Below are 144179 nucleotides of genomic sequence, written 5' to 3'. Positions count from 1 at the left end.
CGGACCTGAAAGTCCTGCAAACTCACTGCATCTGGGCCTCAGAGAGCTCATCCACTACGAGTTCCTCATCTAGGTGAGGTTGCTGCCCCCAGATCAGGACGTCCAGGGCTTGGGCTCTTTGGGTTGGCAGTGTGTACCAAAATGTGCTGTGCTGCTGTTAGCATTCAGGGTCACCTGGTAATTAAGGGTGCTGAGGCCACGGTAATGACCCCCAACCCATAAACCCTTCTGTTCTCCACCTGTGTCCTGGGGCAACAGAGCAGCTCTAGTGGAGGGCACAGCTTAACACGTCAGATTGTCTTATGTTCTAGCTGATGCCCTCTTCTTTACAAGAAAAAATGATAATCATACAAAAAACATTTGTGATACAGCGTGGTCTAAAGAAACAGCTTCTAGATACTAGCTGTATCTATCCAACACATAAGTAGGCATTTGGTTTACCTGTAGGCATTGAAACGACCTTTTCCATGTTCTGAAAGTCACACTCAGCATTTAAGTGATGAAACACTGATTAACAGCCCAAAGCCGGGACCGCTCTTGTCATGGCCCTGAGTCAGTGGCTCTCTAGTATCCTCTGGTTTCCTCAACATACCATGGCCCCATTGCCATCATTCCTACATCAGAAATAAAAGGCATTCTTGAGGATGGGTATGGCTGAGATTTCAGCTTTAAAGTCACCCGCTGATAAATAAGTGAATTTATCCTATATAGTCACACAGAAAGTTGTCTGGACCACTGATGGCAAAGTGGAAGTGCAGGTGCCTGTAGGGAGGGGGCCAAGAGGCCAGAGGACAGGGTAGAAGGCGAACTTGCTTTCCCTACATATACCCTCGTACCTGTGGGTGTTAGACCATGTGCATTTATTATTCACTTTTTAAAACAAAGCATGATATTAAAATTTAACATCACTTCCTCAAGAATGCATTTCCTCATTTCCCCCAGAGTAGATCTATGTGATTCCATAGCACCCTGTACTGTTTATGTTCAGTGCTTTTCCCAGAATCCTGGCTAAATGGAAATGAGTGTGTAAGTCATGTTTATGTAAGTCTCCACACCAAACTGTAAGCTTGGGGGGGGGGGGGGGCGGGGCAGAAGCAAGACCTGTCTTACACACCACTGGGTCTTCAGGGGCTGGCACGCAGTCAGCACTTAGTATGTACCTGTTGAATACAGAGGTGAAGAGAAGTGGATGGGAGGGTACTGACAGAGTGATGGGGCCAGGGGGTTGGCAGGGTGCTTATCTCTACGGCCCTCCTCCAAGCTTAGTGACCTTTCAAAAAATTTTTATTTTTTTAATGTTTATTCTTGAGAGAGACAGAGCATGACGAGAGGGGCAGAGAGAGGGGGAGACACAGAATCCCAAGTAGGCTCCAGGCCCTGAGCTGTCAGCACAGAACCTGACGCAGGACTCAAACTCACGAACCATGAGATCGTGACCTGAGCCAAAGTTGGATGCCTGACCAACTGAGCCACCCAGGCGCCCTGCTTTGTGACCTCTCAGAGACTCAACCCCTCCTGTATCAAATAGCTCTATAACATACTTGCTCCAAATAATTCTTGTGTGATTGAAATGCATCACAATAAGGAACTTGATGAATCAGTTAAACTGTATATAAAGGGAACCCTGTCATTTGCCAAAGCAGTTCCCAAGCAGCTGATTGGAGCAGTTGTCTGAGGCAGGTCAGGGCCAGCTCTTCTTCCAGTCATTCTGGAAGCTCTGGTGATCTGCAGTACGGTGTGGCTCAGGAAGCCACTTGGGGCTTAACAGCACCAACGTCCGGGGGCCACACACACACCAAATGAGTCAGTCTGTAGGAGTGGAGCCTGACCACTATCAGGGCCCTGTTTTGCAAGTGCTTCTCTAGTCATGGTGCACAGTCAAGGTTACGAATCATTGCTCTGTGGGCTTCTCAGAGGAAGTGGGGACACTTTGCTCACCAAACCCAGAGATTCTATTTCGGCCAATAAGCTGATGCCAATACACTTTACCCTGGACAAAGAGATTATTTGCTTTAGCCCACTTTGGGTTGTTTCAGTCCTGCTCGTGGAACCTCTCCCTCTCTTTGCCTTAAAAAGTCTGTGGGTCCCCTTCTGCGATAGTCGTTTAAAACAAATATGTAACTATCTATCCAGGGCACGAACCATTTTTCAGACTTGCCTGGGCAGCAGTGACCTAAATATTGCTCAGGGTGTCTGACTTCCAGCCCCAGAGGAAGAGTGCATGTGGTTTGCTTGTTTTCATGCTAATGAAGTTGAGCCAGTAATGCAAGGTCCCCATCGGGATGGCTGAATCATTTGATGCTATGAAATCGTTCTTTAGACAGAAAGCAGTGGTATAGGGTTATTATGGAATTGTTCATTTTTCAGCAGAATCACTCAGGCACTCACGCAATCTAATTTGTTGTGCCATTTTTAATTGTCAGGAGATAAACACTGGAGGAACGTTGGTAGGAATGCCTCAGCCCATTGTACCAGCCAGAGTAGATCTTTGGAAAGTGTGACTAACCCATTTGTGAGCCAACAGGGGTAGAGGTGGATTGTTCTGTCCTCTCTCCCAGGTGACCCCGCAGGCAGTAAATAAGGCCACTAAGGCTGTACACACACAGTACACACACTGTACACACACTGCCCACCAAGATATTAGATGCAACTGACTTTCAACTAGAGGTGTGCCTACGCTCGAGGTCAAGGCAAATTTGGCTAGCAGCCACCTGGGGGCACTTCCCGTTGAACTCTCTTAGGAGACTGGGCGGCAGGGAAATCAAGGTTAGTCTTGGGCTCTTTAGTTAGTGATCATGGAGAGAACTGGAACTCTTCATGGCAGGCAGGAAAAGCTCAGATGTGGCTTAAGAGAGCCCACATTCCCATTTCCAGCCAGCATGCTCCAGCCTGGATCCATACAACCCATTTCTGGGAACTTAAAAAGTAAGAGAGCAGTCGCATAGACTTGAGACCCCATGGGGCTTTTGATGTGTCTTCCAGCAACAGCATGGTGAGTGGTTTCTGTGATGTGGGATTCCTGAACAAGAAGGACTGGACCACCGCCACTGGTTCCTCTCTCATTACAGGGCCAGAAATAGATGCCCCATCCCAGGAAAAGGGAAATAAGGCTGCATGGAATGTTTCATCTGTTGGAATATTGTTCTGTGCTGCCTGACAAGATTACTGAGTTCTCAGTTCTATAGCAGTGGCGTTGAGTAAGAGTCTGAAAATTGATGCATTATGTACTCGCTTAAAATAGCAAATGCAGAATAGAAAAACCAGAGCTGCTAAGAAGTGTGCGGAACATATTGATAGAAAGGCCTGCTTCGCCTCTGTTATTACCAGCATGAAAGGGTGTATCGGAGCAGGGGGCAGATTTTCCATCAAAAGCATTCGTGTGGTGAAGGCTTCTGTACCGCAGTGAGACGAGGGTACATTTTTTAGCTAACATAACTGCATGCAAACCCTTCTGTTCTCAAACAGGTGGTAGAAAGTGGGCAGTTTGTTTCTTTTCATCTCAGGGTTCTGGAGTTGGTTTATGAGATGGTTGCTTCTGTTTTAAACTCTTTGAATTCCCCTCAGAACAAAAATCCCCAGTGTCTTGCTGCCTAATCAAATATGCTTCGCCGTGGGTTACAGTTGCCTGGATGGGCAGCAAAATTTAGTAAGAGTGAGGTGGAAAATGTATAAAAAGAACTGTGTCATCATCATTTGTCAGCTTAAATGGGATTTTTTTAAGTACTCAAGAACAAGTTGAAAGGACCTTCTGGGATCACAAGCCTCTCGCCAGCATGGCCCTAGAAGGTGGCAGAGTTGTTTGGTGAAGGGCTGTCCTTGATCAAGCGAAGAGGCCTTGAGACGCAAGGGCTCCTTTGGCCTCACGTCAGTTGTTGAACCAACCTCCTAAACGTGAGAACCTCCTTCACTGAAGCACTTCACTCCATTAACAGACGTTCATGGAGCATGTACTCAGCACCAGGCTCTGTGCTAGCCACTCTGCCTGGATTTTCTCCACCTCTCACCAAAGCCCTTGGGGAGAGAGGGCATTGCTCCCTGTTAATTAACTACCCCCATGGAGGAAACTGAGCTTCAAAGGAGCAGGTGATGGGCCCGGGCCAGACAGCTGAGCTCAAACCCCAGACCAGCTAATTCCAAAGGGCAGGTTCCTTCCACTGTGCCCCATGGTCTCCTCCCTTGATTAAGCAGCATTCCTAGAAATACAAAGAACCTAGAGGTCCCCAGGCCCCGGGTCTGCCCTGCCGCTGCCACCACTATCTGGAATGGCCGACTCTCAGGTGTGGTATAGTCAGTTCCACAAGACTGCTGGGTGTCTGAGGGAAATCACTTTTTCCAGGCTCGGCGAGCAGCAGTTGGATGTGGTAACGGCCCCTAAACGGGGACTTGAACTAACCATTGAGTAAAACATAATTTGCCGATTGTCATGGGACACTGACCAGTTTCCAAATTCCTGTAGGGCACCACAGTTTTAGAGAATGTGACCTTCTGTTTGCAAAGCCAAGATTTCTTTTCATTTTTCTCTTTGTTATTTCCTTTATAATGTGTACTATCGCTCCTAGAAATACTGCTTTAAAAGTTTGGGTACTTTCAGATAAAGATTGCTGGAAGGAATGGTGGGGAAAGTGTAAAAAAAAAAAGAAAAAACGGTAACATTTAACAGGGAATTTGAAATACTAAGGGGCTCGGAATGGGGGAGAATGGCAGCCAGGTTGCAGAAGGCACAGTTGCTCAGACAGGCTGCTGTGCTTGCCACGGTTAACAGTGCATTTCCAAATTCTAGGCTTATTTGCCTAATAGAACACAGCACCACAATCATATTGTAATAGCATGCGTGAACAAAGTAGGTTTTGTGAAACAGTTGTGATACATGACCTGCCTTACCGGCTCATGTGTTTCTCTTAAGAAAAGGAGAGCAATGAGTTGTGTACCCCTGAGTCGACATCATACATCATGTGTAGTGAAACCCTTTGGATGATTTTCCAGAGGAAGTTCAACTCCACACTGGCCAAAACCAAACTCATTCTCTCTCTTCCCTCACCCAAGCTGAAGAGCTAGGAACATTGGCAGACTCCCTTTCCCCACCTACATTAGTCAGTCACCGGATTCTTACCCTGATGCATCTCAGACTTAACTCAGCTTTGCCTTCTTACTGACCACAGTCCTTACTCCCTTGATTGGCAGTTTCCTAACTGGTCTTCCAGCCTGAAAATGCCCACATCAATCTCTCATCCACATACCTGCTTCCTCTCTATCAATTTTACAGATTAGCTTTTTATTAAGCACCTACTGTATGCCAGCCACTCTTTCAAGCACAGGGGATATGGAGAAGGTTCCACTCCCATGAAGTTTACTTTTGGGAAGGGGGTGGGAGCCATAGGAAGACAGACAGTGAGCAAGCCAATCAAACAAGTCAGTTTCAGATCATGGTATGTGCACAGAAGAAGACAAAGTATTATCTATCTTCCCTTCCTGAGATCCCTTAAGGATGTCCCCATTGCCTACAAATTTAAGCCTCAACTCCTTGCTCGTCTTCCACCCCAGCCTATCTGGCTGGCCTCGGCTCTCACCACCCTCTCCCAAACACACTTCAATCCTGAACTCCAGTCCCATGCTTGCCATTTTCTGCACACTCTCTAAATTTCACTTTTAGGTCAAGCTTCAGGGTCATCTCTAAGTCCTCCTCACCCTCCGAGGGGCAGTTCATTGCCTCCTGTCTGTAGGGTTCTAGAGATCTCTGTGGGCTGGGGAAGCCCAGGTAGGCCTCAGGAAGGAGGCACAATGAGAGCAAGAGGGATGTTATCAAAGGAAGGAGAGACACTGACTATGCTGGGCGAGCCCACTGGGCTCACTGGGAGCCTGTCGTCATGGAGAGAGCCCAGTTTGTTCAGTGTATCTGCCTAGCAGAGCCATGGGCCACACAGCCCAAGAGGCTGCCCCTCTCGACAAAAGCCTCCACATCTGCCTGGTGGTGGGCACTTCCCTCCACTCTGAGCTTCCTGAACGCACTCTAGACCTCATGGTGCCAGCCCAAGTGCCTTATAGAGTAGCTGTTTAAGTCTGCCTCCCTCCAGGGGCTGGAGCTCCTTCAGAACGGAGCTGTTTTATTATTGATCTTGCAGCCCAGAGCCTTAGACACAAATGTTTGATGTAGAACGTGTTTCAAGACAATGCTGACAAATTCCTGAGCCTGTGAATAAACGTTTTTTGTAAGTTCATTTATTTTGAGAGAGAGAGTGAGCGGGGGAGGGGCGGAGAGAGAAGAAGAGAGAGAACCCAAGCAGGCTCCGCACTGTCAGCACAAGAGCCCAATGCAGGGCTTGAACCACAAACCATGAGATCCTGACCTGAGCCAAAATCAAGAGTCAGACGCTTAACCGAGCCACCTAGGAGCCCCTGGATTTTTCTTGGTTCCTAACACTGTTCAAAAATGCCATCCTTTGGGGCGTATGAGTGGCTCAGTCGGTTAAGCATCCGACTTCAGCTCAGGTCATGATCTCACGGTGTGGGAGTTTGAGCCCCGCATCGGGCTCTGTGCTGACAGCTCAGAGCCTGGAGCCTGCTTTGGATTCTGTGTCCTCCTCCGCTCGTACTCGATCTCTGTCTCTCAAAAGTAAATAAACATTAAAAAATATTTTTAAAAATGCCATCCTTAAAAAATAAAGAAATAAAAAAAAAGAGGGGCACCTGGGTGGCTCAGTCAGTTGAGCATCCAACTTCAGCTCAGGTCAGGATCTCACAGTTCGTGAGTTTGAGCCCCGCGTCAGCCTCACTGCTGTCAGCCTGTCAGCACAGAACCCGCTTCAGATCCTCTGTCCCCCTCTCTCTGCCCCTCCCGCTGTATTGTACCAAAAATAAATATTTTTTAATGCTATCCTATAAGTCCCAACCCAGTGAAAATAACTAATCTTATGTATACATTCTTTTCACGACTCTCTTTTAGTATGTACGCCCCCAGTGTGTAACCCCCCTCAGTGCTCAGTTCTCAGAGCGGGGACTGTGATCCTGTTAGCCCCTCTGTAGAGCGGCCCGGGGACACACACAAACAGAAACCCAAATGCCTCTTAATGATGGGGAGTTGAATAGGCAAATATAGGATGGTGTTCCTGACAAGCCACTAACGCGCATCTGTTCAGAAGAAGATGTGGGTCCTGGTGCGTGTTCAGTCCAGTCGTATTTAGCACCTTCATTAATGATGTGAGGAGAAAATAAACACCAGTGTTCACAGATGGTGCTAACTTTGGCAGTGCTGTAACAGAAGTGTCAAGATAGGAGAAGTAGAGATGTAAGCAGGAAACAGCAAAGATGTTAAAAAAAAAAAAAAAACAACTCTCAAACATATTTTTTTGGTAAAATAAAGCCCCTTAGAGCACGAGCACAAGCACAAGACGAGAAGTTGAAGGGGGAGAGAGGGAGAGAGGAAGGGGGAGGTGGAAGAGAGAGGCAGGAAAGTGGAGCTTTCACACAGATGTCCCCCAAAGGCTCCAGAGCCTCCAGAGGCACCGTCCTCTTGTCAGAGGTGATGCCACATGGCCTGGGTGTCCCCCTGACCCAGCCTGAGCTATAGCTGTGGTCACAGCCGCAGGCCCATTTGTTTTGTGGTAGGCTTTTTGTTTGGTTTGGCAGTGTTGTGTTTTGTTACTTCTGTTTGTTGTTCTTCCCTCGTATATTTGAGGGAGCTGAGGGTATGGTTTTGTTCTTACAGTTCGGTTTTCAGAGGTTTCATTATCCCTCGCGTAAAGCACCAATTTGGGCATTTGGGGAGGGACAGAGGAACGCAGCCTTTAAAGAAAGAGTCCAGATTCCAAATGTATAAATAAAGCAGAATGCAACATTCTCCCCACCTTGGTCTCCGACGGCGGGAGGGGGAGACAAATCACAGAGCGAGCGGCGGTCCCCGGCACGCGGAGGCCGGGCCCTGCCCCACCTCGCCAGGGCACGGCTGCCCACACACAGGGGACAGCAACCTGCCGGCGTCCTCCTCGGGGACACCAGCACGCACCAGGGAATAGTCAAAACCGTGCACAAACTCTCCAAGCACCGGGACAGAGCCCCCATTCTTTGGCAGCCTGGAATCAGCCAGGCCTGGCAACATCAACCGCCTTCGGGCCAGGGGCCGAAGAAGGAAATGCCCAGAAAGAGAAACACACAAGTGGTAAAAGGGGGTCGCGGTCGTAGGCAAGAAAGTCCAAACCTCGGCGTCCTCACAGCGGATGACAAATGCTTTCGAATCTGACTCACAAGCACCAAGGATTAAGGAACCCCGCGCCGCGGAGCTGGTGGCCGGCACGAGAACCAGAGGAGCGCCTCCGTGTGGGACTGAACAGATGGGGGCTCAGTGGACCCCCTGGGCCTAGGGGTGGGTGGCCTCAGCACTTTGCACCACAGGGAATCCTTGACCTTGACAGCTTCTCTGTCCCCGTCTACAGCACAGGCATGATCTCAGCGCCTCGTAAGGTTTGGGGAAGCATTGAAAGAGGCACTGAAAATGGCAAAATGTTTAATACACTGCCTCGTACATGGCAGGTTCTCGATGAACGCGTGATTTTCAGCCTCCGCTCCCCCAATTCAAGACCGTTTTACGACCGCATGAGGCATGCTGCTACGTGATACCAGCCTTAGTCACCACGTGTGTGTTTACGTATTTTTGTTTCCGGAACCCATCAGTCCACATGTTTGCCATCCTACCATGTGTTTTTATTTCCTTAGCAGAGGGACAGGAGCGCCTACCATGGGAAAGCTTGGATTCACCAAGCGAGGCCATGATTCACTTTGCAAAGGGATCCTTCTCCAAAGAGCATCCCCGTGAGCATGCCTGGTGCCTCTTACTAGGCCTCTCCCTGTAAACAGACCCTCGCTCAGAGTGAGGTGCCAGGGGCCCCTGTGCCCGAAAGCCTGGCGGACTCACCTCTCAGCAACACTGCTTTGAAGATGCACCAGGCTGGCCTCGGGTCTTCCGGTTGGTGTCGTATGTCACAGTGAATCCCCGCGACTTTCTCAGTCATGTCTTTAAAAAAAAAAAAAAAAAATCTTTCTCTAGACTTTTATGCGACTCCTATTTTGTATTAGACGCTGCGCTAGGAGCTCTCAATGGGGCGATGAAAAACACTTCTGCTGTGCTCAGAGCACGTAGTAAAGAGGCAGAGTAGCTAACAAAGTCCAATGACTATTTTAGTGGCAGGATGCACAGAGCTTAAGGCTTGGACTCTAGCCTCGTTGCCTGGGTTCAAATTCTGGCTGTGCCGTGTGACCTTGGCACGTACTTAGCCTCTTCAGGCCTTATTTCCTCTTCCGAAAATGGAACTTACCACATGCTCTCACGAGGATCTCACAAACCGGTATTTGTGAGGCACGTACCATATGCTTTTCTGCTATCGTTCTATTATTATTATCCAGGCACGCCTTGCTTCATGGTGTGTCCCTTTGCTGTGCTTCACAGATCAAAGATCGAGAAGTGTAATCCGAATTCTCGGAGGGGCGCCTGGGTGGCTCAGTCGGTTGAGGGTCCGACCTCGGCTCAGGTCACGGTCTCGCGGTCCGTGAGTTCGAGCCCCGCGTCGGGCTCTGGGCTGACGGCTCCGAGCCTGGAGCCTGTTTGGGATTCTGTGTTTCCCTCTCTCTCTGCCCCTCCCCCCCCCCCCGAAATAAACATTAAAAAAAAAATTAAGAATCCTTGGAAGCACGTACACAGGGATACCTCATTTTATCTGGCTTCACTGTACTACCCGTCACAGCTAGCGCCTTCTTTACAAACTGAAGGTTTGTGGCCACCTGGCGTCAAGCAAGTCTGTTGGCACTGTTTCTCCTACAGCACTTGCTCACTTTGTATCTCTCACGTTTTGGGAATTCTCCCGCTATCTCAGATGTTGTCATGATTATTGTATTGGATGTGGTGATCTGTGTGATGTTACTACTCTAATTGTGATGGGGTGCCCAGAACTGTGCCCCATATAAGATGGTGATTTCATAAGTAGATGTGTGCGTTCTGTCCCCACCCCCACCCCACGTCTCTCTCATCCTTTCCCCCAGCCTCCCAATTCCCTGAGACACAACGATATTGAAATTAGGGCAGTTAGTGACCCTATGGTGGCCTCTAAGCGTTCGGGTGAAAGGAAGTGTCACCCGTCTCTCCGTGTAAATCGGAAGCTAGAGGTGATCAAGCTTAGTGAGGAAGTCCTGTAGAAAGCTGAGACAGGCCTGGAGCTAGGCCTCTTTCACCAAATAGCCAAAGTGTGAATGCAAAGGAAAAGTGCTTGAAGGAAATTAGAAGTGCTCCTCCAGTGATCACATGGATGGTAAGAAAGCGAAACAGCCAGGGGCACCTGGGTGGCTCAATTAAGCATTTGATTCTCAGTTTCAGCTCAGGTCATGAGCTCATGGTTTGTGAGTTCGAGCCCTACGTCAGACAGTGTGGAGCCTGCTTGAGATTCTCTCTCTCCCCCTCACTCTCTGCCACTTCCCACTCACACTGTCTCTCTCTTATAATAAATAAACTTGAAAGAAAGAGAGGGAGAAAGAGAGAAAAAAAGGAAGGAAAGGAAAGGAGGAGAGGAAGGAAGGAAAGGAAAGGAAAGGAGGAAGGAAGGAAGGAAGGGAGGAAGGAAGGAAGGAAGGAAGGAAGGAAGGAAGGAAGGAAGGAAAGAAATCAAAACAGCCAATCACTGATTTGGAGAAAGTCTGAGTGGTCCAGAGAGAAGATCAAACCAGCCACCACATTCCTTTGGGCCAAAGCCTAATCCAGAGCAAGGCCCTAAGGTTCTTCAGTTCTGTGAAGGTTGACGAAGGTGAGGACGCTGCAGAAGAAAAGTTTGAAGCTGGCGGAGAAGTTACTTCATGAGGTTTAGGGAAAGAAGCCATGTCTGTAACACACAAGTGCAAGGTGAAGCAGGTGCTGATGGAGAAGCTACAGCAAGTTCTCCAGAAGGTCCAGCTAAGATCATTCTGGAAGGCGGCTGCAGTAAACAGATTTTCAGTGTAAGTGCAATAGCCTTCTCTTGGAAGGAGATGCATCTGGGGCTTTCGTAGGTAGAAGTCAATGCTTGGCTTCAAAGCTTCAAAGGACAGGCTGACTCTCTTCTTAGAGGCTAAAGCAGCTGGTGACTGTAAGTTGAAGCCAATGCTGGTTGACCCTTTTGAAAATCCTAGGGCACCTAAGAATTATGCTAAATCTGCTCTGTCGGTGCTCTACAGATGGAACAACAAAGCCCCAATGACAGTCATCTGTTTACAACATGGCGTACTGAATAGTTTAAGCCCACTTTTCAGACCTAGTGCTCTGAAAAAGATTCCTTTCAAAACAGGACTGCTCCCTGACAAAGCACCCGGTGACCCAAGAGTGCCGATGGAGACGGGTCAAGGAGCAATTTCAACTCTCAAGTCTTATTTCAGAAATACATTTTGTAAGGCTATGGCTGCCACAGATAGTGATTCCTCTGAGGGATCTGGGCAAAGTAAATTGAAAACCTTCTAGAAAGGATTCACCGTTCTAGATGCCATTAGGAACATCTGTGATTCATGGGAACGTCAGAATATGAATGTTCACAGGAACTTGGGAGAAGTTGATTCTCACCCTCCTGGAGGACCTTGAGGGGTTCAAGACTTCAGTGGAGATGTGGTACGATAGCGGGAGGATGAAAGTCAGAAGCGGAGCCTGAGGGTGGGGCTGAAGGGCTGCCATCTCACGAGGAACCTGGAACGGATGGGGAGCTGCTGCTTACGGCTGAGCCAAGAAAGTGGTTTCTTGAGCCAGAACCTACTCCCAGCAAAGACGTCAACATGACAACAGAGGATCTAGAATATGACATACACCTAGTTGATAAAGCAGCAGCAGGGTTCCAGAGGCCTGACTCCAATTTTGAGGGAAGTCCTACTGCGGGTAAAATGCTATCGAACAGTATCACGTGCTACGGAGAAATTGTTCGTGAAAGGAAGAGTCGGACTTCATTGACTTATCTTGAGAAACCGCCACGGCCACCCCGGCTTCGCACCCGGCCCCCTGATCGGTCAGCAGCCGTCAACACTGTGCAAGACCCTCCACCAGCGAAAACATTGTGACTCACTGAAAGCTCACATAGGGTTAGCATTTTTGTAGCAATAAAGTATTTTTTTAAATCAGGTATGTACATTTTTTTTAGACATAATGCTATTTATTACACACTTTAGTAGACTACAGCATAGTGTAAACTTAACTTTTACGCGCACTGAGAAATCAAAAGATTCAGGGACCTGCTTTATCATGGGGTCTACAACCAAACCTGCGGGGTCTCCGAGGTATGCCTGTATTCACCTTTATTTTTATTATAGTATAGTCAGAAGGTAATTTCTGTCTGATGGTAATTCTTAGGTATTTACCGCACTCCTTCTGTGGTCTAGTACCTGATCCGCGTGCCCAGTGTCGCTTCTCTAATGTGTGTCCGATTGCTGAGCGTAGTGAATACACACATACACACAGGCTTGTTTTTAAATTATTTTTTTTATTGTTTATTTAATTTTGAGAGAGAGAGCACAAGCGTGGAAGGGACAGAGAGAGAGAGGGAGACGGAGAATCCTAAGCAGGTTCCAGGCTCTGAGCCTGATGCAGGGCTAAAACTCACAGACCATGAGATCATGACCTGAGCTGAAGTCGGCCGCCTGACCAAATGAGCCACCCAGGTGCCCCCACCCAAGCTTATTAATTGGGTTCAAGTCTATGTTCTTTGGTTAAAGTTTTTTTTTTTTTAAGTTTATTTTGACAGAGAGAGAGAATGAGAATGTGAGCAGGGGAGGGGCAGAGAGAGAGGGAGAGAGAATCCCAAGCAGGATCCGCACCACCAGTGCAGAGCCCGACACAGAGCCCGACCCCACGAACCGTGAGATCGTGACCTGAGCCAAAATCAAGAGTCGGACTCTTGAGCAACTGAGCCACCCAGGGGCCCCAAATCTATGTTCTTTTAATATCGTCTGCTGATCTGTGTTTTAGGAAAGCACATTAAGATCATTTTCTATGATGGCAGATATATCATGACAACCGTCCTGCTGAACTACTCCCTGATAAAGAAAACAATTATTGGGGCGCCTGGGTGGCTCAGTCGGTTGAGCGTCCGACTTCAGCTCACGTCATGATCTCACGGTCTGTGAGTTCAAGCCCCGCATCGGGCTCTGTGCTGACAGCTCGGAGCCTGGAGCCTGCTTCAGATTCTCTGTCTCCCTCTCTCTCTGGCCCTCCCCCGTTCATGCTCTGTCTCTCTCTGTCTCAAAAATAAATAAACGCTAAAAAAAATTTTTTTTTTAGAAAACAATTACCTAACGAGTTCGTTCCCGGCAGCGTCTTTTGCCAGCCTTCTTGTGATTCGTATTTGCCTCGTGTCTGGTTTCATTTAAGTTTTCTTTGTCATGATGATTTAGATGGGTATCTTGCAAATAGCAGGTAGCTGCATTTCTAAATTAAATGTGAGAAGTCCCTTGTAACGGGTTCACACGCCTCGGTGTGCACATCCACGCTAGTGATTTCTTGTTCCCATGTTGCTTCTTGGCTGCTTTGGTTCCTGTTTTCTGCCTTGCATTAGATGAGGCAGAGTTTCTCTCCCCCTTCCTTCCACTTCTTCCAGAGTTGCATGTTTCCGTCGAACATTCTTGTTTACCATTAGTTTTCTTCACACCCGTGCAGGTCTTAGGAAATCTAAAGTTCATCAGCGTCCCTACCCTCCTCCCAGATGACGAAGGCCCTCCAAATGCCTCCCTTGGACCATCACCCCATCTCTCATGTTGTTGTCTTCCAGGACTTTAGATCAGTGTTGGGTTGAACCCCCAAAGTTAGTCGTATTTATTTATTCATACATACATGCATACAGTGAATGCTTGTTTAAATTTACCTTGGTGTCTGAGAAAGTCTTTGTTTTTGCCCTCCTGCTCAATGATTCTAGGTTGGTGGTTATTTTCCTTAAACACTTGGAAGAGTCTGTGTTTTCATTATTTTCTCACATTTGATGAAAAGGTCTGTACCTTTGCAAGGAATGTGTCTTTTCCCTGTGGGAGTTCTGAAGGTTTGTTCGTTGCCTTTGGTGATCTGCAGTGGGGTTTGCTTTTCAAGAGGTTTAGTGAAGACACCTTGAGGGTTCCAGTCTTTACTGGAAAACTGTGTGTCTTCCCACTTTGCCAGGCTAGAAGGTAGGCTCGAGTGACCTTTTTCTGGATCCGGCAGCCTGCAAGGGCTCAGCCTCATTCCAGACCTCAGACCCAGTTCCCCTCCCATGTGGCCCGCGTGGGCAGGTCTCCTGCTCAAGCCAGCATGTCCCCACCTTGGCATCTGCAGGACCCTCCCTCTCACAGTGGCCTCCTGTCCCCTCCTTCCTTCCAGCTCCTGGAGGTCATCCTTTCCTTCTTTCAGCCTCCACTTTGATTTTAAATATTCTTTCGGTGGAACTTCGTTCACGTTTCTAGACCCTGGTAAGCATCAGGGCCATTGTGAGCTCCGATCGTGCTGCTGGAACCAGCACAGCACCGTTGCACACTTGGAGCCACAAGAGAGCAGTGGACACAGGGGACACTCGGCTCAGCCCGGGGCGGGGGCGGGCAGTTCTCAAAAGCTCTGGGGAATGACTGAAGGGGTTTCAGCAGGGGAGTAACGGGCTCCTTTTGTGCCTTGAGGAGATAGGTCTGAGGGCAAGGTGGAGGACAGGTTTGAAGTGGGGTGTGGGGCAAACCAAAGGCAGAGGAATCCATCGGGAGGCTTCAGCAGGGCTGAGTCCTGGGCTGGGATGGTGGCAGTGGAGAGAAACCGAGAAAGCTCGGTGAACAGAGCGTGGTGACTGGCTGTGGTCAGCAGAGGGAGAGGAGGGATCCAGGCTGACTCCCGGCTTGCGGGTCTCATGACCAGGTAGATGATGACCACTCTTGCAGTCGTGGGTGTGACAAGAGGAGGGGACCAGTTTGGGGGAAGGGTCCAAGACGATAGCTCAGTGTTGGACACAGGAAGACCCAGCTGTTGGTGCAGCTCAGGGCGTTTGTCTAGCAGGTGGCCACAGATATGTGCTTGGACCTCATGCTAGGCTGGGGACGCTGACTGGGTAACTGTCATTGAAACCACAGGCATGGGTGACACTACCGTGGGATAATGTCTGAGATAAAGGGACTAAAGATAAAACAATACTTAAGGAGTAAGTTTGCTCCTGCAGGAGTCCCCCTTCTTCTGAGGTGCCAGTCTGATGTCACCACGTGGCCCTCCTGCATGCATCCCATGAGAATCACAGGGTGTTCGTGTGTGCCTGTCACCCCGTCAAGAATGGGAGTGCCTTGGGGCACCTGGGTGGCTCGGTCGGTTAAGCATCTGACCGGCTCAGGTCATGATCTCGTGGTTCATGGGTTCAAGCCCCGAGTTGGGCTCTGTGCTGACAGCTCAGGGCTTGGAGTCTGCTTTAGATTCTGTCTCCCCCTCTCTCTCTGCCCCTCCCCCGCTCGTGCTCTGTCTCTGTCTCAGAAATAAACATTAAAAAAAAAAATTTTTTTTAAAAAGGGTGATGGTGGCCAGGGCAGAGAGAGCAGAGGCAGGGCCACAAGTAGGGCACGTGGGTTTCTGCCCACCGGTTCAGTGCTGTGGAGGCGGGCGCCAGGCTGGGGAGGGGCGGGGGGCCTTGGGACAAGCTGCCTGCAGAGAGCCACGCGATGACAAGGGGAGTTTTATCTTCCACAAAGAAGTGGTGACCCCATACCTCACCAGAGGCAAACTCAAACGGGACTCAGTAGACCAGGAGATGGGACACCCCCACTCTCAGGACCGCATGGCGCTGGACCGTTAGACTCGCTTTAGAAGTGACCGCAGTCCAAGGAGCCATTCGGCCCCGGCAAAAACAGAAGTAGGACTTCCTAAAGCCGGGTTTTGAAAAAGAAGTAGCACTTCCTAGCCCTCTGTGGTCTGACACAAGCAGCGGGCCTTGCTTCCTGAAGTGACGCAGCTACACACACGAGTTCCAGATGCCCCTTCCGTGTCATTGCCCCCGCGAGCGCCCGAGCCTCCACGTTTGCGCCTGGCTGGTGCCCAAACAGAGAATGGCCTGACCCGGGGACCCTGGGGCCCGTCACGGCACGCTTGCTACACCTCTGATGACTTTGAGAAGCGTCCGTTTACAACCTGCCTGTGCTCGGTGCCAGGCGAGCTTCCCGCCACGTCCTGTGAGCAAACATGGGAGCGCGTAGCATTAGCCTCACATTCTCGGGAACACCTCACCAGCCCCCAGAGGACGTGTTCACAGGCAGTGTCCTGCCCTGCCCCCCTCTCCCGTTCCATTTCCCTTCAAAGTGCATTTAGCAGAACAGGGTCACCACTACTCCAGCGGGGGATGCCAGCAACACCACCGAGAAGAGAAGCTGGGCCGTTCGCTTCTGCGAGTCCTGGGGGGCATCAGAGCAGACCAGTGGGTGGGCGTCTCCACGTCCCAGCCGAGCGGGGCTGGACGAGAGGAGACATTTTCTGGGCCAGTACAGCTCCCGGGGCGACTTTTGTTGCCCTGCTCTGTGCAGGCCCTACAAAAAATACAGGGCTCACTTGGGGGCTCCCATGGATCGGGTCTTGCGTTTATCCACAGATTTCTCTCATGAGGACGGGAGTCTAGGTGCAAAACGAAGGAACGTAATTTGATAAAGGCCATTTGCCGGCAGTGATGGCTTAGAACAGATGAAACAAGATGAAAGTCCCCGAATTCCAGAGTTTGCTGAGCCATTAAATCCTGTAACAGAAGATGGGGAGGAAAAAAACCCCTCCCCCTTGCAGCCAGCCTCCAACGGCAGCTGTCATTGGCTTGGCGTGCCATCAGGGGGAGATACCCTGCCCCCACCTATTAAATCTGCTCTCCTTTCTCTACAAAATGAAGAAGGTGTTCGAGCTTTATGAAGATCTCCGATGTGGGGAAGCTCCAGCAAGAGAGGTCAGATGACCCTTCCGGAATGTCCACTTCCTGTCTGCCGCTTGTACCCAGCTACTGTCCTGTCTCCAGCACAGGCACAAGCACCCCCTTGCTGGTCTTAAAACCATTTCAGTTGAACTTGAAATGAGAAAAGAAAACATGGTTTGAAGGCCAGTTCTTAGGTTTCCTTTAGATCCATCCCCCCCCCCCTTTTTTTTTATTGTTGTAAAAGACACATAAATTTACCATTAGTCACATTCAGCACATCCACGGTGCTGTGCAACCATTACCACTGTCTAGTTCCAGAATATTCTTACCCTCCCAAAGCCTAGAAGCAGTCCCTATCTGCCCCACTCCTGTTTCTGTCTCTATGGATTTGGGAATTCTGTACATTTCTTGTAAGTGGGATTCTACACTACATGGCTTCTTTCACTTGTCATGTTTTCAAGGTTCATCCATGTTGTAGCCTGTGTCAGTACTTCCTGAATAACACTTCATCAAATGGATATACTTTGTCCCTTCATCAGTTGGTAGAGATTTGGATTGGTCCTGCCGTTTGTTTACTGTAAATAATGCTGTCATAAACATTCCTGTACATGTTGTGTGAACATCCGCTTTCGGTTCTTTCGGATAGATCTCCGGGAGTGGAAGGGATCGCCGGGTCACGTGGTAATAATTCCATGTGTGACTTACTGAGGAACCACGTCATCTTCCTTTGTCACCTGTCGATGGCCGTGTGTGGACGGCACCAGCAGATGATGGCTCAGCCCAGCTCTTGAGACCAGAAAGTTGGTTCTTCCTCCAGCCAACGTTGTTCTGTTCTAAAAGCATCACATGTAGGGGCGCTTGGGTGGCTCAGTCGGTTAAGTGTCTGACTCTTGTTTTTAGCTGAGGTCATGATCTTGCGGTTCACAGCTTCGGGCCCCGCACTGGGCTCTGCGCTGACAGTGGGGAGCCTGCTTTGGATTCTCTCTTCCTCTCTCTCTCTCTCTGCCCCTCCCCTTCTTTTGTTCTCTCTCTCGCAAAATAAATAAATACTTAAAAAGCATTACATGTAGCCCCTCACCCCCCTCTTCTGGGAAAACCCATCAGCATCCCATGAAGATAGGCTGGGAATCAGGGCAGGGCCACTCAGCGCTATGCCAAGGGAAGGAGCAGGAGCACAGGCACAGACTGTCACTTAAGGCGACAGTACGGAATATTCCTTTGCTAAGTAGCAGGCCTCCCTTCTGGAGCACTACAAGGATCTCAACCAATCGTGCTCAGCACACGAGGCTGCAAGGAGCACCTGAGGTTGGCAGAGATGTGTTCCTGGGAGGAAGCAGCCGGCCGAGCAGAGGACATGAGCCCGCACGTCATGGTGGCCCTGTGAGCCCACGACGGCAGTGCAGCTACAAATGTACATGTCCCCCGACAGCACCTGGGGAGCGTCCCTGCGCACACGGTGCGGTGTGTGAGCCCCACAGGTCCTCCCTGCCCTCCAGGGGCTCTCATTCTAAAAGCGGAGACCAGTACCCCTGCTGGGACTGCTCCCCGATTGGGACACAGAAAGGCTAGGACAGAAACTCCCAGCCCCGCCCAGTGTGGGGAGAAGCAAATTGGAGGACTGGTTCTCTGCGGTTTTCTCTGTCCTGCAACCCTGCACCGAGGCCTCCGTTTTCAAGGCGAAGTCGGGCGTTGCTACCCTGTGACCCGTTCCACGGTAGCCATTCGCTCCTCTTAGGTTTCCCACCGGCCTCGTCCCTGCACCAAGACTGCAGAGCAGATACTGGAGACACCCAGAGCCCAAAAGAGGGAGGAAGAGTGAAGTCAGGGGAAGCTCTCTGCAGATACTGTACTCAGGGCACTGGGAAGGGTCTGGAGTCCGAAGGGCCCTATTGAAAGTAGCAATGTCCCAGTTGTACCAAGACAAGAACGTGGGGGTGGCTGGTGCGTCCCATCCCCCGCCTCAGTGTTTGGAATGTGGCCCTATTAGAGCCATTTCCCCAGGACTGAGTCCCCCAGGCGCATCTAGAACCTACTGTGTGCACACTGCTGTACCATGGGGAGGAGAGGCGCAGACACAGAAGGCGGGAGGCAGAGGCTGTCCCCAGCACTGCACTGAGGGAAGGCCAAAGGGGAGGCCTCTGCCAGGGTCAGAAGGGAGACATCCCCAGAGGACATGATTCCGGCCAGAGGCGCCCAGAGGCTGTGGCAGGGTGACAAGAGGGACACGGAGGCTGACTGAGCCCTGGTAGGTGCAGGCTCGGGGTCCCAGAGGCATCTCCAGCTGCGGGCAGAGCTGAGCGCAGGGGCTTGGCTTGCTCTGAGCCAGCCCGACAGCGGGACGAGGGTCTCAGGGCCCCATACCTCGACCCTGCACAGCAGCCCTGGCTCCCCCAGGAACCCAGCCGTGCCTGAGTCACTGCTTCTGGTGGACTCTATTTTTATGTCCAAGTCTGATTAAAAATAGCTAAGCCAAGGTTTTAGCTGCAGCCGGCAAGACATTAAGTATTAAGACACCTAATGCCCACAAGTGATAACCTCGGGTCTCTTCCTGATCCACTGTCTGCCCGTGGGACACACCCCGTGAGAGAGCAGGCCGGAAAGGGGCGGGAGGAAGCCTGAAACACCTCGGCTGCGTCTGTCCTCCGCGGCGCAAGGGCAGGGGCCCGGGGGGCCTGCTGCACCAGACCAGCACCCACAGATGCCTCAGGCCTTCCTCTTAACCCCTTGCATCTCTCAGGCACAAAGCAGCTGAAGGGGCATGAGCCTGGGCGCCGGGGCTGAGCCAGCAGGAGTGAGCGGATGGACAGAAGGCGCCTCTCTCCGCTCGGCACAGCCGGGGCGGGACTCCTGGAAGCCATTCCTCTGGGCAGGGAGGGCGCGCGGACAAGAACCTCCAGTCACCCCCGGACGCGCCTCCCAGTTGCCACCAAAGACAACCAGTCGTCCCGAATCAGAACCCCACGCCCCTCCCGACAATGCCCTCAGCCTGAGGCCAGAGCCTCGGCGGCCCCGGTGCCACCACGTTTCCCCGCTCTGGTCCAGCCCGACAGGCCAGGTGCTGCGGAGCCGGGCAGCAGGCCCCTGATGGCTGCTGGCTCTGGCCTGAGGCTGCAGCCCAGCCCCGGCCTTGGCCGCCCTTGCCCTCTCCGGGGGCACCACTTGGGACCGTGGCCCCAGGGCACCCGCGAGGCCCGCAGCAGCTCGGTGATCGGCCGGCCCCAGGGGTTGCCAGGGAAGCTCACCCCACTCCGGCTGCCTGCTAACTGCCCGTCTGGGCTTTCTCTTTTCGGTTCTTCCAGTGAGAAGCGCCACCTTCAAGTCAACGTCACCAACCCCGTGCAGTGCAGCCTGCACGGGAAGAAGTGCACGGTCTCCGTGGAGACGCGGCTCAACCAGCCAGAGCCCGACTTCACCAAGAACCGCTCGGGCTTCATCCTCAGCGTGCCCGGGAACTGACCGCTCACTGGGGAGGCCTCGCCAGGGTGCGGGGGCTGCGGAGCCGGGCAGCCCCCCCCCCCCGCCGCTCCGCATCGCAGGCCCCCGTCTAATTGCTGACTGCCCGCTGTTGCCCGCTTCAAACCAGCTCGCAAGGGTCTGTGCTTGGAGCCCAGCCCTCTTCTGCCTCCTCCAAGTCTCCTCCCCTGAGGTCTCCTTGCTGCCTTTCTGCCTTTGGTCTCCATCCTCCTCTGCCCCGACTTTCCACGGTCCTCACTCCACAGACCCAAGACCCCGGTGCCCTGCCGCAGAGCCCTGGGCTCATACCCTCAGAGACAACTTGATGGTGCCTGGAGTCAGAGAAGCCTCTGCCCTCCCCGCGCCCCCTGGCCAGGTCAGGTCAGTGTGCCCTGACCCGCTGACCAGCGACCCGGCCTGCGAGGGGTGGACGCGATGTCCCCAACCAAAAACGTGCTCCCCTGGGGGACTGGCCGGGGATGGAGCCCTGCTCTCTCCGTGAGTCCAGCTTGCCACCCCTCTTTCCCCCAAGGTGACCACAGCCCCCCCACCCCCCACCCCGCCCCCGGGACCTCGCTCAGGTCTCCTCGGTGGAGCCCCTCCCCCAGCAGTCAGCCAAAGCCACCAGGTGAGCAGGTTCACCTGCAGGGCCGGCCCCTCAGCCCAGGAGCTGGCAGCTGGCAGTCCAGCCAGGTGCCCCGGGGCCCGAGGCCACCTCTCCGAGAGGGAGCAGGTGCTCCAAAGGCCAGCTTCCTTTACCACACGGCCTGGGCCCGTGGTGGTTGCACACGGACACTGTGCGGCTTGCAGGGCTGCTCATCCGGTACTGCGTCTGTGGTGCCCACACTCCTGTCAGAACACCAATAAGAAAACGGAGTCACGGGAGCCAGGGAGTGAGTGCTTGGGGCGGGGGCGGGGGGGGGGGGGGCGGGAGTTGGGATGTTTTCCCCTTCCCACACCTCTGTTTCCTACTTACTTGGAGAATGAGGACCGGGGCCAGAGGGGCGGAGTGACAGAAACAGAGTTGGGGGGCCCTGGCACTGCAGGCCAGGCCAGGATGCCCACCCTGCCCTGCATACACCCCCCCGCCGCAGCTGGGGCCCGGGCTGGGCACACAGACCTCGCGGGAGAGGGCCACCGTCTTGCCGGTCCGTGCCCGGCCGAAAGCACGGGCGCCTCACATGCCTTCCTGAGACCGCCCTGCTCCTGAGCCTCAGCTGAGGACTCCGCCCCGAGCCTCTGGGCAGCCCAGGCCTCCAGGCCAGGAGCCTTAAAAGGAGGGACTTGGGACACGCCATGTGGGGAGGGCGCTGAGGGTGAGCCCACGGCTCAGGAGGAGACCGGCAGGGTGTCAAAGGGACATGCTGCTGTTTTCTTCACTTTCTGCCACAGACACTGCCCGCACCCTACCCCCACCCGCTTCCCCCCCCCCAACCCCGCCACGCTCCCGACCTGCCACATTCATGCTGCAAAACACACCAAGTGCCTGAGCACAGCGTCCTGTGCCTGACATGGTCACCTGGCTGACCCCCAGGTGGCCCCAGCAGCCTGCTCTCATGCACACACGCCCCCAGCCCCGACTTCCCAGGGTCTGTAAACATCCGCACCCTGTGCGGTTTGCAACAAAAAGTCCTCTTGGCATCCTGTCCTCCGACACCCATTCTCATTCTCGAAGCCTGGTCAGCTGCCTGCACAGCACAGAGGTGCCATCAGCCTGGTTTAGCAACAGAGTTTTGCCAATCACCTTGACACTAGTTGAACCATCCTAACTGGAACGGCGCCTCTCCTTTCCACTGACTTCCCCACACCTGTTGCTTTACGCTAGATATGTGCACAGGTATGTTTTAGACACACCGAAATGGAACATGCCAATGAGGGTTTCTCTGAAGCTGGAGTCCTTCCTCCTGCCTTCCAGGGCCGCCTGTGGCTCCCCGGCCCAGCGCAGGGGCCTCCCGCCGAGGGCCGGTCGACAAGCACTTTCTCGTGATGTCCTATCCCAGCACGTGGGAGGAAAGAACGACCAGGAACTGAGGGTGTGGTCTCAGTCATGCTTCCTGGGTGCCCGGGGAGAGCCCGAGGACACAGTGATTGTATGCAATGAAGTGTTTCTCTTGATCTAATTAAATGCAGTTTTATGGTTTGCTGCGTTTATTCCTATTTTCCATTAAATTAACTTTATTTCTAGAGCATATTTTGATTTACCGTCAAGAGCAATAAAGCATTAAATCTTATTTTTAAAGGTGTCCTGCTTATCTGTAATTGAGAACTATACCTACAATTGTGACATTTCAGCTGGTAAAAAGCTGTTATCCCAGGGGATGGGAGGGAGCATGAGGCACAAATAAGGTAAAATGGAGGGGAATTTACTGGAGGCTTCTGAACAAAAATATTAAACAGCGAGAAGAAAGCTGTGGGAAGGCCAGGAGGCGGCGGAGTTCAATGGAAGCATTTTGTTCCACCATTTTGAGGCCCGTGCGCTAGGCTCGAAGTTCACCTGGCTCACGGTGACTGAAGTCCAAGCGCGTACGTGAAGGAAGGGCTCCCGATGCCCACAGCGGCCGGCTGGGGACCATGGAGGTGGCAGGAGAATGAGCCAGAGGCATCGGGACCTCTCAGGACAAAGTGGGGGCAGGGGCTGCAGGTGAGCTAGGTGCAGAGATGGCAGAGCATCCCCACACCCAGAAGCCAGCCGGTCACCATCATGGGGCGGGGGGGGGGACGTGGGGGGGTGGGGGGGGGAGAAGCACGTGCAGCCCAGCTTCTGTGACTCAGACCAAGGGAGACGCCCTGAGAAAAGTCCGTGGCCTCGATCACAAAGCTGACAGCTCTCAAGGTACAAGCTGGGTGGAAATGCCTTCCTAGTGTCCAGGGGCACCTCCGGACCACGGGGTGCGGGTCCTGGGGAGGCTGGAGTCCATGCTGCCCTAGGCCCTGAAGCTTAGGCAGGTGGCAGGAGTGGGCACAGAGCAGTGGCCATGTAGCCAGTAGGGGCCCCACCCTTGCCACAATCATGGGCCATGGTGGCTGCTGATCTGGGAGCCCCAGGGCTGGATTGGTCACTCTTGGAAACCTGCACAGAACTAAACTGGCAGGGCCGAGCCACGCGGACACCCCTCCACACGCGCTGGCCAGAGAGGAAGCATCCCGGCATCCCGGCGACAGGCGCTGAGCAGAGCCTGGCCCGGGACATGTGGGAGCAGCAGCCTCAGAGCCAAGCCCCACAAATGGGGTCTTGGGTCTGGTGCCTCTTCGGGAGCCTTAGCCAGCCCCTCCCCAGGCATGTCCCCAGGACATGCCTAGGCCTGCTCCTCCCCGCCCCCCAACCCCCTGGCCGCAGGACCCTGTCACCCAGCTCTGCAGAGCCAAGGGAGCCTCTGAGGAGCAACTCCTGCCCCCGATGCCCGACTAAGCCAGAGTTGACTTCACCTGTGCTTCTCTCTTAATCACCTTAACTTTGAACACACTGGTTAAGCCCTTGCCCTGAGCCCTGACCTCCCTCCTCTCCCCCCCCCCCCAACCCATAACACAAATCCAATTACGTTTGGAGCGGAGGAATCATTTCTACTAGCCCCCCCCACCACCACCCCCGCTCGTGAATAGCATGCCCACAAAAAGAGGCCTATGTAATGGATGGTCAGTGCATTTTATTTAATCAGCACAGTACAAAAATAAATAAAAATAAGGGAAGGGGAATTAAATTACAGCCAAACTGAGCTTCATGACCTTGTCAGATTATAAACCACACATACTTACAAACACACTACACACACACATACAGGATGAGACAAATATAAATTAATGTTAACAATACCCACGGTTTGGTCAAAGAGGAACTACAGAACAAATTGCACTAAGAACATACACCGCACGCGTAATTAGCAGTTTCAAATATACAGCTATGAATAATTCCGAGTGGGAAAAAAATGGCACATTTTCTTTTCATTGCAAGTTTAACAACTTTGGAACAAAACTAGATTCTAATAATGTATGGAAAGAATATATCAACCCTTCAGGTTTACAAGAAAAAGAGGAAAACCAAATCCTGAACTATTATTCCTGTGACTTGTTCTGTCGACGGGTGTAATGCTCACAGCCATCTGTTCTAAGATTATTTTTCTTAAGACACAAAATGCTCCTGGTTTGCATGCACAATATCACTGTAAAAGCAACAATTAAAGAATAAAGGGTTTTGTTTTTTTTTCCGTAGGTTAGTTTTTTTTTTCGTTTTTTTTTTTTTTTTTTTTTTAATCGTTGTTCTAAAAGTAGTCTTCATAGCAGCATGTCAAATGGGTTCACTGCCTGCACGCTCAAGTACATGGGTTCCTTCACACGATCCTGACCGGCGCAAGGGCAGGGAGGAGAAACGTGGCAGGCTTCACACTGGGGGGGGGTGGGGGTGGGGGTGGGGGGTGGCGCGGACCAGAGACTTATTTCCTTAAGTCCCCGACCACTCCTGAAATTTGCACCTCCTCCAAGAAATAAAAAAATAAATACGGAGAAATAGAAGGAAACGCACAAAACCGGAATCCTGGGGATGCAACTTAACTGCACAGTTTCAGGCCAAGTTCAGCCGCCCAACGAGTGGACTACGGACACGCGCCCCCTCCTCTTGAGCCCCAGCACTCGAACCTCCCTTTTCCAAGCCGCCAGGGCCTGCCGCCCCCGAGGGCCTCCTACCTCAGGTCGCACGTGGCGGCGGGATCTGAACAGACAGGCCGTGCGACGGCTCCGCCCGGGCAGCGGCCAGTCTGCCCCAGCAGTGCGGACAGCCGCAGGTTCCTTCCAGCTCCACGGCAGGTTATCTGGCAGGCCCCGGGAGGGCTCCGTGGGCCTTAAGGCGCAGCCGAGCAAACGCCCTCCCAGCACGGGGCAGGCCCTCCTCCTCTGGTCTGGGAACCGAACGCTCCTCTTAAACCGGGGCCTCAGTTTCACAGCTTTCTCTTGTTAAGCGTCAATTTCAGTAGTGTTTGTGCGAAACCAGCAGCCACCTGGAACCTAATCCTGTGTCAAAGGACCCTCTGCCTTCCCCCGGCCCCCCCATGCCAGCGCTCCCCGGGGGCGGGAGGGGGGGGGGAAGGGGGGGGACTGGGACTGGAAGAGAGAAGTCTCCAGAGCGGCTTCACGTTGCTCTTTGTTCCCCAAAGCCGGAGTGCCGGGCCATGGAGGAAGACTGGCTCCCTTCTCCCGCTCCTCTCCCAAGTCCCAAGCCACCAAATCTGGGAGAATCAGAAAGGAAACTGATTAAGCACACATTGCATGTTCTCACAGCCGCTAGGGTGAGGCGGAAACCCCAAGCAGCAGCTGCAAATGATCAGGCGCAGAATCAGCAGGCTTCAGAAGCAAGCAGGAGCGTTACTCCCGTCTTGGAATTGTCTCCAAGATCCAGTGGTCTCATCGGGCCTTGCAGGGCAAGGCTTCGTCTTCAGAAGAAACTGAACTGTTTGGAAACAGCTTTAAATGAACAGGAGTGGGGAAGGGGGTGGGGGTTGCAATCACTACCACATCACCCTGAACCCTGACATCACCCCGATCCCTGACATCACCCCCTCACCCCAGCTCTGTGGACCAAAATGTCACATGCACCGGCAAGAGGCCTTAGCCCTTAGATGGGCACTGGCTGGTCTCGGGCACGACTCCCCCACCCGCCCGGAAGGCAGGCTGTTGGTAATGGGCACCTGCAGCTGCCCTGGCCTCCGCCACAAGGTGAGTAAGCTGCATTAGTCAAATGAAAAATTCCCCCAGGAAAGGAACTGTCCCTAGCTCCACCCCACTCCTTTAGCTAGGACCCCAAATCAAAGAACTTCATGAGTCAAACCAGCTCATTGACCAACACCACCAACATGGCTGGGAGCAGGGGACAAGGGGTGGCCAGGGGGCAAGTTCTGGGTCTTCACTAAAGGAAAGCCCTTCTCCCTAAAAAAGAAAAAAGAGCAAACCAGGGTCGTGTGCGGCCAAACGACAGGACGCAATCTTTGTACCAGGCCGGCTTCTCCATGATTGAAGAGTGGTCCCCGGGTGGCGGGCATCCGGCCTTCACAACCCCACTCGTGGCTCGGTCAGGGCGGCGAGCTCCACAAGCCTCTGGGAGAATGGACGACCCAAAACAGGAGCCAGAAAAGGACCTCCAACCGGAAATGCCAACTGCTCCCTGGGCCAACTGGCCAGAGGCCCCCACCCCCCGCTCCGGCTCCCATGCCAGACGCAGCGGGCAGCCTCACCTGCCCTGGTCCAGCAAGGGCACAGGTGGCAGAGGCAGGTCAGTCCTTTGAATTCCCCAAAGTTGAGAGGTCGGTGGCCTGGGTGGCTCTGGATACATCTTCTGGGTTTTGCACAAGGTTCGGGAGTTCAAAAGTGCCCAGAGTTCTCAGCAGGGCTGAAGAAAACCCCAAGGAGAGAAGGTGGGAAGGGACAGGCCCTCGGTGGCTTTGCTAGACACATACTGTACACAAAATCTGATTTGCTTAATAATAAATTTTTAAAAATGAATTGAATCCTTGAGCCAGGATGCGGGCTACAGGGCTCACCGATCGAGCCCGAGGAGGAGCCGCTTCTTGTCCTCCTGACCGCTCTCATTCTTCAGGTCGGAGAACACCTGTGTGAAGTAGTGTGGGTCGGCGTTGATCTGCAGCATCTTGGAGCTCATGAGGTTGATGACGGAGAGGCAGCGGTCCCAAAAGGCCTCCTTGCAGCTCTCCACCAGGAAGGGCTTGAGCGGGTAGGAGATCTCGTTGCCCATGTAGGAGTAGGAGAGGTACAGGCAGGTCAGCAGGATGGCCTGGAGCTCGTGGTCCGAGCCCACCTCGGAGGAGATGACGTCCCTGCAGAGCATGTAGAGGAAGACCACGTTGGCCGGCGTGATGAAGCCCTGGTCCTGCCAGCCCTGCAGAAGCAGCGAGCGGTCCACGCTGCGCAGCCAGAGCACAGGGTCCGTGGGGGACAGGTGCTTCAGGCGGTAGCACCGGCGGCAGAGAAACTCGCCCAGGCAACGCAGCAGCTCGCTGGTGGACGCCTGGACGATGACACGTTTGGGCGTCCCTGCGGAGGTGAGAGCAGGATGCGGGGCCTTCTTGACCGAGGAGGAGACCCCGGTCTGGGAGCCTGAGAGCTGGCTGGCAGGGGGTGCGGGCGGCTGGGCCGGTGGGGGCTGGGCGAACGTGGACAGGTTGGCGCACGACAGCGACTTCTTCAGGTTCTCATTGTTGAGGTGCGTGATGTTGTTCTGGTAGCTGCTGTTCGGCTGCACCTTCTTGGAGTTCTTCTTCTTGGCCGACACGGCCACGATCCTCTTCCAAGGCAGCACGGAGATGATGGAGTGCCGCTTCAGGTTCTTGTCCTTGGCGTTCTTGCTGTTCTGCACGGCCGTGTAGTGGCCCACCGTGGCCGCGCCATCCTCAAACAGCGTGGCCTTCCGGTAGCTGGGGGACAGGGACAGCACCGTGCCCATGGTGCCGCTGCGCGCCGGGCGAGGGCCCGCGCCCCTGTGCGCCCAGCCTGCCGGCCGGAGGGAGAAGACAGCTCAGCGAGCCCGCGGCGGCCCCGGGCAGGAGGCGGGGGCGCTCCCGGGGGCGCGTGCTGCCCCTTCGGATCTGCGTGGAAAACAAGATGGTTCTCAGCACCAGGCGGGGCTCGGCGCCGCGCTCCTCCACCCCGGCCCAGGCGGCCCCCGCGGACTTGGCCCCGGCCCCGCGCCCCTGCGCCCCCGCGCCGCAGCCCGGCCGCCTCCACTGCAGCACCCCCCGCCCGCCTGCCGCGGCCGCTGCGGTCCGGACGGCGGCGGGAGGGGCCCATGCGCCGGCGGGAGGCGCCCGGGGACCCCCGCCTCGACACCGCACGCGGCCTCGACCCCGACCCCGGCCCCGGCTCCTCGGGGGCAGCGGGCGGCCGCGGGGCGCAGGCTTACCCGGCAGGCGGCGTCTCCTGCGCTCCGCGCCCTCCCTCCGCAATGCGCGCCGCGGCTCGGGCCCGCGGTCCCCGCGCTCGGCGCGGCTCGGCGGGGCTCGCGCTCGGCGGCGGCGGCGGCTCCGGAGCTTCTGTCCAAGGTTCTGCAGACGCCGCGGCCCCGCCCCCCGCCGGCCGCCTTCGCCGCCGCCGCCGCCGCGCTCCCGTTCCCGCCCCGATGCGCACCTCCGCGGCCTCCTTGTCGGGGGCGCGCGCGCGCGGCCCACGCGCCGGGCTGGCCTGCTCTGGCCGGGGAGCCCGGGGCCGCCGCGGTCCTCAGCGACAGCCGGGCGCGGTGCGGACAGGGACGCGGCCGCGATCCCGAGCGCCTCTACTCGCCGCGCCCCTTGGAGGACCCGGACTCGGGCGGTGGCGGCGGGTACTCGCGGCGCCAGCCCCGCCCCGCCCCTGGGGCCGCCCCTCCCGCACCGCTCGCCGCCCGCTCTGCGCCGCCGCGCCAGCAGCAGCCCGGCCGCGTGAGAGTCCCGGGCGCCCCGCGCAGCCGAGCTCGGGGCCGGGCCGGGGGTGGGAGGGGGAGCGCCGGGGGCGGGGCCGAGAGCCGAACCCGCCCGCCGCCCCGCCCAGACACGTGCTGCCTTTGTTCCCGCCGCGGCGCCCGCAGCCGCGGGCCGCGGGGGCGCTCTCGGCCGCGTCCCCGCCCTGGCGACGCGCGGCCCGCCCGGACTGAGGTTGCCGCCCGAGAAGCCATCCACAGAGGCTGGCCGGGACTCCGAGATCCCTTTTCCATTAACATCCTCGCCACCCGGGAAAGATGCTGGGGCGCCGGGGGAGGAGAAGCCTTTGCTGAAGCCACTCGCATCCCGATGGGCTGTCCCATCGACTTTCGTGCCTCCCCCTCCGGGTCCTCTGTTCCCGCACTCCAGGTAAATGCCCCGGGCCTAGAGGTAAATAGAAATCCAGGCCAAAGAGGCGTAGGCGTTCCGGGTTGGTCCGCAAATACCGCCTGGCTTTCCCACACCAATAGGGCTCTGAGAGCCCCTGGGTCGTCAGCTGCCCCAGAGACGGGCCAGTCCTTCACAGATGTGACCTCGACGTTTCCACTGGCCCTCTTACCAGTTCTAGTAAAGCTGAAGCAACCGTTTTTCCAACCAGCCTCTGATCCTCTGATTTAACTAGTTTTCATGCAAAACATGTATCATTTGAAGATCTGGCACCAGTAAAATTGTAAAATTCCGACTCGACTAAGAACAATTCCTCTCACAGACAAGAATTCAGATCCTTCACAAGAATCATTCATTTGTTTTTCTTTTAGTTTTGTTCTGTAAATTGATTTAGAGTTGACCACAAACCAGAGAAACAGAAGCTCCAACCCGTATCTTAATCCAGATTATCACCTCTGGACCAAAAGATAAGGAAGTGGTAATCCAGATTAGACTACCCAATTCCCTGGCCACTTCACACGAGGCTGTCAACCTGTGCCAGCTCTGCCAGTTCTGCCTACTGCCCTACACAGAACAATGCTGCTATCGAGTCAGAAAGCGCTAGAATTTGTGTATGTACTACCCAGCGATTTCTCTGTCAATAGTGGCAATTGAAGCTTTAGGGACTTTGGTGACCGTAGAATGGAAAATGCATTGTTCTGTACCCAGAGGGCTACTTCTGAAACCTCCACAGCAGCTGTCATCTTAACTTAGATGAAAGCAGGCCCTTAGCTCGCTGAGCCCCTCCCTCCAAATGTTCCTCGGTGTACAACCTCTGCCTGCTTTGAAAATGGAGCGATCCTCAACCCTCCTTCCCTATAGTAAGGAGCTTGAAGAGGTAATCTCCTCCAGGCCCCCTGGCCCAATTACTCTAAGGCTAAGCCTTTCTCCCACCAGCCCCAGGTGGAGAGGCCCAGAGGCCCAGCCTTTGTCCATATTGCCTCTCAGGGTCGCCTTCAGATTCTGGTGTTGAGCAAAGGTTAAATGCTTTCCATTTCACAAAACGGGCCTAGATTTCAAAGCCTGTAATCCTCCCCTTAGAACTATCTGGACCCACCCTGTTCCCTGTACCTACAAATTTCAGTTCTAGCTATTCCAGTTCATGGCAGATAGCACCAAGGTCCACTTTACCCCATTTCAATTTCCCAAACCTAAGAAGCATGCACTTGCCTGGGCCTTTTCCAATCTGACCACACTCTGGTATCTTCTCTTCTTGCCTTTGTTCAGCCAGCCTTCCCTAGCACTTTCAAAAAGAGCTCTTTGCATTACTACCTCAATCTCCTCACGTGTCAAAGGCAAAGCCATGTTTGCAGCACAGCATGAATGAAACGTGCACTGCCAGCCCGCTTGCTACTGTGACTGAGGAAAGAGGCTGACCGGAAGTCCTATCCACCCGGCCATGCCCACTGTTTCAAGGCACCCCCCATCACCACCACCACCCCAAGCCCCCATCACAGCTCCAATTGCAAGGCAAGGAAGAAAGGTCCATATTCTGCCACAAATCGCAGAATCAAGGCCCCAGAACGCAGACCCGGCTGAATGAAGCAGAGCTGTTTTCTTCCCAGTCTTCTTCAGAGAAGAGCTCCAAACCCCATCAATCAGCCTATTTATCCTATAGCCTGCATCTAGCTTCTAGAAGGGCCAGCCTCCTTGTTATCTATGCCATTAGCCTTATGCTATAGCTGGCATTCCTGTGTACCATCAGAGAATCCCGTCCTCTGCATGGCCCCATTCCCATACCGCCCCAAGAAGGAGAGGCCAAGGCCCCAGCCAGCTACCTTCCAGAAAGGGCTCCAGAGAAAGCAAGGCTAAGCCCTGGCTTCTGAGGAAGCCATGCTTTGTTCCTTCAGGGATCACAGAGCAGCATCTAGTGGCCCTTCTGGGCAGCACAGATTACATAACTAGCATTCAGCAGTGTTCCAGAGCCAAGCGCCTCAGCCTCTGCTCCCAACACCAGCGCTGTCTCATTAGCACACAAGAAAGCCTTGGCACTGATGCAAGCTGGTGCCAGGAAGGGTCCCTAGACGAGGAAGCCTGGCCCAGGCCAGCCCATGGGCCACCGGACCCTCTCAGCTGTGTCCAGACCCAGCCTCCTGGAGGCCAGGGAGGGAAAGCAGTCCCAGAGGTCTAGAGCAGCACAGTCCAAAACAGTGTAACGTGAGCCACAAAAGCAAGCCACATAGATAAAATTGAGTGTTTTCTAGTAGCCACATTAAAAAAATAAGAAAAAAAAAGAAACAGGTGGGTTTTAATAATATATTTTATTTAACCCATGATGCTCAAAATATTTCAACATCTATATTAAAAAGTTGAGCTATTTTACATTCTTTTTTCTTTGTTTCATACCAAGTCTTCGAAGTCTGGTTTGTGTTTACACTTGCAACGCATCACACTTCGAATTACCCACATCTCAAAGGCTCGACAGCCACATGAGGCTAGTGGCTACACAGTGGACAGCACAGGTCTAGAGGAGGTCATCAGACCCACAAAGGGAGCAGAGGAAAGGGCTGCTGCCGACTGAGCTCCTCGGGGCTGCCCTAGGCTTGGGAAACCCTCCCTCTTCTCCAGCTCTAGGGCTGACTGGATCCCTTTGGAAGATCTCTTAAAGTCCTTTAGTGAAGCAAAATCCTCCCACAAGTGAAACTACAAAGAGACTATACAAAACTAAAACAGAATGAGAGTGGTTTGGACTGCAGTAAACTGGCGGCCAGAGCGCACACCTCTCTCCTGTCAGCCTCAGAGCCCCTCAAACCACCACTCCCAGGGTCTGAGGGGCTGTGTGAAAAATCATACGGCTTTTCCAAAAGATTCCAACTAGAAGCACAACCACAACTGAATGTCAGGACTCCCCAGGCACTTGCGTGACTTCATATAACCCTCACACCACAATTACCTACCACGGAAGCGGCAGAGGATTACAACCCAAATCCTCACTGGACCGTGTTGCCTTGGAAAAACGGAAGGATACCTGCACACCACTTCCCGCCTCCGACCTCACCGACAACTTTCTTACCCGAAGCCCTCCACTTCACCCTGGGTCCAAAGGTCTCCCATGAAGCAAATGAGATACCAGAGCTTTGGCCAGTCTAGAAGGCTACACAGAGCTGTGTGGACTTGATCAGAAGCCCTCCAGCACTCAAGAAAGGACACTTTTTGAAAAAAAAAATTGTTTTTATTGGAACTCATCTGAACATCAGATATACCTGGTGTTGGTTAGCAAGAACCGTTTGTACATTTGATATTGATGGTGCCAAAACCAAAACAGTGACTGGACATGACGGGGAGAGATGTTGAGAACAAAAAACCTGATTTTGGAGAGGAAAGTAAAAGCCAGTCGGATTCAGTGAGGATGCAAAACCTGGTACAACAAAATCCTTTTACAAAATATAAATTTATTACGAAAACCTGGAAGGATCATCTGAGAAAGGGAAAGAAAAAGGAGGCCAGCGGGAAGGAGGCATGAGGGGAGGAGGAGAGGAGAAGACAAAGAGATGAGAGGAAGAAAATAGAGCTGAGCACGACGGAGGTACAGAAGCTTACCTGCCCAAACGGCATGAAAGCCTTGCTATGTGATCTCATCATAAAACAAAGCATGCGGAAATACAATGCTCTACCTCCCATCCGTTCGATTTCTAAGAGGTAAATAAAGAAGCTCCCTGGGAGGGGGACATGAGGTTGCTCGAAAACCCAACAACGAAGATTTTAAAAAAACAAAAACGAAAACAAAAACACCAAAAGCCCCACACCCCACAGTCGCATTTCCAATGTTCACTTGTTAAAAAAAGACTAAATCCATCTGACAGCAGGAGGAGGAGGGGGACAGGGAGAGAAGCTGATGGATTTCAGACAGCCTGACTCCCCTGGAGGAAAGGAGGGAGGGAGGGAGGGAGAGAGACATGTGACGGTCTCCTGGTTGAGAGGAAAAGAGAAGGGACAGAAAAGAGCAGAGAAGGGCAATTAAAACACTGACGTCTAATCTAGTTTACTGTGTTAAAAAGAGCCACATGCACAGCAGGCCCCCTGAGGGCCCACACTGCTCCCGCGTGGCCCTGGTGGACACTAGCTCCTGGCCGCGTCCCCACTCCTCCACAGGTCGGCGCGAGCTGTGCGGGTGCGGCTGCGGCGGGACCTCCGGCCGGTGTGCTGGAGCCACTGTCGGGGGGAGGATGGGAGACAGGCCACGTGGCAGGGAAAGAACACCGAAACGCCGCATTTCAAATAAAAAAGAAAATAGCAGTCTATACACAGTTGTTTGTTTTGGTTCAGTACAAACAGAATAAAAAGTCGTTGCTTTGATGGTCAGGCAAACACCCAATTCTGAAGAGGAGGAGAGCTGACGCCCAGCAGGTGGATGAGGAGCCCCAGTGGTTGGCGGAGCGCCTGGCTTTGCGGCCCTCTCCCAGGAGGCAGAGAGCACAGCTTTAGGTAGTGTAAGCCTTTTTCCTTTTATTTAGAATAACCTTTTTTTTTTTTCTTTTTCTTTTTTTTTTAAGCAATTTCCCCACTCCCAAGTCGGGCCAGTAAAGATTACATGAAAACTGGCACACCTATTGGCTGGAATACAGATGCACCAAATGAGGATTTAAAAACTTTCCGAGCGAAAAGTAGAACAAAAAGAAAAAAGAATCTCCTAGCATTTTCCCCAAAGGTTTCACTCTCCCGCCACACACACTCTCCAAAGGACCGCTACAGATCCAACTCTGCAAGAGAAGACAGAGCAGTGTCAATCGGGGAAGCTGCGAGGCCACCAGGAGGCTTTCAGTCTCGACAGGCAGAAGATAGCGCTGCCCGGGCCTGGGTCCCAGAGCCAGCACTCACCTATGTCAGTTTCTTGGCTTTGTTGTAGAGGGAATCCACTACTTTACTCATGTTCTGAATTGTTTCCAGAGCAGCTTCATAAGTTTTATCTACTGGGGGTTCATCGAAAATAATCAAGACACCCTCCCCCTGGTCCAAGATCCCTGCAGGAAACACAAGGGCAACCCAGGTAAAAGAATGGATTAGACACAAAAGCACTTGAGAAGCAGCCCACTCCCTAGCTGCCTCCCTTTCTCCAGAAAGGAGGAGAACCAGAAAGCATCTCCATGCTCCATGTCCACATGTCTATTACACATTCTCTTATGGGGATAAGAGGGGCAAGGATCCCAGGGAGCCACCAGGTGAAACAAATGGAACATCTCCTTTCAAGATAAACAAGAGCGTGATGCCTCATCCGCATCCCCACCACCAGCAGCCCCCTCGCCTATATGACTTACTCACCATGAAATTTCTTGTCAAGAATCATCTGTGATAATTTCCTTTCCACGTCGGCCTAAAATCAAAGCACATGATGAAAGGGACTGGTATCCACTAGTCGAAGATCACACGGGCATGAAAGTTTTGTATAAAAGGGCAAATGGATCGAAAACAAAACGGCAACAATGCAACTCGAGCTCTGAGCTCGTGGTCTCCTTACCACATGAAGAAGCTTGAGGACCTTTCAACCAGGCCCATCCAGTGTAAGTGCCAGCACCTCCATGTGGCCCTCTCCCCGTCCCCACCCCCAAGACAAGCTCAGGACTGCTTACCTTGGAGAGTTTGATGAGGCTAGATATGTGTTCAATCTGAAAGAAAAGGCAGAGAAGACAGCGACACCGAGAGTCATGCTTCTGCCTCTAACATGGAGGTAGAGTGGGGGTGGGATTGCTGTGTCTCCTGAAACCTGGCCCAGCGTCTCTCTGGGACGGACTGTCTCTGGTCATGCTTAGGTCTCTCGTGCTCTGTCCGTCTGCCTGCCTCTCATTGCCAGACAACACACACTCCTACCCCACAGGCCCCTACAGGAGTATCTACCACAGGCACGGTGACTACAGAAGCAAGGAGGGGACTGCTCTCAGATTACAAGCAGAGGCCATCTCCCCGGCCTCCACCCCACAGCACCTCCACAAGAAAAGCTCAACCCTCTAGCCCTCCAGACACAGCCCTGGAAGCAAGTTCCTATTGTGGATAGGTGTGGGAAGGGAGGGAGCTAGAGAGGACGCTTAGCCAGAGAAGAACCAGGGTCCCCCGCAGGGTCCTTACCTGAACTCGGGAAAAAGGCTCAATGACCCGGATCAGATTCTGTTCCAGCAAGTTGTCATACAACTTGGCCAAGTGTGTACTGATGATTGGGTCATCCCGGAGCTCTGCCCGGTAATCTGTCAGGGCCTGCCAAGAGAGCCGGTCACAGAGATTGGCACACAGAAGCACCTGAAAGGCACACTACTCCTAGCTTCCTAAGTAGTCTGCTGGACTTTGTAAATCCATGGTTGACTGAAGTTATGGAGGATCTGAGATGAAAGACCAGTTATGACAGAAAGGAGAAGAAAAGAAACATCAAGAACTAAAAGACGGAGCCCCTTCTCGGCACCATCTTTCTATAGGCAAGTCTCACGTTGACAGCTCAAACACGTAAGCCCCAAGAACAGCAGGCTCAGCTTGAAAGCCAAATCAACTATACAAGCAGTTCTCAAGATGTATCCACAGAGTGAATAGGGTCTCCGTGAAAAAAAAGGAAAAAAGTTTTTTGAGGTAAATAACGGGAAATGCATTCCACAACTGGCTCGTGGAGTTTTACAAGAACATCAGCATACAGTTCTGCAGTTAACAGAAAGCAAAGCATCTAATTTTGTTTAGCCCTAGGGTTTCCCAGACCCTTTTCCCAAGGAACACCTACTAACAGAAGTGTCCAATCAAACATCCCAAACTTTAAAATAAAATGATCTATTTTGTTTATTCATAAATGTAATTTATCTACCCTGAGAAATGGTCTCAATATCCAGCCTCATGCCAGCTGTGCTATAAGGTGTTAAGCAAGCAAATCATGACAAGTAAGGAAGTGAATGAAACCAGCAAGAAAGCTCTGCAAAGATGATGAATCTTGGGGGACACCCACAGCCAAATGGTCTAGCCTCTGTCCACACTACGTTTTTCTTCCTAGATCTAGGTTTGTTTTTATTAGGTTGGTCAATATACTCAGACTAAGAGAAGAGAGGCTCAGAAGAGAACAGATAAGTCTCACACTACTGCTCAGGCAAGTCCTCCCTTTTCAAACCTTCACTAACAATGAGTGGAAGGCAGAGGAGACAAAGACAGCCTCAAGAGTGAACTGAGGAAGTGTGTTCCAGTCCACTAGCATACATCAAGACTTCTCCTTTGCCGACAGACGAGAAGCAGAGCTGACATTTCCGGAGCTGAAGGAAACCCTGAGACCGTGGAATGTGGAACAAGTGCCAAGCCTGGCATTGAACCCTGACATGTGAGCTGTGGGGCTTCGGGTCTTCTCGCTGAACCCCAGCTCCCTCAACTATAAAATGCAGGTAAGAGGTTGTTGTGAAAAATTAAGTAGAAAAGGATGACAGAAACAAATGTTTGAAACTGAAAGTTACTATATATAAATGAGGTATTACAACTCAACAAGTTTCATTGTACAAAAGTGCTCAACTCTTTCCAGGTTTTGATACTGTACTATAATTAAGATGTAACCAATGGGGAAACTGGGTGAATGGTACATGGGATCACTGTGTACTATCTTGGAAACTTCTTGTGAAACTATTATTATTTACAAACAAAAAGGTTTTTTTAAGTACGTACATGCCCCTCTCCTCCACCCAAGTCCCTACCAACCCGATACCGTGCTTACCTTTTCAAAATCTGCCAGTGATCTGTTCTTGCTAGCCTGAGCCACACATTTTAATGCTTCTGTCTAAGAGTAAAGAGAAAAGCAGTGAAAGTGATCTATTCTGCACTCAGACCTCATCCACTAAATGTCATAAGCAGTACGCTATGTCCACACAACTTTTGGATCCAAGGAAGAACCTGCCCCACCATTGTGTTTCAGAGGCCTGGGAAGAAAAGCTAGAAAATGACGAGAGAACTATGATCTCTTTACCCCTCCTCCAAGGCTCTTTATGTCCAAGCCCCCAGACTCTTTTTGCCCTTAGACCTGATCATACCTGTGCTTCATCAACTCTCATTCTCCCAGGTTTGGTACAGAGCACGAGCCAAGGTCTATTTTCATTAGGGTTGAGACACCAGAATTCTACATATTACACTCAATGTTAAAATGCCACAGAGGGATGAAGGTACAATCAGTGGTTGACAGCAACTTCTAACCTGGTTAATAAAAGGCACTTCACCAAGCTATCAAGTCTCCACTCAGCAAGAGATCTACAATCTTTCTGGGAGACTGTTCTGACTCCTGCTTGAAAGTGGTCATCAAGGTACAAAGGACCAGAAGGACCTCCTCTCGTACCAGCCTATGCACTTACATAAGGATGGTGTGTGTTACACAGCAGACTTTGAAATGGTGCAAAACTAATCATTGGTCTGTCTCAGCATTTATGCCACACAGAACAGATGTCACAATTAGAAACACCTGGAAATGAGAGCCAAATAACCCAAGTTCAAAGTCTGGCTCCACCATTTACTACTTACCTGACCCTGTCCTGGACACTTAAGACCTCTCTTAGCCCATTTCCTGAACTCTAGTTCCATACAGGCAATGAGTCCTTCAATGTAGTAATAACGACTATTCCTGTGGTCAAAACTACGAGGGGATCTGAAACTTTTTTGGATGAAAAGCCATTTAGGACCACTTGTAGAGAAGGACAGTTTCTTCCATCTGTTAGGGCCATTCCTCCAAGGACATAATAAGATTGTTAATGGGTCTATTGTTCAGAGACAACTGCATTTGAAATCCAGAAAGATTACTTTTACTTTACTAGTGATAATCAAGCAAAGTACAAAGAAGGGATGGTCCCGACTTCTGAGACCACCTTTACACAGGTCATACTCATACCTACTCAGGCACAAAAGGGGCTCCTCCTGACTATCAAAGGCCTCTTGCACCACACACACTGAGGACATGAATTGGAAAGGTACTGAGCAACACTTGGATGAGCCATCAAAACCTAGTTTCTGCACCAAGCACTTCAACCTCCCTAAAGCACATGTGCACCAGGCCTTGCCAGGCTCCAGATTCTTGGAGAACCCAAGATTTCATAGTCTGCACATATTAAGTTTACAAATCAGGCTCAAGATAGATAAAATTTTTGGTCAAAGCAAAATGCAACCTAACTTGTGCAAATGCTATGGTTCAGTTCTTATAACTCCCCCAAACCACCTGATGTCCATAAGAGCACCAAACACAGACTCTCCAGGCCAAGAATTTAACAGTACAGGAAACACACTGCATGGCCTTAAGGGAAAGGGGTGGCAGGGGGCGAGGGGGATCACATGGAGAATATAGAATGGAGACCTGAAGAGCACTGGTCTCACTGTGCATCGTGACTGACAATGTGCTGGCCTCAGAGTGAGTAGAGGATCAGAACTGCAGTCAAAGTATTCCCTACCTGCCTCCCTGCATACCGAAGCGCAAGTTTCCCGCTCACCAAAGCCTGGACATCTTCTGGGCTAGAAAAAAAAAGACAAACGTGGTCAACTGCTCCAGGATGTTAGGCTTCTAAGTATAGGCTGAGGCAAATTTGTCTCAGAATTCCACGGAGAAGACCGCCCACAGAGGTAACAGTCCCCACACCCAAACCCACAGGCCCCTCACCTCACAGAAGGCAGGCTTTCTTCACTCTCTGCCTAAGCCCAGCACTTGAGAGCAGAAAAACTCCAGCATTAAAAAGATAGCAGCACTGAACGTCCCAAAAGTAGTAGACCCAACAGACAGAATAATGTCGGTCAATATCTCATTACTCCCAAAGGAATGTTGATAAATTCTGTAGAATTCCTTATGAAAAGATCTGTCATCCTTGCTGTTGTCCCCTTTCTCAAACCTCTCCCTAACCTCTTCCTTAACCCACCCCCATTCTGGGTGGCCCACCTGGCCAGTGCTGGACTGTAAGCTAATTTCCAGGCCCACTGTCTGGTGCTCAGCAACTCTCTGGTCATAATAATTGCAGGATGATGAGAACACTCCAAGCGAGTCTGGAAAGGAGATTTCTAAAATCTGTCTCCCTGATTCTCAAAGACCAGCAAGGAAATGTGCTCTGGAACACCTTCAATCCCCCCACTCTATGTCAGCTAGCCCCAGAGGTGGCCACTTCTGCTTCTGTAACCAGCCCAACTCCCTGTGCAAGCCATCTGTATGGCCAAAAACTGAGGTGAAGAACTTGAGTTCTCATACCCCCAAGTTAATGTGTACCTACGTGTTGAGCATGATTTTGCACAGCAACATGTACTTCAGAGATGTGATGGCCTTGGGGCTATCGATGGAATCATAACCCTCAAATGCCTCATAGAAATATGAGTATGCAGTTTTCCAATCCTTCTCCTCTGCTGCATGGATAATACCTGGGCATTAAAAAAGAAAGGAGTAAGAACCATATGAAATAATAGAACCATCAAAGATCAGAGCTGGGAAGGGCCTCAGAAATCTATCCCAACCCCATCTACTTAGTGATGAGGTCAGGAAGGGATAAAGGGCCTGCCCCGAAGTCAATGCCAGCTAGTGGCAGAGCTGGGATTAGACCCAGTTCTTTAGTCACCAAGTTCAATGTCATCTTGACAATATAAATTCCAAAGGAGTTAGAGACCCTACTCAAAGGGGATCCTAAAAACCTTTAAAAAGCAGGGGCAGGCGGGGAGCGCTAACATCTTTCCCCAGGCTTCCCATCACCACCATGGTTCTGCTATCTTCTGAAGCCACTAGAAAAGGCCACGTTTAGCCTCCAGGACGTCACCCTCATAGGTCAGGAAGTTCAACCAAATATCCTGGACTGCCTGAATGACTTGTTTTGGTAACATGTCTTTAAGACAGCTTGCCTAAACTTGACATTTTTATAGGTAAGCAGCTCTCATAAGAAAAAGGAAATCCAATCTCTTATACTCTCATTTCAGATACTTGTCATTTACAGGTGTGCTTTTGCCTAGATGCAATCAATATATAGACTTCATATAATGCTAGACATATGAACTTAATTTAACTGGACATGGTTAAGCAGTACTTCCTTCGGCTGACAGACTACAGTTTAAATAATTCTCTATCATTTAGAAGTTGGAAGGGCACCTGGATGGCTCAGTCAGTTAAGTGTCTGACTTTAGCTCAGGTTGTGACCTCATGGTTTGTGGGTTCATCGGGCTCTGCACTGACAAGCTCAGAGCCTGCAGCCTGCTTTGGATTCTATGTCTCCCTCTCTCTCTGCCCCTCCCCTGCCAGCGCTCTCTTTCTTTCAAAAATAAAAAATAAACCTTAAAAAAAAAAAAAAGCTGGGTTGTTCCCAACAAGGCTAACTTTGATTGAACTTGCTATTACTTGCAACCTACGCTATCACTTGGGGTAACATGAAATTTAGTTTTTTCTAGCTTGGGAGGCATCTAAGCCCTCAGAGTCTGTATTAGTTCTAACTCCACTTCAGCCTTTATGAGGTTACAGACCTCAGCCCCATTTGTTTATTACCACAGTGCTTCCCAACATTCTTAACATCAAGACACACAGAGAAAGTATTCAGCACCTTGAAATAAAAGGATAAAACTAGTTACACGTGACCCAAGGGAAGAATGTTTCAGCACATTTATTTATTTGTTTGTTTACTTATTTATTTATTTGAGAGAGGGTGCAAGTGAGCTAGGGGCAGAGAGGGAGAGAGAGAATCCCACAAGGGGGAGGGAGAGGGAGGGAGGGAGAGGGGGGTAGAGATGGAGATTGAGATTGAGATTGAGATTGAGATTGAGAGAGAGAGAGAGAGAGAGAAGTGGGGGTCACCCAAGGCAGGGCTCGAGCTCACCCAATGCGGGGCCCGAACTCACGAACTGTGAGATCATGACCTGAGCCAAAGCCAGATGTTTAACTGACTGAGCTACCCAGGTGTCCCGTGTTTCAGCACATTTTAAACCCACCTATCATATACTTGCGTGCCTGTACACCATCTGGGAACTTGTGACTTAATAACCATTTACTGAGTGTATGTGCCACACCCCAGTACTTTTAAAATACTCTACCCAAGAAACCTCTCATTTGGAGGCTAAAGGAATCACCCTTCTTCTCTACTGTTCTTAACTAAAGAGAGCTGGAGAAAATCCACCCTTCTCTGAAGCCAAGGAGAGCGCCCTCAAGAATGTCCAACAAACTATTAACACTGCTAAACTAGATTAGACAAATCCCCATTTCCCACACCTCCTGGTCCTGAGCTAGAAGAGAACAGACCAGACCACAGCAAGACTAGTTTAAAAAAAGAAAAAGAAAAGGTAAAATAAGGGCCAAGAACTGGTATACTGCTTTCCCAAATACAGTAATAAATAGGGCCCACATTAGGACTCCAAGCAACATGGCTATTATAGGTTTATCTATTTATTTATTTAAAGAGAACATTTTTTGAGAGAGAGAAAGTACGCACGTGAGCATGGAGGGGGGGGCAGGCAGAGCGAGAGAGGGAGGGAGGGAGAGGGAGGGAGAAGGGGAGGGGGGGGGAGGGAGGGAGGGAGGGGGCGAGAGACACAGAGAGAGAGAGAATGAATGAATGAATGAATCGTAAGCAGGCTCCACACCCAGCACAGAGCCTGACTTGGGCTCAACCTCACAACCATGAGATCACAACCTGAGCCGAAATCAAGAATTGGTCCTTTAATCGACTGAGCCACCCAGATCCCCCAGGAGGTTTATTATTTAAAAAACAAAACGGGGCACCTGGGTGCCTCAGTCAGTTGAGTGTCTGACTTCAGCTCAGGTCATGATCTCACAGTTTTGTGAGTTCGAGCCCCACCTCCAGTGCTGACAGCTCAGAGCGTGGAACCTGCCTCAGATTCTGTGTCTCCTCCTCTCTCTGCCCCTCCCCTGCTCACGCTCTGTCTCTCTGTCTCTCAATAATAAATAAACGTTAAAAAACAATTTTTTTTAAAACAAAACAACACAGCAACAAAAAAACTGAGACTGTCACTCATTCAACACAAAAATTAATGCCTACTATGTGCCAGGAACTGATACAATTACTACAGAGAAAATATGAAGAAAAGGCCCTCATGAAGCTCACAGTCACACAGTGGCAAAGATGGTCACCAAAACAGAAACAAGACTAGTACCATAACAAGACTAGCACCATGTACAAAAGAATAGAGCTTTGATAGGGAAGTCCAAAAGAAAAGAAAGCACAACTGGATCTGGAAGGGTGCACAGGAGTCTGCCAAGGGGATAGATGAGAAGGGGGAATTTCCAGGCAAAGAAGACAAAATACACAAAGGCACAAAAGTAGGAACACATGAAGTTATCTGGTAACCGATGAAAAGATGCTTTCCTTTAGCTTGCCATGTTAAAGTAAAATGTAGCCTGGGAATAATAGGAAACCACTGGAGAATTTCAAATAAAGGAGTTACATGATCAGATTTGTGTTTGAGAAAAATGACTTTGGGGTCAGTAGTGGATTGGGAGAAGTAATCAGCAACGGTTACATCAGTAAAACATTACTCCAATGCCCCAGACCTTTATTTATTAGCACAGTGACTGTAGGATGGGGAAAAAGGAGGCAGGTTTGGAGACAAACTAAACCTGATCTAGCAACTGACTAGATATGAAGGGTAAAGAGAAAAAGGAGTCAAAATTAACCCAAAGACAGTAGCTTGAGAAACATTAAGCCAATAATGATACTACTCGAACAGGACAAAAAGGTTGAGAGAGGAGTTAGATAATAATTTTGCTTTTTGACATGTTGAGACTGAGACGCCTGAGACATTTAAGTATGTATGTCCATTATGCAGCTGGAAATCTGGACCTGGAATTTAGGAGAGAGGGAAGCTACTGAAGGTCTAGGTGAAGAGACCACTGGTGGCATGCAGCAGTGAAAGCCACAGGTGAGTATGAGATTTGAGACAGGAAACAGAACAGGAAGAGAAAGAAGCTAAGAAACACATTGAGAAACACCCACACTTAAAAGTCAGTCATAAGGAAGAGGAAACAGCAAAGTGTGACCAAAGAGAGTCAGTCAAGGGAGGAGAACCAAGAAGACACTGATGTCAAAGAAGACTAGAGTGTTCAATAGGGTCAACCTCCCCCCAAAAGGAGAGGTTATAAGGAAGTTACTGACTTCTTTCAAGGAGTCAGTAAAGGAAGGATACTTTTTCAGCTTTTTCAAGAAACTTGACAGAAAAAAAGACAGCAATTTAGAAAGGAGAAAGGCCTATGCTTTTGTAGCTGGGGCAGTTCAAGGACTAACAGGAAGATCCAAGGGGAGAAGAAAGACTGCAGACTCAGAATGAACAGAAGGACAGGTATAAGAATCAGTGACAGAAATTCTGGAGAGGAATGAGAAGAGGGTTCATGTACACAGGGCCTCCATTTCTTCTGAGAAATCAGATGCAAATTCATCTCTTGCCCATGAAGGACAGCATAAGGAAAGAGGAGCAGCTTAAAGCGAGTGCCAATACTGGTGAAAGCTAGGTGCTGTGGTAAGAGCTTCACGTTCATCATCCCACTTAATCCTCACCACGATCCTATGAGAAGGTACGACTATTATCACCATTTTACAGATGAGCTACAGATAAATAACTTGCCCAAAGCCACACAGCTAGAAACTGACAGAACCCCAATTTCAACCTAGGAAAGGTAGTTTGTAGAGCTTCTGCTCTTAACCTCTGAATGGTAAAACATATCATGTGATATTCACAATACCTGATAAGCAAGTAGGACAGGTATTCTTTCGCTTATACAATTATAAACAAAGATTACAGAAAGGTAACACCAGGACTTCAAACTAGTAGTCTATTTTTTTTTTTTTTTTTTTTACTGCTTATTTATTTTGAGAGGGGGGATGGGGGGAGTATGTGCAGGGGGAGAGAGAGAGAGAATCCCAAGCAGGCCCTACACTGTCAGCAAAGAGCCCAACTCAGGGGCTCAAACTCACGAACCGTGAGATCATGACCTGAGCTGAAATCAAGAGTCAGATGGTTAACCGACTGAGCCACCCAGGCGCCCCTAAACTAGTCTTCTGCCTCCAATTCCAGTGCTCTTTCAATAATGATGATAAACTAGAATAAAAGCTGCTAGCTACAAGAAAAAGCATCCTCCTGCCAATCCATGGCCTCCTAGCCCCAATATTCACACACTCCATCAGAAAGGTATCCACTACACTCAACTGCAATTGGGGGTAGTAGGGGACGCATTCCTTTAGCCCTGATCTGAGGCCCTATGGAAAAGTCCAACATGCTTTACCAAGGTCTCCAAGTGACAAGAGACTTGGGTTAGTCGAATTCTGAAGAGAAGTGCTACCACCCTACATGAGTGACTAAGGTGGAAGTTAAGGGAGCTTTTTAAACTTGTGAGACCTTTCTAGGCTCTTGGCTATAACCATCATGTCGCCTGGACCACCACAGATAACCATGTTCTTAATATATTTTAGGCAGTTAACAGCAAGTTAATAGGAGGGAATGTATCCTTCTAATTGGTTTCTCTAAGAAGTTTGAGTAGAATCAGCCAAGTACATTCTCCATCCCCATGCCCCCCATTCCTCCCCACTGTAAGATAAGATGAACTTTAAGAAAACATGCCATGAGTAGCTAGGGTGTTACCTGATTGCATATCCAATGTGGCCTGCAATTTAGGGGGGCAGTAGATAGCATTTGCTGTAGTTCGAGCAGAGGTTAAGGCAGCTCGGGCTTTCGGCAGGTTGCTCAGGGCATGGTATGTTTTGCTTTCTAAAAGCTGTACTTCCACCAAAAGGGCTTTGTCATCCATCTTTTTCAACTCCCGCAGCAGCTGAGAACCTGAAGCAGGAAAAAAATATATACCCCTTTGTTAGCCATAATCTTAATACCTTAATACTATAACGTCTCACTCTCCCACCCTCATAAGAACACTCAGGATAAAGAAACTGGCCTGAACTCAGAGAGGTAGTCTATTTGCAAGAATTAATTTTTTTTTTTTTTTTTACTTATGTGCTATTTTCTCTTCCAAAAGAGAAACATAGACCTCTTTGAAGTTTTCTACATACTAAAGACAACATTAGGGCCAAAAATCCTATAGGCTTACTCAGAAGATCTGAATACAGTGAGAATCTCCACCCAGAACATGCTGAAACTAGTTATTCAGTTCAGACAGCCACCTGGTCTCATTCTCTTCCTGTCTAGCAATCATAATACTACATAAGAAACGCCAGGCACTAAGATTGGAGGGGGAAGGAAAGAGTTCTGGATATGCCACTGTTCTCCAAATACACCTTCTTCTCATCTCAGATGAGAAAATCAAATCCAAATAGACTCGCATCATATATACAAATTAACTCAAAATAAATCAAAGACCTGAACATAAGAGCTAAACCCATAAAACACAGGAGTAAATCTTTGTGATCTGGGATTAGGCAATGATTTCTTAGGTATGATACCGAAAGTGTAAGCAACAAAAGAAAAAACAAATGGGACTTTAAATTAAAATGTGCTTCAGGGGCGCGCCTAGGTGGCTCAGTCAGTTAAGCGTCCAACTTCGGCTCAGGTCATGATCTCACAGCTGGTGAGTTTGAGCCCTACGTTGGGCTCTGCTGACAACTCAAGAGCCTGGAGCTGCTTCAGATTCTGTCTCTGTCTTTCTCTGCCCCTCCCCCGCTCACGTACTGTCTGGCTCTCTAATACAAATAAACATCTAAAAACAAATTTTTTTTAATGTGCTTCAAAGGACACTATTCAGGAAAGTAAAAAAGCAACCCATAAAATAGGGGGAAAAATTTGCAAACCACGTATCTGGTAAGGGACCTGTATTTAGAGTGAACAATAAAATGACAACCAACCCAATTAAAAAACAAGCAAAGGATTGAATAAACATTTCTCCAAAGACATACAAATGGCCAATAAGTACATGAAAAGATTCTTAACATCATTAGCCATCAGGGAAATGCAAATCAAAACCACAATGAGATACCACTTGCACCCCCCACGAAGATGGCTAAAATAAAAAAGACAATAAATAAATAAAACGTGGCATAACCACACAATGGATATTCAGCAATAAAAACGAATAAAGTACTGATATATGCTACAGCATGGACGAACCTTGAAAATATGCCAAGTGAAAGACCATATACTACAAGATTCTATTTATAAGAAATGTCCAGAACAGGAATATCCATAGGGGCACAAAGTAGATTCATGCTTGCCTGGTGGGGGGTGGGGAACAATGGGAAGTGATAACTAATGGGTACATGGGTACAAGGTTTCTTTCTGGGGTGAGGAAAATGTTCTGAAATCAGATTGTGGAGATGATTGGACAACTGTGAATATACTGTATTCGTGTAAATTCAGTGGTAAAAAAACAATGAATTGTACACTTTTAAAAGGGTGAATTTGGGGACACCTGGGTGGCTCAGTTGGTTAAGTGTCTGACTCTGGATTTCGACTCAGGTCACGACCTCAACAGTTCATGAAATCAAGCCCCATGTCAGTATATTCATATTCTCTCTCCCTTCCTTGCTCTCTCTCTCTTCCCCCCCCCCGCCCCTCCCCTGCTCACGCATGTGTGCGCTCTCTCTCAAAATAAACTTTATTAAATAAATAAAAGGGTGAATTTTATGGTCTATGAATTACATCTCAATAAAACTGTTGTTTTTTTAATGCTACTATTTGAATCATATGAAATCCCATTTTGCTGGATAAAAACTTAATACTGGCAATTTTTTCAACTTTAATAGAGAACCATATTCTTTCATCTGGGGAAAATAGTCCAGATCTACCCACTAATTTAAAAAAAAGAAAAAAGAAAAAAAAAGAAAGAAAGAAAAAAAAAAAAAGCAGCAGGCAAAGACTCCAGGGTGTTTAAAGGCCACACAGGGAAAGCCTTTAGTCGGCCCACTCTAGCTGCCATATACATTTGCACCAGTTAACTTCTTGGACTTTAAAAGAGATTTTAAATATAATTATAAACAAGTATAGTAAATGTAATAGTCAAACACTTGCAGTTTGATCCTTTTGGTTTCTAAATCTGACAGACTAACTCTGGGTAGTTCTTCAGAACTTCCAAATGGCATTTTTCCATGACAGGTTCAGTAAATGTAAGCCACTTTAAATCCTTCTTAGAAGTAAACAGAACATAAGTTGTTAGTATGTAACTAGTAAGAGTGGCCAGGTTCAGAATACATTTATTTAGCCAGCTAGGATGCCTTATTACTTTCTACCAGCTTACTTACCCAAATGCAATGCTTCCTGGTACCTCTTGGTATCAAAGTACAAAGACACCAGTCTTGCCTAGGAAAGAGAAAAGGCATTGACTGACAGAAAGAAAGAAAAAGGCCAAAGAAAGAAATCAAAGATTGACAGTCACAGAACTGTTACTGTTGAATATACAAGTCCTGGAGAGAGCACCAAATCCAGCCCATTATCTCCTACCATGGCCAGTGATTGTTAACTTTACTGTGCTACTGCTTACTCTTCTGAGCCAAACAGCAGGTCTATCTCAAAACTGCCACCAGAGTATTCTCCTGAGTGGGATTACTATCAATAACCTTTGGCTGCCTGGAGAATACAAAATTACTGAAAATACTTTTGATCAGAATGGTGTTAATTACATTCACAGTCTAATGCCCAAAGACCTGAAATCAGTACTAGTGTAGGCACATACCTCCAAAGCTTGGCGTAAGAAAGTTCTTTTCTCTGATTTGGCCCATTCGATGCACTCTAAACACAACTCGACCTGCAATGAAGAGACAGTACGTGCAACATTATGTCCTCACATTCTTCCCACAGACCTTGCTTTGGAGAACAACTTTAATTCCCTCCTTATATATTACCCATGTTGCTCTGTTTAATGTCACAGGGGACATGCCTTGATCCACAGTATCTCAAAGTGTAATGGTTATATCATAATGGAGAATCAACTTGGTTTTTTACACACAAAGTATTTTTGTGCTTAGATTGTGTTCTTTTGGAAAAGACCTTCCTCTTTAAGATTCCTCTCCTACCTTCCCAGAAGGAACCCAGAACTTCCAACATATATAGCCCTGGAATATAGATTTCTACAATGGATGAGAAATCTTTAAAGCAGAAACTTCTGCAAATAGTAACAGTAATGTGTTAATATGAACCCACTGGTAATAAAGGGGAGAAATTCTCAGACTAAGCACAAATGCCTTGTTCCTAACACTTGCTTATATGACTCTAAAGGCCCTTTCCAATACTAAGAAGTGCAACCAACCGATTCATCATCACAATACAATACACTTAGCACATACTAAATGGAGAAAAAAAAAAAAAAAAAAAAAAAAAAAAAAAAAAAAACTAGAATTAGCCTAACACTTAAAAGGACTTTAAAGCTTTATTTAATGGTATGCTTTGGGAGCACATGGCTGGCTCAGTCAGCAGAACATGTGACTCCTGATCTCAGGGATGTGAGTTTGAGTCTCATAATGGGTACAGAGTCTGCTTTTAAAAAAATGAATAAAAATAAATAAAGGTGCTTTGAACCCCCAGTTCTATCTGCCACCCAAACAGTGATATAACATGCAAAGTAACTGATTTAAAGGAGTGTTGTCGCTAGATGGTCTACCTGCCATCAGGCATCTGTGACATCTTAGCTTTGAGAAAGTACATATTAACTACTTATATCATTTATATACATATTAAGATCTTATATCACTTCCGTTGAGGCAAGTTTTGTTATTAAGATTCCTAATGAAAGCATAAGATAAAAAGAAACTGAACTTTCTAGAGAACTAATTGCTAATACAACAGGTCTTTAAATCCAAAGTTCTCTTAAGAGGTGTGTAAGGAAGGAAAAGGAAAGGAACATAATCCAGATTGACAGATCATCTGCCTTTAGATCCTAAGTTCCAAGCTCAGTGAAGAAACATGACATTACATGGTATTTAGCGGACTCACCACCGTAAGAGTCACTGGAACCTTTACAATTCACTGAGGCCCCCTGGTGGCTACTTAATCTCCAGCACTAAATTCAACAGACCTAATAAAAATTCTACAAAAACTAAAATAAAAGCAAGCCAACCACAATTTCAGTCTTCTGCATTATGTTCTGAAAAGCCAACCTCAAAGTCAGATCAGTTCATAATGTGAATGGAACTGAAAATACTTTGCTGAATATGTTTAACAATGAAAATACAAGAGTCCTTAGTCCTGTAAGTCTTGGGAGGGCTAAGAAATGCTTACCATGCCAGTTTTACACAGGGATTTTTTTCAGAGAATACAAAAATGGACGCCGAGGCTCCTGATTCAGTAGTCTCGAACAGAACCTGGCCACTTGGATGTAGACCTCTAGTTAAGAAACACTGAATTCTACTCCAGCATCTCACCTGTCCCCATTTCCCTGACAGTCCAGATGTCAAGTGACTCGCTCAAGGTCACGTAACAGCAACTGGGATCAGAACTTGACCCTATCTCCGGTGCTCTCGTTCAGGTCAGTACTGGTATTTCTCCTAAAGCAGGGACTTTTTTACAAACTGAACTGAGATCTGTTACCCATTACAGGGGTGCATATTCTGCACTATCTAGGACTGTAATTGGTGACACCAGCGCCTCAAATTAAGTAAAAATTTTAAAGGCCATTGGCCTTGCTACACAACTATTTTGTTTGAGGCTTTGTGCCTTGTTAATGCTGACAATGACTGATAAAGGGGATAAGAATGTATAAGAAGCCCATGCTTCTGGAGGAAGCCCTTATTTGAGTACTAAACCTTGATGTGGTCGAAATCAGACATTTAAGTTTTCTTTTTTTTTTTTAAGTTTATTTATTTTCAGAGATCGGTTGGGGGGGGGGGGAGGCACAGAGAAAGGGAGAAAGGGAGAAAGGGAGAATCCTAAGCAGTCTCCACTCAAGGTCAGTGCGCAGAGCCCAATGTGGGGCTTGAACTCACAAAAACGTGAGATCATGACCTGAGCCGAAATCAAGAGTCAGGCTCTGACTCCCCGGGCTCCCATTCAGACATTTAAGTATTTTTAAAATGACTTTACTAACTAAATCCTTATGGGAGAAAAATTACTACTATTCCAAGTCTGAAGTTCTCTAGCATGAACTCCTTTCCACTGAAATAACTGTTTCAATAACAGGATTCAATATAAGGTTTCTTAAAATGTACTATTGTGGTTTCAGTTGGATAGACTATACCAAAAAATGGCTTTCCATAGTCAATTACCTAGAGATCCCTGAAAGGTAAAGTTAATTTTGAAATTTCAGTTTACAGGGGTGCCTGGGTGGCTCAGTTGGTTAAGCATCTGACTCTTGATTTCGGCTCAGGTCATGATCTCACAGTTCATGAGTTCGAGCACCTACATCAAGCTCTGTGCTGACAGTGCAGAGCCTGCTTGGGATACTCTCTCTCTCCCCTCTCTCTGCCCCTCCCCTGCTCGAGTGTGCACACACGCACTCTTTGTCTCAAAATAAATAAATAAATTTTAAAATAAAATAAAAAAATGAATCTTTTTAAAAAATGAAATTTCAGGGGCGCCTGGGTGGCTCAGTCGGTTAAGCGGCCGACTTCACCTCAGGTCATGATCTCGCGGTCCGTGAGTTTGAGCCCCGCGTCGGGCTCTGGGCTGATAGCTCAGAGCCTGGAGCCTGTTTCAGAATCTGTGTCTCCCTCTCTCTGACCCTCCCCCGTTCATGCTCTGTCTCTCTCTGTCTCAAAAATAAATAAATGTTAAAAAAAAAAAATTACAAAAAAAAAAAAAATGAAATTTCAGTTCACTCTGGCAAGAGTCAGGTTCAGTCCCCTCCTCACCCCAATTCTCCACTCCTCTCCCCTTGCCAACCATCCCCTCACTCTCTTACCCCACCCCCTTACGTCACACATACATCCTCACTTTCTGGGCTCCAACCCTTAGTGCTGTAATTGACCCAATCCTCACCTTTTGGAATATGACAAGCTGAAAACTGTTCTGTAGATCTGACTTCTGCTCAATCCCCAATCAGAAAAAGGCAAGGAAAAATTCCCTCCTCCAACCTCCTGGGTACCAAACTCCCCAGCATAAAACTCCTAGCCCTCTTAACAACGTTCTGAAACAACTTTTGCCTCAGGCTGCAATACTACTGTGACAGGGACCTATAACTTGCTTCCCCATCCTTTCCCATCACTCAATCAAATATTAAAAGAACCTAGACTTTTCCAAGATGAACACTAGCTCCAATTTCCCCAAGCCAGAGACCTTGAGTCCCCTAGAGAAATGTAGTAACAACACACTTTTATCTCAGTTCAATAAATTTATGTCTTAATTCAACAAAGTATCTCCTAAGCATCTACCACAGGGAAGGCATAATCCACACACTCCTCCAGCAAATACTAGTTCTGTAGCTCCTCTGCGCCAAACTACTCTAAGTACCAAGGGTACAGCAATGGACAGGACAAAGTAGCTACCCTCACGGAACTTATATTCTAAGGAGTAAACAGATGTTAAAAGTAAAATAAATATGAAGAAAAGTAAAGCAGAGAAAAGGATATGTTAGACAGGAGGGCCTAACCAGACATGGGGCCACATGATAAGGCCAGTAAATCCCACTAGCCAATTACAGGACAGTGCTAAATTATGATTTAATAGACTTCCACAAAGGAGTAGGAAGACTGAAGATTAAACAAATGCAGCTCTACCCATGGAGTTAACTCTATGCTCTGTGAAGGGACAAATTCCAGAGACGTCGGTGTATAAAGGAGCAGCTTCGATAATTAATTTTTCCTGCCTAAAAAGTTCCAAGTAACACACATCAATCTGTTTCACACTAATGTTTCTTGGTCAGCCCATTATAAGGCACCCTATTTCAAACAAAAGACGGTGTCACTTTTTCATGAGAACAAAGTATGATAAAAAAAATTTTTTGAAAGTTGAGTTAGATTAGAGTAACACCCCTTTAAAATCACTTTTTTTTAAGTCATTCATAAAAATAGTTCTAATGCTTTGGTTCAAAAGGCAGCCATCTAAATATTATCTATTTTTGGGGTGTCTGGGTGGCTCAATTGGTTGGGCATCTGACTTCAGCTCAGGTCATGATCTCACAGTTCGTGGGTTCGAGCCCCATGTTGGGCTCTCTGCTGTCAGCACAGAGCCTGCTTGGGATCCTCTGTCCCCCTCTGTGCCCCTCCCAGCTCACACGTACACACGCTCTCTCACTCAAAAATAAGTAAACATTTGGAATAAATAAACAAATGCATAAATATTTTTGACCTACCATCATGAAACATAGTTCTGCCACAAATTTGAAGACTTCTCTACAAATGGATTTTCTACAAATAAATTTGGTATATGGTATTTAAACTAGGTTTCAAAGAATCGTTAAGATTAGAGAGCAGATTTTACAAAAGACCTGATTTCAAAGTGGGATCCATATGTCCTAGATTTCTGAAATTCATTATTTACTCAATGTTTACTGTGCCCTTTCATACCTTTTACGTGTATAGCCACAGAGATTACAGCAAACAATGAGACATATAACCAACCAGCAATTCCTACCCCTGTCCTTACATATCTGACATTTTATATATTTATTGTCTGCCTTCCTCATTAAAATATAAGCCTCATGAGAGCAGTGACTGTGTTTTTACAAATGTATCCCCAGTACTGAAACAGTGCGTGGTACACAGCAGGCACTCAGTGACTACTAAGCAATGTGTCTATAGGAAAGACAACAACTGTATTCTTCCTACAAACAGATTTAAGCAACCACAATATACTGTTTGAATCTGCTGCTTTTTACAGAGTAAGTTTTAACTTTGGTGGTGTCTCCTCCTGAAGTGCAGAAATACAGCTATCTTTAAAAGTTCAGAAGAGGCTCACTGATTCCAAACAGGCACTGATTCCAAAGAGGCATTCTTCAATACAGGTCTGGTCTGAACTTGCAGACAACACGTACAGGTACAGGTACACCAGAGTCACTTCCGCACACACAAGACACAAACACATGGATGCTCACCCCTCAATAAAGGCATATATGCGGTACAAAACACGCCAGGAAGGGATGCCACAAGACTTAGTGCTCACAAGGAGCTTTGTGACACAGAATGAAAGGTACCACAGACACAGAAAACATTACAAAGGTGTGGCAATACAATACCTCAAAGACAAGAATCAGTTTGTAACCCTGATGTAATGAGGATTCCAGGGACCACTGACAATCTCCACTTACAAAGCAAAGCATGGAACAGACCCAAAGTATCAAATGCCCTGTAACAAAGAGAAACTGACATGATAAGTCCTGAGCTGTCCTCCCAGCTGTCCCTTCCACATTAGCACCACAGTGCAGGCAGGCATTTCTTTCACTGAAACAGATTTTTTTCCATACGGTCTGCCTTCTGCCATTAAAGCAGCTTACCTCCTGCCCTGTAGCTGCTTCCATATCAAGAAACAGATCAAGAAGAGATCGGACCAGACGAGCTGCCTTAGCCTTGCTGATGGAATTCAAGAAGGGTCGCACATACTTCAGGAGTCCTCCAAGCTCTGCGTGGAAGGTAATTCAGAAAAGAAAAAGTAAACATCAATATTAGAGACAAAATACCCATTAAAATAATGATCCAAGCTCATAAAATCCATCTAAATGAAGCATAGTAGGAACATAAAGCATTCTTAGCAGGTAACAGAGTAGCAAAAATGAGTCAACAACATATACCAAATATGTATTCCGTTCCATACTCAGCTCCTGGATTACTATGAGGGCCCTGGGAAAAACTCACGGCTCTAGGCCTCCTTTACCCATCTTAATGAGAGATAAAAAGCAAAGCCCTCAGTCTCAGAACACAGTTTTCTAGAACGTGAAATATGCTGTGCTTCTGACACCTGAGGCGAAAATCACTCCCTCATAGCCAACAAATCTGATCAGGTTACAGGAGGGGTGTTTTGTTGTTGTTGTTGTTGAATTTCCAAGTCCACCGTGGCAGCTCCCCCTTAAACAGATGAAGATTTTCAATTCCAGGTTTCCTCCTCCTCCCTTTTCAAAGTTCTCCCCAGGTTAGACTTTTAGCAATATCCCTTCCCTGGCACTCTTCTGAATAAACTTTTCACAGAAAAGTTAGGATGTATTCCCCTTAAAGATATACTATCCATTAAAGATATATTTAAAATTCCTCATTAATCTGCAAAGCTTAAGTCTTAAACTATGACCAAAACAGGTGTCCACCACAGAAGTTTTTCTCCTTATAGGAAAAGAAGGTGGAACCGTAATTTTAAGGGAGCATCTTTGACCAAACTATGACCAAAACAGGGGTCCACCACAGAAGTCTTTCTCCTCTTATACAGGAAAAGAAGGTGGAACAGTAATTTTAAGGGAACATCTTTAGAAACAAGAGTAAAAATTGTAGAATATTTCAACTCAATAACTAAGAAAGTATTTGGAATGTAGGTTAAAATTACTTTAGTGCCACCGCCTCTTTAATATTCTTCAATTGTGGACTCACCCTCCTGAGGATTCTAATTCAGGGCAAGCAAACCTCACCCTCCCGAGAATGCTAATTCAGGGTCCTGAAATCCTCATCTGCCTGAACAGTAACAGGATGCATGGGGCTGCGTCAGGTACAAAAGGAACTTTATACATAGAAAAGTTCATCTTTCTCTTCACTCTCCAGTACTGACCTTTGATTTCACTAAGGTTTTTCCCATTCTGCCACTCCATTCATCCCTGCATAGACTATACATGCTTCTGCTCTCATGTCTCACTCCTGCTGCATTCCCATGTAGAATTTCTCCCCCACCTTCTTGACCTATGTAAACCTTACATATCCTTTTAGGTCCAGCTAAAGTCCTGCTGAGTCTTCCATGACAACTCCAGACCACACTGATTTCTCCCTCTCAAATTCTTTTTACATTTATACAAATCTTAATTATATGCTCATAGCTTTAAAAAAAACTTCCTTTAGTATTTATTTTTGAGAGACAGAGTCCGAGCGCAAGCAGGAGAGGGGCAGAGAGAGAAGGAGACACAGAATCTGAAGCAGGCTCCAGCCTGAGCCGTCAGCACAGAGCCTGATGCGGGGCTCGAACCCACGAACTGTGAGATCATGACCTGAGTTGAAGTCAGACGCTTAACTGACTGAGTCACCCAGGCGCCCTCACAATCATAGCTTTTTAAAAGTAGTCTAGTACAGGAGCACCTGGGTGGCTCAGTCGGTTGGGCATCCGACTCTTGGTTTCGGCTCAGGTCATGATCTCACAGTTAGTGGGCTCAAGCCCCGCATCGGGCTCTGTGCTCAGAGCTCGAAGCCTGCTTGGGATTCTCTCTCTCCCTCTCTCTGCCCTTCCCCGACTCACTCTCTCTCAAAATAAATAAATAAACTTAAAAAATTTTTTAATAAATAAATAAAAGTAGTCTAGTACGATGCCCCTTCTCCCACAGTATTTCCTACTATGACAGAACAATTCTGAATAATCTCTAATGACAGGAATTGTTCAGAAAGTAGACTATTTGGATGTTGGTCAAACTAAATTGTTCCTTTATTTAAAACACAAGTCTGTACCCTCTTTCCACATGGCTTCAAATCTCTGAAGATAACTACCATTTATATCTCTCTAACTTTCCCTTTCTCCAAGCTAACCATCTTTAGCTATTTCAACTCTTCCCCCAATGTCCTGGTTTCTAGATTCCTTGTCACTGAATAAACTCTAGTTTGCAAACATACCACTTGTGGTAACCCAGAACTGAAAACAACTCTCCAGGTAGGATCTGACCAGTAAGGCCATGGCCTAATTCTCTTGATCTCACCACCACATCTAACACAAGGTAGCCTACTTCCTTTTTCCTAATAGCATTTTTTGTTTAGACCGAGTCCATTAAGGTCTTTTTTGCAATGACAGGTAATTCCCCATCTCCCTGTTTTGATAAATACTTTTAAGTATGTATCTTTATACTTACCACACTGAATTTAATCTTGCTGGCTTTGGCAATAACTCTGAATCTTAATCCTGTCCTCTACTGTACTGAGTCATCTACAAAAACAAGCAGGCCTTCTGAAATGGCTTTAGCCATAATGCCAGATGCTGACCAGAAAAATAAGGACAGATCCCTAGGACATGATGCTAGAGACTTCCCTTGAGGTTGACAAATGATTTTCATACCCTTTACCTATCATTAATATTATGGAAAATGTTCAAATACCTTGCTTACATCAGATATGTAATCTGTATCATTCCTCTAACCCAGAAATGGGCAAACTTTTTCTGTGAAGGGCCAGATAGTAAATATTTTCAGCTTTTTGGGCTATGTGGTCTCACTGGCGGGTACTCGATTCAGCCACTGTAGTGCAAAAGCCATCAGACAATATGTAAACAAGTGGGTGTAGCTGTGTTCCAACAAAACTTTATTTACAAAAACAGCTGGCAAGCCCCTGCCTATGGAGCTCTGCAAATCTACTGGTCTGATAAGGCTAACCAGAGAAGAGAATGGAGGTGAGTTTGGAATAATCCTTTCTTAATAAACCCACTGTCTTAAGTGATTAAAACCTACTTATCAAATAATCTGTCCCAGATATTAATGATTACCAGTTTAAAGTGTCTAGAAATTATTCTTCTCATTATCTTCATGCAAAGAGAAATAATATTTGCCCATCCTCAGTTTTCTTAATACTTCTTCATCCTCCATGACTTTTCTCAGAATAATAGTGGCTCTATAAATATATCTGCTAGAACTACGCTTTTGATATTAAAAGACAAAAATTGTCAGAGCCTAGAGACTTGAACTTATTTAAAGAGACTATCTGCTCTCTCTTCTCTCACCTAACTTGGCTTTAATTCTCTTTCTGATATCTTCTTTCTCTTTTTGAAAATCATTTTCCTTCCTGGAAAAGGCTGAAGTGAAACATGCACTAAGCAGCCTGCCTTCCCTCTAGCACCTGCTAGCATTACAGTAGTTGCTCTAAGCGCTGAGTGTTACTCTTCTTACCCTAACCAGAAAACAAACGACCTCTTCGTTGCCAAAGACTCAGCAATTTTTTTTTTATTCCCACAGAATCTACTGACTTTTTCCTCCTATTTATTTATATTTATATGACCAGAATTTCCTTTTTAGAACCTCACAGAATTCAACATAATCCTTTTAGAATCTCAGGCTATGATATCTGCAGATCCTGACCCTGGCCATCATGTCTGATGGTGCTCAGCACCACTTTCAACTACTATCATGCATCCAACCTTGCCTAATTCACTAATTCCCAAATGACTGCTGTAGGTCAGGGACCTTATCTTACATTTTTTTAATGGAGTACTTAGCACAGTGCTAGCTGTATATTAAATGCATAATAAAACAAAACTGTAGGTTGGGAATAGACATCTCTTCTCAGGGAACCAAAAATCAAAGGAAACAATATAAACCTATCAATTATGAATAGCAGTTAGGTACATGAATGTAGGCCCAGCCACTTCCTTAGAGTTTCTATTGTATATACCTGTACTCATCAAACTCTTAGAAAACAATGATAAATAACTTGGAAAAGTTTCTGAAAGTCCTTATGATTCACCTGTTAAATTCCAACAGGTTGAGCTATACACTTCTAAAGTTCTCAGGTACTGAGTCACCAAAAGGAGAAGGGCAAGGAATAAGAAGATAAAATGAATAAATAAATAAAATTATAAACTAATTCAAGCAGAAATAAATAAATAAATAAAATTCAAACAGAATAGTTAATATTTTGGGATAAATTTTTGAAGTGTTGACTACACTACATGCTACTTGTAATTATCCGTGCTACTGGAGGAAAACAAACATTTGGATATTTCAACGACCGAAAAACCTTAAATCACTTTATCTGACTTTCCACCTCTTTCAAGAAAATTACCTTATTAATTATATTGTGTATGGACTAATTATCAAAACTATTATGCAACACCAAGCTCATATTAACTGACAGTCCAAAGAAATCCATATGAAATATGTTAAATAGGAGGGAGATCAGTCTAAAAAAAACAAAAACAAAAACAAAAAAAAACACAGGGGCACCTGGCTGGCTCAGTCAGAAGAGCATGCAACTCTTGATCTTGGGGTCATGAGTTCAAGTCCCATGTTGGATGTAGAGATTACTAAAAAAAAAAATAAATAAACCTCAAAAATAAGTAAATGAATAATAAATAAATAAATTTTCTAAATGGAGGGAAAAAAACCAGTACCAACCATTGATAATCCATAAATGATTAACTACAGAAAGCAATAACCATTATACCATAAGACTATGAGCTCTGAAGTGGGACTAACTGATTCAGATCCTGGCTCTCCCACATACTAAATAAGTGACTGGGTAAGTTATTTAACTTTTCTGTGTTCAGTTTCCTTAGGTGTAAAATGGACAATTGTATCTACATTATCAAGTTGTTTTGAGGATGCAATAAACTAAATCATTTTTGTGCTTAAAAATGCAACTAGTTGATAGTAAGCATTTAAAAACTGTTTTTATCATAAATATTTTTAATGATATTTTAAATAAGATACAAAACCCATTTAAACACATCCTCCCAATTGCATACATCCTTACTCAACTTTCTATTGCCTAAGCTTAATAATAAGTTAGTTATCCTTAACTGCGAAAAATCTTAGTTCTCAAGTTCAAGAAGTTTTGCTAACTTACACCTCCTGGGGAATATTATTTCGGGGAAAGTAATCCAGGAGGTCACTTACCAGAGCTTAATCCACTGCAATTAAATAAGATCTAAATTCACTTTAAAGTTGACAAAAAATCACCCGTTTTAAGCTTAAGCAGCCTTCTCTCTCAACCCTATTACCACTTTACTGGTCAAAGACCCTTCCTGGTCTCTTATTCCAAGGTCACACACACCCATCATCAGAATAGCATCTGAAGCCTACAAAGTCAGTGGTTCAATTACAATTAGAATGTTTGGGCAATGACATGCACAGAGTCCCAGGTAACAGTGGAGAAATCTCGGGAAGGCTCTTTTCATTTGTTGTCTTACTTACTCTGTATCAGGAAAAAAGGACTCACTCTCTCTCTCACTCTCCCCCCCCCCAAAGAAATTCATACCTCTCTCGCTTGCTCTCCCTCCCTCTCGCTCTCCCTCTCTCTCTCTCTCTCTTCGACTCACTTGGATGCAAAGTCCCTAGTCATTTTCAAGACAAGGGCCCAAGTCGCTATGCATCTTAAGTGTAACAGAGCTGAAATCACTGAAGACTGCTGCTACTCGTGCTGCTGCCCTTATGTAAGGGAACACAGTGAAAATTCCAGCCAGAAGCAAATCAGAGACCACCATATCCCAGCAGGGCCAGGAGCTTCCCTCACCCGCAGAACAAAACTGTTCCACGGAAGAACAGAGTTTAAAGTTCACCCAGCTTCCTCCTGAAGAACCGAAGCTCAACAAGTTGACAATAAAATGACTACCAATAAACTGTGTGGATGCATTCCTAGGATCCTTTACAGAAACTTGAAAAACCTCACCCAACATTTCAGGTAAAAGAGAAAGCAAGCCATTTGCAGCACTTACCTGCAGCTTGTCCAGTCTTCGCCAAGAGAGACCCGAGTTCCAGGATACTCTGCTCTTTGACCTGCACTGCCTCCTCATCATTCTCCTGAATGTCACGCTTCACTAGGAGAGGAAAATGCAAACCTTCTTAAAATTCTGACAAAAAATGAAGACTGAGGGAAATTTCACCCTCACAAGACCAATTACAAACACTGTCACCAAAAGACAAGTTCTAGATAGCTAAAAACAAACAAACGCACAAACTCTAAAAGTGAAATCACGTGGGATACGTCCCATGTAAATCATAAGAATAGATTTCTCTCTGACTTTAAATGTGCCTTTTCATTCTATCAATTAGAATTTCCCTTACCCACCTACACTGAAATCTCCATTGCAGTCACTTGGTTAAAGCAAAATTCAAACAAGTTCTTCTTATTTGTGGTGGTAAGCCCCATGCTGGGCACTATGTTACTGAAAATATTAAACATACGTATACGTTTACCTGCCGCAAACTAAAATCAAATGACCAAGTTACTGATGAGTAAAAAGCCAAAAGTCTTTCAATAAACTTTAAACCTGTGTAAAGCCTCACTGATGGGTGTGCTAGGGATAAGCAGTTCTAGGAAGCCATTCAGGAAGAACAACCCAATCAAAGCTCCAGTGTGATCCTTAGGAAGGACTGGTGCTTTATAATGGATGCAGGACCTGTTAAAACAACTTTGTTCTATCTGTCCCACTTTCAGCTGTTAATAACTACTCTACCACTCACACTGAACAACCTCTCCGAGTTTGCGGTGATAATTTTAGCGATCATCACTAGTTATCACTTCTCTTACAAAGCATCATGACTTGACAAAAACCAAGATTTTGATACTCCATGATGGAGTCTGGAAAAAGTACGGCTGTAACCATCATGACTCAAGCTTGCTCTAACAGGGAGGCTTTCAGGCAACTCTCTCCTAGTAGAGTGGAAATCACAAAATGTTCCAACTACAATTTTTACTAATAGTTTCACATTATAAAAGACAAAATATTAGGCACTAAGCACACATACAAAAATAAAATCCATACTTCTCACATTAGTGTGTACTCACAGAATAAAAATACATGTGTGACTGAGATGACTCAGTTCTGTAACTATAATAACTTAATTCAAGATCAGAACTTCAAAACGAAAACCTTTCATTTACCAATACGATCCATCCACAGATGCATCTTAACCCCCCACCTCCTCTCCGAGCCTCCAATAACCCCAAAGACAAAGACATCAAGATCCTGTCATTGTCTTTTCTCCCCTGCAAGTCAGGAATATCAAAATACAACAGACTAGGAAGTCAACACGAAAGCCAACATCCTGGAGGTCCCACATACACGTGCATTCTTACACTACTTGTTGATCCAATTCGAATCTTCTCAAGCTACATTAAAAAGATCACATTACTACATGTGCAGTGAAGAGCAAGCCCATGCCCTAACCGAACCCTTTACGACTGAACATTAAAAGCCTTCTGTCTCACAAATTTCTGTTCACACCTGAATCCCGATAGAAACCTGTCATAAGGGACTGGCTGGAGCTCCCATTTCAGTTTTCCTGTTGGGCGCAAAGCTAAGGCAATCATACTACAATGTACCGAAAAGTGTCTTTAATTTCTTCCGGCCGTGTGCAGCCGGCCGGTTCCCCGAACTCCGCGGCTGACAACTAACTCCCCGAACTCACTTCCCACCTTCTACAAGGGAGACCAGGACGATTAGTCACCTCCTCGAGTCGGACGGTCCCATCTCGCTCTTACACCCTACACGGGGGCAAAGGAACGTCTCGGGCACCTCTTCAAACCAAATGCCAATTGTCAGTGTGTGTCCCCTCGGTATTTTCCACATTCAGAGAGAGGTCTCCCTTTAGTGGAGCCTTCCGATGGGAGGCTGGGGAGAGGTAGCAGCTCCCAGCGTCCCGAGGAAGAAAACTCCAAGAGCAAAGCGAGCGCTCGCGCTGCCACCCGGAGCGGGCTGTGCTGATAACAACGGCGGGAAACCCTGTCTACAGCGGGTTTCGCCAAGGCCCTTCAACTCGAGGCTCTTAGTCCTGCTCGCGACAAGCCCGCCGGCCGGCACTGCTCCCGGTCCCGGGCCAGCCCGCATGGGCCAGAGCCGGGGCAAGGCTGGGGAGTGGTGGGGGCCCCGGCTCGGCCCACCCTCCCACTCCACGCTGAGCCCACCGTGAGTCAGCAGCCGGCGAGGGAACGCCGGGGCTGCCTCGGGGCTTCCCACCCGGGTGGGACCCAGGGGGCTCCAGGGAGCTGCGAGCGGCCTGTGCCCCCGGCCCGGCCCCCCTCACACACAGTGAGTCAGCAGCACCAGAGCCGGATAGCCCGGCCCCGCTCCGCCGCCGCCGACCCGCACAGGCCGAGCTGAGCCGGCAGGGTCAGGGAGGGGGCGCGGCGACCTTTACCGATGGAGTGGAGAATGTCGATGGAGGCCTCCCGGTCGGTGCTGAGTAGAGACTGGGCTCTCTGGAACTCCACCACCGCCGCCGCCGCCATCTTACCGCTTTCACACCGTCCCCGGCCGCGGCCGCCGACGCCGGAAACACACTCCCGGAAAGCCCGCCCTCGCCTCCCTCTTCTCTCATGGCCCCTCCCCCCTCCCGTTCCCAGAGCACCACGGGAGTTGTAGTCTCTCCGCCGGGCGGGGCCTGAGGAGTGAGGGTGAGCACTGGGGCGCCTTGGCTGGTGGGCGGCAAACTCCCCAGCACCGCCTAGCGGTCAGCCCGCGGGCGAAAGAGGCGGTGCCTAAGAACTGGAGCCGGAGGCTAGTCTCCACCCACCCCAAAAGAGGCCTCTTAGCGGCGACTCCCTTAGCTCGCCCTTGAGAGGAGTTTTTGAACCCTCGCCTAGGTATTCGTGGAGAGCCGTTTGGCTTCCTTTGTAGCTTCCACGTTTAACCACATATTCAGGGCAATGAAAGATCTTATATAGTGCTCGCAATGTGGCAAAGAATAGCACCATTCAAAGGCGTTCAAGTGTCTAACGACATTTGTCACACACACACACACACACACACACACGCACGCGCACACACTTTCCAGGCTAGGATCCTGTAGAATCATAGCCAGCCTGTGATTAAACCCACCAGTGCCGGGGAGAACTGATGTTGGAAAGTGAAATCTCATCTTTGCCCCATTCAATCAATAAATCCCTCTTGGGAGTCACACCAAAGTCTAACGGCTACCTGGACTCCTCGGCTCAGAAAAGAAAAAAACTGGAGTTTTCTCTCTAATATCTCCAGTGCCTTCAACTAAAATCAGAGATATCTGAAAGGCTGTCAAGTGGCCGGAGAAAAGACCTTCTATGTGACCACTGAAGGGAGAGCCTAAGGGAAGGGCTAAAAATATAACAGAGGCAGTTCAATATGAAGAATATTTTTCTCTGAGTGAAGACAATCCAAAAAAAAAATATGTTGTCCCCTAAAGGGACCTGTAAAGGGAATCAACATTGCTCTCCTCTCTGACTGGGTTAGGCAATTTATGTATCTTCTTTTATCCTCCCAACAATGTTCTGAAAGAAGATACTATTTACACATCTTTCCTAGATGAGGAACTGGGTTTAAAATGATTTGGTGAAATTAATATGGTAACTGACAGAGCTGAGATCTGAAAGTTAGGAAATGGGCTCCTACTTCCTGGATGTATCCAGATGAAAACTGGATAACATCTCATCAAGTTGTAAACAGGATTGATGGCATTGGTGGGGAAACAGATTAAATGGCTTCTAGATTTCTCCAAACTCTGAGATGCCATGAATCTCAGTATAAAACTGAGACTTGCTTTGCTTAAAAAAGGCATTCCTCCCTCCTCAATTTGGCATGGATGCTAATGAGTTATAAAATTCCAAAGCAGAGAACAAGTCATAAATATCTTCACCTTCTAAAGAAGACCTACCTGTTCATCCCCAAAGACTTACTAAAAACTGACTAGACCAGTTCTAAAACCTCCACTTCCAGCCTCCATCAGGGAGAGAGAAAAATTCAAAAGGAATCCATTAGAAGAAATCATGAAAGAGGATGAAACGTTCACCTCACTATAAAGAGGAAGCACTACAAAAGACTGGTGGTGTTTGCCAGATCTTTCTCCCAAGCTGGTGAGTCCTGCTGACTACAGGAACTTAGAAAGCCATCTCTGTGCAACCACCATTGTGAGAGCTTTGAGGTGAACCAGACCTGTCTGTCCAGGAGATTGGGGCCTTCATGCACATTCATGAAGGCGGTTACCCACTTTTGGCCTGCATAATTTTGAATTAGGGAAGGGGGCCGATACATTCCACAGTGGGACAAGGAGAAAGAGCAGCAATGCGGGAGCCTCCCCTACCTGTGTTTGGCATGGACAAGTGGCCAACTCAAATAAGAGGCTGGAAGAGTGGACATCAAAAAGTTATAACTGGGGTGCCTGGGTGGCTCAGTCGGTTGAGCGTCCAACTTCGACTCAGGTCATGGTCTTGCAGTTCGTGAGTTCGGGCCCTGCACCGGGTTCTGTACTAACAAACAGCTCAGAGCCTGGAGCCTCCTTCGGAGTCTGTATCTCTCTCTCTCTCTCTCTCTCTCTCTCCCCCCCCCTCTCCTGCTCATGCTCTGCCTCTCTCTGTCTCTCAAAAATAAATGTTAAAAAAAAAAAAAAAAGAGGGATCTTAAGTTCCACAGGTATGGCCTCCAAGGAAGCCTTAAATGCTGCCAACAAGAGAATCAGCACCTGGATGCCTGTCTCTGATGGCATTAGTCATGTGACAGACTTTATTTACTTTCCTTTCCTTCCCACTTCTCTGCCCTCCCCAAACCCATACACCCCACCCCTAATGCCAGAGGAGACCCAGACACAGCAGAGTGAGAGAGGGAAGAGAAAGAAAAGAGGAAAAGTATAAGCTAAACACAAATTTCCCACTGAGAGTCAGAGGGGGGAGAAGCTTTAAATTATAGGTTCGCAGCAAAACAGAGCAGAAAGCAAAGACAGTCTGGACTTTTTTTTGAGAGAGAGAGAAAGAATGCATGAGCACACATGAGCAAGGGAGGGACAGAGAGGGAAAGAGAGAATCTTAAGTGGGCTCCACGCCCACTTCAAACCTTCTCTGCATGCATCTGATAGTCTGAACCTTGGGAGGGTCTGGTTACCATCCCCCTCACTGGGGGCCACAAAGTGTTGCATAATCTGACCGCTATTTTTCTGACTTCACCCCTTACTCTGTTCAGTTGACTCCTTTTGTTTGTTTCTTTCTTTTTCTTTTCTTTTTTTTTTTTTTCCTCAAACATGCCAAATTCTTCCCCACCTTGAAGCCTTTACATTCTCTCCCTGGGTTTCAACTCAGAGATGGTTTCTGCCAACAGGCCTTCTGTGTCATCCCATTAAAAGTAATCTCCTCTACCTCCAGCCTAGTAACCATCATATCGCTTGGTTTATTTCCTTCCTAGGACTTAACACAGTCTTCAATTTTACTATCTCACTTGTCTAAAACTCACTGCCCTCCACAAGGTTTTAGGGACCTTGTCAATCTCATCCACAGTTACAGTCCCCAGCTCCCACATAGTGGCTTACACACATGGCAAACCCTCAATAAATATTTGTCAGATGAGTGCTAGAATCTGTCCTGCCATAAACTTCTGCTGCCCTAAATGTCTATATCCTGCACTATGTGACTGTTTAGGCATTGCTATTCAGATTGCAGTAGGGGTGAAAGGACTGTCACGATCAGCCATGACCTAGGGTTTATAGGACTGGCCTGAAAAGATTAGCTGGACCAAAATCCAACTCCTCTCTCAGGAATTGGGAAACTGAAAGACTGAGCCAGTTAGCCAAGGGAACTGAACTCAAAATCTGTCACTTGGAACCAACGAGACCCAAGTTGGCAGAGGGAAAACTCAGTAGAGGAGTGAAGAGAAGCAGGAATGTCGTGGAAGGGAATGCCAACACCTGCACAGAAGGCCACCACCTCAGTTCCTAACAAGTTTCTGATTTCTACTTCCACCCCCATGAGGCCCACCCATGCCACATTCCCCATTCTGGAAATACTGGGACATGTTTCCTTTCCAAATATCCTCCAAACTTCCTCATTATGTCAAGAAGAAAGGTTCAGTGTGGTGTCATTATGTGTTTAATGGTTCTTCAATATTCGTTCATCTTTCTTTTCAGCCAACTGGGAGGAGGCAACAGTATCTAGCTGGCATTAGGCTTCCTTGTTTTGGTTTTTATAGGTACATCCTAGTTATGGCCAATACTACTGATTTTCCATCGAAGGTAGAGACATACAGTTACCCTGAAAAACAAAATGGGTCAATTTAAATAGCAATACATATGGTATGTGGACATGGAAAAAACCAGGAATATGTATGATAAGCAAATGATTATTTGCTTCAGAAATCCAAATTCTGGTTTAAATACCACTATGTAGCCAACCATCTACCTCCCATCATCTTTCTTTTTATTCTGAAATTACATCTCTGATTGGAAGACCAGGAAGTCCTTTGGATCCCTGCCCTAAATTTATAATCTTTACAGATGGCTTTCAAGTTACTTCTGGCAAAGGCACTGTATACTATAGAAAAAAAGTATGGAATTTGAAGTTGGGCAAACATGGAGCTCAAATCTTCTCTCTACTACCATCTAATAGTCAAATTACTTAAACTCTCTGAGACTGGGTTTGGTTATCAATAAATTATTCTTAAAATCTACTCTACTTGGGGCACCTGGGTGGCTCAGTGGGTTAAGTGTCCGACTTCGGCTCAGGTCATGATCTCGCATTTCGTGAGTTCGAGCCATGCATCAGGCTCTGTACTGACAGCTCACAGCCTGGAGCCTGCTTCTGATCCTGTGTCTCCCTCTCTCGCCGCCCCTCCCCCACACGTGCTCTGTCTCTCTCCGCCTCTCAAAAATAAAGAAAACTAATAAAAAACATTTTAAATAAATAAACATTAAAAATGTTTTAATAAAATAATAATAAATAAATACAATTTACTCCACTTGATGGTTGCATAATAATGCATATACACTTAATACCACAGAATTGTACACTGAAAAATGGTAGAAATACGTTTCATTACATATATTTTACCACAATAAAAAAAATCTACTTCACAGGATTCTTTGAAGATTAAAATTTTAAAGACACTAGATCACTTCAGCGCTATGACTGACACCTATAAGTGCTCAATAAATGGCAGCTGTTAACATCATAGTTAAGTTGCTGATTAAATTAGCTAATTAGCATCACTACTCCCCTTCCTCAGGGAGCCCTCATAGAGAGCTAAAGGATCCTTTAATTAGTGAGTTTTATTGCAATCAGCTCTATCAATCAATCATCAATTTTGTTTCCAATCTTAGACTTCCTCACCCTTGCCTCACCTCCCTTCCCTCTCTGTAAAGCTTCTGTCTCTACACTATTCCGAAACACACTACAAAGCCCTAATCTCCCCCTTGCTACCCTATATTCCAGAACTATTTCTTTTCCTGAATATAATTGTTAATTTTTTAATTTTTAAGTAATCTCTACACCCAATGTGGGGCTTGAACTCATGACCCGAAGATCAAGAGTTGCATACTCAACCACCCGAACCAGCCAGGCACCCCATAATAGTTCTTTTTTCACTGAGATTTTTAAATGTTTTATATCCCATAAATGACCAAGTAGGGAAATGCTATAATGTACTATCCTACTAATACAAGAGGATACACTTCTGCTCTCCCTCATACTTTGTGCAGTGCAGAGACAGGGAATTAGGTTAGCAATTCTAAGCTAGTGGTGATTCCCCAGCTCTGCACGCTGGCTGCCATTGAAGTTCTAGAAGCGAAAAGAAAGTACAAAGTAGACAAAGTATATCACTATTATCCTTTCATCTCTCTTTGGAAATCCTTCTCTCTCACACTGCCACCTTTCCCCAGACCTCCAGGTACCTTGTTGTATTTATGTTTTATTACAATTCTCCTTCAGTGAAAGTCTGTTAGTGACGCACTTTGTCTTTGACTAAAAATGTCTTTATTTCGACCCTCTTCCTTTTTTTTTTAACATTTATTCATTTTTTGAGAGACAGAGAGAGAAGGAGTGTGAGTGGAGGAGGGGCAGCGAGAAAGAGGGAGACACAGAATCTGAAGCAGGCTCCAGGTTCTGTCAGCAGACAGCCCGACATGGGGCTTGAACTCATGAACCGTGAGATCATGACCTGAGTCGAAGTCAGACACTCAACCAACTGAGCCACCCAGGCACCACTTGACTCTCATTCTTAATTGTTCAAATGGGTACAAAAATTCTTACATTGACATGTACTTTTGTCCAGCATTAAAGATATTAAAGATGACTGTTTTCAGTCTAATTGAAATTTCTTTGTAGGTAATCTGTCTTATCTCTCTGGTTAATTTTATTTTTATTTTATTTATTTTTTTAATATTTATTTATTTTTGGGAGAACGCAAATCAGGTAGGGGCAGAGAGAGGGGGACAGAGGATCTGAAGTGGGCTTTGCACTGACAAGCTGATAGCAGTGAGCCTGATGTGGGACTCAAACCCATGAACTACGTCATCATGACCTGAGCCAAAGTTGGACACTCAACCAACCGAATCACCGAGGCTCCCTTTCTCTGGTTAATTTTAATATCTTTTCTGTGCTTGGCTCTCTACAGTTTCACTACAAAAATATTTACATTCTAATGAGTCTAAAGACTCACGCTTCCTGAATCTGAGGATTCATGTCTTACATTAACCTTGGAAACTTCTCAACCATTATCTCTTTAACGATTGCCTCCTCTGTTTCTCTTCTCTTCTGAAAATCCTTTGAGATGTAAGTTAGATCTATGTTGTCCAATACAGTAGTCACTAGTACATGTAGTTACTGAGCGTTTGAAATATGATCAGTCCACACTGAGCTGTGGTGTAAGTGCAAAATGGAAAAAAAAAGAATTTAAAATATATCATTCATAATTTTTATATTGATTATATATGGAAATAATATTTTTATTAACTTTTCCAGTTTCTTTCTACTTTAATATGGGTATTAGAATTTTTTTAAGTTTATTTATTTATTTTGAGAGAGAGAGAGAGAGAGCAAGCAGGGTAGTAAGTGGTAGAAAGAGGGAGAGAGGGTATCCCAAGCAGGTTCCATGCTGTTAGCGCAGAGTCTGATACAGGGCTTGATCCTGAGAACTGTGAGATCACAACCTGAGCTGAAACCAAGAGAAGGGCACTCAACTGAGTCACCCAGGCACCCCAGTATTAGAAATTTTTTAATTATGTATAATCTCACATTATATTACAATTGGACAGCACTGTGTTAGACTATCTGCTTCTTTTCACCATATTTCTTATCTTTCCCATCTTTTTATCTCTCTGTGCTACATTCCAGGTGATTTTTTTAAAGGTATTAATAGCCCACTGATTATATCTTCAGCTGCTTCTGATCTGCTATATGCTCCATCTACTACTACACTTTCATTTTAAACAAAGTGAAATCTATATGTGCATTTCTACAAGATTTATTTGGTCCTTTTCTGAAATATTGTATTATTTTCTTATGCACTGGGTTCCTTCTTTTATGTTTTTAAGTATACAAACCAAAGTCTATAATCTATATCTGGTAATTATTTGATCTTCCTGGGGATCCAGTTCTGCAGTTTGTTGTGTTTGCTGAATTTCCCTCCTGGAGGATTTTTTTTCTCATGTGTTTGTAATTTTGAAATATGATGGGGCGCCTGGGTGGCTCAGTCGGTTGAGCGGCCGACTTCGGCTCAGGTCATGATCTCGCGGTCCGTGAGTTCGAGCCCCGCGTCGGGCTCTGTGCTGACAGCTCAGAGCCTGGAGCCGGTTTCGGATTCTGTGTCTCCCTCTCTCTGACCCTCCCCTGTTCATGCTCTGTCTCTCCCTATCTCAAAAATAAATTAAAAAAAAAAAAGAAAGAAAGAAATATGAGCTCATCTTCAACAGGGTTTTATCTTTGTTATTCCTAGGAGATCTAGAGTGAGTTTGCTTCTGCCAAACTGTTCCAATATCACTGTTCCATGAGTGTAATTTACATTAGTTTACAGGCTTTGGGGAATTCCTAGAGATATTATTCCTAGAGATAATAATAAAGAAGAGAGAGGGGCACCTGGGTGGCTCAACTGGTTCAGCATCTGACTTCAGCTCAGGTCATGATTTTCCCATTCTCTCTCTGCCCCTCCCCTGCTCACGCTCTTTCTATCTCAATCTCAAATAAACATTAAACAATTTTTTTAAAAGTCGGGGCTCCTGGGTGTTTAAGTGTCTGACTTTGGCTTAAGTCATGATCTCACAGCTCATGAGTTCGAGCCCCGTGTCAGGCTCTGTACTGGCAGCTCAGAGCCTGGAGCCTGCTTCAGATTGTGTGTCTCCCTCTCTCTCTGCCCCTCCCTGGCTCACGTTCTGTTTCTCTCTCTCTCCTTCAAAAATAAATAAACATTAAAAAAAATTTTTTTAATGATAATAAAGAAGAAAGGCAACTACCATAAAGATAAGTAATACCCTTGAAGTAAACAACCTAATGTATAAAATAGAAAAATTATTCAAAGAAATAATTTTTGAAATGTCTTTTTTATAAATGAAAAAAAAAGTAGTTACAGGTGGAAATAACAAATCATATCCCAGGAAGAAAAAAAATTGGCACAGAATGATAGAACTCTCTATCTTAGTTAAGTAACTAAACACCAAAGTTAAAGAAAGTATTCTTTAGACAACAAGACACCAGCAAGTTGACTAAAAGGGTAAAGTGGAGTTGTGAATCAAGCTTCCCTAACACCTAAGGCAAGGTTCGATGCCAGAAGATACTGACATGCTGTCACAAATTTGAAAAGAAAGAAAATGTGGCCCGAGAATATTATACCCAGTCAGTATATTCAAATATAAGAGAAACAGAAAGGTACGATGTTGGCAACATTTAAAAAAAAAAAAAAAAAAAAAAGTCAGGGAATATAAGACAAAGAACTTTTTTAGAAAAAACAAAGTTGATTAAATCTAATTTAGTGGTGGATCAAAACAATGAACTCACTAATAGGAGAGCACTGCTGGTGGTGAGCTCTGATTCCATATAAACATAGTACTGAGACTAAACAGGATGTAAAGCAAATGTTAAAAACCTTGACAAGTAACAATATAACTACGGAAAACAATGGGACGAGGAGAGAAGATGGAAAGCTGATCAGTGTTAACTTCAATTTCTTCATCTTTCTGTAGTAAGATGTTAGGTATAAGTGTCCAAAAAGTAGCTAAAATGCACAATTATTTCAATTATTTAATGTTTTTAACACTCCTCTTCTTAACTTTAAAGAGATAGTCTAGGAAATAATAGTTCTTCCAATGGAGAAATATTTACTGAAATTCAACCGTTTCTTCAATTTTACTTTTTTTTTTTTTAATGTTTATCTATTTTTGAGAGACAGAGATACAAAGCACAGGCAGGAGAGGAACAGAGAAAGAGGGAGACACAGAATCCAAAGCAGGTTCCAGGCCCCGAGCTGTCAGCACAGAGCCTGACACAGGGCTCAAACCCAGGAACCATGAGATCATGACCTGAGCCAAAGTCGGAAGCTTAACCGGCTGAGCCACACAGGTTCCCCCAATTTTTTTTTAATAGAGATTTATTTTTATCTTTTTATTTTTTGGAGAGAGATGGCTAAGTGAATGAGGGGAAGAGACAGAGGGAAGAGAGAGAGAATCCCATGAGGGGCAGTGAGAGAGAGAGAGAGAGAGAGAGAGAGAGAGAGAGAGATGCAGGGCTCACTCAAAGTGAGGCTCGAGCTCACCCAATGCAGGACTCAAACTGACCAACTGTGAGATCATGACCTACGCTGAAGTCAGATGCTTAACCGACTGAGCTACCCAGGTGCCCCCATTTTACTTTTTCTTTTCAGTAAACTCTACTCCCAACGTGGGGTTTGAACTCACACCCCAAGATCAAGAGTTGCATGCTCCACAGACTGAGCCAGCCAGGCTCCCCTCTTCAATTTTACTTTAATTTCCTTTTTTGCCGTTGTTAATTTCTGACAAAAAGAAATTAAGTGGAGAAAAGTAGTAGGAATTATAAAACAAAACACCTACATTGCTACCACTCAAAATTAATAATTGTGTGTCAAATTTTATTCATCTTCTTAGGAAATAAAACATTAAAAAGACAAAACTACCATCCCTTCAAGCCAGCTTTCCCAGCACCACCATTCTCACCGAGCAAAAACTTGTCATTCTGTCTAGAGACAAATCAGTAACTGATATACAGTATTGCTTTGTGTGAATAATCATTTTTTATTCACATAATGGTAGCCTATCAATCATAGTGTTCTGCATTTTGCTTTTTTCATTCTACATTGTGAACTGCATATAGAGCTATTTTATTCCCATTAACTGTATAAATTGCACATACTCTCCCACATTTATCCATTCCACTATTAAGGAATATTTAGATTGTTATTCTTTGGCTTTTGCTGTTACAATACTCTCATGCAATCGGCAAAGCTAAAAGGCATCCAACGGAATGGGAGAAGATATTTGCAAACGACATATCAGATAAAGGGTTAGTATCCAAAATCTATAAAGAACTTATCAAACTCAACACCCAAAAAAACAAATAATCCAGTGAAGAAATGGGCAAAAGACATGAATAGACACTTCTCCAAAGAAGACATCCAGATGGCCAACTGACACATGAAAAGATGCTCAACATCACTCATCATCAGGGAAATACAAATCAAAACCACAATGAGATACCACCTCACACCTGTCAGAATGGCTCACATTAACAACTCAGGCAACAACAGATGTTGGCGAGGATGCAGAGAAAGACTTGGATCACTTTTGCACTGCTGGTGGGAATGCAAACTGGTGCAGCCACTCTGGAAAACAGTATGGAGGTGTCTCAAAAAGTTAAAAATAGAACTACCCTACGACCCAGCAATTGCACTACTAACCATTTATCCAAAGGATACAGGTTTACTGTTTCAAAGGGGCACATCCACCCTAATGTTTATAGCAGCTCTAATGACAATAGCCAAAGTATGGAAAGAGCCCAAATGTCCATCAACAGATGGATGGATAAAGGAGATGTGGTATGTGTGTATATGTGTGTATATATATATATATATATATATATATACACACACACACACACACACACACACACACACACACACACAATGGAGTATTACTTGGCAACCAAAAAGAATGAAATCTTGCTGTTTGCAACTATGTGAATGAACTAGAGGATATTATGCTAAGCGAAATTAGTCAGAGAAAGACAAGTATCATATGACTTCACTCATATGAGAAATTTAAGACACAGAACAGATGAACACAAGGAAGGGAAGCAAAAATAATATAAAAACAGGGAGGGGGACAAAACATAAGAAACTCAAATGTGGAGAACAGAGGGCTACTGGAGGGGTTGTGGGAGGGGGGATGGGCTAAATGGGTAGGGGGCATTAGAGAATCCACTCCTGAAATCATTGTTGCACTATGTGCTAACTAACTTGGATGTAAATTAAAAAACAAAACAAAATAAAAATAAAAACAATGCTCTCATGGACATCCCTGCACATATGTGAAAGTTTCTCAGTATACCTAGAAATGTCATGGCTGGATTCTATAGATCGGCTCATTTTCAGTTTTATTAGATACTGCCAAATTACTATTGCAAATGACCATGTGTCAGCATACCCAGTCCTCTCTCAGGTGGTGTGACAAAACACCATTTTCTCCATATCCTCGCCAATACTTGGCATTTTTGGCAATCTAAGTGAAATAGTATCTTGTACTCACCTAAAGTTAATAGTGTTGGGACTATTTCTATGATTGTTTAATCTTTTAGATGGACTCTTCTATAAAAAGATGGACTTATAAAAGACTATATGGACTATAAAAGATGGACTCTTTTATAAAAATCAAATTTCCTCTTAAAAATTTTTTTCTCCACATCACATTTTGACTGGTATTAAATTGCTAGTCCAGATGACTTTTGGTTACTATTTGCCTGGTATGTCTTTTTCTATTTAATATTTAGGTTTTTATGTTGCTTTGCATGTGCCTCTTGTACACATCATATTGCCGGATTTTGGTGTCTGAGTGTGGGTTTTTTCATATTTTTTAAGTTTATTTATTTATTTTGAGAGAGAAAGAGCACAAGTGGGAGAGGGGCAAAGAAAGAGAATCCCAAGCAGGCTTTGCTCTGTCAATACAGAGCCTGATCAGAGGCTCCCACTTCTGGTCCTACTATACATAGGATTTCTGCATGCACACTGGACTGCCATTACCCTCTTCAATTCAATCCCATCTGATTGTAGTCGAGAATTTCTCACGATCTCTGAGAATGTGCATTTTTTTAGAGCTCATCTATGAACACATGAAATTTTTTTTTCCCTATCATTTCTAGAGTTTGGGGGGAAGGACTGAAACTGCAGGATGTGCTCAGTTCACCATCTTGGATGAGAAACTCTTCCATAAAACTCAAGTAAAATATTATTTTTGTTTAAAATCATCATGTATAATATTTCATTTATATACTTCTTTTTCTATCCATCCATCCATCCATCCATCCATCCATCCATCCCTCTGTCCTTCTATCTATCATAAAAGAAGAGATGCCTAGGGGGCGCCTGGGTGGCTCAGTCAGTTAAGTGTCCAACTCTTCTTTAAAAAATTTTTTTAATGTTTATTTATTTTTGAGACGTAGAGTGCAAGCGGGGAAGGGGCAGAGAGAGAGGCAGACACAAAATCCAAAGCAGGATCCAGGCTCCGAGCTGTCAGCACACAGTCCAATGCAGGACTTGAACCCACAAACCATGAGATCATGACCTGAGCCAAAGTCAGACGCTTAACCGACTGAGCCACCCAGGTGCCCCGAAGTGTCCAACTCTTGATCTCAGCTCAGGTCTTGATCTCAGAATTGTGAGTTCAAGCTCCATGTTGGGCTCTGCACTAGGCATTAAGCCTAACTAAAGAAAAAAAAAAGGAGCACCTGGGTGGTTCAGTCAGATTCTATGTCTCCCTCTCTCTCTCTGCCCCTCCCCTGCTCTCTCTCAAAAAATAAACTAAAAAAAAAAAAAAAAAACGAATCAAAAAGACGTCCAGAATCCACTTAACTTAATATTAAAATAGTTACTTCTGGGTGGGTGGAATTTATTTATTTTTAATTTTTTTAACGTTTATTTACTTTTGAGAGAGGCAGAGTGCAAGTGGGCTCCAAGCTTCAAACTGTCAGCACAGAGCCTGACGTGGGGCTTGAACTTACAAGCTGTGAGATCATGACCTGTGCCAAAGTTGGACGCTTAGCCGACTGAGCCACCCCGGCACCCCATATTTTTATTTATTTATTATCTTCTATTTTTTTTAATGTTTATTCATTTTTGAAAGTCAGAGAGAAACAGCACAAGCAGGAGTGGGGCAGAGAGAGAGGGAGACACAGAATCCAAAGCAGGCTCCAGACTCTGAGCTGCTAGCACAGAGTTCAACGTGGGGCTCGAACTCACCAACTGTGAGATCATGACCTGAGCAGAAGTCTGACACTTAACCAGCTGAGCCACCCAGGTGCCCCTCACCCATATTTTTAAATGTCTATTTATTTTTGAGAGAGAAAGAGAGAGAGAGAGAGAGAGAGAGAGAGAGAACATGAGTGGGGGTGGGGCAGAGAGAGAGGGGGACAGGGGATCCAAAGCAGGCTCTTTGATGACAGCAGAGAGCCAGGTGCAGGGTTTGAACCCACAAGCTGTGAGATCATGACCCAAGCCAAAGTTGGATGCTTAGCTGTCTGAGCCACCCAGGCATCCCATGGGTGGGTAGAATTTAAAGTGATTTATTTTCTAATTGTTTACTTTTTTTTGGAGTTTATAATAAATATGTATCATTTTTACAAATAAATTCATTCTTAAAAGTATGTTAAGGTCAGCTGTCTTTGAGTGTTACAGGTAATTTTTAATTTTGCCTATCTGCATTTCCCAATTTCAACAGTGTGCGTATATTTGTGTTATCATGTTGCATTTTTTTTTAAGTTTATTTATTTATTTTGAGAGAGAGAGGGAGAGTGAGCAGGGAGAGGAGCAGAGAGGGAAAGAGAGAATCCCAAGCAGGCTCCACAATGTCAGTGCAGAGCCTGACTTGGGCTGATCTCATGAACTGCGAGCCGAAACCAAGAACCAGTCACTTAACCAAATGAGGCACCCAAGTTCCCCTATTTGTGTTACAATGTTAAGAAAAAGCTCAAAAGGTGAGCAATCTGAAATCGGGAGCCATCAGGACCTGTAAATAGTTCAGTAGCATCATCAAATACACTAGAAGGATTGAGGAGTATTGTTATTTTCTAATAGGAGTGGTTTGGGTCTTCCTATTTTGGTTTAAGTAACAAAATTGATTAAATCACAAACACAACAGGGCTTTCACAGTTGAATCGTTAAGTACAGTCAAGCCAGTCTTCTAGAAGCCCCTTCTCTGTGAAGACCAGATGCAATAGAGAGAGTTCAGAGGAAACTGGTCCAAATGACCAACTGGTGAATGGATAAATAAAATATGGCCTCTCCATAGAATGGAAAATTATTCAGCAATAAAAATGAAGTCCTGATACATGCTACAACATGGATGGACCTTGAAAAACTCACACTATGTGAGAGAAGCCAGTCATAAAGACTCCATATTGCATGATTCCACATAGGAAATGTCCAGACTAGGCCAATGTATAAAGACAGAAAGCAGATTAATTGTTGCCTAAGACTGGGGGTATTGGAGGGAAATGCGAGTGACTGCCAATGGGTATGGGTTTCATCTGGGGATGATGAAAATATTCTAAAATTGCAGTGATAGCTGCACAATGCTGAATATACTAAAAAACAGTGAATTTGACTCTTTAAATGGGTGAATTGTATGGTATGTGAATTATATCTCAATAATTCTGGGTTTTTTTATTTTTTTATGTTTTTATTTTATTTTTGAGAGAGAGAGAGAGACAGAGTGTGAGTGGGGGAGGGGGAGAGAGAGGGGGAGACAGAATCTGAAGTAGGCTCCAGGCTCTGAGCTGTCAGCGCAGAGCCTGACGCAGGGCTTGAACTCACAGACTGCAAGATCGGAAGCCGAAGGGACGCCCAACCAACTGAGCCACCCAGGCACCCCTCAATAATGCTGTTTTTTTTAAAAAAAGAAAAAACTGGTTGCTTACACATCTGTCTCTTTGTGAAAAGTATTCAATTTTTCCCTTGGGCCTCTGAAATCATACTTTATGCTAGGAAGGTTTGTTTGGAAACACATTTTGTGCATGAACTGGAGCATTATTAGAATCACAACCATTTATACAAGGCTTCGTGATGTCCACAACTTGCTCCATGTGTTCCTCCTCCACCAGGTGAAGCGAAATGATTAAGAACATGGATTACAGGGGCTCCTGAACGGCTCAGTCAGTTAACCATCTGACTCTTGGTTTCCACTCAGATCATGATCTCACGGTTTGTGAGTTCAAGCCCCGCACTGGGCTCTGTGCTGACAGCTCAGAGCCTGGAGCCTGCTTCGGATTCTGCGTCTCCTCTCTCTGTCCCTCCCCCGCTTGTGCTCTGTCTCTGTCCCTCAAAGATAAATAAATGTAATAAAAAAAATTTTTTTAAGGTAAAAATAAGGATTACAAATAAGAACAGGCCTGAAGTGCTGATGTTATCGGGGTCGGAGCTAGAGGCTAGCAGTGAAACAACATAATGACCTGCCTATCAATCTTAGGAAATCTTTAGCATGGGGGTGCTTACCAAGTAACTGATAGTGAAAATTTCACATACATTACTTCACTTCATCCTCAAAATAACCTTTAATAGCAGGTACTACAGATCTGTGTTTTATAGATGAGGAAACTGAGGCTAGCTTAGAGAAGTGAAGGAGCTTTCCAAGAATCCAGGATCAGAAAATCATGAGTCAGGGCGCCTGGGTGGCTCAGTTGGTTAAGTGTCTGACTCTTGATTTTGGCTCAGGTCATGATCTCACGGTTCTTGGGATCAAGCCCTGCATCTGGTTCTGTGCTGACAGCAAGGAGCCTGCTTGGGATTCTCTCTTTTCCTCTTTCTCTGCCCCTCCCCCATGCACACATGCACTCTGTCTCTCTCATAATAAATAAATAAACTTTTTTTTAATGAAAATAAAGTACAAAAGTTAAAAAAAAAAAAGACAGAAAGAAAGTCATGGAGGCAGTCCAAATTGGACAAAGTCAAGGAGACTGAGAAGATAGACTTAACTCACCGAGGACACCTCCAACAAAAAAAGGCATGCACTCAGATGTCACTGCTCAATGCCTATGTTCTTAGCAGCATCTTAATCACACAGGCATGTGGTAGATTTACCTTCTCTGGAAGTCACCATTTCTCCTCTTTTTTTCAGAGTGAATTTTTCTTGACCTTTTCATTACCTGGATTCATCTCAAGAGCATTTCACTGTCCATTTTTGAAGAACCTTCTTAGCCAACTAATTTTCCTGTCTTTCCCTGAGTGCAAGCTAGGGAGTTCCAGAAAACTCTTCCCTGTATTTGCTTCTCGGGGCCTGATAAACATTTCTTCAAGGTGTGGCAACACTTCTGTGTTGTGTGCTGCAACCAGAACATCGTCAGATCTTCGAAGTCTAGTCAGAGTGCTGTATATCTCAGGGTGGGAGGGTGTTTCACACCCATGTTTATTTATTTATTTTTTCAGGTTTCCGTTATTTAAGTAATGTCTACATCCAGTGGGGGGCGGGGCTCGAACTCATGAACTGTGAGATCATGACCTGAGCTGAAACCAAGAGTCGGACACTTAACCAGTTGAGCCACCCAGGTGCCTAGGTGCAAACTCTTGACAGAGCAGCATGGTTACGAGACAAATAAGCATTCTGTATTAAGCCAGTACCACCAAAACTACATTTTTAGAATGTCTGTCTTTTGACTTGGCTAATTCCACAACACATATAGACAGGTGCCCATTTTTTAAATTTTTTAATGTTTATTTTTGAGGGAGAGAAAGACAGAGCCCGAATGGGGGAGGGGCAGAGAAAGAGGGAGACAGAATCGGAAGCAGGCTCCAGGCTCTGAACTGTCCTGACATGGGGCTGGAACTCACAAGCCGTGAGATCATGACTTGAGCTGAAGTCGAACGTGTAACAGACTGAGCCACCCAGGCGCCCCGTGGTGCCCAAATTTTAAACAAGAATTTTGTGTCATCAGAATGAATCTTCCTAGTAGAAATTATTTCTGGTACTAACGGTGGTAGTTCTCCATTATACAATACATAATGCAAATGTGTTTATAATCTGAGTGGCTAACGATAGCTTTTCCTGATGTCACATAGTTTCTCTTCATCCATTAGTTTAACCAGTCAATTAAAAGACAGAGATTTGGGGGCATCTGGGTGGCTCAGTCGGTTGAGCGTCCGACTTCGGCTCAGGTCACGATCTCACGGTTCGTGAGTTCGAGCCCTGCATCAAGCTCTGCACTGACAGCTCGGAGCCTGGAGCCTGCTTCAGATTCTGTGTCTCCCTCTCCCTCTGCCCCTTCCCCCACTCATGCTCTGTCTCTCTCTGTTCTCAAAAATGAATAAACGTTAATAAATACATACATAAATAAATAAAAGACAGAGATTTTTACTGAAGACTCCTTGTACACCTGGGTTTTCGATCCCATCTGTCATCTATAAACTTCCCATTTTCAAACGACCCCCTTAGAACCCTTAGCAGAGAGCAAAGAACAGAATTCTATGCCATTAAGTTGTAGCCTACAGATCATCAGATGGTAAAGGTACTCTACATATATTATTTCATTCAATCCTCCCAGAAACCATATGGAAATAAGTATTATGTAACAACAACAAAAATAAACAGACTGCTAGAAAAGATCAGAGCTAGTATCCAAATTCAGGTTATTCCAACCTAAGAACCCATGCTCTTCCTACTACCATGATTGAAGAGATAGACACATTCATGTAAAGCTATGATACACATTATAGCATGATGTCTCATAAGAGAAGGTATAAATGAAAGCTGCCCAAACCCCCTAATAAGGATTCTTATTAGCCGTAGAAAACTGGGGAAGATCTCAGGAGGAAATGGCAAATGAAAGAGGACTTTATGAATGAATAAAATATCATCCAGTTCTGAAAATACGGCCATCAGGTAAATTCTCCATGCAGAGTCACAGGGATTATCCTTCAAATCCATATTTCACCTGAAAATTCCTCAGTACTTCAAAGCCCTGCTCATCTTTTTTTCTTGTTAAGTTTTTATTTAAATTCCATGGGGCTCCTGGGTGGCTCAGTTGGTTAAGTGTCCAACTCTCAATCTTGGCTCAGGCTCAGGTCACTTGGTCAGTGTGGAGCCTGCTTGGGATTCTCTCTCTCCCTTTCTCTCTGTCCCTCCCCTGCTTGTGCGCTCGCTCTCTCTCTCTCCCTCTCTCTCTCTCTCAGAATAAAGAAACTAAAAAATTTTTAATTCCAGTTAGTTTATATACAGTGTGATATTAGTTTCAGATCTACAGCATAGTGATTCAACACCTCCACACAATTCCAGTGCTTATCATGATAAGTGCACTCCTTAATCCCCTTCACCTATTTCACTCATCCCCTCTCCCCTCTGGTCACGAGTTTGTTCTCTATAGTTATGAATCTGTTTCTTGGTTTGCCTCTTTTTCCTTTGCTCTTAGATTCCACATATGAGTGAAATTACATGGTATTTGTCTTTCTCTGACTTATTTCGCTTAGCATTATGTTCTCTAGCCCCATCCATGTCCTTGCAAATGGCAAGATTTCATTCTTTCTTATGGCTGAGTATTATTCCATTGTATATATACGCCACATCTTCTTTATCCGTTCATCAGTCGCTAAGACACTTAGGTTGTTTCCATAATTTGGCTGTTGTAGATAATGCTGCTGTAAACGTCAGAGTGCATGTATCCCTTTGAATTAGTATTTGTGTATTTTTTGGATAAAAACCCAATAGTGTTATTGTGGGATCATAGGGTAGTTCTATTTTTAACATTTTGAGGAAACTCCATACTGTTTTCCATGGTGGCTGCACCAGTTTGCATTCACACCAACAGTGCAAGATGGTTCCCCTTTCTCCATATCGTTGCCAACACCTGTTGTTTCTTCTGTTGTTGATTTTAGCCATTCTGACAGGTGAGGTGATATCTCATTGTAGGTATGACTTGCATGTACCTGATAATAAGTGATATTAAGCAACTTTTCATGTGTCTGTTGGCCATCTGTATCTCTGGAAAAATATCTGTGTCTTCTGCCCATTTTTAATTGGATTATTTGTTTTTTGGGTGGTGAGTTTTAGAAGCTCTTTATAGATTTTGGATATTAACCCTTTATCTGATATGTCATTTGCAAATATCTTCTTCCATTCCATAGGTTGCCTTTCAGTTTATTGTTTACTTCAGTGTACAGAAACTTTTTATTTTGATGTGGTCCTAATAGTTTATTTTTGCTTTTGTTTCCCTTGCTTCAGGAGACATATCTAGAAAGAAGTCACTATGGCCCATGTCAAAGTTACTGCCTCTGTTCTCTTCTAGGACTTTTATAGTTTCAGGTCTCACATTTGGGTCTTTAATCCATGTTGAATTTATTTTTGTGTATGATGTAAGTGGCCCAGTTTTCTTGTGCATGTTGCTGTCCACTTTCCCCAAAACTATTTGCTGAAGAGACCGTCTGTATCACATTGGATATTCTTTCCTGCTTTGTCAAAGATTAATTGGCCATATAGCTGTGGATTCATTTCTGGTTTTTCTATTCTGTTCTATTTACCTATATGTCTATTTTTGTGCCAGTACCATCTTTTCATCACTACAGCTTTGTAGTATATCTTGAAGTCTGGAATTGTGATGCCTCCAGCTTTGCTTTTCAAGATTGCTTTGGCTATGGGGTGCCTCAGTGGCTCAGTCGATTGGGCATCTGACTCCTGATTTTGGTTCAAATCATGATCCCATGGTTTGTGAGGTTGAGCCCTGCCACGGGCTCTGCACTGACAGCACAGAGCCTCCTTAGGATTCTCTCTCTACCTCTCTCTCTCTCTCTCTGCCCCTTCTTCATTCATGCTTTCTCTCTCACTTGCTCAAAAAAAAAAAAAAAAAAGATTGCTTTGGCCATTTGGGGTCTTTCTGGTTCCATACAAGTTTTGGAATTGTTTGTTCTAGTTCTGTGAAGAATACAGGTGTTATTTTGATAGGGATTGCACTGAATGTATAGATTGTTTTGGGTAGTATAGACATTTTAACAATATTTGTTCTTCTAATCCATGAACATGGAATGTCTTTCCATTTCTTTGTGTCATCTTCAATTTCTTTGATCAGTGTTTCATAGTTTTCAGAGTATACCTCTTTCACCTCTTTGGTTAGGTTTATTCCTAGGTATCTTATGGGTTTTGGTGCAATTGTTAATGGGACTGATTTCTTAATTTCTCTTTGTTGATTCATTTGTGATGTATAGAAATGCAACAGGTTTCTGTACATTGACTTTGTATCCTGACTTTATTATCAGTTCTAGCAGTTTCTAAACCTACTTTATTGAAGGGTTTTATTATAAATGAATGTTATGTTTTGTCAAATGCTTTTTCTGCATCTATTGAAATGATCATATGATTCTTACGCTTTCTTTTATTAACATAGTGTTTCATGTTAATTGATTTGCATATATTAAACCACACTTGCAACCCAGTAATAAATATCAATTGATCAAGGTGCATGATTTTTTTGATGTATTGTTGGACTCGGTTTGCTAGTATTTTGAGAAGTTGTGCACCCATGTTCATCAGGGATATTGGCCTGTAGTTCTCTTTTTCAGTGGAGTCATTCTCTAGTTTTGGTATCAGGGTAATGCTGGCCTCATAGAATGAGCTTGGAAGTTTTCCTTACTTTTCTATTTTTTGGAATAGTTTGAGAATAGGTATGAACTTTTATTTTTTTTTTTAAGTTTATTTATTTTGAGAGTGAGAGAACATGCATGTGGGTGGGGGAGGGGTGAAGAGAGAAGGAGAGAGAATCCCAAGCAGGCTCCACACCGTCAGCACAGAGCTCAATCCCACAAACTGTGAGATCATGACCTGAGCCAAAACCAAGTGTTGGATGCTTAACCAACTGAGCCACCCAGGCACCTCAAGAATAGGTATGAACTCTTCCTTAAATGCTTAGAATTCCCTTGGGAAGCCATCCAACCCTGGAATTTTGTTTTTTGATTACTGATTCAGTTCATTTGCTGGTTATTGGTCTGTTCAAATTTTCTGTTTCAGTTTTGATAGTTTATAGGTTTCCAGCTATTTATCCCATTTCTCCCAGGTTGTCCAATTTGATGGCATATAGTTTTTCATAATATTCTCTTAGAATTGTTTGTATTTCTGTGGCTGGTGTTGGTTGTTATTTCTCCTCTCTCTCATTTGTGATTGTATCTGGGTCCTTTCTCTCCCCCCACTTTTTTATTTGTTTATTTTTTTTGATGAGCTTGTCTAGAGGGTTTTCAATTTTATTAAAGAACCAGGTCCTGGTTTCAGTGATCTGTTCTGTTTTTTTTCCTTTCTATTATCATTTATTTCTGCTCTAATCTTTAGTATTTCCTTCCTTCTGCTGGCTTAGGCTTCCTTTGTTCTTTTTCCAGCTCCTTTAAGTGTAACATTAGGTTGTTTGAGATTTTTCTTGCTTCTTAAGGTAGGCCTTAATGCTATATGCCTTCCTCTTAAGACTGATTTTGCTGCATCCCAAAGGTTTTGGATTGTTGTGTTTTCATTTTTCATTTGTTTCCATGTATTTTTTAATTTGATTTCCTGGTTGGCCCATTCATTGTCTAGCAGTATGTGGTTTAACCTCCATGTATATGTGGTCTTTCCAAATTTTTCTTGTGATTGACTTCTAGTTTCCTAGCATTGTGGTTAGAAAAGATGCATGGTATGATTTCAACCTTCTTGAATCTGTTAAGGCCTGTTTTGTGGCCTAATGTGTGATCTATTATGGAGAATGTTCCATGTGCACTTGAAAAGAATGTGTGTTCTGCTTTCTTAACATGGGATGTTCTGAATATATCTGTTGAGTCCATCTGGTCCAGCGTGCCATTCAAAGCCATTGTTTCCTTGTTGATTTTCTTTTTAGATGATCAATCCATTGATGTAAGTGGGGTGTTACAGTCCCTACAATTATTGCATAATTATGAATTAGTTCCTTTATGTTTGTTGTTTTCTGTATTTGGGTGCTTTATGTTAGGTGCATAAATATTTACAATTGTTGTATCTTCTTGTTGGATTGTCCCTTTATTAATATATAGTGGCCTTCTAGCTCTTTCTACCATCTTTCTGTGCCGCCATTATGGTGAGCATGAATGTCCTGGCAGATCCTCTCAAGAGCATTAACAATGCTGAAAAGAGAGGCAAACGCCAGGTTCTTATTAGGCCATGCTCCAAAGTCGTTGTCCGATTTCTGACTGTGATGATGAAGCATGGTTACATTGGTGAATCTGAAATCATCGATGATCACAGAGCTGGGAAAATTGTTGCGAATCTCACAGGCAGATTAAACAAGTGTGGAGTGATCAGCCCCAGGTTTGATGTACAACTCAAAGATCTAAAAAATGGCAGAATACTCTGCTCCCATCCCGCCAGTTTGGTTTCATTGTGCTGACAACCTTAGCTGGCATCATGGACCATGAAGAAGTAAGACAAAAACACACAGGAGGGAAAATCCTGGGATTCTTTTTCTAGCGATGTAATACATTCATACAAATAAAATGCCTCACTGGAAAAAAAGGGAAAAAGGAAAAAAATATATATAGTGGTTTTGTCTCTTAACGGTCTTTGTTTTATAATCATTTGTCTAGGGGTACCTGGGTGGCTCAGTTGGTTAAGCATCCAATTCTACATTTTGGCTCAGGTCATGATCTCACCAACTGCCCATGACAGCCCATGCTGTCAGCATGGAGTCAGCTTGGAAATATCTCTCCCAATCTCTCCACCCCTCCCCTGTTCACACCCATGCTTTCTCTCAAAATAAATAAAATTTTAAAAATAAATAAAGACTAGTTTGTCAAAAAAAAAAAAAAAAGCCTAGTTTGTCCCATGTAGGTATTGCTACTCTGGCTTTCCTTTGACATCTATTTGAATGACAAATGTTTCTCCAGGCCCTCACGTATCTAGGTGTAAAATGAGTCCTGGGGCATCTGAGTGGTTCAGTTGGCTGAGTGTCCAACTCTTTATTTATTTTAATATATGAAATTTATTGTCAAATTGGTTTCCATACAACACCCAGTGCCAACTCTTGATTTCAGCTCAGGTCATGATCTCATGGTTCCTCGGACTGAGCCCTGCATTGGGCTCTGTGCTGACAGTGTGGAGCCTGCTTGGGGTTCTCTCCCTCCTCTCTCTCTCTCCTTTCACCTGTTCATGCTCTAAGTAAACCTAAAAAAATAAAATAAGTCTCTTGTAAGGCAGCATATAGAAGATGGATCTTGTTTTTTTATCCATTACGTCACTTTATGTCTTTTGCTCGGAGCATTTAGTCCATTGACTTTCATTTTTTTTTTTAATTTTTTTTTCTTTTTTTTTAGTGTTTATTTATTTTTGAGACAGAGAGAGACAGAGCATGAACGGGGGAGGGGCAGAGAGAGAGGGAGACACAGAATCGGAAGCAGGCTCCAGGCTCTGAGCCACCAGCCCAGAGCCCGACGCGGGGCTGGAACTCATGGACCGCAAGATCGTGACCTGAGCTGAAGTTAGATGCATAACCGACTGAGCCACCCAGGCGCCCCAAGTCCATTGACTTTCAAAGTAATTATTGATAGATATGTATTTATTGCCATTTCATTACTTGTTTTGTTGTTCCCAGAGATTTTCTCTGATCCTTTCTTGTATTTCTTTCACGCATTGCTGATTTTCTTTAGTAATATATTTGGATTTTGTTCTCTTTATTCTTTGCATGTTTACTGGTGGGTTTTTTTTTATTAACTTGTTTTACTTTTTATTTTTTAAAATTTACATCCAAATTAGTTAGCATATAGTGCAACAATGATTTCAGGAGTAGATTCCTTAGTGCCCCTTACCCATTTAGCCCATCCCCCCTCCCACAAACCCTCCAGCAACCCTCAGTTTGTTCTCCATATTTATGAGTCTCTTCTGTTTTGCCCCCCTGCCTGTTTTTCTATTGTTTCCCTTCCCTTATGTTCATCTGTTTTGTCTCTTAAAGTCCTCATATGAGTGAAGTCATAGGATTTTTGTCTTTCTCTAATTTCACTTAGCATAATACCCTCCAGTTCCATCCACGTAGTTGCAAATGGCAAGATTTCATTCTTTTTGATTGCTGAGTAATACTCCATTGTATATATATACACCACATCTTCTTTATCCATTCATCCTTTGATGGACATTTGGGCTCTTTCCATACTCTGGCTATTGTTGATAGTGCTGCTATAAACATCGGGGTGCATATGTCCCTTTGATACAACTGTATCCCTTGGATAAATAGTAGTGCAATTGCTGGGTTGTAGGGTAGTTCTATTTTTAATCTTTTGAGGAACCTCCATACTGTTTTCCAGAGTGGCTGCACCAGCTTGCATTCCGATGGTGGTTTTGATATTTGGTTAGCATTTGGTTTGTATATAACCTCTTCTGCATACAGCTGCCTATATTGTTGATGGTCATTTAAGCTTGAACCCATTCTTCTCTCCTCTCCTCCTCATGTTTTAGATACATGTTATTGTATTTTAAATTCTTTTTTGTGTGTGAGTTCCTTGGTGGATTTTTTACAGAGACATTCACTTTTACTGCTTTTGTGTTTCCTACCTTTATACTGTCATTTTTGGGCTCTCCTTTCCACTCAAACAGTCCGCCTTAATATTTCTCACAGGGAGTACTGCTCATCTTCAGAATTCTCTGCACTCCATCTACAAATGCTCCCTGAGCCATATCTCAAACCAAATTTTCATTATAATTTTTTTCAGGATACCTCGGGTTATTCTTGTTTAAAAATAGACACTTAGCTCTGAGGCATAAGGCTTTTCAAGAGCACTTTTCATTCCACTCATCCCCTGCATTCTGGATCATTTGTATCTACTTAATATTGCTTAATCTTAGTTACACTTTACAAAATCTCTTTCACAACTTTTATAAATATGGCCTGGTCTAGGGGCGCCTGGGTGGCTCAGTCGGTTAAGCGGCCGACTTCGGCTCAGGTCACCATCTCACAGTCTGTGAGTTCGAGCCCCGCGTCGGGCTCTGTGCTGACAGCGCAGAGCCTGGAGCCTGTTTCGGATTCTGTGTCTCCCCCTCTCTGACCCTCCCCTGTTCATGCTCTGTCTCTCCCTGTCTCAAAAATAAATAAAACGTTAAAAAATTAAAAATAAATAAATAAATAAATAAATAAATAAATATGGCCTGGTCTTTATTCCCCTTCAATAACAATTTTAGTCTAAACACCTAAAAGCAGAGTGCCTGGGTGGCTTAGTTGGTTAAGTGTCCAACTCTTGGTTTTGGCTCGGGTCATTATCTTGTGGTTTCATGAGTTCAAGTCCCACGTCAGACTCTGCTCTGCACAGGCAGTGTAGAGCTTGCTTGGGATTCTCTCTCTCTCTCTCTCTCTCTCTCTCTCTCTGTACCTCCCCCACTCAAGCTCTCTCTCAAAAAAAAATTAATAAACTTAAAATAAATAGATAGATAGATAGATAGATAGATCGATAGATAGCTAAAAGCAATAGAAATGGGGTGCCTGGGTGGGTCAGTCAGTTAAGCATCCAACTTTGTCCATGATCTCACAGTTGGTGAGTTTGAGCCCCTCATTGGGCTCTGTGCTGACAGCTCAGAGCCTGAAACCTGCTTCAAATTCTGTCTCCCTCTCTCTCTGCCCCTCCCCTGCTCACGCTCTGTCTCTCTCAAAAATAAATTCTAAAAAATTTTAAAAATAAAAAATAAAAGCAATAGAAATAAGCATGTGTTTATTTAACTTTAATATAAAGAATAAAGAAATCCAGAGGCTCCTGGGTGGCTCAGTCAGTTGTGTGTCTGACTTCAGCTCAGGTCATGATCTTGAGGTTCATGGGTTCAAGCCCCACATCAGGCTCTGTGCTGACAACTCAGAGCCTGGAACCTGCTTTGGATTCTGTCTCCCTCTCTCTCTGCCCCTTCCCCCACTTGTACTCTAATTCTCTCTCAAAAATAAATAAACATAAAAAAAAAAAAAAAAAAAAAAAAAACAGCGGTGCCTGGGTGGCTCAGTCAGTTGAGCATCCAACTTTGGCTCAGGTCATGATCTTGCAGTTCATGAATCTGAGCCCCATGTCGGGCTCTGTGCTGACAGCTCGGAGCCTGGACCTTGCTTCAGATTCTGTGTCTCCCTGTCTCTCTGCCCCTTCCCTGCTCACTCTCTGTCACTCTCTCTCAAAAATAAATAAACATTAAAAAAAAAATTTAAGAAAGAAGCATTTATATTTAAAATGAAATCTAACAACTAGGGTACCTGGGTGGCTCCGTCGGTTAAGTGTCCAGCTTTGGCTCAGGTCATGATCTCATGGTTCATGAGTTAGAACCCCGCATCAGCTCTGTGCTTACAGCACAGAGCCTGCTTTGGATCCTCTGTGCCCCCCTCTCTGCCCCTCCCTTGCTTGCTCTCTCTCTCTCTCAAAAATAAATAAACATTAAGAAAATTTTTAAAAAGAAATCTAACAACAAAACTAAAAACAGGCTACCACAATGTTTGCATTTTCTTAGATGATTAAATGTTAACAACACACAAGTTTAATAATTTACATGGTAACATTTTCACTAAAATTTCTCTAAATTAACAATGAGAAATTAACATTAGATGGGAACTCATCTGTATTGAGTTTACATAGCTTTGAGGTACAAATAAAATATGCCAAACATTGCTGTAGATGTTTGTATTATTTAAAAAAAAACTTTTTTGTAAAAGTTTATTTATTTTAAGAGAAAGAAAGAGCGGGGAGGGGCAGAGAATGAGGGAGAGAGAGAATCCCAAGAAGGAACCAAGCTGTCAGTGCTGAGCCTGAGGTGGGGCTTGAACCCACAAACTGTGAGATCACAACTCGAGCTGAAACCAAGAGTCAGATGCTTAACCAACTGAGCCACACAGGCGTCCCTGTATTATTACTATTTTTTTTAAGATTTTATTTTTTTAAGCAATCTCTGTCCTCAACATGGGGCTCGAATTCACGGCCCTGAGATCGAGAGTTGCATGCTCCACCAACTGAGCCAGCCAGGTGCCTGAAGCTTGTATTATTGATGACAGAATATTGTACTTACTGTATGCTAGGCACCACACTAAGATTTTATTCAATTTTCCAAAGACCCTACGAAGTAATACTAGTGCCATTTTTACAAGTAAAGAAATTGAGATTCAAAGACGCTACTTGCCCAGGCTTAAGTTGTTACTCAGGATTTCAATCCCAACCACTCTGATGACGGAACTTCTGTTCATTCAACTATACAATACCACTTTCATCTCCAAATCTGGCACATGAAAGGAGGTCAAATTAGCAAACCAAGACGAGATTTTCCAAACATTACCAATTATCTCACAATACCTGCACATGTGGGATCATGATTAGTCACGGATAAAATCTGCACCTCAATTCCACAAAAGCAACCAGAGAAGGTTCTGTCGGCCACCTTAACACACGCCTGCCAGGTATTACACATCTGTCACCCACAGGCCAGTCCTGGTGGAAAACCTCAACCTGGCTTCGGTCAGGAGAAAGCAGAGCCTCAGGACCACCCCAAAGGCCAGCTTTCCCTGATAGAGTAGCATTGCTCAAATCTGCCTTCGGTTCAGGGCACCATCTCTCAGTTTGTGAGTTGGAGACCCACACCTGGGCCTCTGCTGCAGAGCCCACTTCAGATTCTCTGTCCCTCTCTCTCTGCCCCTCTCCCACATGTTCATCCTCCCTCTCTCTCTCTCAAAAACGAATAAACTTAAAAAAAAAAAAAAAAAGACTGATTAAAAAAAATAGCGTTGCTCAAAATAATTCCATCATTGCATTCGGTAGAGCCTTCTGTTAGAGATTCCATTCTATTAGAAAGCTAAATTCTACAAGTTTTGTTACAGTGTTTACAGGCTCACTTTAATATGAACAAGGAATTCTATACAATGTACAAAACAATCTGCAATAAATTTGCGTACTTTTTTATCAGTGTAATTAATATGTATATGTGCTGCCTTAAGAGTACCCAGTGAATGCCATCATTTATGTAATATCACCATATGAATGCGACCATAATGTATGACTGATGTATAATTAATATGAATGGACCATTTATTCATCATTGATGCTTAACTGGAAAAAAAAAAAAGGTTTTCTGCATATAAATAAGAGACATACCGTAAAGCAATGGCTCCCCTATTTCCCAAATTTTAAAATCCATTTCCACTTAATTATATTATTGATATGCTGATCATCTCAACATCCCTGTGGAGTTAATAATAATGATAATAATCACAGATTTTCTGTTATTCACCTCAAGGACTTTTTTTTGTTTTTGTTGACATTTGACTTGTTTCATGTACTTCAACTGCTAGACTTTTCATGTCTTATTTCTCATCTATTTCAGATCTAAAAATAACAACAGGGGGTGCCTGGGTGGCTCAGTTGGTTAAGCGTCTGACTTTTGAGCTCAGGTCATGATCTCACAGTTTGTGAGTTTGAGCCCCACATCAGGCTCTGTGCTGACAGCTCAGAGCCTGGAGCTTGTTTCGGATTCTGTGTCTTCCTCTCTCTCTCTGCCCCTCCCTGACTCATGTTCTGTCTCTGTCTCTCAAAAATAAAAACATTACAAAAAAATTTTTTTAATAAATAAAAATAAAAAAATAATAAAATAACAACAGTAACCTACAAGGCATTAATCATCTAAAATACTTCTAACAGGGGCGCCTGGGTGGCTCAGTCAGGTAAGCATCTGACTCTTGATCTTGGCTTAGGTCATGATCTCACAGTTTGTGACATTGAGCCCCCACGTCAGGCTCTGTGTTAACAGTGCAGAGCCTGCTTGGGATTCTCTCTCTCACTCTCTCTCTGCCCCTCCCCGACTCATGCACGTGCTTTTTCTCTCTCAAAATAAATAAACACTTTTTGAAAATAAAACACTTCTAATAAGCAAAATCGCACTTTAAATGCAAGGGGCCAAATTTTGCACACAGATTAATCACTCCTTGCACAAACACAATATCAAGGAGGGTGACCTAGGCTGAATGTTTTAACACATAGATTGTTCAGATGAAAAAATTCTAACTGTGGAAAATGTAATTTTCAAAAACATACCAAATCAGCCATTATCAATTGTGAAATATAATTTCAAAATGGTGTAATAAACAAAAATTCCTGGGCACCTGGGTGGCTCAGTCGGTTAAGCGTCCAACTTCGGCTCAGGTCATGATCTCACAGTTCATGGGTTCAAGCCCCATGTCAGGCTCTGTGCTGACAGCCCAGAGCCTGCTTCAAATTCTGTGTCTCCTCTCTCTCTGCCCCTCCCTGCTCACACTCGGTCTCTCAAAAATAAATAAACATTAAAAAAGTAAAATAACATAAACACCAATTCTTTCTTGTAATACAAATGGTACACATCAAATCAATACATTGTACATCTTAAACTTATACAATGTTATATTCTAATTATAGCTCAGAAAAAGCTAGAGATCAAAGGGGGGAAAACATAACAAAGCCTATGAATGCCATCACCATCTATCATTACCATATCTCAATAATCTGTGTCTCTCCCTTAATCACTGTTTTCACATTTACACTTCTGGTGGTATATCCCAATGATATCTGTTGATGTTACCTGAGGTCAGCATCTTTGTCTTATCTTTGGTTCCGCAAGAGCCAATACAAAACCTGGCACAAATCTGCTCCATTAAAAAAATGAAACAAGGGGCACCTGGGTGGCTCAGTCAGTTGAGCATCCAACTTTTGATTTCGGCTCAGTTCATGATCCCAGGGTAGTGTGACTGAGCCTTGCATCAGGCTCTGTGCTGATTGTCGAGCCTGCTTAAGCTTCTCTGTCTCTCCCTTTATCCTTCGCTCTCTCAAAAACAAAACAAAAATAACCCTGCCCTATAAATAATCACTGAATTGAAACAAACCTTCTTTACACATCTTTGATGAACAAATGAAACAACACATGCAAAAATGCTTTGGATACAACGCTGGTTTGTCAATGACTTTTTGAATATGACATAAAAGGCACTGGCAACAAAAGAAAAAATAGACAAGTTGGACTTCCTGAAAATTTAAAAATTTTGTGCACCAAAAGATACTGTTATCACACTGATAGTTATTGGAATAGGAGGTCGGGGCGGGGGTAGGTTAAATGGGTGATGGGTCTTAAGAAGGGCACTTGTGATGGGTACCAGGTGTTGTATGGAAGAGATGAATCACTAAATTCTACACCTGGAATTAGTATTGCATGTACGATAACTAGTTGGAATTCAAATAAAAATTTGGGGGAAAAGGGGTGCCTGGGTGGCTTAGTCGGTTAAGCTTCTGACTCCTGATTTCAGCTCAGGTCATGATCACACAGTTGGTGAGATTGAGCCCCACACTGTGCTCTGTGCTGACAGTGTGGAGCCTGTTTGGGATTCTCTCTCTCTCTCTCTCTCTCTCTCTCGCTCTCTCGCTCTCGCTCTCTCAATCTTTTCCCCTCCCCCACTCGCACACACTCTCTCTCAAAATAAATGAACATTAAACAAAAAAAAAAAAACTTGGGGAAAAAGAAAACAAAAACAAAATACAATTATCAGAGTAAAAAGGCAACCCACAGAATGGGAGAAAATATTGGCAAATCAAATATCTGATAAGAGTTTAATATCCAGAATGCATAGAGAACTCATAAAACTCAAAAACAAAAAAAACAACCTGATTCAAAATTGGGCACAAGACATTTCTCCAAGGAAGATATACAAATAGTCAATATATACATGAAAAGATGTTACACATCACCAATCATTAGGGAAATGTACATCAAAACTACAATGAGGGGCACCTGGGTGGCTCAGTCAGTTGAGCATCTGACTTCAGCTCATGGTTCACGAGTTCAAGCTCCACATCAGGCTTGCTGCTGTCAGCTTGCAGCCCACTTTGAATCCTTTGTCCCTTTCTCTCTGCCCCTCCCTGGCTTGCGGTCTCTCTCAAAAACAAAATAAACGTTGGCACAAAAACACTCAGATCAATGGAACAGAATAGAGAACCTAGAAATGGACCCGCAAACATATGGCCAACTAATCTTTGACAAAGCAGGAAAGAATACCCAATGGAATAAAGACAGTCTCTTCAGCAAATGGTGCTGGGAAAACTAGACAGCGACATGCAGAAGAATGAACCTGGACCACTTTCTTACACCATCCACAAAAATAAACTCAAGATGTATGAAAGACCTAAATGTAAAACAGCAAGCTATCAAAATCCTCGAGAAGAAAGCAGGCAAAAACCTCTTTGGCCTTGGCCACAGGGACTTCTTACTTAACATGTCTCCAGAGGCAAGGGAAACCAAAGCACAAATGAACTATTGGGACCTCATCAAAATAAAAAGCTTCTGCACAGGGAAGGAAACAATCAGCAAAACTAAAAGGTAACCAATGGAATGGGAGAAGATATTTGCAAATGACATATTAGATTAAGGGTTAGTATCCAAATCTATAAAGAACTTATCAAACTCAAAACCCAAAAAACAAATAATCCAGTGAAGAAATGGGCAAAAGACATGAACAGACAAAGACATCCAGATGGCCAACTGACACATGAAAAGTGCTCAACATCACTCATCATCAGGGAAATACAAATCAAAACCATAATGAGATATCACTTCGCACCTGTCAGAACAGCTCACATTAATAGCTCAGGCAACAACAGATGTTGGCAAGGATGTGGAGAAAGAGGATCTCTTTTGCATTGTTGGTGGGAATACAAGCTGGTGCAGCCACTCTGGAAGAGTGTGGACGTTCCTCGAAAAATTAAAAATAGGACTACCTTACGACCCAGCAATTGCACTACTAGGTATTTATCCAAGGGATACAGGTGTGCTATTTTAAAGGGGCAGTGTTTATAGCAGCGCTATTGACAATAGTCAAAGTATGGAAAGAGCCCAAATGTCCATTGACGGTTGAATGGATAAAGATGTGGTGTATGTATATGTGTGTATATACGCACACATACATACATACATGCAGTGGAGTATTACTCGGCAATCAAAAAGAATGAAATTTTGCCATTTGCAACTACGTGGGTGGAACTAGAGGGTATTATGCTAAGCAAAATTAGTCAGAGAAAGATAAATATCATATGACTTCACTCATATGAGGAATTTAAGATACAAAACAGATGAACATAAGGGAAGCAAAAATAATATAAAAACAGGGAGGGGGACAAAACATAAGAGACTCTTAAATATAGAGAACAAACAGAGGACTGCTGGAGGGGTTGTGGGATAGGGGGATGAGCTAAATGGGTAAGGGGCATTAAGGAATCTACCCCTGAAATCATATGTCTTCCCATCTACAAATCTATCTCCAAATAGTCAGGACTTCTTTGTCTCCTGATAGTATAATTTTTTTTCATAAAAAGATCTTTTATTAATTTTGGAATAGTTTATACTTCAGGTTATCATAAATTGGTTCATTTTGCCATTATACGTACTAATTGTTACTTGTGTATGAGAATGCTGACCTTTATATAATAGTTACTTGGGGCGCCCGGGTGGCTCAGTCAGTTGAGCATCTGACTTCGGCTTAGGTCATGATCTCACAGCTTGTGAGTTCGAGCCCCGCATCGGGCTCTGTGCTGACAGCACAGAGCCTGGAGCCTGCTTCGGATTGTGTCTCCCTCTCTCTCTGCCCCATCCCTACTCATGCTGTGTCCCGCTCTGTCTTAAAAATAAAATAAAAACATTAAAAATATATAATAGTTACTTCATTGAACTAATTGTTTCACCAATTTGTAGATCTTTTTGAATATCCAGGGTAAACATCCTCCGCAAATAAGACAGCTTTGCTCTTACTTCCCAATTTTATATCCGTTAGTACTTTTTCCTGTCTTAGCATGGAGTTGAATAGGGGATAGCATGAAATGCTCCTTACAGTTGCACCATCGATTATGATGTTAAGTCTAGGTTTTTTATTGCCGGCAAGCGAAAGTTCTTTTCTAGTTGTTTACTAAGAGTTCTGATCACAGATAATTTTATCCAATCATTTTCTGTATATGAACTTACCATATGACTTTTTCTTTTTTAAGTAGGCTTCACGTCCAGCACCAAGCCCAACATGGGGCTTGGACTCAATGACCCCGAGATCAAGACCTGAGCTGAGATCAAGAGTCAGATTGCTTAACTGACTGAGCTTACCCCTGATTTTCCTCTTTTAACCTGTTGGTAAGTTTTCTGATGTTGAAACTTTCATTCATTTATTCATTCAACAAGTATTGAGTGCCTGTGATGTGTCAGGCACTGCTTTAGATTCTGGGGAAATAGCAAGAAACAGACAAAAATCTCTGCACTCATTAAATTCTAGTTGGGAATACAGACAACAAACAAGAAAATAAAATATACTACTATATTTGTGGATAAGAATGCTTTTGTTCTGGGGTGCCTGAATGGCTCAGTTGGATGAGCATCAAACTCTTGGTTTTGGTTCAGGCCATGACCTCATGGTTCATGGATTCCGGTCCTAGATCTGGCTCTATGCTGACAGTGCAGAGCCTGCTTGGGATTCTCTCTCTCCCACTTAATCTCAAAAAAAAAAAAAAAAAAAAAAAAAAAAAAAAAAAAAAAAAAAGCTTTTGTTCTTTGTAAGCTGAGTTTTCTTTACCAATTTCTGATAGAGCTGCTTCAGAATTTTCCACCATGACCAGTGAATCTGTCAATTTCTTTTTGTAATTCTCAGTTAATACATTGGAAAATGCATACTATTTTAAGTTTATTTATTTTGAGAGAGAGAGCATGCACAGGAGAAGCGCAGAGAGAGGGAGAGAGAGATAAAATCCCAAGCTGATCCGAGGAACCTGCCCGAAGCTCAATGAGGGGCTCGAACGCACGAACCACGAAATGACGACCCTAACTGAAATCAAGAATTGGACGCTCAACCTACTGAGCCACCCAGGCACCCCAGAAAATGCATAATTTTTAACTATAATATCTTCTTACTAGATCTCTCTTTTGTCACTAGGTAATGTCCTCCCTCTCAATTAATGGTTTTAGCATTAAATGTTATTTTGTCTAATAATAATATTACTGTGCAAGCTTTTACTTAGTACTTGCCTAGATTTTCAACATTTTTCATTATTCATTTTTAGCTGTCTTTTTTAAGCAGCATATAGATGTTTTTAAATCCAATATGATCATCTTTTACACAGTTCATTTACTGTGACTACTCATATAGCTGGACTTACTTCCCCATATTAGTGTCTTCTGTATATCCCTTTTTCTTAGGCTCTTTTCTTGCCTTCTACTGAATTCATAGATTTCTGTATAGCTCTTCTTGTTTGTAATAGATTCATAGATTTCTTTTATAGCTCTTCTTGTTTGTAAACCATATATTTGCCTTCTACTGAATTCGTAGATTACTGTATTTTCTTTTATAGCTCTTCTTGTTTGTAAACCATAGATGTCTTTTTTTTTTCAGTAGTACTCGTTTTTAGAGGACACACTTAACATTTATTCTAAATGTTCTGCAGCTATCTTTGTCTTCTTCCTGGTGGTTCTTAGCACACCACTGAACAAGTGCTCTGTCTTGTCTATTACTATTTAGAGCAGTTCTCAGAGTATTTCCCAGGACAATTTCAAAAATCTACAAGGTTAAAACATTTTTATAGTAATACTAAGACTTTGCTTTTTTCCCCCACACTGCTGACATTTGCACTGATGATACAAAAGCAATGATGAGTAAAACAGCTGGCAACTGAGCATGAATGCCGGCACTGGTACCAAACTGTCCCAGTGGTCATTGTATTCATCGTCATGCATTCACCAAAAAGAAAAAACAAAAAACAGTTACACTTAAGAATGCCCTTGATGAGGCAATAAAAACTGTTTAATCTTATCAAATTTTGACCCATGAATACATGTCTTTTTTAAAACTCTGAGTGATGTGGGAAATATGCATAATGCACTTTTGCTGCACATAGAAGTACGAGAGTGGGTTCATGGAAAAGTACATGTGTGATCGTTGAGTTGAACTAGCCACTTTTTTCAAAGAACATGATTTTATGTGAAAGAACAACTGAGAAGAGGCACCTGGCTAGCTCAGCTGTTTAAGTGTCCAACTTCAGCTCAGGTCATGATCTCACGGTTCATGACTTTGAGCTCTGCGTCAGACTCTGTGCTGACAGCTTGGAACCTGGAGTCTGCTTTGTATTGTGTCTCCCTCTCTCTCTGCCCCTTCCCCCACTCAGACTCTGTCTCTCTCAGAAATAAACATTAAAACACAAACACAGCATGTTTGCCTTTCTCACTGTCACTGGGCCCAGTTTTTCACAAAGCAATAGACTCAACCATTCTGTCTGTTTCCACAAACTGAAATCCCGGGCCCTGGCTTCACTTCCCTATTCCAGCTCATTCACCTCAGTCATGGAGCTCTCAAGGTGGTCTGTTTTACCAACAGAGGTCATACTCCTAGCCACCTTGGTTTTAGACCCAGAGTCTGAGTCCTAAAGTGAGCCCCACTCACCACTAGGGGTTTCTTTTACATTTTTAGTCACGTGAATTTATCTGTTTTTTCTTTTTCCATTTTCTCCTGGGTGTGTGAGGCCAAGGGACTATGTTGAAGCATGGACTCATTCTACTATCTCAATCACAAGCCATACTTTATTTCTACATTTTTAAAAACGAGAATCTTGTGGTGCCTGGGTGACTCTACCAGTTAAGTGTCTGACTTTGGCTCAGGCCATGATTTCACGGTTTGTGGGTTCAAGCCCTGCATGGGGCTCTGTGCTGACAGCTCAGAGCCTGGAACCTGCTTCGGATTCTGTGTCTTCATCTCTCTCTGCCCCTCCCCCACTCGTGCTCGGTCTCTTTCTCTCAAAAACAAACATTTAAAAAATAAAAAGGGGTGCCTGGGTGGCTCAGTTGGTTAAGCGTCCGCCTTCGGCTCAGGTCATGATCTCGTGGTTTGTGAGTTCGAGCCCTGCGTCAGGCTCTGTGCTGACAGCTCGTAGCCTGGAGCCTGCTTCGGATTCTGTGTCTCCTTCTCTCTCCGCCCCTCCCCTACTCGTGTTCTGTCTCTGTCTCTCAAAAAATAAATAAATGTAATAAATAAATAAATAAATAAATAAATAAAAAAAGATGAGAATCTTATAATCAGAAAAAATCAGGTGTATATATTATATATATACATACACACCTGATATATTGTATAATGTATACTATATATATATATATATATATATACACACACACACCTGAGTTTTTTTCTGATTACAAGATTCTCATTTTTATTTTTTAAATGTTTATATATATGTGTGTGTGTGTGTGTGTGTATATATATATATATATATACATATATATATATACACATAATATATATATATACACGCACATTATATTTTACATATACTCTCTTCATTATTTTACCATAACTGAGGCAAATAATAGAGTTATGGATGCAAAGAGTAGGAAGGGCCAAATTCTCATATAGGGAACTGGAAAAGGCTTCCCATTTCAATCATTCATTTGCTAGCATCCCAAAATGTTCTACAGATTCACTGGAACCAGAAGGGAAGAAGTGAAAAAAACATCCAGGCCCATCTAATGAGCTTGTGAGAAAAGCTCCGTGATGCAGTACTGGGTAGAAAGGTCCCATCACAGATGAAGTGGCAACAGTGCAGTGGGGGCAGGAGCACAGATATCAACTTTGGTTTGCTGCAGCCCATGTCTCTTCGGTCTGCTCTATTGTCATATGTGGGAACGGAGCCAGTTTAGCAGTTCAGTAAGAATCATGAGAGAGAGGGGCGCCTGGGTGGCTCAGTCGGTTGAGCATCCGACTTCAGCTCAGGTCATGATCTCACAGCTGCTGAGTTCGAGGCCCCTGTCGGACTCTCCACTCAGTAAGGAGCCCATTCAGATCCTGTGTCCCTCTCTCTGCCCCCATCCCCCACTGCTCTCTCTCAAAAATAAATACACATTTAAAAAATTAAAAAAAAAAAGAATCATAAGAGATATGACAGAAGGGGGGGGCATCAGCTGGTTGGGGACTCAGAGACAGCAGTGCTGAGAGTGAAGCAGAACAAATGAGTGGGCAAAAAGAGGGTCAGTTCTGAAAGCTCGAGTTCGAGTAGAGAAGGTGGAAATGGGACATGGACTCAGACACTGAAACTACACTCAAGTCAGAATGAGTTCAACAGCTGAGTGCAGGAGCACATTGGTCCTGACCCTAAGGTTTAGCTGGATCTGGAGATGGGGTGGCAATCTCTCAGCAGTGGAGAGATTAGGGATGGGGTCAGACAGGGAAATTCATACATTCAGAGCGTTAGACCATTATCATCAAGATGGCTGAAGATCCATGAAACTAAACTTCAATTACCTCAGTGCTATGCTCTAGCTCTATTTTTTTTAGTATCAAATGTGGACATTAATTCACAAACAGCAAATTATAGAAACCTGCCTAATGTCTCAAGAAAGCAGCAATTTGCATACAGAAAGATATGAATATCAATTCAAGGTATTATTAAAGACAACTTCATTCCTTTTTCTCCTGTCAGTTTCCTTAAAATATTAAAACTTTTAAACAACATACCCTAGGGGCGCCTAGGTGGCTCAGTCGGTTAAGCATCCGACTTCAGCTCAGGTCATGATCTGGCAGTTTGTGGTTCAAGCCCTGTATTGGGCTCTGTGCTGACAGCTCAGAGCCTGGAGCCTGCTTTGGCTTCTGTGTCTCCCTCTCTCTCTGCCCCTTCTCTACTCATGCTCTGCCTATGTGTCTCCAAATAAATAGACATTGAAAAAAATTTTAAATAAAACAACATATCCTAGACTCAATGGTACAAACTATTAACTTTTTAAAAAACAAAACACAGTGAAAGAAATCTTCAGATCCAAATTTCTTGGTCAAGTAAAACTAAGAGATTGGTCACTAAATTACAAAAACAAATCCATGTATAACAATCTCAACTTCTAAATAAAAGTTCCTTTTCATTAACTCCAAAATATAAAAATGTTGATGGGTTGGCTTCACAAAAGTTGTGTCTGGACCAGAAATGCCCAATTAGAATATACATCACCCTAAGGTGCTGGGTTCTGAGTGGCTAAGCTCTACGGACAAGGTACTAGCTAGTTGGGCTTGCTGCCAGCAAAGTGAGTGTCAATGATTGCTTAGAAGGGTACCAGCAGTGTCATATATGAGATACTTAAGCATGGTTATCTTACAAACCAATTTGAAGTGTCTGGGGAGATTACATACCTTAAGAATTGATTTTATTCTTCACTTATCAAATATTTATTGAGCCCATACTATGTATCAAGCACTAGATCTGGCTTTCAAGAAGCTTGCCATGAATGACATTATTAATAAAAACATTAACAAGAAAAATTAAAATAAACTATATGCTGTGTGCCAGATACTGTGTTTTACGCTTGGTCTCTCACTAAACCCCATTTTCAGGGTGAGAAAACTCAAGTTTAAAGGTTGAGTAGCTTGCCCAAGATCACATAGCTAGGAAGTGGTAAGGAAATTAGAACCCCACACTGTTCCAGAGCCCCAGATCCTAGCCACTGTGCATACTGCTTCTAGCAACGAAGCTAAGACATAAAAGTGTCACTATCAATAAGGTCAAAAGTGAAAATGGAAAAAAGCACTGTAGGTAATTTGGGAAGGACATTGAAGAGGACAAATTTCTTCCCATTAGGTGAGTGAGGAATGACTTTGTGAAGCAAGTGATATTTATACAAACTTTTGTGGGAAGACTAGGATCTGGCTGTACAGAGACAGGACAGGAAAGACTAGGTGTGAGAAATAGGGCACTGCATTGGAAGTCAGACGATCAGGTTCAAGCTTTACTCCTCCCTCCTGGGCTGTGCGACAAGAAGCAAGCCTCCTACCTCCCTAGGCTTTAGTTTAATCTTATGTCAAATGTCCAGTTTGGCTCGTTTAAAAAATCATGTATTACATGTAGGAAGATAACCACAGCATAGTCATTTATAAAAGTAAAATATAGGCAACTTAAGTTATCAATCATCAAGAAATAACTAAATAATCCAAATTATTATTCAGCTTTCCTAACAGTAACTGTGGAGATGGTAGCAGAAAAGTGTAACAAACTGCAAATCATAAAACTGTGTGCACTATTACAAACATATATATGAGTACACACAGAGTAAAGGATAATGCACAGAAATAACATTTGCAAAATAAAAATGCACGTGCCAAATCTGTGTCCCAGATCTCTTAAGTAAAAAACCCTAGGGCTGAGAACTGAAAATATATTTTTATTATTATTTTTTAACATTAATTCATTTTTGAGAGACAGAGAGAGACAAAATGTGAATGGGGGAGTGGCAGAGAGAGAGAGGGAGACACAGAATCTGAAATAGCTCCAGGTCTGAGTTGTTAGCACAGAGCCCAATGCGGGGCTCGAACTCACGAACTGTGAAATCATGACCTGAGCTGAAGTCAGACGCTTAACCAACTGAGCCACCCAGGCACCACTGAAAATACTTTTTAAAAGCTTTCCCAGTGACTCTGCTATATACTCAGGGCTGGGAGCCCTGGGTATCTAAGTGATATCTAAGATTTCTTCCAACTTTGACATCCTAATTCTCCAAGAACATTCCACACACCATGGCAGAGTAGACAAATGCTAAGAAAAGATTATAAAAATGTATAGGGACCAGGGATTGGCTTGGGGTAACTATACCACAGGATATATTAAAGAAGGTATGGAGGCCACAAAAAGCTAAGAAGGCACTTGGACATTATGCTGTAGGCCACAGGGGGGTTTCTATGGCTTTTGACACAGAGCAGCGCCAGTCCTCTGGGTCTGTGGTCTTAGAATCCTTGGGGCCTCTGCTGCTTTTGGATGCAGGTTGGCATCATTGGATTCAAAGGGCCCTCACTGGTCTCCAACCAGGTCCCTAATCTCTTCATGAGGACAATCTAAGCTACCTGTTAGGGACAGCAGGATGGCAGTGTCCTGGCATATTAGATACCACTATACTCTCCCTCACCGAGGCAGACATCACTAATCAGTCACAGTACTCTTTCCCAATAAGCGTAGTCTGCCTCAAAACATTTCTCAAAATAGCCCTCCAGGAAGCTAGTAGATCCTAATTGCAGAGATTTGCCATTCCCTACTCTGAGCCTTCCGACCAGTACATACCTCTTCAATCTAGCTTAAAAATGCTCCATGGGTTGTACAGGAACTCTGAGAATTCTAATTTAATTTTATGTGTCTGTTTAAGTAGGTCACAGCCTGATCTTACACCAAAAAAAAAAAACAAAAAACAAAAACAAACACAAACCTGATGAACAAAATATAGCTCTTGGTTAAGGCAGTGAGCTTTACGGATTAAAAAGAAATCATATTAGGAGCACCTGGGTGGCTCAGCCGGTTAAGCACCCGACTTTGGCTCAGGTCATGATCTCACAGTTCATGAGCCCCAAATTGGACTCTCTGCTGTGAGCACAGAGCATGTATGTGTGTGTGTGTGTGTTTGTGTGTGTGTGTGTGTGTGTCTTTGTGTGTGTGTATGTATGAATGTATATGTGTGTGTGTGTGTGTGTATGTGTATATCTATCTATCTATCTATCTGTCTATCTATCTATCAAGTAAGTCACATATGGGGCACCTGGCTGGTTCAGTCAGTAGAGCATGTGACCCACAATCTCAGGGTCTTCAGTTCAAGCCCCACATTGGAGGTATAGATTGTATTAAAAAAAAAAAAACAAAAAAAACAAAATCTTTTTAAAAAATTTTTTTTTCAATGTTTTTAATTTATTTTTGGGACAGAGAGAGACAGAGCATGAACGGGGGAGGGGCAGAGAGAGAGGGACACACAGAATCGGAAACAGGCTCCAGGCTCCGAGCCATCAGCCCAGAGCCTGACGCGGGGCTCGAACTCACAGACCGCGAGATCGTGACCTGGCTGAAGTCGGACGCTTAACCGACTGCGCCACCCAGGCGCCCCAAATAAAATCTTTTTTAAAAGTCATATACCCTAGACTTATATAATGTTATATACCAATTTTACTTCAATCTAAAGAATCATACAAAAATACAGACAGGGGTGCTTAGGTGGCTCAGTTAAGCATCCAACTCTTGATTTTGCCTCAGGGTTCCTGACCTCGAGCCCCACATCCGGCTCTGCACTGACAGCATGGAGCCTGCTTGGGATTCTCTTTCCCTCTTTCTCTGTCCCTCCCTTCCCCCTCCCCGATCTCTCAAAATAAATAAACTTAAAAAAAAAATGCGGACAAAAATTAGTTTATATATAAAGGGGGGGTGTGGTCTCATTCTTGGCAACATTAGACACCAGTAGGTACAAAACTTACAGAATATTGATAGGAAATCTTGATCCAGCCTAATTGTTGACCATGTTTGAAGGCAACAGAAAAATGTTCTCAAATATAAAAAGTCAAAAAATATACCAGCTATGGGGTGGCTCAGTTAGCTAAGCATCTGACTTTGGCTCAGGTCGTGATCTCGCAGTTCATGAGTTTGAGCCCCACATTGGGCTCTGTGCTGTCAGCACAGAGCCTGCTTCACATCCTCTGTCCCCCTCTCTGCCCCAACCCCACTAATACTCTCTCTCCAAAATAAAATAAACTATATATATATATACACACACACACACACACACACACACACACACGTATATATACATATATATGTGCATACATATATATATATATACATATACACACATATATATGTGTGTATATGTATATACACAAATACATACACACACCAACTATATACAGTTTTCTCTAAAATGTACCTGGGGGCACCTGTGTCAGTCAGTTAAGCGTCTGAGTCTTGCTTTTGGCTTAGATCATGATCTCACAGTTGGTGAGATCGAGCCCCATGTTGGGCTCCATGCTGACATCGTGGATCCTGCTTGGGATTCTCTCTCTCCCTCTCTCTCTCTCTGCCTGTTCCCTGCTCATGCTCTCCTTCTCTCTCAAAATAAATAGTCTTAAAAAAAAAAAAAAAAAAAAAGTAAACTATAAAAAAAAAATGCACCTGAATATATCATCCAGCCAACCCACCAGTGAAAAAAGAAAACACATTTTTGGTTTGGATTTTTTTTTTTTTTTAAAGTAGGCTTCATGTCCCGCGTGGGACTTGAACTCACAATCCTGAAGTTAAGAGTCAAGTGATCTGCCAATTGAGCCAGCCAGGTGCCCCAAGGAATTTGTGATATCAAAGGACTAACAGTTAATGTTTATGCTTTTAAAGCTAAATTAGTAATTATGGCTATGAAGCAGAAATGAAATATGCTACCTGGGTGGCTCAGTCGGTTGAGCTTCCGACTCTGGCTCAGGTCATGATCTCGTAGTTCTCAAGTTTGAGCCCCAAATCTGGCTCACTGCTGTCAGTGTGGAGTCCACTTTGTTGTTATGCGAGCGTGGTAACCACTACACTACAGAAACTCATAGTGCAAAGCCCACTTTGGATCCTCTGTCTTCCTCTCTCTGCCCCTGCCCTACTTGCATTTTCTCAAAAATAAACCTTAAAAAAATTAAAGATGCTACAATTCATGAATAAGCCCACAATGTTAATCCACTAATACTAAAAAAAAACACAAAAAACAAAAAACAAAAAACCCAAGAGGTTGGGTAGGAGGATGGGAAAAAATAAAATTATGATAATTTCCTCACATTTAATAGAGTGAATCAATTTCATTCTTGATGAATCAAGGTATGTATATGAACATTATCTTAAAATACAAAAAAGTAACCACTAATAAAAGCAGAAAGTCTACCACTTAATATGCCAGAACCTGGAGGGAAAGACCAAAATACACACAGCTATGTCTGGAAGAACATGCATCAAAATGTAACACACTATCTCTGGATGATTGGATTGAGGGTAGTTCCATTTTCTTTCTCACCTCATGATTCCCACCCATGCTCCCACTGCCTGCAACACTCTTAGCCTATCTTCATTCTTCACATGGCTAAGCTAACTCCTCTGCGTGGCTGTCTCCTTCTCATTACTCAGATACAGCTCACATATAATTAATTCATTTCCTCAGAAAGGCCTTCCTTGATCATCCAGTCTAGAGCAGTCCCATCCCCACCAACCACTATTATTTTACCATTATTACCTTAGTACCTTGTGGAGTGCCTTCACAGCATCTTATCAGTATCAGAAATTCAAAATTAGCTTTTTTCTCTTCCTTTGCCTCTTGCTAATCTCTCACACTGGCATGGAAGCTCCGTGAGGGGAGAGGCTTGCCTGTTTTTTCATTGCTGTCTTCATCTCTCCCCTAGGATGTTGCAGCACACTTTGGCACACAATTATTTGTTGAAAAATGAGTATGTATGAGTCAATTTTGTAATCAGAACGAAGAAAAAATCTATTTTTGTATGAGAAAAGAAAGGATCAGAGAGAATAAGTTAGCTGAAAAAGTGAAAGATGAGACCAGAAGGTATTTTATCACACTTAATTGGCAAAAAAATATTTAAATGTGAGAACCTTGGAGCTCCTGGCTGGCTCAGTCAGTGGAGCATGTGGTTCTTGACCTTGGGGTTGTGAGTCCAAGCCCCATGTTGGGTATGGAGATTACTTAAAAATAAAATATTAGGGGTGCCTGGGTGGCTTAGTCAGTTAAGTGTCCTACTTCAGCTCAGGTCATGATCTCACAGTTTGTGAGTTCAAGCCCCGCATCGGGCTCTGTGCTGACAGCTCAGAGACTGGAGCCTGCTTGGGATTCTGTGTTTCCCTCTCTCTCTCAAAAGTAAACATTAAATTTTTTTTTTATGTTAAATAAAAATGCGAAAACCAGCAAGTGGGGAGGGAGGGAAAAAGATTAAAAATAAAAATCTGGGGAGCCTGGGTGGCTCAGTCGGTTGGGCGTCTGACTTCGGCTCAGGTCACGATCTCACGGTCCGTGAGTTCGAGCCCCGCGTCGGGCTCTGGGTTGATGGCTCAGAGCCTGCAGCCTGCTTCCGATTCTGTGTCTCCCTCTCTCTCTGCCCCTCCCCCGTTCATGCTCTGTCTCTGTCTCAAAAATAAATAAAACGTTAAAAAAAAAAAATTAAAAAAAAAATAAAAATCTGAGAACCCTAAATGTTGAAGAAGATATTTTTATGTGTGTGTTTACTTTTGAGAGAGAGAGACATAGAGGATCCAAAGTAGGCTTTGTGCTGAGAGCAGAGAGTATTATGCAGATCTCAAACTCAGGAGCCATGAGATTATGACCTGAGCTGAAGCTGGACGCTGAACCAACTGAGTCACCCAGGTGCCCCAAAGAGGACATTCTTATATGGGAACCCTTATATATCACTGGTGGGGTATAAACTGATGCAACTACTTTGGGAAACCATTTGACATTTTCTAATAAAGTTTATTATTGGCATTCTCAACGTTTTTTTTTATTTTTTTTTATTTTTGGGACAGAGAGAGACAGAGCATGAACGGGGGAGGGGCAGAGAGAGAGGGAGACACAGAATCGGAAGCAGGCTCCAGGCTCTGAGCCGTCAGCCCAGAGCCCGACGCGGGGCTCGAACTCGCGGACCGCGAGATCGTGACCTGGCTGAAGTCGGACACTTAACCGACTGCGCCACCCAGGCGCCCCTATTATTGGCATTCTCTATCACACAGCAATTTCACCCCTGGAAAAACCCTTTCATGTGTGCACCAGGAGACAGAGGTTATAATGCTTACAGCAATACTGTTTATAAAGGCACAAAACTGGAATCCCAATGTCCATCAAAAGGAAAATGGATCGAGGGGACTGGGTGGCTCAGTTGGTTAAGTGTCCTACTCTTGGTTTCAGCTCAGGTCATCATCTCACAGTTCGTGAGTTTGAGTCCCACATAGGGCTCAGCGCAGAGCCGGCCTGGGATTCTTTCTCCCTCTCTCTCTGCCCCTCCTCCGTTCACTCTCTCAAAATAAATAAACTTTCAAAAAATTTAAAAAAAAAACGAAAATGGATCAATAAATTCTGGTATATCGCACAACAGAATACTATACAACAGTGGAAACAAATGTGCTACGGCTAAACAAGACAACATGGATGAACCTTATTATGATTTAGCATCCCATGATTCCAATCTCCCACAGCTTAGAGACAGACAGAACCATATCTATCTTGTATCTGTATATAAGTAATGAATAATAAAACTCTACAAGTAGTCAGTTATACTTCAACTTAAAGAAAAGCAAAAGTATGATAAGCATGTTTGTATATTCTTTTGTATGTGTTGGATATGTTAAAAAAAAAAAAAAAAAAAGGAAAGAGGGGAGCCTGGCTGGCTCAGTCAGTGGAGCATGAGACATTTGATCTCGAGGTCATGAGTTCGACCCCTACAGGAGAGAGAACCCTACTTAAGAATAAAAACAAATTTTTTAAGTGGTAAAAAAAAACAGCTACTTTTACTGAGCTAAGAACAATTTTAAATTCTTCGCATGAAGTACATTTGATCTTAACCTTCACAATAATCTTATGAGGCAAGTTTCATTATTATCCCCACTCCTGGAAGTACAGCAAAGTTCTAGGAGAATACAAAGAGAGCACCTACCTCAGCCTGGAGAGTGGAAGACTAGAGCACAGCCTGGAGATGAGCAAACTGAAACAAATTACAGGAACACAATTTTCAACAGAATGTGAATTTCTGAAGTTAGATGCATCACCTTTTTTCTTTCACATTTAGATACGTTCTGTCAGCAATAAAATTAAGGCCAATGTAGTGGTTGGGTTCCTGTAAATTTAAACGTTTATTCATTTTCTAGAGAGAGAGAGGAAGTATGAGCAGGGGAGAGGCGCCAGATAGTGGGGGGTGTGGGGGACACAGGATCTGGAAGCAGGCTCTGTGATGACAGCAGTGAGCCCAACGCGGGGCCTGAACTCAACAGCCGAGAGATCATAACCTGAGCCAAAGTCGGACACTCAACCAACTGAGCCACCCAGACACTCCTAGGCTCCTGTAAAATTTAAAACATTGTATGTGGTACTCTTTAGAAATCTTGACATCAAAAAAACACATAAAAAGTACAGCAATTACGGAGATGGAGAGAAGAAAGGAAATCACTAGATGCCATCTGGTTGTACATAAAGCTGATTATTGAAAGGGTGGAAGGTATGTTAAGTATAATAAATTGGCAAACTAAGAGTTCATTTCCAGGAAGGTAGGACATTCCTGATAAAAATTTTTTTTTTTTTTTTTTTTTGAGAGCGAGTGAGTGCACACGCACAAGTTGGGGAGACACAGAATCTGAAGTAGGCTCTAGGCTCTGAGCTGTCAGCACAGAGCCCAACTCGGGGCTTGAGCCCACGGACTGCAAGATCAAGATCTAAGCCAAAGTTGGACGTTTAACTAAGGGAACCACCCAGGTGCCCCTGATAAAATTCTAATGCACAGAAATTTAAGGAAAACTTTTAATATAAAATGGGGCTTCAGGGTGCCTGGATGGCTCCACTGGTTATGTCTGACTCTTGATTTCAGCTCAGGTCATGATGTCACGGTTCGGGAGTTTGAGCCCCTTGTTGGGCTCCACGCTGACAGTGCAGAGTCGGCTTGGGATTCTCTCTCCCTCTTTCTGCCCCTTCCCCACACTCTCAAAAATAAATCTAAAACTTTAAGAAAAAAATGAGGCTTTATTAAGTCTCTGTGATGATTAAATACTTTAGAAATTTACATTACAAACTCCCAGTGTAAAGAACAAAAACGTCATATTACTATGGGACCCCTATCTCCTTCACCTCTAAAAAGAACTTCAGAGAAACAAGAACAAAAAGTGAAAAATGAACATACCTATGTTTACAAGCCAGGGAAAAACTATTGGTTTTTTTTGTTTTTTTTTTTTTTTTAAAGTAAGCTCTCTGCACTGAATGTGGGGCTCAAACTCATGACCCCAAGACCAAGAGTCACATGCTCCTCTGAGACAGCTAGGCGCCCCTATTTGTTCCAGATCAAGAAAATATGAGATACAGGTAAAACACGTTATCTACCCTACCCCACAAGAGGTAACTTCCATCCTAAATGTGTATTTAGTATTCTCATTCGCATGTTAAGTCTTCATACTTGTTACACATACACCAATGCATAAATACTATCATGTTGCATGTTATCCAATGTTATTTAAAGGTCATCAATATGGTACATACCTTTACCCAACCTTTTACTGGACAATGTTATTTTTTTTTCCATAGTGATACACATAACTCATGGTTCATTTTAACTGTATTTTTCTGCATTTTTCTACAGATCCTTAAATTATCCAGTTCTCTATTGATGAACATTTTGGTTGTTTCCAACTTTTCAATTACAAATAATACCACAATAAGGTTTGGTACATCTCCTTGTACAGAGGGTCTAGGAGTATATACATCTCCAACTTCACTGAATTTTGCCAAATTGGTCTCCAAAGTGATTGAACTAGTTTACTGTGTTTGTAAGCAGCGGCTAGGAGGTCCAAAATATTAATTCTACCTTTCTTCAATAACATGTTCTCCCTATTTTCTAACTTAAAAAAAATTTTTTTTTAATGTTTACTGTTGAGACAGAGCACGAGTAGGGGAGGGGCCGAGAGAGAGAGAGAGAGAGAGAGAGAGAGAGAGAAAGAGAAAATTGAAGAAGGCTCCAAACTGTCAGCACAGAGGGCTCGAACTCATGAACTGTGAGATCATGACTTGAGCTGAAGTCCAACGCTTAACCAACTGAGCCACCCAGATGTCCCTTATAATTTTTTTTCTAATTTTGAGAGAGCACAAGTGGGGGAGGAGCAGAGAGAGGGGGAGAGAGAGGATCTGAAGCAGGCTCTGCGTACAACTTGAGCCTACAAGCTGAGAATTCATGACCTGAGCTGAAGTTGGACACTTAACCGAGGCACCCAGGCACCCCAGCAAAAATTTTAATGTTTATTCATTTTTGAGAGACAGAGTGTGAGCAGGGGAGGGGCAGAGAAAGGGAAGCACAGAATCCAAAGCAGGCTCCAGGCTCTGAGTTTTCAGCACAGAGCCCAACGCGGGGCTCAAACTCAAGACTGCGCAGTCATGACCTGAGCTGAAGTCAGATGCCCAACCAAGTGAGCCACCCAGGCGCCCCCCAAATTTTTATTTTTAAAGAAGACAGTATGGGGGCACCTGGGTGGCTCAGTTATGCATCCAACTTCAGCTCAGTTTATGAACTCATCGTTCATGAGTTCGGGCCCCACATCAGGCTTTCTGCTGTCAGTGCAGAGTCCCCTTTGGATCCTCTATCTCCCTGTCTTTCTACCCCTTCTTCACTTGCTCTCTCACTCTCCCTCTCTCAAAAGTAAATAAACATTAAAAAATATTTTTTAAAAAAGGATATATATATTTTTTAAAAAGACAGTATGAACTTTGTACAAATTTCCAGGGACTAGGTAAATGATTATGTGCTCTTGGTAATCATGAACTAGTAGAGTGAAATACGTGGACTCATCACTATTTGTTGATTGAGAAAGACGACTGTCCATACCCGGACAGTTATCAAAGGTTTTTGAGGGTGATATCATAGGGATGAACCATTTAGTGCCAGTTGCAAAGGCACTATGAACCACAGGCAGAATGACCTCTTTTTCAAAAACTAAAGTAGTAAGTCAACAGACTGTTTCCAAGATATGCTCTCTCCCACCCAAACATGTTCACTGATGGTTCTGAAGTTTTACTTTTGTGATCTCAATACTCTTGGTGTACTGCATTGCCCAAAAATCCTCCTAGGAATTGAAATAATACTGAATACCTGCATTTATTCCCACCTGCATCCTGCAGCTGGATCATAGTGAACAATTACTGGCTCAACTGCAGTCTCAGTCCTGCTCACATAGTGCTCCATCATGCTGACAGATCATTTGCCTCTTCTCTATTATCAAATCTTTGTCCCTGGGACTGAGTTTCTTGCTTTGGGCAGCCACTAAATTCCCACAAATATCAGCTTCCATCCAAGAAGTCCCACACTGGTAACCCATACAACTGGCCTGCAAGTGAGTCTCCTTTATTTCTTCTTTAAATGTTTACTTTTGAAAGAGAGAGAAAGAGCATGAACGGGGGAGGGGCAAAAAGGGAGGGGGACAGAGGATTCAAAGTGGGCTCCATGCTGACAGCAGCAAGCCTGATGTGGGGCTTGAATTCACAAACCATGAGATCATAATCTGAGCCAAAGTTGGATGCTCAACCTACTGAGCCACCCAGGCACCCCAAGTGGGTTTCATATTTTAACAATCTTTTCAATGTTTATTTTTGAGAGAGATAGGGGCACAGAGTGCGAGTAGGGGAGGGGCAGAGAGAGAGAGAGAGAGAGAGGGAGACATAGAACCTGAAGCAGGCCCCAGGCTCTGAGCTGTCGGCACAGAGCCCACGGGGGGGGGGGGGAGGGGGGCGCAGAGGACTCAAACTCACCAACGCTGAGATTATGACCTGAGCTGAAGCTGCATGCTTAACTGACTGGGCCACCCAGGCTTTCCTTAAGTTTTCAAACAAAACTATCTTTTTGCCAAACTTGAAAAGATTTCTACATTCCCTAGAAAAATGCAATCTGGCAACCTGACTAAAGATTACACATGGCATGGACCTTGTTTAGAAGGACAGGAGTTCACTACTTTCCAATTGGCCTGACTCATTTCCGTTATTTATCTGGTTCTTGGAGGTATTTTAGCTTGCAATCCCTAGCCTAGCCCACCTTTATTCTAAACTAGAGCAAGGAGTGCCTAGGTAGCTCAGTCAGTTGAGCGTGACTCTGGTATTCAGCTCAGGTCATGATCTCAAGGTTCATGAGATTGAGCCCCAGGCTGGTCACTCAGTGTGGAGCCTGCTTGGGATTCTCTTTCCGCCCCTCACTCGCACATGCTCATACTTTTTTTTTTCCTTTTGGTTTTTGAATTTATTCATTAAAAACTTTTTTCAATGTTTATTTTTGAGACAGAGACAGAGCATGAGCAGGGGAGGGGCAGAAAGGGGGAGACATAGAATCTGAAGCAGGCTCCAAACTCTGAACTGTCAGCACAGAGCCCGACGCGGGCTTGAACTCACAAATGGCGAGATCACGACCTAGGCCGAAATCGAACGCTCAACCAACTGAGCCACCCAGGTGCCCCTATATTTACTTATTTTGAGAGAAAGAGAGAGAGAGGAAGAATAAAGAGAGGGGCAGAGAGAGCAGGAAAGAGAATCCCAAGCAGGCTCTGCACTCACTGTTAGTGCAGAGCCTGATGCTGGACTCACAAACGGTGAGACCACGACATGAGCCAAAACCAAGAGTGGACGCTTAACCTACTGAGCCGCCCAGACACCAAACTCTCTCTCAAAATAAAGTGTTTAAACTAAACTAGAGGTAATCTTTCACCAAGTAGGAAAACAGGAACTTTCTTTTATTTTTGAGAGAGAGACCGAGAATGAGCAGGGGAAGGGCAGAGAGGGAGGGAGACACAATCTGAAGCAAGCGCCAGGCTCTGAGCACAGAGCCCTATGCTGGGATTGAACTCAAGAAACTCGAGATCATGACCTGAGCCAAAGTCAGACACAACCAACTGAGCCACCCAGGTGTCCCAGGAAACAGGAACTTTTTTTTCTGGCAGACATCACACAGGAAAAGTTACTTCACAAAAATCCTACAAAAATGAAAAAAAATCCTCATCTTCCTGCAAAAATACAAATTACACTGTTTTTCACAACAGCTCTATCCAAGAGAACTCTGCTGTTAAAATCCGTTATTCTTTGGCCAATCAATAAGTATCTTCTAGAGCCTGCTTTAAAATAACAGCATGACTCATGAGTCAGATTTAGATTGCACAATGTTCAAATAAAGGCGTGCACCTACATGGACCTCTCGTCTGTTATGATGAATCAATTGCCACTTGAGTAACTTGCCACTACTGGCAAGTTAACTGGGTTCAGCAATTGAGTACCCCTTTTTAATTAAGCACCATGCAGCACTAAGCTAGGTTTTAGGAATGCAGTGAATAAGACCTACTCCTACCTTCAAGGAGGTTGTACCCAGTACAAACAAGTAAAACTAAAGGTTAAACAACTGGATCAATGAAAGCACAAATGAAGGTCATCAAGAAGACTTGGGGGTTTATAAAAGGAAGTAACGTCCAAGCTAAAATTTGGTACATGAGGAAGTGGAAGTTAACCAAGGCAAATAGGGAGATTTGGAGATACAGGAAGAAAAAAGAGCTTGGGCTGAGAACCACAGGGGGAATGACAAGAAATGAAGCTGGGAAGACAAACAGATTTTCAGATTATGAAAGGTCTTCTAAACCAAATAGAGAAGTAAAACATGAGTGTCATTCATTATTCCTACCCCTAATGCCACTCCAATCATTCAAGTTTTATCCTTAAGGAAAAGAGCAATCGTTAAAATAATGAGAAACATGAAGATACACCAAAAAAAATAATGTAGAGACTACTAAGGAGGTAAAAGTCACTCTGCAAAAAATTGTATCAACAAAATTAGAAGATAAGCCACAAACTGGGAGAAAGCAATTGGAAAACACACATCTGACAAAGGACTTTTTAAAAGTTTTATTTATTTATTTTGAGAGACAGAGTGCAGGAGGGGCAGAGAGACAGGGAGAGAATCTCAAGGAGGTGCCACACTGTCAGTGTGGAGTCCTATGCGGGGCTGAATTCAGGAACCACAACATCACCTAAATCAAGTCAGACCCTCAACCCACCAAGCCACCCAGGTGTCCCTAATAAAGGACCTGTATGTCAAAAATATACAACAAACTCATAAAGCTCAACAATACGCAACCCAATTAAAAAATGGACCAAAGACCTTAACACCCACCTTACCAAGATACAAACATATGAAAAGATGCCCCACATTATATGTTATCAGGAAATACAAAGTAAAATGAGATAACACTGTGTACCTACTAAAATGGCCAAACTCTGGAATACAGACAACACCAAATAGAGACCAGTGGAGCAATGGGAAGATGGTACAGACACTGTGGAGGATGGTTTGGCAGTTTCTTACAGAAAAGATACGGAGGAAATTTAAGTGCTTATTTCTAAGTGAAACAAGCCAATTTGAAAAGGCTATATATTGTATGATTCCAACTATATGACATTCTGGAAAAGCAAAACTATGAGACAAAAATGATCAAAGTGCTGGTGAGGATGAGAAAACGAAACCCTTCTGTACTGCTGGTGGAAATGTAGTTGGTGCAGCCACTATGGAAAACAGTATGAAGGTTCCTCAAAAAATTAAAAACAAATATCATAGAGTCCAGCAATCCCACTTCTGATTACTTACCTAGGGAAAACAAGAACACTATTCTGAAAAGTTGTATGTAACTCTATGTTTACTGCAGCATTATTTACAATAGCAAAGATAGGAAAACAAACTAAGTGTCCATCAATAGGTGAATGGATAGTGTGCATACATTACTCAATCATAATTAAAAAGAATGAAATCTTGCCATTCAAAAGATGAACCTTAAGAGTATCATGCTAAGTGAAGTAAGACAGAAAGGCAGAAGAGCCTGGGTGGCTCAGGTGGTTGAGTGTCTTGACTTCAACTCAAGTTATGATACCCTGGTTTGAAAGTTTGAGCCTCCAATTGGGTTCTCTGTCAGCACGGAGCCTTCTTTGGATCCTGTCTCCCTCTCTGCCCCCTCCCCTGCTCATGCACTCTCTCTCGAAAATAAACATTAAAAAAGAAAGAGAAAAGTAAACACGTATGATTTCACTTATACGTAAAACCTAAAAAACAAAAACAGAAATAGACTTATACAGAGTACAAGCCAGTGGTTGCCAAAGAGGGAGGTGAGATGGACAAAAAAGGTGAAGGAATTGAAGATGCAAGCTTCCAGCTTAAGTCAATGGGATGAAGCACAGCACAAGCAATACAGTTAATAATACTGTAATAACTGTATGCTGACAGATGGTAACTATGCTCACCATGGTGAGCATTCCATAACAGATGTAACTGTCCAATCACTATGTTGTACACCTGAAACTAATACATGTCAACTATTCTTACAAAAAAGGAAAATGAATCGGTAACAAAAGAAAATAGAATAGGTAGTTGCTAAGTGTGGGAGTGAGGGAGATGAACAGGCAGATCATAGAGGATTTTTAGGATGAAAACTCTGTATAATGACAAATATATGCCATCTTACTTTTATCCAAACTCATGTAGAACGAACACACTACACCAAGAGCAAACCCTACAGTACAAACGACAGGGTGACAGTGACAGATCAGTGTAGGTTCTTCCTTGGTTTAAAAAGTGCCATTCTGGTAAACAATGAGAGGCTATACACGTGTGAGGGCAGAAAGCATAAGATAAATCCCTGTGCATTCCTTCCAATTTTGTTGTAAGTCTAAAACTGCTCTAAAAAAATATTAAAAAAAAAAAAAAAGTGGTGGTGCTACTCCAGAATGTAGCAAAAAGGCTCAGCCGTTAAAAAATGGATACCTAGTCCAAAGCAGTAAAAAATGTAAATGTAGGTATTTGTAGGTTACTTCATAGATATGTCATCTAAAAATTATGGGCCTTGGATTTTATTATCTTCATGAATTAGGAAGCAAAGTCATCAGACAAGTGCATGTGTAGTGGCACCGGGTGATGTTGGCAACGGATAAAGATTTGAAGAGATGTGGGAAAGGTGACTAGATCCTTATACGGAATTGCTTTGCACCATCAGGAACCCAGCAAACACTGAAATGCAGTCTTACACGTTATACACCTTAATTACCAATTATACATTTAGACACCAAATTGCAAGGAAGGTTACATGATTGTCTTCAGTAGTACAGCACTAAAACTAATATTCAAAGAGAAAGAATATTAACCATTCATTCAAATTTATTGAGCACCCACTACACGATATACCCAAAGACTTCAATGAAGGGGAACTTCAGGAGTCTGTGGATTCAAGGCAGAGGGATAAAGACGTCATGAGGGCAAACAGAATGCATGGATTTTATAAATGACTCGTTTCATTTTAGGTAATGAGCGCTCACCGATTTGCTCTCTCAAACTCCAGGTACAAATAATCTGGAAGGATGAATAGCACATTCACTCAAAACAAATATTAGACATTGTACCTCACTGGAGAACCAAGTTTCAGGAAGGTTCTATGCAGAATTCAGATAAGAGGGGAGTTCAATTATATGCAACAGGACTTCTGTGGGCGTAACAGAAAGGTTACTGGGGGAGGGGAGCAAGGTCTTACCATTGGAAAAATGGCAAAAAAAATCGAGGCATTTACAGGAAGGTAACCAAGGAAAACAAAGATCAGAGGTACACGGGATTTCTAAAACATTTTAAGCTAGACTTGGTGAACAGAAGAAAGTGTTTTAAGTAAACTCTATGCCCAACATGGAGCTTGAACTCATGACGCTGAAATCAAATTGCATGCTCTATTGAGCCAGCCAGACACTCCAAGAAATTCTTTTAACTTGTCCAGCTCAATAGCAGTCAGGACTAATAATAATTTCTGAATCCTACTGCCCCCATATCACCAGGCCAATAGCAATGAGGAAATTATGGCAGCCTCTGGTGATGTGGGAATGCAGATCTGGGGTACTTCTGAGATGTGAAGTCCAAAACCATAGCTCTATTCAGTGCTAACTTCTTTAAATCACTCCAATTCCTAGAGAAAATGTATATCCTGAATGTGGTATTCAAGACCTTTACACATTAGCCTCAAATTACCTTATCCTATTCTCTTTCACATAACTCTATATATTGTTGGATTTTCCTCTTTCCTGAACACTATTTTCAATGTGTCCATATCCTAACAATCCTTCAAGACCTAGTTCAAATGCCACATTTATCCTGATACAATGCACGTGGAATTACCTTTCTCCAAAACTGACATCCACTGGGAGGCATTTTGACTTTATTAGTATGTACCCAACTCTAAAGAAGACAGAAGTTTGGTTTTGTTTTTACGTCTCAGTATCTTACTAGATCTCAGCACGTATTTCCTAAAGGAAAGTCTTGCAGATCAGGTGCAGATCAAACGTGTAAAAAAGTTTAAATTCCAAATCTCCTTGTTGCCTTTTTCATTGCTCCTAAAAGAGGGTTGGCCATCATCTAATTTTTCCAATGAAAAGTAATTCGTAACACAAGTTGCTGAGTTCTGTCTTGAGTCAGGGTTCTTCCTGCTTTCTAACTAGTCTTTATAATGCCCACTGACCCCCAACCCACACACAACACAGAGTGAACTTTTAAAAATCCAAAGATGTATTTACTCACCAGTTCAAAGTCCTTCAATAACTTCCACTGGAATAAAATTCAAATCACAGTCCTGTGTGATCTTATCATCTAACCTTTCCAAAATCCTCATACTACACCACAACCCCTCCTAACCCACCACTCATTATTTGTTTGTTCTTCAAAAAAAGGTGATGCTTTCCGGTTTCTACATCAACTATCCCTTCTGCCTGGCATATGGTCACCCAGCAAGACTTTCTGCAAGGGCTGACTTCTTAAACCCTCAGCTCCAAGGTCCCCTTTTAGATCCATTTCCTATCTATCTGTACATAGGATGGCATCCAAGCATATGGTAGGCATTCATATGCATTTCCTAAATGAAAAATTTTTAGGTTTCCAGCCTGCCTCCACCCCATCCTTGCAATCTCCACTGGTGTGACAGGGCTAAGTGCCTTTACATTTTCTCACAGGCCTAGGAAATTTGTAACTATCATCATTTGAGAGAAATAACTTGCTTATGGTCATAAAACCAGGCTCTAATCTTATGCTTAGTCTAAACGACTACACCACTTCTGGTTCATTCTACCTGTTCAACTTCAATTAACGCTTTATCACATACCCCATATACCCACAGTCTAAATATCCTCATTTACCTCTTATTTTCTCCCATTAGACACACCATTTCTAATAAAAATAACTGCCCTGTCTTTTCCACACCAAAAAAATGTTCAGGACAGTTGATGCTTATTATTTTAATCATTCTCAATATAAACTGTTCTGGATACAACTTAATAAAATGGGCTCAGACAAGTAGTATCATAAATAATAAATGAAAGATTTTATTTATTTTTGTAAAGAACAGGCACTCAAATGTTAATGGGCAACCATAACCATGGAATAAAGAGGCTTAGTTTTAGCAAGAAGCAAATATCCTTCAACTTTTAGATGAAAACACAGACCGAAAATTGCTTCAGCTATCAAAATAAAAAACACCATTTCTCAAATGGTAGTTTTGGTTTTCTCAAAGCCTAGGAAACACCGCCCACCCCCCCGCCCCCCACCAGACTACCTCAAAGAGAAACAAAAAACTTCAGTGCCTTTTGTGAGTTTTTATCTTAGTGTATGGTTCTATACACTAAGGAACATCTCTTCCCCCCAAACCATAAAAATAGACTAATTACTAGAGCTTTTATGTTGGTAAATTTTTAGAGTTAAAATTTAATTACAACATTAAATTAGTTCATTTACCCACATTAAAAACTTTGCTACCCAATTTGTTTGTTTAGCTAGATCATTTAACCATACAAATGGACTAGCCATTTATTCTCCCTTGCTTGTTCGGGTCCCCTTTACCATCATACCCCTTGTAAAACTTGCTTTTCCATTTTACTCCTTACCAGTATAATGCTAAGGTAAATAAAACCTGTAGACTGAACTGAGAAGGGCCTCCTCTTTACTACAAACCCTTTGGGATCCTGAACTGCTTCACACAATGCTAGTCTGAAAAGAAATGGACATATTACTCAGAAATAAATCACCTTCCATGATGTATCAAGTGAAATGTTTCCATTTACTATCTTCTTAATACAACACCCCAGGGAAAATAGGGGAGATTCCAAACCTCATCACCTTTTTCTCTTACTTTAAAAAAGCACTGCTTCCATGAAAATCAAATACTAGCTTAACAACATTTTACTATGGGACAATAATGAATTCCTACAATATTTCAGAATGAGCACAAAGGTTTTTGTTTTCTCCCATTTCTGATCTGCTGTCTATTGTCAGTTTTAACTGGAGCTGAAAAACAAAAGGCTTTAAGAAAACTGAAAGTCATCACTGGGTTTTAAAATAGGAACATTTAAATAATTCTTCTTGAAGGTATTTTCTTTATCAGCCACTTATTTCTACCCTGAAAAAAGCTTGAAATAAAATTAGTATTTAAAGCACCATACAAAACAAAAAGAAACCAGACAAAGGAGTAAGGTACATTCCAATTTAATCATTGTGCACACAAATTTGTAAAAATGCTAGACACACATACATTAAGTCGCAAAGGAAATTCAAGAAATCTTGTTTATGTCTAAGTAATTTTTATGCTACGGAAATTTGGCTACTTACTCTCACCACTATTACATGCATTCACAGTTACATACTTACCACATTTTCAATGTCTGCTTATCCTTGCTAGGAAAGGACAGAATTCCTTAGAAATTTACTTCACTTTAAATCTTAAAGACATAAATTGAGGGTCCATACTTTGTTTAGTGCTTATCTAGAAGAATACATCACCATTATCACATACTCAAGACATCAATTTTCAGATTTTAGAGAAGACTATCATTTTCCATACTAAAAAGTATTAGGAGCTTACTGTTCATTGTTGTTTACAAAGATAACAGCAGGAAATACAATGTGAAAACATCCTTAGCTTATATTGACATCATCTAGGATGTGGTTTAAGACTAGAGAGGAAAAAAATCCATGTGTTACACTGAAGGAAAGTACTGAACAGGGCATAAAGTAATTAGAAATATACCCAGAGGCTAATTTCTGCTGGCATACACAGTCTCAGAAACCAGCATTTCTAATCCACATTTTCCATGCAAGGTTAGAGAGATTTAAAAATACACTTGAAATTTTTAAGTTCATTCAAAGGGAATCCTGTAAAGCATTAGTCTGCAGGAACATTTCAGGCAAGTCCTTCTTCAACCCTACCCTTGGCTTTAATAGCTCATGAATCACTGCAACAACGGCTTCACGGAGAACAAATTCTGCTATTTAACTTTTATACCTATGCAGTGTGGGAAGTGAAAGCATTGAGAAAACACTTTCGGTTGTTAGCTAAAAGGAAAATCTTAATATTTGTAAAAATACTAGATAATTCTGAATAAAAACATTTTTTCCATCTCACTAAAAGGAAACAATTTATATGTTAATAGGTTTTCCAGTTAGTCTGTTAAGTCAAAGTCAGAAAGTGATCCTGGATTATTAGGGAAATGTCAGGAAGTGAAATATTCAACTTTTAAATAAAATACATTTCTGATTCAGATATTATCTAAAGAGTGTACAAATTCAGACTGCTCACTTCTTTGATCAGTATCCCATTTCAGTTAAACTTAAAAGGAAAAACTGTGACATATAAGTATAAAATAGTACTCACCAGAAAGGCAGCTTTATAGAGATGGTTTTAAGGAAAACCATTTCCACTGTATCTACGCCATTTCTTATACAGATTAAACTGTGAAAGGCAATGAAACTTAAGCCCTTAGGCAATTTTATATTAAAAAAACAAGTGGATATCTTAAAATTTTATTATCAGTTGATATAGTGAGATTTTTAATTAACTAAATGCATGACTTTCAAACAAAATAACACTAAGATGGTCTGTTTTCAGTGGCTAATCACTACCCCCAATTAATAGGAATAAAAGATCAACTAGTTTTATGGATAGATGTTCTCAAATTAGACATCATTACACTTAGGGTGTAAAGGAGGTAGCCATGCATCCTAGTCAATGCTAGAGTTGAAGGATGGTTCAGGCTTGTGCAAACCAAACTGTATGCTTTATTCTTTTTACCTTTGCATTTAAAATTTTTAGCAACACAAAAGCATAATATTTAAAGGTTAAAGGAAACTCTCAAAGATGGTTCAAGACAACAATGAATTCTGATAGAACCAACGACAGTAATAAAAACCTTAACATGTTTTTTACAAGCCATTATGACCTTACTGCCCCTCAAAAGGAACATACAAGGAATTTGTCTAGGTTTCTTGATGGGTAGTCAGTTTTCATTTGAATATTATAAAGTTTTGTTATTCTTAATTCAAAGTAAAATGAGCCCACAGTGGTGGTGCAACAACAGAATAGTTATAGTTTACAAAAAAAGGTGAACAAAATTAGTACTTATTTACAGCAAGAGCTACTACAAACATTTAACAAAATACACAGTATGAAAACATTTTCTAGCTTATGACTGCACACCATTTATCACTGCTAGAGGTAAGGAAACTTGACTTTTTTCTTAGGTTGATTCATACTGTAAAAAGTTAAAAGGTAAGTATGAGTAACCACCATGAGAGTGGCTTCAATAGAGCCTGGACCCAAAGCCCTGCACTCCAGATCACATGCCAACACGTGTGTATAGCCAATTGAAACTTTCACCGTCTTTTCCTTTTATGTACAATGTATTTATTTAGGGTCAACCACAACCAGATATAAAGGAGCAGTAATACACCTCTCTTACAACTGAGGTTATTAGCAAACCTAGAGCTACTTTGGCCCAAGAACTGAGTGTTTAAAAGTGTCCAATGGATCTATTATTAGTTATACTCACATTTAAGTAACTGCACAGCTTTCTTCCTTGTGTGGGTTATATGGATATGTTTGAAAAAAATAGGAACATCAGGTACTTACAGATTAAACTAACCTGTACTGGCAGGGCTGTGGGATTTTTCTTCTCTACCAGTAAGTAGCAAATGCTGAAATTCTGCTGCTAGTTAACAAAAACACAAATTGTATTAAACTGAGGAGTTCAATCCATAGTTTTAAAAAGTCAATGTGCATTAAATTTCCTCAGAGCCTGACATTAATACATTTTAAACTTTTTCCCCAAGTCTTACAAAAGTAACCTTACATTGGCTCTTTATTTAGAGTGACTTTATGAGAATGACTTTAAAACACTGTGTATCTATTGGACATACCTCGCTTTTAATAAACTATGTATTCCAATATGTATATGTGGAAGTTTTGGTTACTCTAAAAAAGGGGGGGCATAGACTTGGGGGGAAAAAATCTCAACATGGTAATTTCTAAATTTAAGTGTGTGTAGACATACTCGAACAGAGGAAAGCAACTTTTATTAGTTTAAAATTCAATTTTCAAAATACTTGATTTCATTTTATTAGAGATTGTGGATTTAAAACATGGGCTGAAAAGCAAACCTATTGTTTCTCCTCGAAGTATACTAACAAACTACTAACTAAAAGGAAGGCTTTGCTCAATAAATACACACCCCATATTATTCTAACTCAAACCTACAGAAACTTCAGTAACTCTTCCCTTGGCTCACTTGGGTGATTAAGCAGCCTTGTTTTATTAGTAGAGACAGGAAATGATGCTGCATATTTTATTTTCATCTGATTGCTCAAGCATTTAGGAATAAAATGTTAAGAATAAGCTACACTGGAATAAAGGATTCGATGAAACCTTAATCACAAATGCAAACAAGGAGGGCTGTTAACTTTCACTACATTTAAGGTTCTTAAGCCTAATAACACTATATAATTAGACCTCTCCCCCAAATAATACTGGTCTGTATGAACTCATTCTTCATTTTTATCAAAGTTGAGCATCAATAATTTTCGCTGCCAGTTCCTCAAATTTAACCCAAAGCGAAGGCATAAAGATTCTTTAAATACAATAATGCTTAAAAACAAAACAAAACAAAACAACAAAACTCAGACACAGTAAGAATGCCAAAGGGCCAGGAGAATTCCAAAAAAGGCCTTTCCCTCTTTACAAACACAGCATTACACAAACCCCTGACCAAACACACAGCATATTACTGAAGCTGTGCCATAATACAACCTTACACACCATTACAGCATTTAGAATTAATGGATGGGGTCCAAGTTATCAATCATTTAAATAGTTTACTCACATGTATCTTCTCTGTAGTTAATTTGATCAAAATTAAAACATACACACAAACATATTCTAATATAGCTGATTATATGCCTTCTAAAGAACCTAACCAGGAACCAGTCTTGATTTATAGTAACAGTATTCAATTTGCTTCAAACAGAAATAGTTCAAATTAGCTTCAGTGAAGAGCTCCTTTAGATCTTCAATTTCTGCCTTAATATGACTTCTACATCCTGCTTTAGTAAAATAAAGATATTTTCCCGAAGATATGTAAGATTAATTGAACAGATTTAAAGAGAGATTGTTTAAAAAATTCAAATTAATATATTATTTCAAGATATTATTTTTCCAGGGTTAGAAAATGAAAGGCTCTTCCCTTTATGGCCAAATTATTATGCGAGAATGTATAGAGCTCAGAACAACAACAAAAAAACAATGCTTAGAAGAAGAAATTCTCCTGAGTTTTACTGAAGAAATCTTTTAAAAAAATTGCAACTTTCAAGCTGATTATTTCTCAACAAAAATGCCAAGTAAGAACATGAAAACACTGGGGTAAAGTTGGAGATATTTCAAGTATTAGGGTGCTCAAACTGAAATCCCGCTTTCCCCATTTCCTACACAATAGTTTGATTTAGATCCATAATAGGGGTTGCCTAAGAGCAAGATATTAAAAGTACTGTTCTGAAAATTCAACATTAATCACAAAATTGTGAATATCCACTATACACAACATCATTAAAGTAACTGTTTATTATTTTGCCAAGAAATAGCACAAAGAAGGTTTCTACGCTAGGAAAAAAAAGTCATTTATTAAAGTGATTCAGATGACAGAAAATAAAGAAAGGGTTAAAAAAAAAAAAAACAAAACCTTCACTAATATTCAAGTCATGAGATAGCAAGCAGAAGTGTAACTAGGGGAATGTTTACTTACAAAACTGCCTCAGAGTCAATAGTCTTATAACTGAAGCTCTCCTTTTAGAAGACTTTTCCATAAAAGTTACAGTAAGAGAAAACCGATTTTGTTTTGAAATAACACACAAAGGTTACTTAATATTAGGCAGATAAATACTGCCTCTTTAAAAAGACATACCTGATTTATACAAAAATTTTTTATTTTAAATATTCTTTATATCCCCTAACCAATACAAGTATCAGTTTACTCAAAACAAAATTTTATCACATTTCTTCCTTTCATTTACCAAGTTTACCAGTGGAAGTAATAGATACCTGAAAGTTATGTAATTCTCAAAATCATACTTCAGAGATATTAAGAAAATTAACTTCAACAATTTATGCCACCCTGAGACCCTCCAACTCCCAGAAGTCAAGTATGTAAGAGCCTATTTCAATTATAATTATTTCAACTATCACTATTAGATTAGCACAAGCAGCAGCCTCACTCGAACATTTCACTATACTGGGGGATGGTGGATGCAACAGAAAACATCTCCAGTTAAGGAGATGTAAAAGGTTTAATTACTGAACAAAGGTATGAATGTATTCTTTTGTTGTAACAAAATTTTCTTCAAACATTAAACTCTTTTTTCCATGATTCAGTTACAGAGAAAAATCATATATTCTAATTACACACTGAAAATTTGGAATTCACGTAATGAGTAATTTTTCTTTATGCTTCCAAGAATTAAAACCACAAGGAAAACAATCCTGGGTTAGCTAAACATTGTACTATATGCTGTTACTGTTTGAAAGAAAATGCTATCTGGATAGAACAGTTGCTTAAACACAGGAAAGAACGAAAAGTAATCCAGGTTCATGTTTTGGCCTCTCTTCCAGTTCCTTCTTACGCCCACAACATACACACATAAACATGTTTCTCACCAAATATAAGCAAATTTTAGTTGGGAACAAATGTGGATACTTTTAATGTGTGCATATTGCATAAAATATCATTCACTAAGGCTGAAAATGAACCTCAAAATGACTGTTCCAAAACCACAGTTCAATGTACTAACTTTACCACATGATTCAATTTCAGTTTAGCTACTTAAAAAATAGTAATCTACCCATACTGACAGGTCTGTACTACTTTTATCAATGTGTAGTGTATATGCATACATACCACACACACACACACCACCTTCCCACCTTTCACAGGGCTCTACATTAACATTTGCTCTAATGTGGTGAAGTATGAAAATATTAAAAAAAAATCACAAGCATTTCCACATGACCTTTCAACCTTAATGTTCAAAGCATTGACTTTGGGATTAAGAATGCAGATTTCGGTAACCAGTGGCATTTCCAATGATCAAACTTATCCATGAGGTTAAATTTAACAGTTTGGGAAGAAAATGACAAGTTTTTCCTAAAAGTGAAAGTGGAAAATTTGAACGAAACATTTCATGCCTCCAAATCAAAACCGTCAAATTTTGTTAATTTACTAAAGTTCAATATAGCAATACCAGCTTTACTGAGGCTGTTAACACAAAGTAAATTACATATATCAAATATTTTTATTTATGTTTATTAACACCACAGTCAAACGTGAATATTAATATAGAGCCTTCTCTGCCAAAAGAGTATAAAAATCCTAAGTTTAATTAAATTTAGGGGCCTTCACCAAACTTGCTGCAAGTTTGGGGACATAAATATCCAACAGCCATAAAGCTGTGAAAGCCCCTATAAGGAATAAAATAAATCCCACTTGCCTCAGACTGAACAGGGCAACACTGAGACTCAGCCTCAGCCTGTCCTATGGCAGGGCTATAGGAAGAAGAAAATTTTAATTTTAGAAAAACATTACCCAATTAATTTAAAAGACATGCATTAAAAAAAAAATCCCCATGATCAAGCAAGCAAAGGAAAAAAGAGCAGCTTTTTTTTAAAAAAAAGCTATGTCTGCTATAATTCCACTCTGAACCCATACTTATTTTTGTTGGGGATCTCCCCCCAAATAACTAAGTTCAATTAAGCTGAGTTTACGCTCAATATATAACTCGATCAGTGGAACAGGAGTACACGAAGAGTATTTTCCCCACTCCTAATGGAAAATGTCTGAGATTATTACTAAAATATAGAAGTACTCAGATTAAATGAGAATTCCAGCAGCCATTCAAAAGTTGATCCTCACCTGCTGGTCTTGTTCTGTCATACAGTTAGGTAAAATCTACACACAATAGAAACTAGTGCCAGACAAAACGTTAAGTCACTTTGTTTTTTTTAAAAAAGGAGGATATAGGAGTGGACGAAGGGACAGCCAACGTTTGCAGTCCCACTAATCTTACAACTTCCTAAATTATGGCAATTACAATGCCTGCCTGAATGTAACAAGTCCTAAAGGTTGTCTTCTGTGAAGGCAGATAGTTTACTTCAACTCAACCCCACCTATTACTTAAAAGCAGCGTAAGTCAAAGTAAGAGTTATTTCAACATGATTTGTTACACTCATGTTTTAACCACACTATGGACCCCAGAAGCAGTTAGGTAAAAGGTATTTTCTAGAAGCTTAATTATGCTGATGCATGCACAAATTACACTATAAATAATACCAAAATGGGCACCACTTCAGCTATATATACTTAACACGACACAGGAAGACGGTGTGCTTTAGTGCCATGCGTAACACTTTGGATTAACTTTTAATTAAAATTCTACCACTTATTTAAAAGTACTGGTATCTTCTCCCTTCAGTCTTCAGAAAGCAACAAACCTTGGCATAAAATATATCATCTTTGCATTAAATGTAAATAAAACTTTGTAAAAGTTCTGAAACATTACTAACCCATTTGTATTTTGCTGATAAACCTGTACATGAAATGCTTGAGACGTGGTTTGGGAAAACATTTCCTATTTAATCATTCTAAATTTAATCATGCCCTTTTTACCTTACAAATTTTCAACACAGGTTCTTCTTTGGCAGTATGATAAACGTGCTGCCAAATCTAAGAAATATGTATTAATCCCACAACTACTTAGTAGGCAGGTGAGAGAAAAAGTATGGGGCTTCGCTGCTGGCAGACGGAACAAATGCATTCTCGGTGATACATGGACGTTGCCTTTTCAAGCTATGAATTTTTGAACCTCAATGGTATCATAAGAAAAAAGCTATAAAACATTTCACTGGAGCAAAATGTGTGATTTAAATTAGCACTCAGCTTTGTAGATATTTGTAGGTTTTGTTTAAATCAATCTCTTCTAGTTGTCACTTAAATACAGACTCTTATGATTAAAACAGTTTTCAACATCTTCCTACAAGGTTAAAACTTTTTTTCAAAGACAAAAACTCTGATTTCGGGTCATATCTATACGTTCATATATAGGTTATAAAGACTTATCACCATTTTAAGTCTTAACTTTAGGTTGAGAAAAACTCAACTTGAGTTCATCGTATTAATAATTATGCTTTGTACAGATCACTTGATACTTTAAATAACCACGAAACTGCCTTGCAAAAGATTTTTAAAAATGGATGCCAAAAAGTCAACAAGAGGTATTACTGTACGAGACGTGCAATACAAGATATGAATAGCAGTCACCTCTACAAAAAAGTTCTTCACAGGACATAGTAACGTTCAAATTTCCAAGATGAAAAGGTTAATAGGGAAGCCATTTAGGCTAAATAACAGAAGATAACCATCTAATCAAAGAAATAATGTAATTTTCCAGGAACATAATAAAAAATTTTGTATCCATCTGTTAACCATCCTAACAGAGGCACATTTAGATTTGGCATTACACTTAGAAAAGATTCCAATCTGTTAACAGTAAAAAACAAAACAAAACAAAACAAACACAAAAAACTCTTAACTGCATGCACCTAAGCTTCTAGAAGTTTGCACCTGAAAAGCTTCTGAGGTCCACACAGTACTGCAGTCTCAAAAATAATCAGAAGGAAACAAATGGGTCTGGCACTAGGCTCTAAACCTCATCAGCAGGAAAGAGGGCACACTAAAGTTACGTTTTAAATATCTAGGACATCTAACATGTAGTGACACCAAGGGCGTGGAAAGGTGACACAATATAAAGATTTCATACTCACTATGTAATGGCTCGTATGTAACTAAGTTTTTCTGTCAACTTAAGCACTAACATACAAGTCTATACATACTGTCCAGTTTAAAACATGCAGCTAAGGAACAGCCTACAATTCAAAGACAGAATCCAATGATGTATCAAAACTGTATTGGTAACTATGAATTTTATTTTGTGGACATCTACTGTGGCATGCATCTGTACAAACCTTTCAGGCAGTGGTCCACAGCTGGGTTATGAATAAAAAGGCATAAGTTTTTCTCTCATTTTATTACAATGAAGTTTAACAGTACAGAAAAGTCACATGACCTTGGTGGGTCAGATTTCTTAAACCCTGCAACATGAGGAACTCTAAATACATTAAATATTGTTATACATTCAGACTTCCAATGTACAGGTCTCGGAAACAGTTACAGCCCTCACCAAGCTAGGTTGGGGACATGAAGTCCAACAGCATCTGAAATGCTGTGAAGGCATAACTTTACAAATAGCAATGTAAGCTTACAGAACTTGCCTTTATTAAGGTGGTATGTTCATGTAATTCCAGCGCCTTCACAATATAACGAACCAAATTTACTATACTTCACTTCTAAAAACCTAGATGAAACATGAAAAAGAAGCCATACAGTATAAATTGCAACTTCAGGAAAAGTTCCTGCTTTATTATTCCAAATAATTTTTCCCATGTAAAATAAATGTCCAATAGTTCCTGGTATGTGGGAAGATAATGTTTGTTAAAGTCACAATGAAGCCTTATTGACGGAAGCTTGGCTATATAAACAGCACAAGTTGAGAAAAGGTTTAATCTCCAAACCTATTAGATTGGATGAAGTAAGATCAGTAACGGCCACCTTGCGACATTACAGGAGGTCTCATTCCCATCGGAGGTCGAGGAGGCCCACCTTGGTAAGGGGGTACCATTGGCGGTCCCTGCCCATACGGTGGCATAGCACCAGGAAGGTAACCTGGCATGCCTTGATGATGACCACCATACTGACCTAAAAAACACATTTAAAACACAAAAAATAGATTGAGTTGGTCTGTGCACTGTACTTTTAAATGCAATGTATTTTGAAGATAAATTTATGTGTATACTCAGAAAATCCACTAAATAAACATAAAAAGAAATACCATGAGGCGGCATTGGGGGTCTCATTCCTTGTTGCTGTGGGATGCCTGGCTGTGGTGGCATCATACCTCCAATAGGTCCAACTGGTGGATTACCAATGGGAGCCTGTCCTGGTCGAGGAAGATTACGTTGGTATTTAGGTAACTGTGCCCTTCTCTCTTCCTATGAATAAAAATGAACACAATGTTAAACACTTGAATGCAGAGAGAATCATTAAGCATAAAAGGCAAACATTTAAAATCTTACACAGTAACCTTTAACAAATGTACCCTTGTCAACCATTACTTTCGCTCCACAAACCAGACTGACTACTTAAAATCTCAATGCCTCAAGAAAACCTCACCTATTTTTTATATTTGAAGAATGGCTAATAACTTTCCAGGAAATATATACCTGCCTCAGCAAGAAAGGGTCTAGTGAGAAAGGTAGGTAAGTTTCAAAGGATCTGTAGATTCTACCTCTCACCCTTGTTTGATTAATTTACAAATTTATGTTAACTAATATGATTTTTGACAGCAAGAACCCAAATTAGTGTCTTCTTTAAGAAACAGTCTGGGAGTAGGAGGAGTGTGTCTAAAATCAAAACACACGCATGCAATATTTATTCTGTGGTTCTTAGAAATCAGAATGATAAAAACCACAGTGTAAGCATTAAATCAGATTATAAGACCATCAGTGTACAAATTAACACTTCTCAAGAGGAGGATGAGATGCTACAACAGTATTCAAATTATGCTAGTAAAAACCTGTATGTGAAAAACTTACCAGTGATATATCCTCATCTGGATGGATCAACTTACTGGTTGCACTGGTTGTTGTAAGTGTAGCAGGCTTACTTGTTATTGAAGCTGCTGGTTTAGCTGCAGTGCTATTTGTTGTACTAGTGGTTGAAGCTGTAGACTGTGTATAAGCAGGGAATGTAGGCTTTGGGGGTTCTGTAGTTGTTGCAGGGGTACTATTTAAAGGCTTGAAATCTGTACCAACAGGTCCTTGGACAGCTGCCTGAGCCTGTAAAACACAATCTTTCATTAACGAAACTTCAAAACCCAAAAGTGAGTATATCTACTATAATTAACCTAAAAGTGAGACACCAACATTCGATAAAGGACCAAACTTTAAATGAAATTAAAACAAAGTTAACATGATAAAAACTCCACAAAAATCAAGATAATATGTAAGAATATCTAAAGATGCTGGGTCAAAGTCACATCCAAAACTCAGCAGCAGAAATAAAGACTGCATATGTAACTTCTAAGAGTTTATCTACCTTCTCACCAAAGTTTATTTGCTTTACAAAGCTGTGTATTTTTTTCAGGCTGATGAAACACACTGTATCACAATAGTTATGCTCTATTGTTACTATTCTAAATTAGTTGTTTAATCAATCTACCAAGCAGTTCAAAACAAAAAAGTTCAGAAATTACAGAATACAAATGCTTGGATAAATTTCAATTACCAAGCATAACATAAACTCCATCAGTGAGGACATATTAAAAAATGTCCTTCAGAAATTTTCTTTATATAGATAATACAATGTCCTCCCACTTAACAACGGCTACATGATTATCACTGACAAAAGGGTTTAGTAGGAACTTTTAAACATAAAGTTACCAGTAGTAAATAGGTGACTTTTCAAAATACCAAACAACTGAAATATGAAGAGTAGGCCAACTTTAGAACCAAACGCAGAGTACTAAATTTCCTTACATTGTATGTGATGCATTAGATTAAACAGCATAAATCAAAAAAGCTTAATCATGCATCAGGCTAACCATTGGCCACTATAATGCATTTACTGCTTACATGCTTTTAACCCTTTAGAACCATAGGAGTTTGGGGTACATTTTTTTCTATTGGTACGAGTTCAAATTTTCAAATACCATTGATTTTTATTCCATTAACTTTACTTAAAAAAAAAATTAAATATAGTATATTTTTCAGAAAAGATTTAGTTTTAAAGCAGGGTCCAAAGGGTTAAGTTTATAAAGCCATTTTAACAATTTTAAACTGCAACTTCCTGCGTACTTGTGCTGTGCTAGGAAACAGAGCTTTAGAAGATGCAGACAGACTTTCTGAATTGGATGAAGCTGTACTTGAGCTTGTTACAGGTGTCCCCATCTGTAGCATAAAAGAAAGGAAACAATGAAAAGTCTCCAAACAAATGGGTGAAAATAAGCCATGTGGTAGACTTTTTTTAGTATAGATTGCATTTTTATAAACGCAAAATATAATGCAATCAAATCAGATTTATTTTAAGAGGCAGGCAGTTAATGCATTTACAATAAACAAAGTGACAGTATGAGCCTCATAAAATTTTTTAAATTCTACACCAATAAACCTAGTTATTAACCAGTTTCTTTTCTAAAACTGGATGTGTTTTGCACTGTGATATTTCAAAAATGATACTTCAACTGAGACTAAAGATGCGTTACTGACACTTCAATCCAATTGAATGATTTTTGCTAAAAGTTTGACATCTCTCAATAAACAAAATCCCCACCCACCTCAAAAACGTAGTTAATGTGTTTAAAGGGGACTTAAAAAGTAATACTTTTAACTTAGCAACTACAAACAAAAAAACTGAGAAAAGAAAACCTCTATGGGATAACGTTAAAGTGAAAAGAACAAAACAAGAACATACATCCCGACCTTAATTCTGAATCGATTACATCTGCTTAATTTTGAATACAACTTGGGGGAAAAGCCCAAAAATAACCACAATTATACAGTTACTATATATAACAAAAGCATCTTTAGCTTCTGAGTTCTGAACATAGACAAGGCCAGTAGGAAAGAGAAGTCTAACTAGGTCAAACGATGCCTTCCTGCAAAAGTGCAGCATTGTGTTTCGTCATTGTTCTACATTAAAGAGTCCAACGAATGATTTGCTAAGGTCTTAGGATTTTCACCTTTGCCTTTGATTTCATTCCATTCATAGTTCAAGATGTGAAGGAGGACCTCTAAACACTATTATGTATTTAAGTCCCCAGAAATTAAACTTTCATTCCTAACTAAAGCTAAGAATGACCAGAATTCACAGCTATGAAAACAAAAAACATACTACACTATTGGGTTCCAGCCAATCTTTTTTGACTAGAAGAAATCAATGTGTGCAAACATGGAAGAGAGTAGGACACTTCTTTGTATTTAATAAATTGTACGAAAAGGATTATCAACAAAAAATTGACCTATGACGATTTAAAGGATTTCTATAAACAACTACACTTTACCTTTAAATACAAGTGCACTCCTTTTCAGAAATTTCACCTTACCTGTCCAGCACTGGGGAAAAGAGGCTTAGTAACTGGAGGCTGTGGAGCAGGAACTGTTGCTGTCGGTGCAGGTGGTCTATTAAGAATGCCTGGCGCTGAAACAGCCTGTGCTTGAGTCATTGGAGGAATTCCTGGACGGGGAACAGGAGGGGGCATACCTGTAAAGACGAAATATTGGGGAAAGGGAGTTGTTGAAACTTTTAATTCAGAAAAAGTATTTTCCCAAGACTTTCTTGTTAAAATATACCATGTTAAAAAACAATTCTACACTACAAAGTTACTGATGAACTGCTCAATTCAATGAAGTCCAAATATCTTAGGCATTTGTTCCTTGGAACAATCTTGCCTCAACCTTTCTATTCCTTTGTATCTCTTCAGAATTTTGAATTTTTTTTTTTTTTTCAACGTTTATTTATTTTTGGGACAGAGAGAGACAGAGCATGAACGGGGGAGGGACAGAGAGGGAGACACAGAATCGGAAACAGGCTCCAGGCTCTGAGCCATCAGCCCAGAGCCTGACGCGGGGCTCGAACTCACGGACCGTGAGATCGTGACCTGGCTGAAGTCGGACGCTTAACCGACTGCGCCACCCAGGCGCCCCTCTCTTCAGAATTTTGGAAAGTGAAAGACACCACTAGAGACTCCTTGTATAGGAAAAGTAGAAAGTAAGTTACTAATCTTCCTGATTTAGCAAACCTTGTGAAACACGTAAGAGAACTATTACAATCATCCAACAGCTGGATGTTCTCTAAACTCGAATTCAATTCAAATTATTGTAAAAACTTTTGATAGGTCATATACCCATATATTTTTTTTCAGGAAACTTATTCTTGCAAACACTTTAAAAGATTTTTAAGTCATCTCTAAACCCAACATGGGGCTCAAAATTACAACCCTGAGGTGAAAAGTCACACGCTCTACTGACTGAGCCAGCCAGGCATTCCTCCTTTAAAGCAGTTCAAGTAAATTTTCCGAAAAATCCATTACTAGTACGTTCTTCAAAGTTCCTCAACATAACTTAAAAACTTTTACTAATTTCACATTATCAACTGAACATTGGTTATTATTCTACATTCCTTTAAATGCCTAAAATTCTCTCAGAACACACGTGGAGCTATTACCTATAAATTAATGCCTGTCCTGGCAATGATGCACATTTTGCCGCTGCCTCATTTATCCTGTTACTTTTACGTCAACTATCACTTGAATACTTCTTAATCTGCTATGGACTGCACACCAAACTTGCTAGGATTACATACAAAAAAAAAAAAGCAACCAATTGAGAAAGCCTAATGAAGGCCTGTGTGGCACACCTACTTGGCTAATGAAATTTGGTTCCCCACATTATAGGATAGAGTCAAGATAGTTCTTTTTTTTTTTTTTTTTTTAGTTTGGATTTTTTTTTTTTAACGTTTTATTTATTTTTGAGACAGGGAGAGACAGAGCATGAACAGCGGAGGGTCAGAGAGAGGGAGACACAGAATCTGAAACAGGCTCCAGGCTCTGAACTGTCAGCACAGAGCCCAACGCGGGGCTCGAACTCACGGACGGCAAGATCATGACCTGAGCCGAAGTCGGCCGCTTAACCGACTGAGCCACCCAGGCGCCCCCAAGATAGTTCTTAACACAGGCTCCGTTTCAGCTAAAGGGTCCATTAGCCCTGTTTCTGGTCAACTGTAAGAGGCTAAGGAGCTTCTGGGAGAGTTACTTTGCTGCCTAATGACAAAAAGGTGGGGTGCCTGGGTGGCTCAGTCAGTTTAGCATTCGACTCTTGATTTCGGCTCATATCATCTCACAGGCATGTGATGGAGCCCTACATCGAGCTCTGTGCAGACAATGCAGAGCCTGCTTGGGCTTTTCTCTCCCTCTCTCCCTGTCCCTTCCTGGCTTATGTGTGCACACGTGCACTCTCTCTCAAAATAAATAAACTTAAAACAAGAGCCCACTGCTGTTGACACCCTTTCTTGCCTGAGTTATCTTGTAACAACTGAGCGACATGTCCCAGGGAGAAAAGCTCAAGTTGGCAAAGGAGAAAATTTTAAACACATGGGTTCTTGAGATCCCCAGCCACTGAATCCACCACTTTTCATTGAGGGAGGCCATAAATGCCTATATTGTTTAATACAGTTTGTTACGGTTCCCTATTATTTTCTAAGACTCTCCGTTACTTATCTAAAAAATTCCTAACAAATAAAACCCCTGTTAGGTATATGAGCTTCGGTGTATAGGTTCTGTGACTCATTTCTGATTGCTTTGAAACCTGTTTACTATTTCAAAACTCAAAAAAAAGCATCCATTCTAACACTTGTCCAATCAATTTAAAAAACTAAATTTTAATATTAAAACTGCACCAACGTCCACAAACCTACTGTCCACAATACTTAAGAATAAAGCATGCCAGTCCTAGTAAAAAGGTTATTGTCTAACGTTTCATACCTGGTGGCATACCAGGCATCAGAGGTGGTATTCCTGGTCCAGGTGGCATCATTCCACCCATTGGCATCATTCTATTAGAAAGCAAATTTCAAGAAACAAACCAAGTTAATCAACAGTATAAACTATTAGAAAACATTTTGGCTAAAGCCTGAAACAATAGATAAAAGACTTGAATTTGACCCCTAATATCGAAATTCAAGCTGAAAGAACACACAACACTAGAACAATTCTATCAAAGTAAGTCTTCTAAAAACCATCAAACCTCTTGGGTTTATCAGTAAAGTAAGGGGGAAAAACCAGTCTCTTTTACAAAACATTTTCATACATTTAAGGTCACTACGAACAATTATACCCTCAATACAGACAAGAGGCCTCATCTAAAATATGTGTAATTTGAAATCATAATCACCTTTGGTCTCATTTGGAAAATACCCATACAGAATATAAAAAGAAAAATTATTTTAGAGTCATTATATTTTTCAAAAAGAAAATATTGAATATACACTGTGGAGTAAAGATTCTTGGGAGGAGGGTTACAAAAAAACTACCACCAAAATTAATGACAGTCAAAAGTAACCTCACACAATTGCCTAATTTCTAACGGCCACCTAACACTAAACCATGACTAAAAACATAACCCATATTTATTTTCCTTCCCCTAAAAGAGCTCACCTTCAAATACCAGTGTCCATTCACTTAAAACATTTACAAGTTTGTGAATTCTTAATTGAGGACTTTATTAGAAAATTAACTCTATATATAGACTTCATTACAAGAAAACCGAATTACCTTCTATAATAACGCATGTTAATTTGGCAAAAGAGTATCTATTCTTTCTTAAATATCAACACTTTTTACTAAATTCCATTACTTTAGCAGTCTGGCGAAAAACAGCTGCACGTTTAGAAAATGCTTTATTTATATGGGTCTATTTATTACTAGTTCCTCACAAATGTCTTTTTTTTTTCCCCTCCATTAAGACTTGTGTCAACCAGCTTGCACATTCTAGAAGTTTTAGTGAGGAAGGTTAGAAAATTTCTGAAGTCAACTGAATAGATACCATTAAACACACAAAAAAAATGACATTATGATTATACCTCCTGAATTACATTATGAATGAGATGCTTACATGTTTTCACCGCAAAATGACTGGGTGTATTTTCTCTGATGATGCAATCTGTGAAAATGTATGACAAAATCAAAATCTAACTGTGATTTTCAAAATACAGTGGGAAAGTGTATTGTATACCTCTCACATCCAACAATTTTTTAAGTAAAAGTGATAGGCACGAGCACCTCATATTCATTTTAGTTCTTGATGATTTGACAAATAAATCATTTACAGAGTTTGCTTCTTGTCACAACTACAAAGTGTCATGGACAGTTCTGAATCTCAGAAACACAAATCTACAACCAACTACTTTAATTACATCAGAGGCAATTGAAGTAGATGGCTGCCTACACACATCCTAAAACCCAAAAATCTATTCTCCTCAGAGGTAAATTTATATTCCTTAAATTTATTGGTAGACCCCTTTTTAGACAAGTTTAAGTTTAGGGAGCCCATACCTTTAAGAAAAAAAAAAAGAAAAAGAAAAAAGGCAAAGTAACATTTTACAATTCATGTAACACCCAAGTTGAAAAGATTATTACTAGGCACAAGCCCACAAGTCAATTAAAAGTTTTCTTACCCAGGTGGCATGCCTGGCATAACTGGTGGCATTCCTGGCATCAGAGGAGGAACACCCGGCATTAATGGAGGTATGCCTATAAATAAAAATTTCACCAACAAAAAAGTCACAAATATTAAAGGGTTAAGAGAAAAATTTTAATACTTCTATACCATATCAACAAAGTCCTAAGAATGTTAAATCGTAACCCTTATGTGATACCTGGAGGCATTCCTGGTGCTCCCGGGACTGGCGGCAGTCCTGGCTGTGCCATTGGGGGGATATAACCTTGCTGAGGTTGAACAGGCTGTGGCTGAAATGAAGTTGAAGCTGCAGAGTCATCATCATCATATTCATCAGAATCATCTTGTTGCTTCTTTTTTTGACTCTCTGCTAACAAAAGTTTTAATTAATTTTTCCCATGAAGTAAAAAAAAAAAAAAAAAAAAAAACTAAGCAAGCTTAAGACATTCAAACATCAAAAAAAGTTATTTCACTGTAATTAGCTCATGAGATTTTTCTTGCAAAGAAATTCAGTCAATATTATTCTTTTTACTCTTCAAATGTGTTTTCAATCTCTATTAAGCAAAAAGGTTAACATCCTTTCCCTATTCTGACAGGTAAAAAAATAATTTTCCTATGGGGCACCTGGGTGGCTTAGTTAAGCATACAACTTCACCTCAGGTCATAATCTTGGGAGTTCGGGAGATGGAGCCCCACAATGGGCTCCATGCTCATGGTGCAGAGCCTGCTTGAAATTCTCTCTTGTCCCTCCTCCCGTACCCCTCCCCTGCTTGTGCTCTCTTTCTCAAAAGAAATAAACTTTAAATAATTTTCCTCATTTTTTTTTGAAAAACAAAAACAAAACAGCTTTCTATTCCATCTCAAAAGGTAAACTATGACAAAGAGGTCTGACCTTTCTACAATGCTTTCAAAAACAAAAACCTTCAGGGCACTTGGCTTGCTCAGTCAATAGAGCATTTAACTCCTGATCTCAGTGCAAGCTTTACGTTGGGTGTAGAGCTTACTTTAAAAAAATTTTTTTTTTCATAATTGATTAATAACTTCTACCATCTGGATAATAAGTGATTGTAAATTCCAAGTCAAGTAACAGCATTACCAAAAAATTTACTATTAGTGGTTATATAATCAAATCAAAACAAGCTACCTTCATTTTCAGAAACCTCAACACTTGCTAATTCCACTTGGAATGCAGTTATGAACAAAACTATATTATAATAAAGTGTTTGGAATAATCCATGTGATATTACATATATACAAATCAAATATACAACTCCAAACATTAAGACATAAGAAACAATAAAACTCGGGATGCTTGGGGTGCTTAGTCGGCAGAACGTCTGAATCTTGATTTTGGCTCAGAACATGATCTCACTTTCATGGATTCAAGCCACACATGGGGCTCTGCGCTGACAGCGTGCAACCCGCTAAGGATTCCCTCTCTTCCCCGACCCCACTTGTGTTGTCTCCATTGTTCTCAAAATAAACTTGAAAAAAAAAAGAGTGCTGGTGGCTAAGTCAGTTAAGCATCTCTTGATTTCAACTCAGACCATCATCTCAGTTATTGAGTTCTCTCTGCCACTCCCCCACTCACGCACATGCTTGCTCTCTCAAATAAGTATTAAAAAAAAAACCCTCAAAATTGGAATTTTGAATAACATCCACTATTAAATTTATACCTCAAAGTAGTAGTAATACTCTCATTAGTGAAGCTGTGTTAAGAAAAAGCACACATCCTAACGTTTACCTTGCGTTTTCTGTTCAAGAAGTCGTCTTCTTTCATCCATGTCTTTTTCTGGAATACCTTCCATACCATATATTTCCAATTCTATGTCTGTTCTCCCAGGTATTGCATTTGGTACAGCATCTATTGTCTCTTTATGCACCTAACATTAAAACAAACTTCCATTAGATAAAGTGTCTCATAAAGTCCTTTAAGAGCAATCTGAAATTACTCAGAGAACACTTAGTATAATCATTAAGAATAACTTGTTCTATAGTGAGACTATCCGGATTCAATCCCCAGTTTTGTTGCTTACTTACTAGGTATGTGAGACTACGCAAATCCTCTGATTTAAGATTATCCAACCTATATACACTACCTAACATCTAGCATCATTTTTAGGAATAAATGCATTAAATCATATAATTTATATAATTACGTAAGTAAATATATGAAACTATTTAATACCTGTTACGTTACAGGTATTAAATTATATGTTAAATGAAACAGTGAGTACAGAAAGCACTTGGCAGGATGTCTAACGCATAGTAAGGACTCAATAAACATTAAGTTTACCATGTAATCTTGCTTGCTTGAATTATCAGCAATGAACTGGCAGTCCCACTCAAATGAGAGAAGGTTCAAGTCTGACTTAAGCACAGCTTATGAAAGTTCTTACTATATGAAGAATTAACATAAAATTTCCAAGATTGATCTTGAGACAAGCTGGTAGTTACAAATTGCAAAAGTGGCACTTATAATTAGCATATCCAGAACTAATGCGTTACCTGAGGCACTTAACACTGCCACAGCAGTGATCCTGTCATTACACTAAATTTGACAGATTACAAAGAGAAAGAGATTTTATTATAAAACACTGGAAACCTACGATTTTTTTTACTAATGGTTTTTGCTAGATCAAATGTTTCTAACCCTCAAACATGGGTAACTTCTGCCAATATGGTAAAATTCCTGTCAGTCTTGGTTTCTTCAGCAACTTGCCTTAACTTAGGCTAAAAAAATGTCAAAGTATTTTGCCTAGACTATCAGCATCACCTGAAAGCTCATTACAAATGCAAATTCTCAGGGGCCCCCCCACCCCCTCCGCCAGAAACTCTTGGTTAAGACTAGCAATTTGTTTTAACATGCCCTGCAGGTGATCCTGAGGCATGCCCAAGCTTGAGAACCACTGCTTTAGGGGACATATTTGTCTCATACTCAATTTCTCTTTCCTCCCAAAACATTTTCATGCAAGAACAGAAAAGAAAACTGTTTTCTTCTTAAGAAGACTCAAAGACTTTAAACAGAGTCTTTGCAAATCAAATTGAGAAATTATCTTAATTTTTGATTGATCTTTAACCATTGTTCCTTATTGTGATTAAAAGATCCATGAACAAAGCTTCTCAACAAGGGACTTAATCACGCCGGTTTTTTGGCATGTTACTGTTCTTGACAAATGCTGATGAAGGAACTCCTATGTTCCTCAAAGTAATAAAATTGTATTCATACACATGAACTATTCTATTTCTAAATGATAAGGGCAAGAATATACTAATCAAAAGCTATTGGAAAAAGAAGAAAAATAACATGATTTACTTAACTACCTCACAATATCCTAGCCAGAATTAGACTTCTTACAACCTTGCCTAGTAGAAATGATGATGATCTTGGTTGAAAAGATAGGTGGAGCAAGCACTGATGTGAACCATCTAAATTACTAATGTCCTAAGTTTATTATCTATAAAATTGGAGGATGTGTCTGATTTAACTGCCAGGCCCATTTCACAGGTTGCTGTGAAATTACACTAAAACCATAAAAAAAAAGCACTTGGTCAATCAACAATGTCACTAAAATAGTTTCTCAACTGACCTCCTTCCAGTTCCATTCCATTTCTCTGTTCTTCTCTATAGTACAACTTCTTGAAACAGTGCCTCTACTTTCTCATTTTCTCTTGAGAGTACTCCAATTAGGCTTTCATCCTCATCACTCTAGGAAATCACTCTTGGCAAGTGACCAATGACCTCCACTTTGATTAAATCCAATCTCTGTCCTCATCTTCCTAGACCTACCACCAGCATTTCACTCTGTTAAGTAACTCCTTTAATCATCTCATTTGGTTTCCAGGGCACTACTCTCTTAGATTTCCTACCTTTTCAATGTCCTTGAATGGTTTCTTTTAATCTTCTAACCTTTAAGTGCTGTGAGTGGCCCAAGCTGGAGTCCCTGCACCTATTCTAGATCTATATTCTACCCTCTAATAGGAAACGACATCTAGTATCATGGATTAAAATAGCTATGCTCACCACAGCATCCTTCCAAATTTCTACCTCCAGCTCCAACCTCTCTGAAGTCCAGGCTCACAGATACAATTGTTTATATGACATTTCCAACTGGATAGTCAACAGACTGTCTCAAAATTAACAACACAACACAATCGTGACATCCTCATCTCTAAGCCTAGTCTTCCTGCAGCTTTCAACATTTTAGTATACGATAACTCATTTCTCACAGTCCTCAGGCCAAAAACCTTCAGATCAATCTGCAACTCCTCACTTTCTTATACTCTGCATCTAAACCTATCAGCAAATTCTGGTCTCTGTCACCATCACCTCTTGCCTGGAATACTCCAGTCATCCTAAGTGTTCTCACTGCATTCTGCTATCTGTCTATTTGCAACTCTGTAGCCAGGAGAATCCTTATTTAAAAAAAAAAAAAGAAAGAAAGAAAAGGTACCAGAATATGCTACACCTCTCTCTATTCAACCTTGCATTTCATTCAGAATGAAAGAAAATGGCCTACAATAAGTAAACCCTTCTGTATAAAGCACATTGCTACCCTTTCTTTTTCAATATAGAAGAATGCTCCTGTATGTCAGGGTCTTTCATCTGCTGTTCTCTGGAAGCTCTCTCTCATTTCCGTTCAGATCTGTTCAGATGTCAGCTTCTCATTCAGGTCTTTCCTATCTTGTGGCCCTACCTATGCCTCTTACCTAGTTTTAGCTTTCTCTATCACTTATCGTGAAAAGGCAAACTAAATACTGCAGTGTTTTCTTCCACAATATAAATCTAAACTCCATGATGGTGACTGTTTCCTTCACTGCTGTACACCTAGTGCCTAAAACACTTGTCTTAGCACAATGCTGTCTCACAGAAATCTTTTGTGATAAATTGTAATATTCTTTCTGTATCAGTACTATCCAATACAAGTCATCCACCAGCCACATGTGACTGAGCATTGGAAATGTGGTTACAATGTGGAGAAATTAAATTTGTAATTTTTAATTTTAAAATTTTCTTTTAAGTAGTCACATGTAACTAGTGATTGCCACAGTGGAAAGTTATGGGTCTAGCACATAGCAGGCCCTAAAGTATTTCTGAATGGGTATTAAGTTATTATTACAGTGACATAACTGAAGAGGATCTATATAAACTTGTTTTTTTAAATAAACTTATTTTTTAACTAGGGGAAACAACATCTTATTTTAATTTACCTCCCCGCCTCCTACCAACAGTAGTTTCCAATAAATAGGGATTTGCTCATCTCATCTCTCTCTAGGGTCCAATTAGGCCAAAATTCAGGTAGCACTAGGACTGGCCAAAGTAGAAGAAATAATGTTGAATAAGACATAAAGGCACTTACTAGATCCTTAAAAACATAAATTGCAAAGCTCTCCCTACCTAAGTAGTGAAAAGCTCAAGAAACCCAGACATCATTAAATGAAACACATTACCTTTCCAAAAGAGGTCCAAGGAATAATAACTGAAGTAAGCCTATCCTCAGGCAAGAAATTGTAACAAATCCTTCAATGGCAGAGAGTAATGGTAGCTAATTATGTATTATTCTCATGGGATTAGAACTGGTCAGACCACAAAATTTAAATCACTGACCTTTGTTCTCTAACTCAAGTAACTGAGGAGATACTCTGGGACCTCAACTTGTCCCCAGTCTAAAATAAAAAATATTATTAATAACTTAAAGATAAACACTATGAACATAAGTTTTCTTCAAACATTTAAAAAAAAAAATCAATTATTTAACTTAATGGCCAAAAAACAGGTTTTTTTTTTTTTAAGCTGACCATATCTAATCTTTCACAATAAACAAAACCCTACAACTGTTAAAATAAATTAATTTTTTTTCATGTTGTTTCCACACAAGGGGTTAAAAGTTAAAGACAGAAAAAAAATCCTTACCTGCATGCAATGAATAGCTAAGCCAGGTCCTGTGTACAATTTCTTATGACATATATGGCATTTAAAATGTTTTGCTTTTTGGTGCTGTATAAGGATCTTCTCATCATCAAAATCTCTATTACAATACCTGATCAATATTGTTAAGGTACAAAAATAGCACAAAATGACACTGCCTATTAAAAAAAACCTGTCATATTAAGAGACTAGGAAGAGGAACATTAAAACATGAGAGTAGTTAAAACCAAGAAGGTACTTTATGCCCATAATCTCTCACCATCTGTAAACGAACACATCTCAGTAATCAGCAAGATTACTGTAAAATCCCCGCATTTTACAAAGATTTAAGTAAAATAACTTCTGTTCAATATTTCAAAATTTACAAATGCACGCTGTGGACTGGACAGTTGGTCAAAAAATCCCCAAGTTTATGTCAAGAATGGATTTCAAAACAGAACTCATTAACTAGAAAACAAAATAATCAAAATGTTAAAAATCTACCTAATATATGGAATTCAGGAATATCTATTTTATTTAGATCCAAGAATAAACTCACAGTGAGTAAGAATGACACAATTTCGTATGAATAATCCACAAAGTTGTTTGCAACTTCTTACGAATATGTTGCCACGGCATGTATCTAAACTCGCAGATAAGTTACATTAATAAAAACTGAGAAATTTTCTCTCACTGGGCAGACTTTCCTAAAAGCTCATTAAAGAAATTCGTGACCGTTTTTCAACCATTATATAAACAAATGCAGTTCCGTAACCGTTTTTAGATACGAGACAGAAGTAAATCAATTTTAACGTAAACGGTATTAGCCCTTCCCGAAAAAAGTATTAAAAAGACGCCACGTTTTACTAAAAAATAAAAAGCATTTTTTTTTTCCAGTCTTACGAAGCTGGGTGATAGACACAAGAAACTCCACCCTTTACGCTTCTTGAAGATTAAGGCGCCAGCGGGTGAGACGCGGAAGCTAGTTCTCCCCCACCCCACTCCACCCCCGGCCAAAAAAAAAAAAAAAAAAAAAAAGAAAGAAAGAAAGAAAGAAAGAAAGAAAGAAACCATGGTTGACTAACACAAGCCTTCCCTAAACCACCGATTCCCCAATTAAACGGAAAAAGTGGGTGACACACTCCGGAAGCTCTCCCCTAATCCTCCAGAGTCAATCAGCGTATTATACTCGAAGAAAGTCCCTTTGTTGAATCGTCACCAAAACAACAGAATGTGGCAGAATATCCTTAGGGGACACTGTCCTTGGTGGAGGGGTCCAAGCCGCCTCCCAGCGGTTAGGTCAACGCTCGCACCGAAGCAAGAACCTCCTGAGTCACGGAGTCCCACGATCCACAACTGCCAGAGCCTCTCGCCCTAGGGAATTCAGTTCCCACGAAACCTTCCCAGATCCGGCTCCAGCCACCAAGCCACCCACCTCGAGGCCTACATCCCAGACACTCTCTGCCACAGGCCAAAGCAAGGCCTCCCAGTCCCAGTCACCACCAACCGGCGCCCCCGCTCGGCCTCGACTTCAAACCCACAAAGGATATCAGCACCACGGCTTCAGCTGCTTCTTCTTCTTGCGACCCATAACTGCGCTCTACCGACAAAGTGAAAGGGGGAGAAAACTAACAGGAAAAACGAGGCAAAAATCGCTCACTCTTCCGACCCAACGGCCACCACCGCGTCCCACAGGAAACAGACACAAAATGGCCGACGCCCTCGTTCGCCGCTCTGCTCCCGTCAGGCACTGCGGCCGGAGGCGGAGCCAGGCAGGGAAGGGTCACATGACGCAGACCTCCTCCCTGAGTGGGTGGAGACTCGTGGCGGCTGACGGGCGGCCGCCATCTTGTCCGTTTAAGGTGTCCCGGCCCTGTTTGCTTGCGCTGGCTGATTCCTCCGGTTTCCTTTGTGAGGGAGCTGGTGGCCGAGGTGCACCGATACACTCGCGAATTGAAGGAAAAAAACAAACAAAAAAACCTGGGAAGATTGCCAGCGTAATTAAGGGCAGACTACAAATAAAGAATAATGAGAGAACGCTCAATTTTTAATTTTGTTTCATTGCCCGGATTAATCCTTGCTGTACTAAGGGTTGGGCATTTGCCTGCTAAGTCAAAGAAGTCGCAGTCTCTGCCTGGTGACTTGCAGGTTGGTGACAGATGAGTAAACGAGGCAGTGTGGTCAGCGCTGTGATGGGGGAAATACAAGGGGCTGCGGACAGAAGAGGAACACACGAACAGGGCCTTGGAGGCCACGGGGGAGTCAAGAAAGATTTTCTGAACTGAAAAGTTAATGGGAGCGAGGGAGGTGGAGGAGAGAGGATCTCAT

The 144179-nt window shown here is 43.0% G+C and overlaps 4 protein-coding genes, 2 long non-coding RNA genes and 1 pseudogene across 20 annotated transcripts in view; 3 read left to right on the top strand and 4 right to left on the bottom strand.

The window, feature by feature from the left end:
* The window catches only part of LOC132688587 (uncharacterized), a 35554-nt gene extending 21718 nt beyond the window's left edge, over positions 1-13836 (bottom strand). Inside the window, exons 1-3 of one of the 2 annotated variants that reach the window (XR_014136066.1) lie at positions 13279-13836; positions 8906-9004; positions 442-614 (exon numbers count right to left, since the gene is read on the bottom strand). This is a non-coding gene — a long non-coding RNA (uncharacterized LOC132688587). The remainder of the gene's footprint in view (positions 1-441; positions 615-8905; positions 9005-13278) is intronic. The other variant, XR_013552041.2, reaches the window with a different exon arrangement.
* MYO1D (myosin ID) overlaps positions 1-22546 on the top strand; it is a 362982-nt gene extending 340436 nt beyond the window's left edge. For all 3 annotated transcript variants that reach the window (XM_060647779.3, XM_078437479.2, XM_060647780.3), the window contains exon 22: positions 20162-22546. In XM_060647779.3, the coding sequence (XP_060503762.3) occupies positions 20162-20318 (157 nt within the window). In that variant the 3' untranslated portion in view covers positions 20319-22546. The remainder of the gene's footprint in view (positions 1-20161) is intronic.
* A 1393-nt stretch (positions 22547-23939) lies between these two features.
* Positions 23940-27875, bottom strand: CDK5R1 (cyclin dependent kinase 5 regulatory subunit 1). Its single transcript, XM_060647784.3, has one exon. It carries the CDS (start codon positions 27757-27759, stop codon positions 26836-26838), a length of 924 nt encoding a protein of 307 aa, XP_060503767.1. The 5' UTR covers positions 27760-27875; the 3' UTR covers positions 23940-26835.
* A 4691-nt stretch (positions 27876-32566) lies between these two features.
* On the bottom strand, positions 32567-62107 carry PSMD11 (proteasome 26S subunit, non-ATPase 11). Its single transcript, XM_060647783.3, has 14 exons — positions 61962-62107; positions 59537-59638; positions 53439-53563; positions 47751-47822; positions 47320-47377; positions 44717-44911; positions 39370-39514; positions 38566-38626; positions 36855-36917; positions 35255-35380; positions 34762-34797; positions 34454-34505; positions 34013-34155; positions 32567-33894 (listed from the first exon to the last, which is right to left on the bottom strand). Exons 1-13 carry the CDS (start codon positions 62050-62052, stop codon positions 34013-34015), a joined length of 1269 nt encoding a protein of 422 aa, XP_060503766.1. The 5' UTR covers positions 62053-62107; the 3' UTR covers positions 32567-33894.
* On the top strand, positions 54549-57818 carry LOC132688593 (uncharacterized). The gene is made up of 3 exons (XR_009614609.3): positions 54549-54631; positions 56429-56500; positions 57585-57818. It is a non-coding gene; the product is annotated as an uncharacterized LOC132688593 (long non-coding RNA).
* A 21678-nt stretch (positions 62108-83785) lies between the features above and the next one.
* LOC132688585 (small ribosomal subunit protein uS8 pseudogene) lies at positions 83786-84200 on the top strand (annotated as a pseudogene).
* A 34321-nt stretch (positions 84201-118521) lies between these two features.
* ZNF207 (zinc finger protein 207) lies at positions 118522-143584 on the bottom strand. 12 transcript variants are annotated; one of them, XR_014136063.1, is made up of 15 exons: positions 143403-143584; positions 141858-141985; positions 137688-137826; positions 136143-136313; positions 135942-136017; positions 135380-135427; positions 134251-134321; positions 131815-131972; positions 130568-130660; positions 129308-129550; positions 128545-128704; positions 128228-128411; positions 127928-128010; positions 125092-125146; positions 118522-121271 (listed from the first exon to the last, which is right to left on the bottom strand). XR_014136063.1 is itself a non-coding variant. In XM_081791217.1 (13 exons), exons 1-12 carry the CDS (start codon positions 143440-143442, stop codon positions 128251-128253), a joined length of 1488 nt encoding a protein of 495 aa, XP_081647343.1. In that variant the 5' UTR covers positions 143443-143584; the 3' UTR covers positions 127561-128010; positions 128228-128250. The 12 variants fall into 12 exon arrangements, 7 of the variants coding, with proteins under 7 accessions (XP_081647343.1, XP_081647342.1, XP_081647344.1 ...); XR_014136061.1 differs by having other exon boundaries at positions 127928-128411; XR_014136062.1 differs by having other exon boundaries at positions 118522-121268; positions 127928-128411.
* Between the last annotated feature and the right edge of the window lie 595 nt (positions 143585-144179).

The sequence above is a fragment of the Panthera onca genome, chromosome E1 (genome assembly GCF_046562875.1).
Source record: "Panthera onca isolate mPanOnc1 chromosome E1, mPanOnc1 haplotype 2, whole genome shotgun sequence".
NCBI lineage: Eukaryota > Metazoa > Chordata > Mammalia > Carnivora > Felidae > Panthera > Panthera onca.
This window is presented reverse-complemented; position numbering and strand designations above follow the sequence as displayed.

Bases quoted from the DNA above. Each gene is read 5' to 3' on its own strand.
- CDK5R1 (XM_060647784.3), bottom strand. From the start codon at position 27,759: ATGGGCACGGTGCTGTCCCTGTCCCCCAGCTACCGGAAGGCCACGCTG.
- PSMD11 (XM_060647783.3), bottom strand. From the start codon at position 62,052: ATGGCGGCGGCGGCGGTGGTGGAGTTCCAGAGAGCCCAGTCTCTACTC. The intron at 47,823-53,438 runs GTAAGCTGCTTT...TCTTCATTGCAG, and splicing joins AAGCAGCTACAGGGCAGGAG to GTCGAGTTGTGTTTAGAGTG. The intron at 36,918-38,565 runs GTAGGGAATACT...CTTTACTCTTAG, and splicing joins TTCGGTATGCAGGGAGGCAG to ACAGAAGCATTAAAATGTGT.
- ZNF207 (XM_081791216.1), bottom strand. From the start codon at position 143,442: ATGGGTCGCAAGAAGAAGAAGCAGCTGAAGCCGTGGTGCT. The intron at 141,986-143,402 runs GATATCCTTTGT...CAATATTGATCA, and splicing joins GCAGCTGAAGCCGTGGTGCT to GGTATTGTAATAGAGATTTT. The intron at 131,973-134,250 runs GTATGAAACGTT...TCGTCTTTACAG, and splicing joins GATGCCTGGTATGCCACCAG to GTATGCCCCCTCCTGTTCCC.